Here is a 115,531-nt window from a genome sequence, read left to right as displayed (position 1 = left end):
GTGCAGTCATTTTAAATTGGATAATGTATCTTGTAATTTTGTAGAGAACTAATTTGATCATGGGACCCATCTGCTGTGTTTATAACCCGGAAGTTCCCATGGAATCGGACCAAAACTCCGACCAAAACACGGACCAAAACTCGGACCAAAACGCGGACTAAAAACTCGAGATTTCGTGACTACACTTGAAAACCTTAAATCAAGAGACCTACAGAATAAACTAAAGAAACAACTCGTTGTTATTCTTGGCGGAAGAAGACACGACATTTGGCTTTGTAGCTGTTTGCTCTATTTTGTGTTGCTACCAGTGCAGGCGAGACCCAACCATTGTCAAAAGAATGTGTCTCAAGTTGCCTCTCTGGCATCACATTGTAATCTATCTTTAACCCGTTGTCAAGTTGAATTTTCCATGAGGTTCTAGGTGATATGATCACCCCCAGAAATTTAATAAAGAATTGTGTCTCCTTTTGACTTCACAGAACATACATATACTTGTATTAACATTTACAACATAAAAAACGTTTACCTTCCATCCTAGGTCTCTTGTTATGTGGAAGCCCGCTCGTCAAGTCATCCGATTTTCGTTTCATCATTTGAAATTTACTTGAACCTAGTATTAATAGCAAACATGTACATTTGTAGCTTGAGTTTATTTCAACATGGTATTTCTAACTTGGTAACATTAAGAAAGAAAACATCAATTTTTTTTGGGAGAGGTTTATCTTTCATCTTATCCGCTTCCCTTGTCAGTAAAGAACATGAAAATTAGAAAAATTGGCAACAAACTCAAAGACGCTCCTCCACCAAGGTTATCTTAGGGCACTAAAGAGATTTTCAGGGGGCAATACAATGTAGTCCAGGTTATCGTGCTTCCTTCCTCTCCTTTGTCCTCGAGTTAAGGTGCACGGAGGTGAGCTGCGGCCAAGGAGACCCCTTGCCACTTAAGACATTAGAAGCCCCTTTTCCCCCCCCCTCCCCACCTTAGAATACCACCTGTTCCTTTACGGCCACTACCCCATCGCACCACCAGCTCAGTACCTTGAAGGAGTTGTAACAAAACGTGAGATCAAGTGGTGCACAGGTAACTCACTTTGACTTTTATAGCCGATCATAAAGAATACCTTCCTAACTTTCAAAAGTAGCAGAATTCTCAGTTATGTACATGAAACGGTTTTCAGCGTTTCAAAACCACTTCTAATGTTTTTTACAAAGGAGAGTTCCAACACATAACTTTGTTGTAAGTTCGTAGTTGTAAACAGAATGTTCATTTATGGAGATCAATTAAAGTAAGGAATGTATTATAAATGAGCCTAAATTCAATTTGGGCAAAGTTACCAGAAACTCGAAAAAAGCCATTTAACCAAGGTCATCTCCGTGGGGTTCTAACAAAGAATTCAACTTAATCTGTGTTCCTGTAAAAAGACCCAATACTTTGAATACTTTATGTCTGGAACAAAATCAAGGCCTATGCTGGGATTCAATAGCTATCCTATATTATCAGACTGCATCTACAAAACACCAGCAGCATATAAACATTTCCATAGAATTTGATTAACCGCCTCCCGGTTAGCTCAATGGATAGAGCGCTGGACTGTTGTGCGGGAGGTCGAGGGTTCGAGGCCCGGCTGGACCAACACTCAGGGTCTTAGAATAATTGAGAAGAATTTGCTACCTTTATATAACATCAAGAAATGGTTCGATATTCTAGTCTTATCGGATAGGGACGAATAAATAGAGGTCCTGTCTCTTGCAGGGTTGGGGTAGGAGACGTTAATTTCCCACAAAATAAACGGTTTGTAAACGGATAGTAAACGGGTAGTAAGGGCGTTTAAACGGTTTGCATGTCCGTTTAAACGAATAGTCCAAAGCGTTAAATGGTAGAGCAAAGTCCAAAAACGGATTCCGTGAACCGTTAAACGGCCGAGAAAAAAAATAAACGGATGGCTTAAAACGTTAAACGGTTGAACAGCATCTATTAATAGATTGCTCAAAACGTTAAACGGATGGACAAAAACGTTGAACGGATAAGGAGGGCTAAAGAACAGCGGGAAGCCATGCACATATCGATCAGAAACCGTTGTGAACAATTATACGAATTGTTGATGCGGAACACTGACGTTTCATGCTAATAATATTCGACTGATAACGATAGAAAACTAAGTAAAATTAAATTACTAGCCTGCCATTAAGCTATCCACTGGCGAGTGAAGCGAGCCGAGAGCGAGTCTCGCCCTGGAGAGCTCGCAATGCGTTTGAAGCAATCTGTCAATCATACCATGTGGACTGAACATTCTCGATAGAAAGAAAATAGAATTGAGAAGCAAACTCATTTTTTCCCATGTTCCTACATTGTTTCTACGTATTGACTGAAATGAAAACGCACTCTCAAGTGAAAAACGTTAAGAAATGCCGCTGATTTTGTAGATTTCACCGTCGGTTAATCGAAACAATTTTGCATGTGCATGTAACAAAACTCAACTTTCTTTCGCTCGTGTTTCATCTAGCATTCGATTTCGTAAAGTAATGTGTAATTAGAGCTTTTATAAAGCAATTTCTGTTTCCTTTTAATCGATGGAAATAAAAGATGAGAAACTCGATAGCCACGGATTTTGTAAATTTTGCCGTACACGTCACTCGAAATAAATTAGCATAATCATGAAAACAAATCTCGCTCTCCTTGTCTTAACTAACGAACATCTGTTTTCGTAAGCTAATCACATCCCTCTTCCAACAAAGAAAACCAAAACTTTAAATAAAATTGAAGGTCTCTACAACCATTTTACATCAATAACTTGAAAACGAGAAGCCTACAGTAATCTCAATGAATCCTCAACAATCATAATAGTAGAAACAAATATTGAAACAATCGCGAAAAGCCTTAGTTAAAAACTCTCTTTAAGTCTACCTGTCGCCTGCTTGCTTTATAATATGCTTACTTAAACGACACTTAGCATTTATTTTGCCTTTGATTTATTTTGCCCTTGATTTATTTTGCCTCTCTCCGCAGAGGACTCGACTGGAAATCTAGAAAAAACTAACACTTTTAATGAGTTTAGTTTCGTAGTGTCTAGGGGAAGTTTCTGGTGTGTTCCGTCTGTGTTGCTGGTGCTCATCTCATCTTTAGTAAAGAAGTATGGCAGAAGCTTAAGCGCGCATTTGTGCCGTTCCGATCCGCTCTGCAGAATGTTCTTCACGACTGGTAGCTTTCTTGGGGTCACGCAGCTACCAATGAGCTCATCGCCAACTTGAGCTTCTGTTAATGCGTGGAAGCTTTGGGTTGCAGGGGTTGAAGAAGTTGAAGCTGTAGGCGGAGTCGGAACCGTTGGTGTTTCTGGAGATAGCGCGAAGATGTCCATATCTTCGTTTAGACTGGCCAAGGCAACAGAATCTATAGTTTGAAGATCATCCTGCTGAAGGATACTGCTGGCTGATAATGGCTGCTCAGTTTCTGGTTGTTGTATCTATTAAAAAGTTAAAAATCATATGTCATTTTGTAGCAAGGGAATTAAAAAAATAAATAAAGGCCATTTTGGTTTGATTAAGTCGAGTAAGTAGAAAATAAATTGAAACCGCTAGCTTTTGATGGCCTTATTTCATTATACCCTGTGTTTTATAATTCTTAAACCGGTTTAATTAGAGTTTAGAGGCACTCAAACAGTTTAGTCTTCTGCAACAAAGTTTGTCAAACCAGTAGTTCCATTACCGAGCACTCCGTCTTTAAAGGCGTAAACGAAAAAGACATTAAAACTTACCATAACGTTTTGCTCTAAAGAATCCAATCTTTGCTCAATTCTACCCAATCGGACTGTGATTTTTCTCTCCACTCCAGACAGGGCGTCTTCGAATTTTTTCATCATCTATTTGAGTAAAACAAACAAATGAACAGTTAATTAAAAAAAGTGAACAATCAAACATCAGGCAAAACCAAAGAAAGTGTCTGTAAAATGAGGTTTCCGTATTAAGACGATTATTTATAAATTACTCAGTCAAAAAGTAATTAGACGTCATCCAAAGGTAAGGCTTGCTTTAGAAACTCATTGTTGACACTGGGTGTCCGTAACGTAGTTAAGCGTGTTGAATTCAGAGAAAAAAAACTGAAAAGGACTTTCCAAGCGACATTTTCTCAACAAGTAACGCATTGTTGTTATGCTTACCTTACAGATACTCTCTTGTAGCAGCAGCTTTATGGAAGCAACATCTTCTGCAGTCGCACCAGCACTGAAACTCTTGGCCTCCTTTTCCTCATTTCGTGCTTTCTTTGCTTTAGTTTCCTCACACCACTGAGCCTCTCTTTTCTTCTGTTCTGCCAAAAACTCTTGGTATGGGTCAACGGGAGTTGCGGAAAGTTTTTTCTGCCCAGCCTTCACCTAAAAGATCAATACAACATTTATCAAAACGAAAGTCTGTTATGGTAGTATAACATCTGAAAACTTAAATGTGATAATACAATGTTGAAACACGCTCGTTCACTTTGTCTCGCGCAAGAAAACGTGATCTTAGACTTCCTGATGTTCGGGTTATTAACAAAAGTCACGTTCAAAAATAGTTATAACCTATATAAAACGATCGCTGTAGATGGTAAATGCCCACTGACATAAAACTATAATAGAATCATAAAGGTAGCTCGTGCATTACATAATTAATTTCAATTATTTACGCTTCACAAGAAGGTAAAAATACCACTTTGAATTTGGAAGTGGCCGGCGTTATCGACATTTTTATGAAACGCGTTACTAAAGAGCACCATGTAGTAATCAGAATTACCTGGGTTGACTTGTTGGGCCGCTGTACCTCATTCTTTTGGGACGGTTGTTGGGCAATTTCCTTAGAGTCTGAATCCGGCTGTTGGTTGCAGTCCAGACTTGGTAACGGCGGTAAGTTTATTTCGCACCACTCCAAGTCTTTCTGATTCAAGACTTCTTCGTCGTCTACAAGAACAAATCGTAAGTACGACAATTAGTTACAACTCAGACTTGTCGCTTAAGCGAGTATTCGCAATAAAACTGACTTACACAAATGTATTCCTGTGAATTCTGCCATGTAATCGAGATGTGAAAGGCATTACTTACCACTTAAGGCTAAGAGTTCAGCGGGTACCTTTCTTCCTTGCCAGTTAACGGTCACCGCCATTCCTTCTTTTAAATCTATACTATTTCCAATGATGAGGCGTGTAGGCGCGATTCCCGTCTTCTTCTCGTCTCGGAAAAAAAAACAGAGCCTTGCGGGGTCGTCTGCTGCTTTCTTTGCACAATTGTCTTACAGTTAAAGCCATTTCGGGTCAAACAATGTCGTTAGAAATGATTGAGAAACAGTGAAGAGTAAAATGCCTTTATATACCAAGAATCCTTAATGAGGAGGATCGAAAATCTCGCTTTTTTATTGGAGTAAAAAAGAACAATAGAAAAACAAGTATATGGTAATATTTATTTTAATCCAACGACTAATCGACAAATCACAAAACGATCAAGTACACTGCAGTTTTTTCCTAAGAAGTCCGCACTAAGATAATATTATTTGTGGCACGTTCCTTCAGAGGTGTTTTAGATCAACTATGGACAACTTTGAAGCTGATTTTATCATTGACTCCATACGTACAATGCGTCTAGAATTAGTCGAGTTATCGGCAGAAAATAGACAGCAGATGCTGTGTATTCTACTAGATGTTCTAGCAGATTCAACTATTCCCTACGATGCCCAAATAGTTTTGCAGCAGTACTTCAAGGAGTACCATGATCTCAAAAAGACCATCGATTCAACACTGACGAGTCTGGACGCGCTGGAACATGAACTGGACTAGAGCAAGTTGTGAAATCAGGTCCGAATAGATTCCATAAAACGGCTCTTGTTAGAGCCAACAAATGAAAAAAGTCATGACCGAGATTCTGGTCATAACCAATGATACTTGAATAAAGGCTGATAGTTTCGAAAGAAACTGTTTGGGGCTGCGTCGGTGGGAGTAACGAAATAATTTGGATATATCAACAAAGTTGAAATGGTAAATTTGCCACCGTAATGATTACAAAAGCTGACGTTTCGAGCGTTAGCCCTTCGTCGGAGCGAATGATACTTGGTTTCTCAGCCCGACGGAATTAGAAATTGTTCGCCAGTAAATTAAGCAATTCGATAAACGTGATGTTAGAAGTTGCTTCGGAAGCGGCGGGTTTTGCCCATAACGAGTTTCGCACACAAAGCGTTTCGCCCAGACCTAGACCCAGACCATAATTGAAAGATAATTTGGTTATATCAACTAAGTTGAAGTTCTAAATTGGCCACCGTAACGAGTAAAAAAGCCGACGTTTCGAGCGTTGGCCCTTTGTCAGAGCGAGTGGAGAGTTTTTTTAGAAACTTTTAAACCTTTAACTTTTCAACCTTCATCAGAGCGAATGGAGAGTTTCTTTAGAAACTTTCAGCCTTTATTCATAATTGAAAGAACTGGGTAAACAGAATAAGAATCTCTAATCCGACTACAATCATTTCTGATAAGAAAGGTCGAGAGTCGTAAGAAATACATACCGTCTTTTCTTGAATAGAAGCCGCGGCTTCTATTTTTTTTTCAAAAGGAAAATAATGCGGCTTCTATTTTTTTTTTTCAAAAGGAAAATAATGCGGCTTCTATTCAAGGGCGGCTTCGATATTTTGAAAGCCATAGTTTTCATGTGTGAAGTGGTCAATTGTGTCTTTTGTGACGTCTATCGGAAATAGGCCTACTTCTGGGCGAACCCATTTTCTATGTTCCACGCGCACTATTGTTTTCAAATTCTATTGACAGGTGAAAGGGTGAGATATTTCTGGAAGACGGTAGTTTCTTTTTAGTTAGAACTTTCACACCGCACACCTAGCCAAGTCAGAAAAATGAACGCTTTCAACAGCGTTCAATTTGCTTCAACACAAAACCAACGCGACCTTCTCGAGAGAGTAAGTGCTGCAGATAAAACCAAAATCAGTCATACTTTTTTGATAAAGATTTGTAAACGGCTCTTTTGTATTTCGTGCTTGAATTACCCTCCAGTCCCCGCCTGATTCTTAGTAAAAGAAACAACTTGTTCGTTTCAACATTTTTATGGTGTCAGGAAAAGTCACGTTTTTCAAGGCATTACTCAACGTTCGTTCTGGGCATACGCATGCTTGGGTCAACGTTTTTCGAGTTACAGTGGAGGCCTACTTCTGGGTGAAACCATTTTCTATGTTCCACGCGCAATTGTTTTCAAATTCTATTGACAAGTGAAAGGGTGAGATATTTTTGCAAGACGGTAATTTCTTTTTAGTTAGAACTTTCATACCGCACGCTTTGCCGAGTTTTTTCCTAAGAAGTCCGCACTAAGATAATATTATTTGTGGCACGTTCCTTCAGAGGTGTTTTAGATCAACTATGGACAACTTTGAAGCTGTTTTTATCATTGACTCCATACGTACAATGCGTCTAGAATTAGTCGAGTTATCGGTAGAAAATAGACAGCAGATGCTGTGTATTCTATCTACTAGATGTTCTAGCAGATTCAACTATTCACTACGATGCCCAAATAGTTTTGCAGCAGTACTTCAAGGAGTACCATGATGTCAAAAAGACCATCGATTCAACACTGACGAATCTGGACGCGCTGGAACATGAACTGGACTAGAGCAAGTTGTGAAATCAGGTCCGAATAGATTCCATAAAACGGCTCTTGTTAGAGCCAACAAATGAAAAAAGTCATGACCGAGATTCTGGTCATAACCAATGATACTTGAATAAAGGCTGATAGTTTCGAAAGAAACTGTTTTTCCGATAGACGTCACAAAAGACACAATTGACCACTTCACACATGAAAACTATGGCTTTCAAAATATCGAAGCCGCCCTTGAATAGGCTTCTACTCTCCACTCGCTCTGACAAAGGGCCAACGCTCGAAACGTCGGCTTTTTTACTCGTTACGGTGGCCAATTTAGAACTTCAACTTAGTTGATATAACCAAATTATCTTTCAATTATGGTCTGGGTCTAGGTCTGGGCGAAACGCTTTGTGTGCGAAACTCGTTAGGGGCAAAACCCGCCGCTTCCGAAGCAACTTCTAAAATCACGTTTATCGAATTGCTTAATTTACTGGCGAACAATTTCTAATTCCGTCGGGCTGAGAAACCAAGTATCATTCGCTCCGACGAAGGGCTAACGCTCGAAACGTCAGCTTTTGTAATCATTACGGTGGCCAATTTACCATTTCAACTTTGTTGATATATCCAAATTATTTCGTTACTCCCACCGACGCAGCCCCAAACAGTTTGGTGTTGCCCAAATGTTTTGGATTCTATCAACTATCACTTTGAGATAATTTTCTGATTCTCAATCACCCGATGATGAATGAGCAATGAATTCAAATGCATCATCTCAGAGTGTTAGATATTTATTCAATATTCATATTAAATAAGTTGAGAGAAAGTTATTAATTGATCCTGGTCAATTGATTATCTAAGTATATTTCATCAATGTGTGTGTGTTTCTGCTTTTGGTCGATTCATTTGGTGTCTTTCACAAGGTCGTTGAATAAATTAAACTCACTTAGTGCACATTAGAATGTGTAAATTTTAGAGTTATGAACAATCGCAATACTTTGTTGGATTTTTTCCTCAGTTCGTGAGCGGGCTGTATTCTACAATTTCTGCGATCTGATTTGTTCAGACAGAGGGCAGTAATCTCCTATCCAGCCGGCTCTCAGCGGGAGGTATCCTTTTCGTGTTGAGTCGCTTTGCAGAACATCTTAGGCTTTCTTAAAATTTTTCACAAACATATCTTGTTTTACCGGCTATAAAGCATTTTTAAGCCAAGACTTCGATCACGACCTTTTGCCAATAAATAACGCTAATTCTTTCTTTTCCTTTTCACTCAGATCACTTTGGTTTTCCGCCAAAATTGATTTCTAAATAAATTTTGGGGTACTAAAACTGTCTTTAAGAAGATTGTAACGCGGCCTAAAAAAATCCCTCCCAAAAAGTAACTGAGAAAGTTAAAATGAGAAGTACTTGCCATTAACAATTAAATTAATCAATGTGACTCTCATTCATATGATATATGAATTCTTCCGAACAATTTGTTCGTTTGTGGAACTTTAAGGAAAGTTTTGAGATCTTCTGTAAATACACTTTTGTTTATCCCTTAACAAGTCCCTTGAATTTGGGTGAGGGTTAGGGTTAGATATTTCTACAGTGAGTTTCACAACAGAAAGCGAACGAATTCGATGGGTGAAAGTCGCATTCAATCCCCTTGTGTCTGGCTAGAAAAAGCTTCTCAATTGACTTCAGTTTTTCGGTGGAAACTGACACAATTTTCACACGCCATTGCAGAAAACAAACAAGCAGACTCACACAAAATTTAACGGACGTGAATCCTCGAGGATTAATCGGAAATCAGCAGTACTTTCCGTGAGATCTTTGAGTGTTTCTTTTTTTCCAAGATCGTTGCTATGGTCAATTTACCCGTGTGTATTTACATTACCAGTACTTACTTGTGCACGATCCTCGCAGCACTATTTACGCAATAGTGAAGATCAGATCTGAAAAAACTCAGGCCTTTACAGAATTCGAACCACTGACCTCTGCGACACCAGTGCAGCGCTCTACCAATTGAGCTAACAAGCCAGTAGCGGTACTTGCCAGTACTGTTGTTTATTCAAAAGTGTATATGCGCTTTTTTGCCTCTCAAATTGACAGTGTCAGATCGTGACAGATACTTATAAGAAACATTTTTCCGAGTTTCCTTGGAAACCTTTTTAAGTTACCTTAATGGAAAGGGGGGCTTAATTTGTTTCTTCCTCTAAAGATAAGGGGGGGGGCTCATTAGAGGGGGGTGGCTTATTTTAGGGGGGGGAGGTTAATGGACGTTTTACCGTATTACTTTTCTGTAGGGGCCCATTCTCGAAGGTCCCGGTAACTTAAAGGGCCCATAAAACTGTTCTGTTGTCATTTAAGATAGGGGTTTCAAAATTTTCTTCCCGCCTAGCAAAAGGACTTCTAAAAAACATCCAAGACTAAAAAAGGTTGTTGATTGAAGTTAGGAAACTCTAAAAAGTGCCCTAACAATTTAAATTGTACCTTTCAATGCAGTCTGCATGCAAGCGATTTAGGATAAAAATGTTCACTGTCTTTAACTGGAGGATGTAAAGTTTGCAAAAATGTATGTACTTAAAAAAAGTTAACAAATTACAGCCGACCTTAAACGTTTAAGGTTCCCTCTAAACCTGAAAGTGACATTAACCTCTGCATGCCGTAATTTGTAACTTTACAGAATGGACGAATCCCTGAAAAGAACGAAAATCAAGTCAGCATCAACCTCACGAAAGCTATCTTGTCGTTAAATATCTAATTGCAGCACTAGTGTTATCACCTGAATGTTGGTCAAACTATTCTGCGTACCTGTATTTATATATATAGCGAAACAATCAGCTTTACCTATGCTCGAAAACTTTCACTATCCTTTCATTTACTTTGTAGAAATGTATGATTTTAAACTACCAAAATTCTCCTGCTTGATATGAAACAAACAACGAATTAATTGTGACCGGACACTAGCCTCATTCAGTTGTGAGTCACTGAAGTATGCTGCATATAGTTATGAAAATGAAAATTTTAAGGGAAAGAAACTTTCGTTATCTCAATTCTAGTTTATTTTTTTAGTTACATCCCGTCAGCCAATTGCATGACAAAAGCGTGACAGCTTGTGAAAGCTCCACGCTCCTCGTGTGCCTCTCGCCTTGCGGTAGTGCAATACACAAATAATGCATGTTCTACTTGGTTTTGCTTCACAAAGCTGACTAAGTAATAACTCAATGGGAAAATTGCCATTCATTCAGCATATCACAGCACAAGGATAAATACATGCATAGGGACAGCAATCGGACTGGTCCACGATCAAACATACTCTCATTTTGCGTCAAGAAAGATCTATAGATTAGGCCTGTCTATTAAAAGCGAAAGAACGTGGAATGAATGCAGTCTCAACACAGGAAGATGAAACGTAAGAGTTGAAAGGTGATGACGTTGATGCTCCTCACATCATTAAGTTACAGACAAACCTGATGCCGTCACAGTTGTTTTAGATCTCATTTAACTCACTTTTGCGAGTAATGGTCTCAGTTTATAGTTAAAACTGGAAATTTCTCTGTGAATTGATGAAAAAAAAAAAAAAAACAACGAATCTAAGGTGAACTTACGTGAAATTTGTTTTTAGGTCGAGGGATGCTGCCTCTAGTTAGGCGTGATATTGTTTCCCTTACCTGTGATCTCGTTGTAAAGTTACTTTCCGTCAGTTAACTGTACTGTATTTATTTATTAATTAATTAAGTAACTCATGGACCTGAAGAATCTTTTCCTGTTTGCGTAACTGGTTGTGCTTCCAGACAACGACGAAAAAGTGAACTAATCGAGGATGTTTGCTTTAAAGAGCGTGAGCGTAACCAGCCAATCATTGCCGGACCATCAGAGCACGAGATTGAAAGACAGAAAACTAAGGTAGAGTAATAATTCTGGTAACTTGAAGCTGCAATTGCTGGTTTGGTCGCCGGAAAAATAGCTCAATGTAAATTTGTCTGTTGGCACTTATACCTTAGCCACTAAGACAGCAATAATAGTGATGAAAAAGTAAACCGCTATAGAGACCCCGTGAGGGCCGCGAGCATCACGCCTCTCCCGTTTTATGCACAACAGCTGTCACGAACTTCACGCTGCACGCGCGTCTGTTCGCTGGTGAAATACACGATCGAGTAGTGTTCGTTCTAATTTCCTTCGCTCCGCACAGCCAAGTATAACAAAATAAGTTAAAAGGGGGGCGGGGGGGGAACGCCATTCATTCAATAGAACACATTACATGGAAATATATAAATATCTGCAATTCAGGACGGAAAAACATGAATCAGTATTTTAGGTCAAGATTTTGTTACTCTCGCAGAAGCTGTTGTGGATATTTTAGAACTTGTAGGCTGATTTTACGGCTGGCATGCAAACAAGCGGAGATTCTGGATTTATCTCCACCAGAATGATAATCACAGGGAACCGCATATGAATTTGATGAGCCAACTATTCTACTTTCATTCGACACCAATTCAACATTGAGAAAAAAGTGCAATAACGCGATTCAACTCCCCAAGACTTACGGCGTAATTTCTTTCAGTTCGTATTATGCTTATTGTACGATTTTACGCCGTTAGCAAACAGTGTTATTTCTTTTAGTAAGCAACCAGACTTAACTATCAAGCCGCTTAGAGTCTCTTCTACTTCCTTGGTGTTTAAAGTAGATCCATGTTTCAATTGTAACGTCGTGGAGGGAATGACTTTCTGAAAAGATACAAAGTAAGTTAATTTCAAATTTACACATGGAAAGCTAATTTGACGATGGCTGACGTTGTGGAAGAATAATTACTTCGTGACCAAAATCTCGATGAAAACGATATTCTTTGTACCTTGAACTGACAACCTTTCTACAAGAGTTATTTTGAGCGAGAGATGTGACTTGATCATGTCCATACAAGTAAGGGTCCGTAGTTTAACAGCGAGATCACGTGCACTGATCAGCCCCCAAAAACACGAAGATAGAACAGAAAAATTGAAAGTAGTAACTTCTCTGCTTCAGTCAGAGAAATGATAAAGTCACGCGAGGTAAAATCCTTACTGAATGTTCTTTTGTTACCTTCATAGTTACCTTTGATCTCGTTGTAACGTGACATTCCGTGAGTTAATTTTGCAGATAAAGTGACTCGTGAGCCCCTGTTTACATTAAAGGCGCTTCCAGAGGAAGACGGGCAAGCGATAATGCCAGTTCCTCCGAAATTGTCTGCGTTACACGGACGTTGAGATCGCAATGATTACAGATAGAACCGCATAACTGAGTTAAATCTCGCATTCTTATTGGTTATCGAAGCGAGATATTCATAGTAGAATTGCAAGTTGAAAACAAGGCAAAGTGATATTGTTTCGCATCTCTTGTTCTCTTGTTTCGCGCTCACGATAAAAACAATGTTCCTGTAGTTTCATAGATTTTCCTTCTTTTATTAAGTTCTGCGATTCAAGGAAAATTCTTTACCTGACTCGTGAAATTGCCGTTGTATTACACTTGAAAACCTACAACATACATAACTTTAACGCTGTTTTTCCTCTCTTCTTTATCCTCTTCCATCGTCGCACGTTTTTTCCCAATCGTTCATGTTATTTAAAGGCTCGTGAACCTGTTTTACAATCCCGAGTTTGAATTCCCCCTCTCCAGGTTTTATTGCTTTTCCTCTGCAACTCCTTTCTCAGAAATTCTCTGATAAAATTAACAGCTAACAATATCTGAGGAGAAGGGTAGGGTAGGGAAAGTTTGAACACCTGCATAATCTGTGGTTGCCGCCAGTGTCCTTTTTCTCTCTTTTTTTTCCTTTCGCCTTTTCTCAATTACCAAGACAATTCGCTCGTTCATCCAGTAATCGTGACCAAAGTAAAACCCAATTCCTAAAGCATCCATACCCTATTAAACCAATCGCGTCAGTTTCTAAAAGATCTCAAGCAAAAAAGTTGACATGAAGTAAGGAAACAGTAAACTAAGGAGCATTGTGATCAAACGGATTTTCTGGAAGAATGCAGAAAAAAAAAAAACTAAACACACATAGAGAATACTTGGAGAAAACTTGAAATTCTGCTGAAAATACCTTTATTTACATCGGTTAAAAGACTTAAGAAATACAGTTATCATTCAAATGGAGCTCTTACTAAAGTAAATAATTTTAGTGAATATATGCTACCAAAGTCTTGCATTAATATTGTTATCGATGATTAGAAGCTACTGTACATTTACCCTGCTTAGGGTAAGAGTCGTCAATCGCTGATCATTCGCTACATTATTGCTTTTTAAAATTGGTCAGAAGGCAGAGTATAAAATATCAGGGGAGGCCCATCTAACTCGGTTGGAGATGATTGACACTCTTGCCCAGCAGTCAGAGCAGCAGCACCAGAATTACCAAAGTAATTTATAACATAACCAAAGTAAAGCGCGCGCTCTGATTGGTCAATTTAGCGTCTCCCATTTGCCCATGGGTGTACGCTGCTGACGTGAGCAAATGCAAAGACTATTTTCCGCGCGCGCTTGTTTTTTCTGGTCACGTAAGATTTGTTAAATAAAAGGGAACTCTTTAGCTACAATGTATCAATGTTATGTTATAAAACAAATGGTAAACACCACAGCGTACACTATTGAGTTATGGATGCACGCGGGAGGTTGCTAAGCACGAAAGAAGCTAGAGTCACTCTCGGCTATCGCCTCGAGCGACTCTTACGCTTCTTTCGTGCTTAGCAACCTCCCGCGTGCATCCATAACTCAATAGTGTACGCTGTGGTGTTTACCATTTGTTAATTAGAGATCAATACAACACAGTTAGAGATATGTTTTCTTTCAAACACTCAGCCAGAGAAGCCGCACCAGCTTCACCAATGTTATTTCTGTTCAGATTTATACTTTTCAGGGATGAATTTTCTTTCAAAAACTCAGCCAGACTAGCAGCACCAGCTTCACCAATGTCATTTTCATCCAAGTCTAACTTTTGCAGAGATTTATTTTCTTTCAAACACTCAGCCAGAGAAGCAGCACCGTCATCACCAATTTTATTAAAACTCAATCTCAAATATGTCAGAGATGTATTCTCTTTCAAACACTCAGCCAGAGAAGCAGCACCAGCTTCACCAATGTCATTTTCATCCAAGTCTAACCTTTGCAGAGATTTATTTTCTTTCAAACACTCAGCCAGAGAAGCAGCACCGTCATCACCAATTTTATTATAACTCAAACTCAAATATGTCAGAGATGTATTCTCTTTGAAACAACCAGCTAGAGCAGCAGCACCAGCTTCACCAATGGCATTTTCCCCCAAGTCTAACGTTTCCCAAGATTTATTTTCTTTCAAAAACTCAGCCAGAGCAGCAGCACCGTCATCACCAATTTTATTGACAGACAAATTCAACTCTTTCAGAGATGTCTTCCCTTTCAAACAATTAGCGAGAGTAGCGGCACCGTCATCACGAATTTCATTACCAAACAAATGCAACGCTGTCATACTTGTATTTGTTCTAAGAATGTTGGTTAGTAAGATAGTTTTAGCCCCCTCTAATCTTAATGTGGGCCAAACAGTAATGGTTTCAATTTGAAGACAAGGTCCAAGAGCGCGGGCCAATTTTACATGGAAATTATTTTCATTTTTGCATTCATATATGCACTCTAATATAACAGTCATACTATTTTCGGCTTCCCTTTGCTCGACCTCCCGGTTTAACTGTGTCGCCATACTTTTCATAAGGTTCTCTGCTGTTTCCTCGCACCGTGCGGCAAGAATGCCAAATGTGAACAGAAGCACTTCTTTCAGCTCGTGGCGATATCGTCTGTCAACAGCTATGCTGTCTGTGCTAATTTCTTTCTTGATAAGCTGACAAACGAGATTCAAAGCGGCGAAGAACTCTTGGAAAGTCTTGTGAAGAAAGCCATAACGTCTAGTAGCTCGGAGTTTACTGCCTCCGGGCTGAACAGAGAGAAATCCAAGTTCAGGTAGATCACTTCCTTTGTGTTTTCCAAGCTCCTTCTCGTCAAAGTCCAAGTTGTCTTCTAATAAACTTTTCAAAGCTATCGAGCCAAGGTGGTTCAGTTGGCTTTCGTAAAGTACAACAAGGTCCGCCTCGTCGACTTCTGAAAGTTGTTTCCTTGCTCTGTATCTTCTTAGTATACAATCCACTATGTCCATGTACAGCTTACTTCTGCTTTCAGGAAATACACCGTTCAAATCTTCATAGACCAGGCAAATAAGTGCAGTGTTGAGAGGATTCGTCGACATTTCATGTAAGGTTTTATCGTCATCCAGTCGTTCGATAAGCTGTTCGGCCAAGTTTGTCTTCTCTCTGAAGTACTTTTTGATGAAGGTTTTCACATCTTCTTCAGTGAATCCCTCCACCTCTAGCAGCATGTCGCAGTATTTTCGAACTTTGACTCCAGCCTCTTGCCGTGCAGCTACAACCACGCGACATTTTGGCAGCGTTCGGCCTTGAATAATTTCTGATAACATTGGTAGCTTCTTCTCAGAAACTTCATCCAATCCATCGAGTACCAGGAGAACTTTAGATTGATTGTGGTGAATGAAGTCGAGGAATCTCTTTCTTTGGTCATCACCGATATCTCGAAGTAGAAGTTGATCATCAATGGCTTCCCAAAGGTCAGACTGAACTTCACGACATTTAATCAAAAGCACTATGCAGAATTTTGCGAAGGAATTTCCGGCTGCGCGTTTTTGAGTGACCCAGTCGAAAACAACCTTTTTGCAGTAAGTTGTCTTTCCCATACCAGGCTTCCCTTCTATTAATACAAGTCTTGGTTCTTCACATTCTTCGTGCGGGTTGAAGATTTCAGAAATTGTGACAACTCGGTCTGTAGCTGTTCCTCTCGTTTTCTTTTTGTAGGTGATTTTAAGTCTGGTGTAGAGGTCTCCAAAAGAAAAGTTCAAGTCTTCACACCAGGGAAGGAGGTTCATCGTACCCTCGCGGGTTTTGTAGAGTTGAGAAATGTTCTCAATCATTTCGGTGGGATCAAAGGCGTCTAAAATAAAAATAATTCTCGTCAGGTGTTAAGTCAAACTGTCGAAACCACCTTGGTTTTTCGAAATATTGCAAAACATTTTTTCCATGCAAGCGAAAGTCCCTTCAGCGCTCAAAGGTCCGTTTTTTAAAAGCGCCGATCATCGAATGGCACAAATTGAATTACTCGTCTTTTCACAAAACTCTTGTTTGAGGAATTTTTTTCTTTCGCGCATTTAGATCGATCCTTTGTGAGAAAAAATCACCTAAGTTTTTCTTTTATAACGGCTCTTTACATTGAAAATTATTTTCAATTTGACACCTACTTTGCCTTTGCCACTATGACCGTAAATATGCAACTTTTACATCGGCTCAGCGCAAAATTCCAACCTCTACCCAATGATATATTTATTCAAACTAACTAAAATGGGTTAGAGGAGTATGGAAATATAAAAATATCTTGCGGTTTCGGCGAACTTCTTGTACAGCCGATCAACGTCATATGCACATTTTCGAAAATTCCACCCAACAATGCCCAAAAGCGGAGTCAATTATTTACGAAATTTACGCCTTCGACCCATGGTTGACGCCTGAATTGAACATTTTGCAGCTTTTTCATGCTTCATGATACCATGAAACAGCATTTAGGGGAGAGAAATCTCTACACCCATCTACAAAAATGTTGCCGCCGAAAGGTGATTCATCGCTCTAAGTGTCCTATTGTTATGTTTATCACGCAGTAAAGAGAGACAAGAAAAGAAATCACGAAAAGGCAAGATAGATATGAAAATTGGTCATGTTAATCCAAAATATTTCTTATTATCCATTTAAAAAGTTTCCTTATTAATATTACTTGAAGTGCACTAATTTTGTATTGGATAATGTATTCTCTAATTTTATACTGTACTAACTTATTCAAAGGACCCATCTGCTGTGTTTATTATCCAAAAGCTCCCGTGAAATCGCCAGAAAATAGTATATTCACGAAAACACACTAAATATGCCAAGTAGATTATTATTTTCATCGATTTTTCAAGACTTTATAAAGTGAAAGGAACTGCTTACAAACTTTATTAATATTGTGTCACGCAACGTAATCATGCGAAATTCAATGACGAGATCGTCCGAAAATCAAGTTTTACCAAGTTGTATTTATTTCAAAATGAAAATTTCCTCTCTCCTACGCGCAAAACTGACGCTATAGTTTGTAGTTTGTAATCGGCCTGGTAGTTTTCCACGGCGCAGCCGGTGAGTGGCTTCTCGATCCTACTTTCAGCTTCTTGCCGCCTGGCGGTTTTTTGAACATAGATGACTATAGAAAAGACCCCAACTAGAAGGCATCGAGGATAATTCGAAGTAATTGTAAGAATATCGTGTGCCTCTCAATCCTTTTAAAATCAAGTGCTATCGAGCAAAAATCTTATCGTTTGGCGGGTGTGACTTGGTTTTGATTGACATTCTATTTGATTGTTATGATGAGTAGCAATTTTTCAAAACGTGTCTGACATACTAAAGAAGTTACCGCTATGACATAGTTTGAACTGTGATATATATCTGATATTTCGAAGTCTTTCCGATGGCCACCCTATCAACAAAATCAGAGAAGAAAACTTTTCAGTTTACACGAAATTTACGCGCAGATCCATGGAAGCTACCACTTGTCAATTATTATTGATTCGCAAAATTAGATTTGGGTCAAAGGTTAAATAGTTAACGCGACAACAGCACGATAGACGGTCAAACCCAAAGCAAAGATGCAACTAACTGAGGCTCAATCCGCGTAGATTGAGCATACATTTGGAGTAAATAAGCTTGTATGCAGAGTCACACGGGAAGAAAGAGCTCGAACGAGTGATAAGTATTTTCAGCCCTTAATAATTGCAGAAAAGGGCACATTCAGCTCTCTCAAGCGGAATACATCGCCTATAACCCTTGAATTTAAAAACCTCCGCACCACAGCGACATAGAAATATAGAATTGATAAACCTCCAAGGGAGGAATAACGAAAACAACGTGACCAAAAACTCGACTGATTTCGTGACTACACCTGGAAAATATAAACTTAAGAAACTTTTCCTACTTATTCTTGGTGGGAAAAGACACGATATCTGGCTCTTTAGCTGTTTGTCCTATTTTGTGTTGCTACCAGTATAGACGAGACCCAACGAGGTCAAAATAATATCTCAAGTTGCATCTCTGGCCTCACATTGTAATATATCTCTTAACCCGTTGTCAAGTTGAATTTTGCACGAAGTTCTTAGTGGTATAATCAGCCCCAGCAATTTCAATTATTACCCAGTCAAAAAATTAAATTTGTCTAAAAGGTTGTGAAGCACAGAAATGGGAGTCCAGGCTTTTTTTATCGCATTTTAAAATACAGAAGAACATGGGTTAGCTTAAGAAATGTTACACATTCCGTGAGCCTTTAAAATTAAGATGAGTCAATTACAGCCAATCTGAGCTATCGTCACCCATTTCGCAAAATGTTTCCCAGGCATGGCAAAGTACCATAATCATTGATTTAGCGTCTTTGTTCTCCTTCTCTAAGAAGGGCCCCTCTCGAATCTGGTTTTTGTTAATGAGCGCCCCTATTCTGATAAGCACTCCTACTGGATAAGCACTCATGTTCTGTTAAGCGCCCCGATTCTGTTTCAGTGATGGCACTGCTAGAGTATATTTGCAACGAGATCAACCGTAGTTCATTTTCCTTTCAGTTCTCATTTAAAGCCTCGTTACAGAAAACGGTAACCACGTGAGTGCACAGTTTCTTCAAACGAATAATCTCGTTTGCGACCATTGCCTTGTCGGTAGTTTTAGTCTTGCAGGATCCCTGGACAAGTCTGTTCTGTAGTCTTCTATATTAATGGAACAATTCAAGCTTTTTTTTTTTGCATATTCTTCTGTTTCTGAGAAGAAAAATAAGCGCCCTATCCCTAATGAGCTTGTTTTGCACAGGCACCCTTTCTTGAGGCACCAAAAGTAAAGGCCACCGAACGCTGCATCGAAAATTACAGTAGCTCTGATACAGTTTAGAATTTTGACAAGGAAACTAATCACGCCCGCCTATTTTTTTTCTTTTAATAAATTGTAAAGTCGTCGAAAAAAGAAAAGGTTTTCTATAGTTCCCCTTTTGCATTTTTTGGCGACGACTGACCTCCCTTTGATTTCTCCCGAAAACCATGTTATGATCCCCCCTAAATCCTTCATTTCCTTCTCCCCGCCCACTCCTAGCTAGCCAACCAATAACGACTTTTCATCACGGCTGGTTATTTAAACGAAGTTTAGCATTTTTTTTACAAAACTGCCATCTAAACCATCTTCATTTTAGTTGAATCTTTTATCTGAACATTTATTTTTGACAGTGTCAAGAAGGTGGAAAGTTAGCAATGTATGGAAATTTATTGAGTTAAATCCACCGTCACTTAGAGAATCCCTGCGGCTCACTGTTTGCGTAAAACCGGGGTTTGGGTTAGACCTCGGGTAAATAACCGACCCTAAGATTCTGGTTCACGACTCGTGACTCGAGTTTGGGCTTTGAACACGTACATACATCATCAAAACATCATTAAAACATTTAACGGGAAAACTGGACGATAGATGTCAAACCCAAAGCAAAGATGCAACTAAGTAGGGTATGATGGGTGTACATTGAGCATACATTTGGAGTAAATATACGTGTAAGCAGAGTTACGCGGGAAGAAAGAGCTCGAACGAGTGAGACGTATTTTCAGTCCTTAGGACCTAAATAGGAAAAAAGGAATAAATAGGAAAAAAGGAATTAATGCAGGAAAAAAGGCCGTTCAGCGCTCTCGAGCTGAGAACATCGCCTATGGCCCTTGAATTGAAAAGTACCCGCACCACAGCGACAGAAAAATAAAGAACATGTAAACCTCCAAGGGAGGAACGATGAAAACACGGACCAAAAGCTCGAGATCACGTCATTGCACCTAGAGAACATAACTCACGAGACTTACAAAATAAACTTAAGGAACGTTTCGTACTTATTCTTGGCGGGAAAAGACAGACATTTGGCTTTTTAGCTCTTTTTTCTATTTGTGTTGCGACCAGTGAAGGCAAAGACCTTCGCTTCAACGGTTTGCCGGATTGGTGTTCGTATTAAAGAACGATGTTCTTGGAAGAGGACAGATTTCTACCTTGAGCGCATTATCAATGAGGTCTGTAAGGAGCTCATGCAGGCAGTCCCCTCAGAGCTACCCTCATTGACACTGGATCGAATAACAAATTATTTTTATAATGCAACTTTATTTCATTGTCATGAGGGTGGAGTAACAACCCACCTCTTTTAAGTACATGCCAATGAAAAGAGTATCCGGTCTTTTCGTCCAAGAGTCTTTCCGTCTAAGTACTTTTCATCTGAAGTCTTTGGTCCACTTGTCCAATATCAAGTCTTTTCGTCAAAGTTGTAACATTGTTTTAAATGAAGTAGTAACAAGATATATTTTATCAAATAGTGACAAAAGTAAAGACTTGCCGTTTAATTATTTCGCGCAGAAGAAATGGGAATATTAGGCTTGTTGTTAAGCGTCTATTGTGCGTAATAGACAACTATGGGTAACATCAATTAGTGTCCGATACAACCAACAACATATTCCAACATGATAAAGAAGTAAAACTAACCAAAAATGATTAACAAATAAACCTAACCCAAAAATGACCCCAAATAAACATCTCTGTGTATTTATCGTAATTGACGATGTTGAAATTGTAAACGAGGATCAGTTAGTAAGAGCTATCGAAACCAAAATGGCAACGGCTCGCACTAATAAGTTCTTTATATAGCCTTATCTAGCCTTCTAAAAGTTACTTAAATGCTCCCAGATAAGACTTAACATTTAGACGAACAGACCTAGATGAAAAAACTTTGGAACGAAAAGACTTGGACGAAAAGACTATTGGACAAAAAGACCGTAATTCGGTTAAAAGTATTAGTGTATTAGCACTGCAAATGAAAGAAAGAAATGGTTTGGCCCATGAACAGCCTAGGATCCAACGATCATAACCCAAATATCTAAGGTAACCATAACCATAACGTGTCTCTAACATCATCAACTCAAAACCGGAAAGAAGTGCAAAGCCTTCTAGAAGTGCCTGAATATTATCACAGGATCAGTCTTAACTTCCCACGGCAGTGAGGAGCGTAATATAAATGAGCTACAGTGTAAGCAACATGAAAATTAGAAATAGCCGCAACAAACTCTAGGAAGCACCTCCACCAGGGTCATCTTAGGACGGTAGAGAGAATTTTAGGGGGGCAATACAATGTTATTAAGGTTAAAATGGTTCCATTCCTTCCATTTCTCCTATCTAGTGTTTAGGTGCATGGAGGTGGGCTGTAGCTAGGGAGACCCCTTATCTCTCAAGATATTAGAAGCCCCTTTCCTCCTTCTCACCCTAGGTTGCACATCCTTTACTGTCCCATTGTTTCATCTAAATAAGATCACGTGCGATTTTATCTTATTAATATCTTAAAAAACAGAATAATTTAGCATTTTCATTCATTGCGTTAAAAATTAGATCATTCGTTGGGTTCAAATTTAGAATAAGATAAAATTCAGATCATCATTGGGTTACAAAAAAGTAAGGAAAAATAGAAATTACTCAATTGTTCTGTTGTACGCCAAAATGTGCCAATTTTCGCAGCTCGGTGGCGGTGAAGATTGTGGCCGAGTTTATCGTGTGCATGCAACGTCTTCAAGAAAGGTTGTAGGACCTGGGCAGCCATTCCCTGAATGTCAAACAGTACTAAGTTCGTCGAAGAAGAGTTTGTTCCAAGAGTTTGTCGCGGTTTTTTCTAATTTTTTCTCATTTTCATGTTGCTTACACTGTAGTTCATTTATATTACGCTCCTCACTGCCGTGGGAAGTTAAGACTGATCCTGTGATAATATTCAGGCACTTCTAGAACATCTTATTTCCGTTTATAAGAAATATCTAATAAGAAACATCTTCCTCCTACTAAGAAACTTCTTCTGTCAAAGGCCATAAGATTTAACCGTCAACCGTACTACTCCCCACTGAGATTAAATTGACAATAACTGATAACGTAAGAAGAGATCCCGTTTTTCATGCTTAATACGATCAGCCTATCTTAGATTTCCCGGATGATATTTTCACTTCTAGAAAAACGATAAAGCAAAGTCTGCTTCTTTTGCCTCAAAGAGCAATTTTTATTTTTGCCACAGAGCCGCGCAATCAAATTCAGTATACGTAAGCGTGCTCAAAGTCCCGATAGTGTATGCTGATAGTGTGAGCAAACCACTTCGCTAGAAATTTCTCTTTTTCGCCCGAGTGGCCATGGTTAGCGCGGGGAAAAACTAATACATTTCGCTACAATAATGGATACAAACAGAGACTCGGCCCACCAGTCCCAAAACGAAGACAATTTTCCCACCTTTTCACTTGGGCTAGAGTTCTTAAATGAGGCAAAAAAAAAAGAGAAAAACAACGGAAAAGGAGACTCGGCATTAGCGCCATCACGATTCGCTTCACTGTCCGACAGTGAAATGAAAGTGCCATTTCATTCACATTCACTCATTTTAGTTTCATTTCATTCACCCGGAAGGTCCTGACTAATCCATTACCCAGATCCTCTCGTTTACCTCTAGGGTCTGGGTACGAGACTAGGTCCTAGCCCTGTCAAGAGCCGCACCTTATCTTAGCGGGGTGGGGTGGGGTGGGGGTACCTGGGCTACTACAGAATCCACTGATCTCCAAGGCAATTTAATAATGACCTCATCTTACAATCTTTCTTTTTCAGCGTGTTCTATTGATCAGCCCGTGCGCCATGTCCGCCATATCTCAAGCGGGTTTCGATGTCATGGGGTAACTCCCGTAAGGAGCTTGCGGAAAAAAATATTATTCTAGCGCGGGATTACCCGAACAACCCTGTTTGATCGAGTCCGTGATCTTTGATTCATTATGCATAGACGTCTTTTGACTACTTGTGACATACATAACTTTACCGCAGTTTTTCCTCTCTTGTTCATCCTCTTCCATCGTCGCACATTTTTTTCCATTCCCTTTATGTTATTTTAAGTCTGGTGAACCTGTTTTATAATCCCGGGTTTGAATTCCCCCTCCCCATGTTTTCTTCCTTTTCCTCTCCAATTCTTTTCCCAGAAATTCTCTGATAAAATTAACAGTTGACAATATCTGATGAGTAGGGTAGGGTAGGGAAAGTTCGAACACCTGCATAATCTGTGGCTGCCGCCAGTGTCCTTTTTTTTCTCTTTTTTTTCCTTTCGCCTTTTTTCAATTAGCAAGACAATTCACTCGTTCATCCAGTAATCATTACCAAAGTAAAACCGAATTCCTACAGCATACATACCACATTGAACCAATTGCGTCAATTTCCAAAAGATCTCAAGCAAAAAAGTTGACATGAAGTAAGGAAACAGAAAACGAAGGGGCATCGAGATCAAACAGATTTTCCGGAAGAATGCAGGAAAAAAATAACTAAACACACATAGAGAATACATGGAGAAACCTTGAAATTCTGCTGAAAATACTTTTATTTACATCAGTTAAAAGTCTTAAGAAGTACATTTATCGTTCAAATGAAGCTCTTACTAAATTAAATAATCTTAGTGAATAGATGCTACATAAGTCTTGCATTAATATTTATATCGATAATTAGAAGCTACTGTACCATGATCTACCCTGCTTAGGGTAAGAGCCGCGAATCCCTGATTATTCGCTACATTATCACTTCTTAAAATTGGTCAGAGCACAGAGTATAAAATTTCAGGGGAAGCCCATCTAACTCGGTTAGAGATGGATGACACTCTCGCACAGCAGTCAGAGCAGCAGCAGCACCAGAATTACCAAAATAATTCAAAGGTCAATTCGACACTTCTAGAGATGTGTTTTCTTTCAAATAATTACTTAGCCAGAGCAGCAGCACCAGCTTCACAAATGTTATTTCCGTTCAGAAATAACATTTCTAGAGATGAATTTTTCCTGGGACTGCGCTGCCAGAATGCCAAATGTAAACAGAAGCACTTCTCTCAGCTGATAGCGATATCGTCTGTCAGCATTTATGCTGTCTGTGCTTATTTATTTCTTGATAAGCTGACAACCGAGACAGAGTGCTGCGAAGAATTGTTGGAAAGTCTTGTGAAGAAAGCCATAACGTTTAGTCGGTCTTAGTTTACTACCTCAGGGCTGAACTAACAGAAATGCAAATCCAGGTAAATCGCTTTCCTTTTTTTTTTTCCAAGCTCCTTCTCGTCAAAGTCCAAGTTGTCTTCTAATAATTTTCATTTTTGCATTCATAAATGCACTCTTATATAACAGTCATACTATTTCCGGCTTCCCTATTCCGGACTTCCCGGTTTAACTGTGTCGCCATACTTTTCGTAAGGTTCTCTGCTGTTTCCTCGCACCGTGCGGCTAGAATGCCAAATGTGAATAGAAGCACTTCTTACAGCTCGTGGCGATATCGTCTGTCAACAGCTATGCTGTCCGTGCTAATTTCCTTATTGATAAGCTGACAAACGAGATTCAAGGCGGCGAAGAACTCTTGAAAAGTCTTGTGAAGAAAGCCATAACGTCTAGTAGCTCGGAGTTTACTGCGTCCGGGCTGAACAGAGAGAAATCCAAGTTCTGGTAGATCACTTCCTTTGTGTTTTCCAAGCTCATTGTCGTCAAAGTCCAAGTTGTCTTCTAATAAACCTTTCAAAGCTATCGAGCCAAGGTGGTTCAGTTGGCTTTCGTAAAGTCCAACAGGGTCCTCTTCGACTTCTGAAAGTTGTTTCTTTGCTCTGTATCTTCTTAGTATACAATCCACTATGTCCATGTACAGCTTACTTCTGCTTTCAGGAAATACACCTCTCAAATCTTCATAGACCAGACAAAGAAGCGCAATGTTGAGAGGATTCGTCGAAATTTCATGTAAGGTTTTATCGTCATGCAATCGTCCGATAAGCTGTTCGGCCAGGTTTGTCTTCCTTCTGAAGTACTTTTTGATGAAGGTTTTCATATCTTCTTCAGTGAATCCCTCCACCTCTATCAGCGTGTCGCAGTATTTTCGAACTTTGACTCCAGCCTCGTGCCGTGCAGTTACAACCACGCGACATTTTGGCAGCGCTCGGCCTTGAATAATTGCTGAAAACATTGGTAGCTTCATCTCAGAAACTTCATCCAATCCATCGAGTACCAGGAGAACTTTAGATTGATTGTGGCGAATGAAGTCGAGGAATCTCTTTCTTTGGTCGTCACCGATATCTCGAGGTAGAAGTTGATCATCAATGGCTTCCCAAAGGTCAGACTGAACTTCACGACATTTAATCAAAAGCACTATGCGGAATTTTGCGAAGTAATTTCCGGTTGCGCGTTTTTGAGTGGCCCAGTCGAAAACAATTCTTTTGCAGTAAGTTGTCTTTGCCATACCAGGCTTCCCTTCTATTAATACAACTCTTGGCTCTTCACATTCTTCGTGCGGGTTGAAGATTTCAGACATCGTGACGACTCGTTCCGTAGCTGTTCCTCTCGTTTTCTCTTTGTAGATGACTTTAAGTCTGGTGTAGAGGTCTCCAAAAGAAAAGTTCAAGTCTTCACACCAGGGAAGGAGGTTTGTCGTACCCTCGCGGGTTTTATAGAGTTGGCGAATGTTCTCAATCCTTCCAGTGGGATCATAACCATCTCTAATAAAAATAGTTCTCGTAAGGTGTCGAGTCAAACTATAGATACCACACTGGTTTTTCGAAATATTGTAAAACATGGTTTTTTCCAAGCGCAAATCGCTTCAGTACTTCAAAGGCCTGTTTTATAACAGCGCCGCTCATCAAAAATGGCACCAATTGAATTACTCGTCTTTTCACAAAACTCTCGTTTGAGGAATTTTTTTGCTTCGCGTATTTAGATCGATCCTTTGTGAGAGCAAAGCATATACGTTTTTCTTTTTCAACCGTTTTTTTTTTTACACTGAAAATTACTCTTCAGTTTGACACCTACTTTGCTTTTGCCGTCATGACCGTAAATATGCAACTTTAATCTGGGCTCAGCGCAAAATTCCAATTTCTTCCCAACGATATATTTATTCAAGCTAACCAACTAGAGTAGGTTGGAGGAGTATGGAGATATAGAAGTATGTTGCGGTTTCGGCCAACTTCTAGTACAGCCGGTCAACGTAATATGCTCAGTTCCGAAAACTCCAGCCAACAATGCACAAAAAGCGGACTCGATTATTTACGGAATTTACGCCTTCAACCCATGGTTGACGCCTGAATTGAACACTTTGAAGCTTTTCCATACTTAATGACACCATAAAACAGCATTAAGAGAGAAAAATCCCCACGCCCATCTACAAAAATGTTGTCGCCGAAAGCCGATTCATCGCTCCAAGCGACCTATTGTTTTGTTTATCACGCAGAGATGAGAAAGAAGAAAAGAAATCAATAAAAGGCAAGATAGATATGAAAAATGTTCATATTAATCCAAAATATTTCTTATTATCCATTTAGAAAGTGTCCTTATTAATATTACTCGAAGTGCAGTCATTTTAAATTGGATAATGTATCTTGTAATTTTGTAGAGAACTAATTTGATCATGGGACCCATCTGCTGTGTTTATAACCCGGAAGTTCCCATGGAATCGGACCAAAACTCCGACCAAAACACGGACCAAAACTCGGACCAAAACGCGGACTAAAAACTCGAGATTTCGTGACTACACTTGAAAACCTTAAATCAAGAGACCTACAGAATAAACTAAAGAAACAACTCGTTGTTATTCTTGGCGGAAGAAGACACGACATTTGGCTTTGTAGCTGTTTGCTCTATTTTGTGTTGCTACCAGTGCAGGCGAGACCCAACCATTGTCAAAAGAATGTGTCTCAAGTTGCCTCTCTGGCATCACATTGTAATCTATCTTTAACCCGTTGTCAAGTTGAATTTTCCATGAGGTTCTAGGTGATATGATCACCCCCAGAAATTTAATAAAGAATTGTGTCTCCTTTTGACTTCACAGAACATACATATACTTGTATTAACATTTACAACATAAAAAACGTTTACCTTCCATCCTAGGTCTCTTGTTATGTGGAAGCCCGCTCGTCAAGTCATCCGATTTTCGTTTCATCATTTGAAATTTACTTGAACCTAGTATTAATAGCAAACATGTACATTTGTAGCTTGAGTTTATTTCAACATGGTATTTCTAACTTGGTAACATTAAGAAAGAAAACATCAATTTTTTTTGGGAGAGGTTTATCTTTCATCTTATCCGCTTCCCTTGTCAGTAAAGAACATGAAAATTAGAAAAATTGGCAACAAACTCAAAGACGCTCCTCCACCAAGGTTATCTTAGGGCACTAAAGAGATTTTCAGGGGGCAATACAATGTAGTCCAGGTTATCGTGCTTCCTTCCTCTCCTTTGTCCTCGAGTTAAGGTGCACGGAGGTGAGCTGCGGCCAAGGAGACCCCTTGCCACTTAAGACATTAGAAGCCCCTTTCCCCCCCCCCCCCTCCCCACCTTAGAATACCACCTGTTCCTTTACGGCCACTACCCCATCGCACCACCAGCTCAGTACCTTGAAGGAGTTGTAACAAAACGTGAGATCAAGTGGTGCACAGGTAACTCACTTTGACTTTTATAGCCGATCATAAAGAATACCTTCCTAACTTTCAAAAGTAGCAGAATTCTCAGTTATGTACATGAAACGGTTTTCAGCGTTTCAAAACCACTTCTAATGTTTTTTACAAAGGAGAGTTCCAACACATAACTTTGTTGTAAGTTCGTAGTTGTAAACAGAATGTTCATTTATGGAGATCAATTAAAGTAAGGAATGTATTATAAATGAGCCTAAATTCAATTTGGGCAAAGTTACCAGAAACTCGAAAAAAGCCATTTAACCAAGGTCATCTCCGTGGGGTTCTAACAAAGAATTCAACTTAATCTGTGTTCCTGTAAAAAGACCCAATACTTTGAATACTTTATGTCTGGAACAAAATCAAGGCCTATGCAGGGATTCAATAGCTATCCTATATTATCAGACTGCATCTACAAAACACCAGCAGCATATAAACATTTCCATAGAATTTGATTAACCGCCTCCCGGTTAGCTCAATGGATAGAGCGCTGGACTGTTGTGCGGGAGGTCGAGGGTTCGAGGCCCGGCTGGACCAACACTCAGGGTCTTAGAATAATTGAGAGGAATTTGCTACCTTTATATAACATCAAGAAATGGTTCGATATTCTAGTCTTATCGGATAGGGACGAATAAATAGAGGTCCTGTCTCTTGCAGGGTTGGGGTAGGAGACGTTAATTTCACACACACGAGATTACTGTGTGATGGATCTCCTCCCCTAGGGTGGGATGGGTGGGATATTGGGCGCACTTAATTTGGAGCCTCGCTCCGTTGTGCGACCCTCACCACACTCCGGTGAAAGTGATTAAATAAATAAATGATAAAAACTATCCAAAACAACTGAAAATACAAAACAAGTGACATGGAAAACAAGATTTTACCCAAAACTACTGTTACCTTTGTAATGAGGCCAGTCTTTAAAAACATTAGGATCTCTCAGCAAATGAAAAACAGTAGAAGCTGCCATGATACTTGCAAAACGTTTCCAAGAACCTTTGGTGTCTTTACCATCAGCGAAATCTGCGATACCTTTTACTAGGAGCCATTCAATGCCAAGATCAAATGCAGCAGTGAACACTCCTGTAACAAAAAGGAGAAAAAAGCTAGATATGTCAGAGTAATTAGGATGATAACCACTCAATTACTTATTTCTTTTTAAGGTTAAATTGTTGCCCAATCTACTGCCCTTTAAAAGCGATTAAAATAATCCAAACCGTGAAAGGCTCTCTAGGCTGATAATCCAAATAATTGTGTGCACTCTAGCGAGCATACTTAATGGCCCACATTGCTAGAGATTATCCCACTTTCCAAAGAGTGAAACGATTCCTTCTTTTCAGAGATATGGGCTGCTAGTCCATCACATGATATCTCTCACAATAAGGTATGCTTCACCTTGTTTCCTTTAAATTTAACTGCTATCCATACATACTTCTGGGTGCAGAATGTAGTCCCCAAAAATACATCACAATGACCCTTTTATAGGTAATCAACCTGGAGCTCACAGTTACCTGCATTTGCAGCTGATCTAGTATGTTAGAAGACATTTCAGGTAAGGCCCAGGACTTTCTCAAGCTCAGTATAGCAGTTGGTGAAGCGATACAAGATTGCAAAAATGCCTGGCAAATTATAATTATATGATATGTCTGCCACCATTAATATTAAGTGTAATTAAGGGTTCAGTGTGCAGAGACAGGATGTGCTATGGTTATGGAGTATTTACCTGTCACACGGTTAATCACAATTAAAATCCCAGCACCCAGGCATCTTAAGATAATTAGAGAGCTAATGGTACATTTTAAAGTCAACATGCTACATGTATTACTCAAACATGAGAAGGGGCAGAACCATGACCCAACTCACCTTCTCCTTCCAGTTCAATTGCATCAGCCTGGGGGTATGCTTCAAGGAGTTTTGCACGCTGCCAATCTGCACTGATCCTCTCTGGACCACTTAAAAACTCGCCACCCGCATGTGCTTCCACTTCTCGTGTTTCAGGATTTTTCAGTGGTGCTTTCCACCCATCAGCAACATTCTTGATGAGGTTCAGGAAATTTCGGCTGACAACAGTTCTTGTTCCAGTTGATTGCTCTTCAGTATCCAAAACCATCTTTGGTGCATATGTTGTGAGCTTTGCACACACAACCACGTCTCCCAGTTTGGCTTTTTCACGGTTCAGGCCACTGCAATATCCCACAGAAATAACTCCTTTGGGCTTAAGGCAGGTGACAGCATCTTTTACAGCAGTTAAAGAACATCCAGGACCAACAGAGCCCTCATAGCATTTCATCAAGGCAACTTTCGCATGCTCATGCTCTTCATCACAAACTATGCCAAAGTAGACATACCCATGATCATGAACATAGCGTTTAAGTGGATTCTGCAGGTATGCATAGCAACTTAAGAACTCACAGTCTTTCACAGTCAGTAAAAGAACATCTGGCTGGCTTGGGCATTGATCTGTACCTGAAGATAGAAGGTCAGACAGGTCTGGGAGATGAACACTGCATTCCGGTGGGTCACCATTATCCTCGTCTGTTTGCCATCCACTTCTGATTTTGCCTACAAACATTATTTCAACCTCATTAGAAGACGTTTAGTCATTAAACCAGTCCTCAATCATAAACAGACCAAGTTGTCACTCTTAGTCAACCAAACGTGAATTAACAATGATTCATGCAGATGACATTAATTTTTGGGGCAAGAAGGAGATTATAAGGTAGTGGCTGCTGGAGTCAATAGAGCTAAAAAATCAGTAATTATTTCTTTTGCATTCCAAAGGTGGGTTCCAGGGAACAGGATACTGACAAATCTGAACGCTTTTTTAGTAGAGTATTAATCTATTTCCTAGTCTGTACATCCCTCTCCATGGTGTCAAAATATTTCCATAGCTTCTTGCAACTACATGTAGTAGTACTTTACCCTTTTGAACTGTATTTCCCAGTTTTCTGGGAATTCCTTGGAATTGTCAAAAATTCCCAACTATAGGCTCACCCCCAGCATTTCATCAGGCCTCTCCAATAATTCACCGCCATGCACCCACTTATACTCCTGGGTCGAGTGAGGAGCTGTGAAAGTGAAAATTCTTGCCCAAGAACTTAACACAGTTATGCATAATCTGGCCAGGTCTCCATAGAACCAGACCACTCCACTCTGAGTCCAGCCCACAAAACATTAGGCCACCATGGCTCCCACAACAAAGTACACATGATTATCCCAATAAAAGAGGCCATGTGTTTACACTATTAGCCTTGGCATACCTCCTGCAGTCTCCTTGAGCTTATCCTTTAATGTTCTCTTCATCTTCCTTCCACTGTTTCAGACAGAAGCTCCTTGTTGTGTGCTACTGTATCAGGATCCATGCACGCATTCTCATTAACGGAGTTGTATAATGTCTATATTTTTCTTGGAATAAAGAGAAAATTAAATTAAACTCACTTAGTGCACAATAGAATGTGTAAATTTTAGAGTTATGAACAATCGCAATACTTTGTTGGATTTTTTCCTCAGTTCGTGAGCGGGCTGTATTCTACAATTTCTGCGATCTGATTTGTTCAGACAGAGGGCAGTAATCTCCTATCCAGCCGGCTCTCAGCGGGAGGTATCCTTTTCGTGTTGAGTCGCTTTGCAGAACATCTTAGGCTTTCTTAAAATTTTTCACAAACATATCTTGTTTTACCGGCTAGAAAGCATTTTTAAGCAAAGACTTCGGTCACGACCTTTTGCCAATAAATAACGCTAATTCTTTCTTTTCCTTTTCACTCAGATCACTTTGGTTTTCCGCCAAAATTGATTTCTAAATAAATTTTGGGGTACTAAAACTGTCTTTAAGAAGATTGTAACGCGGCCTAAAAAATCCCTCCCAAAAAGTAACTGAGAAAGTTAAAATGAGAAGTACTTGCCATTAACAATTAAATTAATCAATGTGACTCTCATTCATATGATATATGAATTCTTCCGAACAATTTGTTCGTTTGTGGAACTTTAAGGAAAGTTTTGAGATCTTCTGTAAATACACTTTTGTTTATCCCTTAACAAGTCCCTTGAATTTGGGTGAGGGTTAGGGTTAGATATTTCTACAGTGAGTTTCACAACAGAAAGCGAACGAATTCGATGGGTGAAAGTCGCATTCAATCCCCTTGTGTCTGGCTAGAAAAAGCTTCTCAATTGACTTCAGTTTTTCGGTGGAAACTGACACAATTTTCACACGCCATTGCAGAAAACAAACAAGCAGACTCACACAAAATTTAACGGACGTGAATCCTCGAGGATTAATCGGAAATCAGCAGTACTTTCCGTGAGATCTTTGAGTTTTTCTTTTTTTCCAAGATCGTTGCTATGGTCAATTTACCCGTGTGTATTTACATTACCAGTACTTACTTGTGCACGATCCTCGCAGCACTATTTACGCAATAGTGAAGATCAGATCTGAAAAAACTCAGGCCTTTACAGAATTCGAACCACTGACCTCTGCGACACCAGTGCAGCGCTCTACCAATTGAGCTAACAAGCCAGTAGCGGTACTTGCCAGTACTGTTGTTTATTCAAAAGTGTATATGCGCTTTTTTGCCTCTCAAATTGACAGTGTCAGATCGTGACAGATACTTATAAGAAACATTTTTCCGAGTTTCCTTGGAAACCTTTTTAAGTTACCTTAATGGAAAGGGGGGCTTAATTTGTTTCTTCCTCTAAAGATAAGGGGGGGGGGCTCATTAGAGGGGGGTGGCTTATTTTAGGGGGGAAGGTTAATGGACGTTTTACGGTATTACTTTTCTGCAGGGGCCCATTCTCGAAGGTCCCGGTAACTTAAAGGGCCCATAAAACTGTTCTGTTGTCATTTAAGATAGGGGTTTCAAAATTTTCTTCCCGCCTAGCAAAAGGACTTCTAAAAAACATCCAAGACTAAAAAAGGTTGTTGATTGAAGTTAGGAAACTCTAAAAAGTGCCCTAACAATTTAAATTGTACCTTTCAATGCAGTCTGCATGCAAGCGATTTAGGATAAAAATGTTCACTGTCTTTAACTGGAGGATGTAAAGTTTGCAAAAATGTATGTACTTAAAAAAAGTTAACAAATTACAGCCGACCTTAAACGTTTAAGGTTCCCTCTAAACCTGAAAGTGACATTAACCTCTGCATGCCGTAATTTGTAACTTTACAGAATGGACGAATCCCTGAAAAGAACGAAAATCAAGTCAGCATCAACCTCACGAAAGCTATCTTGTCGTTAAATATCTAATTGCAGCACTAGTGTTATCACCTGAATGTTGGTCAAACTATTCTGCGTACCTGTATTTATATATATAGCGAAACAATCAGCTTTACCTATGCTCGAAAACTTTCACTATCCTTTCATTTACTTTGTAGAAATGTATGATTTTAAACTACCAAAATTCTCCTGCTTGATATGAAACAAACAACGAATTAATTGTGACCGGACACTAGCCTCATTCAGTTGTGAGTCACTGAAGTATGCTGCATATAGTTATGAAAATGAAAATTTTAAGGGAAAGAAACTTTCGTTATCTCAATTCTAGTTTATTTTTTTAGTTACATCCCGTCAGCCAATTGCATGACAAAAGCGTGACAGCTTGTGAAAGCTCCACGCTCCTCGTGTGCCTCTCGCCTTGCGGTAGTGCAATACACAAATAATGCATGTTCTACTTGGTTTTGCTTCACAAAGCTGACTAAGTAATAACTCAATGGGAAAATTGCCATTCATTCAGCATATCACAGCACAAGGATAAATACATGCATAGGGACAGCAATCGGACTGGTCCACGATCAAACATACTCTCATTTTGCGTCAAGAAAGATCTATAGATAAGGCCTGTCTATTAAAAGCGAAAGAACGTGGAATGAATGCAGTCTCAACACAGGAAGATGAAACGTAAGAGTTGAAAGGTGATGACGTTGATGCTCCTCACATCATTAAGTTACAGACAAACCTGATGCCGTCACAGTTGTTTTAGATCTCATTTAACTCACTTTTGCGAGTAATGGTCTCAGTTTATAGTTAAAACTGGAAATTTCTCTGTGAATTGATGAAAAAAAAAAAAAAAACAACGAATCTAAGGTGAACTTACGTGAAATTTGTTTTTAGGTCGAGGGATGCTGCCTCTAGTTAGGCGTGATATTGTTTCCCTTACCTGTGATCTCGTTGTAAAGTTACTTTCCGTCAGTTAACTGTACTGTATTTATTTATTAATTAATTAAGTAACTCATGGACCTGAAGAATCTTTTCCTGTTTGCGTAACTGGTTGTGCTTCCAGACAACGACGAAAAAGTGAACTAATCGAGGATGTTTGCTTTAAAGAGCGTGAGCGTAACCAGCCAATCATTGCCGGACCATCAGAGCACGAGATTGAAAGACAGAAAACTAAGGTAGAGTAATAATTCTGGTAACTTGAAGCTGCAATTGCTGGTTTGGTCGCCGGAAAAATAGCTCAATGTAAATTTGTCTGTTGGCACTTATACCTTAGCCACTAAGACAGCAATAATAGTGATGAAAAAGTAAACCGCTATAGAGAGCCCGTGAGGGCCGCGAGCATCACGCCTCTCCCGTTTTATGCACAACAGCTGTCACGAACTTCACGCTGCACGCGCGTCTGTTCGCTGGTGAAATACACGATCGAGTAGTGTTCGTTCTAATTTCCTTCGCTCCGCACAGCCAAGTATAACAAAATAAGTTAAAAGGGGGGCGGGGGGGGGGGAACGCCATTCATTCAATAGAACACATTACATGGAAATATATAAATATCTGCAATTCAGGACGGAAAAACATGAATCAGTATTTTAGGTCAAGATTTTGTTACTCTCGCAGAAGCTGTTGTGGATATTTTAGAACTTGTAGGCTGATTTTACGGCTGGCATGCAAACAAGCGGAGATTCTGGATTTATCTCCACCAGAATGATAATCACAGGGAACCGCATATGAATTTGATGAGCCAACTATTCTACTTTCATTCGACACCAATTCAACATTGAGAAAAAAGTGCAATAACGCGATTCAACTCCCCAAGACTTACGGCGTAATTTCTTTCAGTTCGTATTATGCTTATTGTACGATTTTACGCCGTTAGCAAACAGTGTTATTTCTTTTAGTAAGCAACCAGACTTAACTATCAAGCCGCTTAGAGTCTCTTCTACTTCCTTGGTGTTTAAAGTAGATCCATGTTTCAATTGTAACGTCGTGGAGGGAATGACTTTCTGAAAAGATACAAAGTAAGTTAATTTCAAATTTACACATGGAAAGCTAATTTGACGATGGCTGACGTTGTGGAAGAATAATTACTTCGTGACCAAAATCTCGATGAAACCGATATTCTTTGTACCTTGAACTGACAACCTTTCTACAAGAGTTATTTTGAGCGAGAGATGTGACTTGATCATGTCCATACAAGTAAGGGTCCGTAGTTTAACAGCGAGATCACGTGCACTGATCAGCCCCCAAAAACACGAAGATAGAACAGAAAAATTGAAAGTAGTAACTTCTCTGCTTCAGTCAGAGAAATGATAAAGTCACGCGAGGTAAAATCCTTACTGAATGTTCTTTTGTTACCTTCATAGTTACCTTTGATCTCGTTGTAACGTGACATTCCGTGAGTTAATTTTGCAGATAAAGTGACTCGTGAGCCCCTGTTTACATTAAAGGCGCTTCCAGAGGAAGACGGGCAAGCGATAATGCCAGTTCCTCCGAAATTGTCTGCGTTACACGGACGTTGAGATCGCAATGATTACAGATAGAACCGCATAACTGAGTTAAATCTCGCATTCTTATTGGTTATCGAAGCGAGATATTCATAGTAGAATTGCAAGTTGAAAACAAGGCAAAGTGATATTGTTTCGCATCTCTTGTTCTCTTGTTTCGCGCTCACGATAAAAACAATGTTCCTGTAGTTTCATAGATTTTCCTTCTTTTATTAAGTTCTGCGATTCAAGGAAAATTCTTTACCTGACTCGTGAAATTGCCGTTGTATTACACTTGAAAACCTACAACATACATAACTTTAACGCTGTTTTTCCTCTCTTCTTTATCCTCTTCCATCGTCGCACGTTTTTTCCCAATCGTTCATGTTATTTAAAGGCTCGTGAACCTGTTTTACAGTCCCGAGTTTGAATTCCCCCTCTCCAGGTTTTATTGCTTTTCCTCTGCAACTCCTTTCTCAGAAATTCTCTGATAAAATTAACAGCTAACAATATCTGAGGAGAAGGGTAGGGTAGGGAAAGTTTGAACACCTGCATAATCTGTGGCTGCCGCCAGTGTCCTTTTTCTCTCTTTTTTTTCCTTTCGCCTTTTCTCAATTACCAAGACAATTCGCTCGTTCATCCAGTAATCGTGACCAAAGTAAAACCCAATTCCTAAAGCATCCATACCCTATTAAACCAATCGCGTCAGTTTCTAAAAGATCTCAAGCAAAAAAGTTGACATGAAGTAAGGAAACAGTAAACTAAGGAGCATTGTGATCAAACGGATTTTCTGGAAGAATGCAGAAAAAAAAAAAACTAAACACACATAGAGAATACTTGGAGAAAACTTGAAATTCTGCTGAAAATACCTTTATTTACATCGGTTAAAAGACTTAAGAAATACAGTTATCATTCAAATGGAGCTCTTACTAAAGTAAATAATTTTAGTGAATATATGCTACCAAAGTCTTGCATTAATATTGTTATCGATGATTAGAAGCTACTGTACATTTACCCTGCTTAGGGTAAGAGTCGTCAATCGCTGATCATTCGCTACATTATTGCTTTTTAAAATTGGTCAGAAGGCAGAGTATAAAATATCAGGGGAGGCCCATCTAACTCGGTTGGAGATGATTGACACTCTTGCCCAGCAGTCAGAGCAGCAGCACCAGAATTACCAAAGTAATTTATAACATAACCAAAGTAAAGCGCGCGCTCTGATTGGTCAATTTAGCGTCTCCCATTTGCCCATGGGTGTACGCTGCTGACGTGAGCAAATGCAAAGACTATTTTCCGCGCGCGCTTGTTTTTTCTGGTCACGTAAGATTTGTTAAATAAAAGGGAACTCTTTAGCTACAATGTATCAATGTTATGTTATAAAACAAATGGTAAACACCACACCGTACACTATTGAGTTATGGATGCACTTGGGAGGTTGCTAAGCACGAAAGAAGCTAGAGTCACTCTCGGCTATCGCCTCGAGCGACTCTTACGCTTCTTTCGTGCTTAGCAACCTCCCGCGTGCATCCATAACTCAATAGTGTACGCTGTGGTGTTTACCATTTGTTAATTAGAGATCAATACAACACAGTTAGAGATATGTTTTCTTTCAAACACTCAGCCAGAGAAGCCGCACCAGCTTCACCAATGTTATTTCTGTTCAGATTTATACTTTTCAGGGATGAATTTTCTTTCAAAAACTCAGCCAGACTAGCAGCACCAGCTTCACCAATGTCATTTTCATCCAAGTCTAACTTTTGCAGAGATTTATTTTCTTTCAAACACTCAGCCAGAGAAGCAGCACCGTCATCACCAATTTTATTAAAACTCAATCTCAAATATGTCAGAGATGTATTCTCTTTCAAACACTCAGCCAGAGAAGCAGCACCAGCTTCACCAATGTCATTTTCATCCAAGTCTAACCTTTGCAGAGATTTATTTTCTTTCAAACACTCAGCCAGAGAAGCAGCACCGTCATCACCAATTTTATTATAACTCAAACTCAAATATGTCAGAGATGTATTCTCTTTGAAACAACCAGCTAGAGCAGCAGCACCAGCTTCACCAATGGCATTTTCCCCCAAGTCTAACGTTTCCCAAGATTTATTTTCTTTCAAAAACTCAGCCAGAGCAGCAGCACCGTCATCACCAATTTTATTGACAGACAAATTCAACTCTTTCAGAGATGTCTTCCCTTTCAAACAATTAGCGAGAGTAGCGGCACCGTCATCACGAATTTCATTACCAAACAAATGCAACGCTGTCATACTTGTATTTGTTCTAAGAATGTTGGTTAGTAAGATAGTTTTAGCCCCCTCTAATCTTAATGTGGGCCAAACAGTAATGGTTTCAATTTGAAGACAAGGTCCAAGAGCGCGGGCCAATTTTACATGGAAATTATTTTCATTTTTGCATTCATATATGCACTCTAATATAACAGTCATACTATTTTCGGCTTCCCTTTGCTCGACCTCCCGGTTTAACTGTGTCGCCATACTTTTCATAAGGTTCTCTGCTGTTTCCTCGCACCGTGCGGCAAGAATGCCAAATGTGAACAGAAGCACTTCTTTCAGCTCGTGGCGATATCGTCTGTCAACAGCTATGCTGTCTGTGCTAATTTCTTTCTTGATAAGCTGACAAACGAGATTCAAAGCGGCGAAGAACTCTTGGAAAGTCTTGTGAAGAAAGCCATAACGTCTAGTAGCTCGGAGTTTACTGCCTCCGGGCTGAACAGAGAGAAATCCAAGTTCAGGTAGATCACTTCCTTTGTGTTTTCCAAGCTCCTTCTCGTCAAAGTCCAAGTTGTCTTCTAATAAACTTTTCAAAGCTATCGAGCCAAGGTGGTTCAGTTGGCTTTCGTAAAGTACAACAAGGTCCGCCTCGTCGACTTCTGAAAGTTGTTTCCTTGCTCTGTATCTTCTTAGTATACAATCCACTATGTCCATGTACAGCTTACTTCTGCTTTCAGGAAATACACCGTTCAAATCTTCATAGACCAGGCAAATAAGTGCAGTGTTGAAAGGATTCGTCGACATTTCATGTAAGGTTTTATCGTCATCCAGTCGTTCGATAAGCTGTTCGGCCAAGTTTGTCTTCTCTCTGAAGTACTTTTTGATGAAGGTTTTCACATCTTCTTCAGTGAATCCCTCCACCTCTAGCAGCATGTCGCAGTATTTTCGAACTTTGACTCCAGCCTCTTGCCGTGCAGCTACAACCACGCGACATTTTGGCAGCGTTCGGCCTTGAATAATTTCTGATAACATTGGTAGCTTCTTCTCAGAAACTTCATCCAATCCATCGAGTACCAGGAGAACTTTAGATTGATTGTGGCGAATGAAGTCGAGGAATCTCTTTCTTTGGTCATCACCGATATCTCGAAGTAGAAGTTGATCATCAATGGCTTCCCAAAGGTCAGACTGAACTTCACGACATTTAATCAAAAGCACTATGCAGAATTTTGCGAAGGAATTTCCGGCTGCGCGTTTTTGAGTGACCCAGTCGAAAACAACCTTTTTGCAGTAAGTTGTCTTTCCCATACCAGGCTTCCCTTCTATTAATACAACTCTTGGTTCTTCACATTCTTCGTGCGGGTTGAAGATTTCAGAAATTGTGACAACTCGGTCTGTAGCTGTTCCTCTCGTTTTCTTTTTGTAGGTGATTTTAAGTCTGGTGTAGAGGTCTCCAAAAGAAAAGTTCAAGTCTTCACACCAGGGAAGGAGGTTCATCGTACCCTCGCGGGTTTTGTAGAGTTGAGAAATGTTCTCAATCATTTCGGTGGGATCAAAGGCATCTAAAATAAAAATAATTCTCGTCAGGTGTTAAGTCAAACTGTCGAAACCACCTTGGTTTTTCGAAATATTGCAAAACATTTTTTCCATGCAAGCGAAAGTCCCTTCAGCGCTCAAAGGTCCGTTTTTTAAAAGCGCCGATCATCGAATGGCACAAATTGAATTACTCGTCTTTTCACAAAACTCTTGTTTGAGGAATTTTTTTCTTTCGCGCATTTAGATCGATCCTTTGTGAGAAAAAATCACCTAAGTTTTTCTTTTATAACGGCTCTTTACATTGAAAATTATTTTCAATTTGACACCTACTTTGCCTTTGCCACTATGACCGTAAATATGCAACTTTTACATCGGCTCAGCGCAAAATTCCAACCTCTACCCAATGATATATTTATTCAAACTAACTAAAATGGGTTAGAGGAGTATGGAAATATAAAAATATCTTGCGGTTTCGGCGAACTTCTTGTACAGCCGATCAACGTCATATGCACATTTTCGAAAATTCCACCCAACAATGCCCAAAAGCGGAGTCAATTATTTACGAAATTTACGCCTTCGACCCATGGTTGACGCCTGAATTGAACATTTTGCAGCTTTTTCATGCTTCATGATACCATGAAACAGCATTTAGGGGAGAGAAATCTCTACACCCATCTACAAAAATGTTGCCGCCGAAAGGTGATTCATCGCTCTAAGTGTCCTATTGTTATGTTTATCACGCAGTAAAGAGAGACAAGAAAAGAAATCACGAAAAGGCAAGATAGATATGAAAATTGGTCATGTTAATCCAAAATATTTCTTATTATCCATTTAAAAAGTTTCCTTATTAATATTACTTGAAGTGCACTAATTTTGTATTGGATAATGTATTCTCTAATTTTATACTGTACTAACTTATTCAAAGGACCCATCTGCTGTGTTTATTATCCAAAAGCTCCCGTGAAATCGCCAGAAAATAGTATATTCACGAAAACACACTAAATATGCCAAGTAGATTATTATTTTCATCGATTTTTCAAGACTTTATAAAGTGAAAGGAACTGCTTACAAACTTTATTAATATTGTGTCACGCAACGTAATCATGCGAAATTCAATGACGAGATCGTCCGAAAATCAAGTTTTACCAAGTTGTATTTATTTCAAAATGAAAATTTCCTCTCTCCTACGCGCAAAACTGACGCTATAGTTTGTAGTTTGTAATCGGCCTGGTAGTTTTCCACGGCGCAGCCGGTGAGTGGCTTCTCGATCCTACTTTCAGCTTCTTGCCGCCTGGCGGTTTTTTGAACACAGATGACTATAGAAAAGACCCCAACTAGAAGGCATCGAGGATAATTCGAAGTAATTGTAAGAATATCGTGTGCCTCTCAATCCTTTTAAAATCAAGTGCTATCGAGCAAAAATCTTATCGTTTGGCGGGTGTGACTTGGTTTTGATTGACATTCTATTTGATTGTTATGATGAGTAGCAATTTTTCAAAACGTGTCTGACATACTAAAGAAGTTACCGCTATGACATAGTTTGAACTGTGATATATATCTGATATTTCGAAGTCTTTCCGATGGCCACCCTATCAACAAAATCAGAGAAGAAAACTTTTCAGTTTACACGAAATTTACGCGCAGATCCATGGAAGCTACCACTTGTCAATTATTATTGATTCGCAAAATTAGATTTGGGTCAAAGGTTAAATAGTTAACGCGACAACAGCACGATAGACGGTCAAACCCAAAGCAAAGATGCAACTAACTGAGGCTCAATCCGCGTAGATTGAGCATACATTTGGAGTAAATAAGCTTGTATGCAGAGTCACACGGGAAGAAAGAGCTCGAACGAGTGATAAGTATTTTCAGCCCTTAATAATTGCAGAAAAGGGCACATTCAGCTCTCTCAAGCGGAATACATCGCCTATAACCCTTGAATTTAAAAACCTCCGCACCACAGCGACATAGAAATATAGAATTGATAAACCTCCAAGGGAGGAATAACGAAAACAACGTGACCAAAAACTCGACTGATTTCGTGACTACACCTGGAAAATATAAACTTAAGAAACTTTTCCTACTTATTCTTGGTGGGAAAAGACACGACATCTGGCTCTTTAGCTGTTTGTCCTATTTTGTGTTGCTACCAGTATAGACGAGACCCAACGAGGTCAAAATAATATCTCAAGTTGCATCTCTGGCCTCACATTGTAATATATCTCTTAACCCGTTGTCAAGTTGAATTTTGCACGAAGTTCTTAGTGGTATAATCAGCCCCAGCAATTTCAATTATTACCCAGTCAAAAAATTAAATTTGTCTAAAAGGTTGTGAAGCACAGAAATGGGAGTCCAGGCTTTTTTTATCGCATTTTAAAATACAGAAGAACATGGGTTAGCTTAAGAAATGTTACACATTCCGTGAGCCTTTAAAATTAAGATGAGTCAATTACAGCCAATCTGAGCTATCGTCACCCATTTCGCAAAATGTTTCCCAGGCATGGCAAAGTACCATAATCATTGATTTAGCGTCTTTGTTCTCCTTCTCTAAGAAGGGCCCCTCTCGAATCTGGTTTTTGTTAATGAGCGCCCCTATTCTGATAAGCACTCCTACTGGATAAGCACTCATGTTCTGTTAAGCGCCCCGATTCTGTTTCAGTGATGGCACTGCTAGAGTATATTTGCAACGAGATCAACCGTAGTTCATTTTCCTTTCAGTTCTCATTTAAAGCCTCGTTACAGAAAACGGTAACCACGTGAGTGCACAGTTTCTTCAAACGAATAATCTCGTTTGCGACCATTGCCTTGTCGGTAGTTTTAGTCTTGCAGGATCCCTGGACAAGTCTGTTCTGTAGTCTTCTATATTAATGGAACAATTCAAGCTTTTTTTTTTTGCATATTCTTCTGTTTCTGAGAAGAAAAATAAGCGCCCTATCCCTAATGAGCTTGTTTTGCACAGGCACCCTTTCTTGAGGCACCAAAAGTAAAGGCCACCGAACGCTGCATCGAAAATTACAGTAGCTCTGATACAGTTTAGAATTTTGACAAGGAAACTAATCACGCCCGCCTATTTTTTTTCTTTTAATAAATTGTAAAGTCGTCGAAAAAAGAAAAGGTTTTCTATAGTTCCCCTTTTGCATTTTTTGGCGACGACTGACCTCCCTTTGATTTCTCCCGAAAACCATGTTATGATCCCCCCTAAATCCTTCATTTCCTTCTCCCCGCCCACTCCTAGCTAGCCAACCAATAACGACTTTTCATCACGGCTGGTTATTTAAACGAAGTTTAGCATTTTTTTTACAAAACTGCCATCTAAACCATCTTCATTTTAGTTGAATCTTTTATCTGAACATTTATTTTTGACAGTGTCAAGAAGGTGGAAAGTTAGCAATGTATGGAAATTTATTGAGTTAAATCCACCGTCACTTAGAGAATCCCTGCGGCTCACTGTTTGCGTAAAACCGGGGTTTGGGTTAGACCTCGGGTAAATAACCGACCCTAAGATTCTGGTTCACGACTCGTGACTCGAGTTTGGGCTTTGAACACGTACATACATCATCAAAACATCATTAAAACATTTAACGGGAAAACTGGACGATAGATGTCAAACCCAAAGCAAAGATGCAACTAAGTAGGGTATGATGGGTGTACATTGAGCATACATTTGGAGTAAATATACGTGTAAGCAGAGTTACGCGGGAAGAAAGAGCTCGAACGAGTGAGACGTATTTTCAGTCCTTAGGACCTAAATAGGAAAAAAGGAATAAATAGGAAAAAAGGAATTAATGCAGGAAAAAAGGCCGTTCAGCGCTCTCGAGCTGAGAACATCGCCTATGGCCCTTGAATTGAAAAGTACCCGCACCACAGCGACAGAAAAATAAAGAACATGTAAACCTCCAAGGGAGGAACGATGAAAACACGGACCAAAAGCTCGAGATCTCGTCATTGCACCTAGAGAACATAACTCACGAGACTTACAAAATAAACTTAAGGAACGTTTCGTACTTATTCTTGGCGGGAAAAGACAGACATTTGGCTTTTTAGCTCTTTTTTCTATTTGTGTTGCGACCAGTGAAGGCAAAGACCTTCGCTTCAACGGTTTGCCGGATTGGTGTTCGTATTAAAGAACGATGTTCTTGGAAGAGGACAGATTTCTACCTTGAGCGCATTATCAATGAGGTCTGTAAGGAGCTCATGCAGGCAGTCCCCTCAGAGCTACCCTCATTGACACTGGATCGAATAACAAATTATTTTTATAATGCAACTTTATTTCATTGTCATGAGGGTGGAGTAACAACCCACCTCTTTTAAGTACATGCCAACTGGTTTAGGTTACCTAGCCGTGAAAACAGTTGATCACATACTGGTAGCCACAGACTTTGGACGTGGGTGTAAAGTTAAGATGCACTTTTCACACCCTCTTTAAGGGTAGAGTGCCTGTGAGCTGGTTAGAATTTTATTGTAAACCTTGTAGAGGAGTTATTGAAAAAAAAAAGTAACATCGTCCTGATAGTGTTGTGGAACTGACCCTGATTCTGCGTCTCATCCGGATGTTCCACCCCTGAGTTCACGTTGTCACTCACTTGTCGGCCGTCTTCACTGTTCATCTGGCCACGATCAGTTCTGATTGTTTCGTTTAGTTGCCGATGATGATGACAGATATATTTTAATTACACGACTCGTGATGACATTAATTCCGTAAAATGATTTTAAAGTGTTAGCTTATCATGCTTTAAACCAGTTCTTGAGAAGAATCAGTAAAGAGAGAAGTAGGTTTTTTATAATCTGTTCGCTTACCCGAATCTGCTAGCCTGAAGAGAGAAATCTGTTTTCACGACCCGCCACAGAGGTAAGTTTCCAATCATGTTTTCTTGAATTTTGGTACGAGATTAAGACTTAATTTGCATTTTTCTGATTTCGAATTACAAATGTATTCCTCTTGGATCCAATGATTCTTAAAGCTTGGATAATATTGCACGATTTGGGATCAGTTCGTGGGCCTCACTTTCTACGCGGAACACTGATCAACTCTGAAGGTCAATTTATACAAGTAATTTAGTCTGCATAGGTTATGAGCCTTTTTTTCATTTTGAAATACAGTCCAAAAAAATCGTTTGAATCACCTGCAAGATCAGTTTTGGTTAAAGACTTTTTCGTAGGACTGACTTCCATACCTCGTGGTCCACTATTGCTTCAAAAACATTCTGCATGAGAGAGTTGTTTAGGAGGATCTCGCGATAGAATAAATTCTGTAAATTTCTTACCTGACCCTTCAACTGCTATGTCTTCGACATTCCAAGGACATTTTTCAAAAATTTCTCGCTGGTACAAAACAACTGCGCGACTTCGAAAATACCACGCAAAATAAAAGAAGCTGGACGATGATGATGGCGAGATTGGAATTTGATTTTCCCTTTGTAATGGAGATCATTACATTGCAGCTTCTGGTGGAGTGGATTCAACGTGGTGCACATTTTGATCCTAAGGATGGGGGCAGGGTGGGGTGGGAGACAACTGATAATGGATGGAATCGCTAAGTACTACCCGTAGAAAATTATGAAAAAAATGTAGAAGAGGTTTATCTTACATATTTCGCAGACTATCATATCAGTTTTAATTGAATTTCCTATCATGTAGTACTAATTGAGTTCTTACCTGCATTCCTCGTGTCCTCTCTCAGCTGAGTGTCCAACTTTTCTCTAATGTTTCGCACTTCACTACTGATCTGCTGCAACTCTTGTCTGTTTGGGTCTGATGATAGAAGGTAATGTTTATGTCAGTTTTGAAAATTGGGACATTTAGGTAAAGATGCCGCAAATCAAGGAGGAGGTGGGGGGGGGGGGGAGTTGGATCGGTAAAGTGATGAGTTGGTGAAAAGAGTATCCGGTCTTTTCGTCCAAGAGTCTTTCCGTCTAAGTACTTTTCATCTGAAGTCTTTGGTCCACTTGTCCAATATCAAGTCTTTTCGTCAAAGTTGTAACATTGTTTTAAATGAAGTAGTAACAAGATATATTTTATCAAATAGTGACAAAAGTAAAGACTTGCCGTTTAATTATTTCGCGCAGAAGAAATGGGAATATTAGGCTTGTTGTTAAGCGTCTATTGTGCGTAATAGACAACTATGGGTAACATCAATTAGTGTCCGATACAACCAACAACATATTCCAACATGATAAAGAAGTAAAACTAACCAAAAATGATTAACAAATAAACCTAACCCAAAAATGACCCCAAATAAACATCTCTGTGTATTTATCGTAATTGACGATGTTGAAATTGTAAACGAGGATCAGTTAGTAAGAGCTATCGAAACCAAAATGGCAACGGCTCGCACTAATAAGTTCTTTATATAGCCTTATCTAGCCTTCTAAAAGTTACTTAAATGCTCCCAGATAAGACTTAACATTTAGACGAACAGACCTAGATGAAAAAACTTTGGAACGAAAAGACTTGGACGAAAAGACTATTGGACAAAAAGACCGTAATTCGGTTAAAAGTATTAGTGTATTAGCACTGCAAATGAAAGAAAGAAATGGTTTGGCCCATGAACAGCCTAGGATCCAACGATCATAACCCAAATATCTAAGGTAACCATAACCATAACGTGTCTCTAACATCATCAACTCAAAACCGGAAAGAAGTGCAAAGCCTTCTAGAAGTGCCTGAATATTATCACAGGATCAGTCTTAACTTCCCACGGCAGTGAGGAGCGTAATATAAATGAGCTACAGTGTAAGCAACATGAAAATTAGAAATAGCCGCAACAAACTCTAGGAAGCACCTCCACCAGGGTCATCTTAGGACGGTAGAGAGAATTTTAGGGGGGCAATACAATGTTATTAAGGTTAAAATGGTTCCATTCCTTCCATTTCTCCTATCTAGTGTTTAGGTGCATGGAGGTGGGCTGTAGCTAGGGAGACCCCTTATCTCTCAAGATATTAGAAGCCCCTTTCCTCCTTCTCACCCTAGGTTGCACATCCTTTACTGTCCCATTGTTTCATCTAAATAAGATCACGTGCGATTTTATCTTATTAATATCTTAAAAAACAGAATAATTTAGCATTTTCATTCATTGCGTTAAAAATTAGATCATTCGTTGGGTTCAAATTTAGAATAAGATAAAATTCAGATCATCATTGGGTTACAAAAAAGTAAGGAAAAATAGAAATTACTCAATTGTTCTGTTGTACGCCAAAATGTGCCAATTTTCGCAGCTCGGTGGCGGTGAAGATTGTGGCCGAGTTTATCGTGTGCATGCAACGTCTTCAAGAAAGGTTGTAGGACCTGGGCAGCCATTCCCTGAATGTCAAACAGTACTAAGTTCGTCGAAGAAGAGTTTGTTCCAAGAGTTTGTCGCGGTTTTTTCTAATTTTTTCTCATTTTCATGTTGCTTACACTGTAGTTCATTTATATTACGCTCCTCACTGCCGTGGGAAGTTAAGACTGATCCTGTGATAATATTCAGGCACTTCTAGAACATCTTATTTCCGTTTATAAGAAATATCTAATAAGAAACATCTTCCTCCTACTAAGAAACTTCTTCTGTCAAAGGCCATAAGATTTAACCGTCAACCGTACTACTCCCCACTGAGATTAAATTGACAATAACTGATAACGTAAGAAGAGATCCCGTTTTTCATGCTTAATACGATCAGCCTATCTTAGATTTCCCGGATGATATTTTCACTTCTAGAAAAACGATAAAGCAAAGTCTGCTTCTTTTGCCTCAAAGAGCAATTTTTATTTTTGCCACAGAGCCGCGCAATCAAATTCAGTATACGTAAGCGTGCTCAAAGTCCCGATAGTGTATGCTGATAGTGTGAGCAAACCGCTTCGCTAGAAATTTCTCTTTTTCGCCCGAGTGGCCATGGTTAGCGCGGGGAAAAACTAATACATTTCGCTACAATAATGGATACAAACAGAGACTCGGCCCACCAGTCCCAAAACGAAGACAATTTTCCCACCTTTTCACTTGGGCTAGAGTTCTTAAATGAGGCAAAAAAAAAGAGAAAAACAACGGAAAAGGAGACTCGGCATTAGCGCCATCACGATTCGCTTCACTGTCCGACAGTGAAATGAAAGTGCCATTTCATTCACATTCACTCATTTTAGTTTCATTTCATTCACCCGGAAGGTCCTGACTAATCCATTACCCAGATCCTCTCGTTTACCTCTAGGGTCTGGGTACGAGACTAGGTCCTAGCCCTGTCAAGAGCCGCACCTTATCTTAGCGGGGTGGGGTGGGGTGGGGGTACCTGGGCTACTACAGAATCCACTGATCTCCAAGGCAATTTAATAATGACCTCATCTTACAATCTTTCTTTTTCAGCGTGTTCTATTGATCAGCCCGTGCGCCATGTCCGCCATATCTCAAGCGGGTTTCGATGTCATGGGGTAACTCCCGTAAGGAGCTTGCGGAAAAAAATATTATTCTAGCGCGGGATTACCCGAACAACCCTGTTTGATCGAGTCCGTGATCTTTGATTCATTATGCATAGACGTCTTTTGACTACTTGTGACATACATAACTTTACCGCAGTTTTTCCTCTCTTGTTCATCCTCTTCCATCGTCGCACATTTTTTTCCATTCCCTTTATGTTATTTTAAGTCTGGTGAACCTGTTTTATAATCCCGGGTTTGAATTCCCCCTCCCCATGTTTTCTTCCTTTTCCTCTCCAATTCTTTTCCCAGAAATTCTCTGATAAAATTAACAGTTGACAATATCTGATGAGTAGGGTAGGGTAGGGAAAGTTCGAACACCTGCATAATCTGTGGCTGCCGCCAGTGTCCTTTTTTTTCTCTTTTTTTTCCTTTCGCCTTTTTTCAATTAGCAAGACAATTCACTCGTTCATCCAGTAATCATTACCAAAGTAAAACCGAATTCCTACAGCATACATACCACATTGAACCAATTGCGTCAATTTCCAAAAGATCTCAAGCAAAAAAGTTGACATGAAGTAAGGAAACAGAAAACGAAGGGGCATCGAGATCAAACAGATTTTCCGGAAGAATGCAGGAAAAAAATAACTAAACACACATAGAGAATACATGGAGAAACCTTGAAATTCTGCTGAAAATACTTTTATTTACATCAGTTAAAAGTCTTAAGAAGTACATTTATCGTTCAAATGAAGCTCTTACTAAATTAAATAATCTTAGTGAATAGATGCTACATAAGTCTTGCATTAATATTTATATCGATAATTAGAAGCTACTGTACCATGATCTACCCTGCTTAGGGTAAGAGCCGCGAATCCCTGATTATTCGCTACATTATCACTTCTTAAAATTGGTCAGAGCACAGAGTATAAAATTTCAGGGGAAGCCCATCTAACTCGGTTAGAGATGGATGACACTCTCGCACAGCAGTCAGAGCAGCAGCAGCACCAGAATTACCAAAATAATTCAAAGGTCAATTCGACACTTCTAGAGATGTGTTTTCTTTCAAATAATTACTTAGCCAGAGCAGCAGCACCAGCTTCACAAATGTTATTTCCGTTCAGAAATAACATTTCTAGAGATGAATTTTTCCTGGGACTGCGCTGCCAGAATGCCAAATGTAAACAGAAGCACTTCTCTCAGCTGATAGCGATATCGTCTGTCAGCATTTATGCTGTCTGTGCTTATTTATTTCTTGATAAGCTGACAACCGAGACAGAGTGCTGCGAAGAATTGTTGGAAAGTCTTGTGAAGAAAGCCATAACGTTTAGTCGGTCTTAGTTTACTACCTCAGGGCTGAACTAACAGAAATGCAAATCCAGGTAAATCGCTTTCCTTTTTTTTTTTCCAAGCTCCTTCTCGTCAAAGTCCAAGTTGTCTTCTAATAATTTTCATTTTTGCATTCATAAATGCACTCTTATATAACAGTCATACTATTTCCGGCTTCCCTATTCCGGACTTCCCGGTTTAACTGTGTCGCCATACTTTTCGTAAGGTTCTCTGCTGTTTCCTCGCACCGTGCGGCTAGAATGCCAAATGTGAATAGAAGCACTTCTTACAGCTCGTGGCGATATCGTCTGTCAACAGCTATGCTGTCCGTGCTAATTTCCTTATTGATAAGCTGACAAACGAGATTCAAGGCGGCGAAGAACTCTTGAAAAGTCTTGTGAAGAAAGCCATAACGTCTAGTAGCTCGGAGTTTACTGCGTCCGGGCTGAACAGAGAGAAATCCAAGTTCTGGTAGATCACTTCCTTTGTGTTTTCCAAGCTCATTGTCGTCAAAGTCCAAGTTGTCTTCTAATAAACCTTTCAAAGCTATCGAGCCAAGGTGGTTCAGTTGGCTTTCGTAAAGTCCAACAGGGTCCTCTTCGACTTCTGAAAGTTGTTTCTTTGCTCTGTATCTTCTTAGTATACAATCCACTATGTCCATGTACAGCTTACTTCTGCTTTCAGGAAATACACCTCTCAAATCTTCATAGACCAGACAAAGAAGCGCAATGTTGAGAGGATTCGTCGAAATTTCATGTAAGGTTTTATCGTCATGCAATCGTCCGATAAGCTGTTCGGCCAGGTTTGTCTTCCTTCTGAAGTACTTTTTGATGAAGGTTTTCATATCTTCTTCAGTGAATCCCTCCACCTCTATCAGCGTGTCGCAGTATTTTCGAACTTTGACTCCAGCCTCGTGCCGTGCAGTTACAACCACGCGACATTTTGGCAGCGCTCGGCCTTGAATAATTGCTGAAAACATTGGTAGCTTCATCTCAGAAACTTCATCCAATCCATCGAGTACCAGGAGAACTTTAGATTGATTGTGGCGAATGAAGTCGAGGAATCTCTTTCTTTGGTCGTCACCGATATCTCGAGGTAGAAGTTGATCATCAATGGCTTCCCAAAGGTCAGACTGAACTTCACGACATTTAATCAAAAGCACTATGCGGAATTTTGCGAAGTAATTTCCGGTTGCGCGTTTTTGAGTGGCCCAGTCGAAAACAATTCTTTTGCAGTAAGTTGTCTTTGCCATACCAGGCTTCCCTTCTATTAATACAACTCTTGGCTCTTCACATTCTTCGTGCGGGTTGAAGATTTCAGACATCGTGACGACTCGTTCCGTAGCTGTTCCTCTCGTTTTCTCTTTGTAGATGACTTTAAGTCTGGTGTAGAGGTCTCCAAAAGAAAAGTTCAAGTCTTCACACCAGGGAAGGAGGTTTGTCGTACCCTCGCGGGTTTTATAGAGTTGGCGAATGTTCTCAATCCTTCCAGTGGGATCATAACCATCTCTAATAAAAATAGTTCTCGTAAGGTGTCGAGTCAAACTATAGATACCACACTGGTTTTTCGAAATATTGTAAAACATGGTTTTTTCCAAGCGCAAATCGCTTCAGTACTTCAAAGGCCTGTTTTATAACAGCGCCGCTCATCAAAAATGGCACCAATTGAATTACTCGTCTTTTCACAAAACTCTCGTTTGAGGAATTTTTTTGCTTCGCGTATTTAGATCGATCCTTTGTGAGAGCAAAGCATATACGTTTTTCTTTTTCAACCGTTTTTTTTTTTACACTGAAAATTACTCTTCAGTTTGACACCTACTTTGCTTTTGCCGTCATGACCGTAAATATGCAACTTTAATCTGGGCTCAGCGCAAAATTCCAATTTCTTCCCAACGATATATTTATTCAAGCTAACCAACTAGAGTAGGTTGGAGGAGTATGGAGATATAGAAGTATGTTGCGGTTTCGGCCAACTTCTAGTACAGCCGGTCAACGTAATATGCTCAGTTCCGAAAACTCCAGCCAACAATGCACAAAAAGCGGACTCGATTATTTACGGAATTTACGCCTTCAACCCATGGTTGACGCCTGAATTGAACACTTTGAAGCTTTTCCATACTTAATGACACCATAAAACAGCATTAAGAGAGAAAAATCCCCACGCCCATCTACAAAAATGTTGTCGCCGAAAGCCGATTCATCGCTCCAAGCGACCTATTGTTTTGTTTATCACGCAGAGATGAGAAAGAAGAAAAGAAATCAATAAAAGGCAAGATAGATATGAAAAATGTTCATATTAATCCAAAATATTTCTTATTATCCATTTAGAAAGTGTCCTTATTAATATTACTCGAAGTGCAGTCATTTTAAATTGGATAATGTATCTTGTAATTTTGTAGAGAACTAATTTGATCATGGGACCCATCTGCTGTGTTTATAACCCGGAAGTTCCCATGGAATCGGACCAAAACTCCGACCAAAACACGGACCAAAACTCGGACCAAAACGCGGACTAAAAACTCGAGATTTCGTGACTACACTTGAAAACCTTAAATCAAGAGACCTACAGAATAAACTAAAGAAACAACTCGTTGTTATTCTTGGCGGAAGAAGACACGACATTTGGCTTTGTAGCTGTTTGCTCTATTTTGTGTTGCTACCAGTGCAGGCGAGACCCAACCATTGTCAAAAGAATGTGTCTCAAGTTGCCTCTCTGGCATCACATTGTAATCTATCTTTAACCCGTTGTCAAGTTGAATTTTCCATGAGGTTCTAGGTGATATGATCACCCCCAGAAATTTAATAAAGAATTGTGTCTCCTTTTGACTTCACAGAACATACATATACTTGTATTAACATTTACAACATAAAAAACGTTTACCTTCCATCCTAGGTCTCTTGTTATGTGGAAGCCCGCTCGTCAAGTCATCCGATTTTCGTTTCATCATTTGAAATTTACTTGAACCTAGTATTAATAGCAAACATGTACATTTGTAGCTTGAGTTTATTTCAACATGGTATTTCTAACTTGGTAACATTAAGAAAGAAAACATCAATTTTTTTTGGGAGAGGTTTATCTTTCATCTTATCCGCTTCCCTTGTCAGTAAAGAACATGAAAATTAGAAAAATTGGCAACAAACTCAAAGACGCTCCTCCACCAAGGTTATCTTAGGGCACTAAAGAGATTTTCAGGGGGCAATACAATGTAGTCCAGGTTATCGTGCTTCCTTCCTCTCCTTTGTCCTCGAGTTAAGGTGCACGGAGGTGAGCTGCGGCCAAGGAGACCCCTTGCCACTTAAGACATTAGAAGCCCCTTTCCCCCCCCCCCCCTCCCCACCTTAGAATACCACCTGTTCCTTTACGGCCACTACCCCATCGCACCACCAGCTCAGTACCTTGAAGGAGTTGTAACAAAACGTGAGATCAAGTGGTGCACAGGTAACTCACTTTGACTTTTATAGCCGATCATAAAGAATACCTTCCTAACTTTCAAAAGTAGCAGAATTCTCAGTTATGTACATGAAACGGTTTTCAGCGTTTCAAAACCACTTCTAATGTTTTTTACAAAGGAGAGTTCCAACACATAACTTTGTTGTAAGTTCGTAGTTGTAAACAGAATGTTCATTTATGGAGATCAATTAAAGTAAGGAATGTATTATAAATGAGCCTAAATTCAATTTGGGCAAAGTTACCAGAAACTCGAAAAAAGCCATTTAACCAAGGTCATCTCCGTGGGGTTCTAACAAAGAATTCAACTTAATCTGTGTTCCTGTAAAAAGACCCAATACTTTGAATACTTTATGTCTGGAACAAAATCAAGGCCTATGCAGGGATTCAATAGCTATCCTATATTATCAGACTGCATCTACAAAACACCAGCAGCATATAAACATTTCCATAGAATTTGATTAACCGCCTCCCGGTTAGCTCAATGGATAGAGCGCTGGACTGTTGTGCGGGAGGTCGAGGGTTCGAGGCCCGGCTGGACCAACACTCAGGGTCTTAGAATAATTGAGAGGAATTTGCTACCTTTATATAACATCAAGAAATGGTTCGATATTCTAGTCTTATCGGATAGGGACGAATAAATAGAGGTCCTGTCTCTTGCAGGGTTGGGGTAGGAGACGTTAATTTCACACACACGAGATTACTGTGTGATGGATCTCCTCCCCTAGGGTGGGATGGGTGGGATATTGGGCGCACTTAATTTGGAGCCTCGCTCCGTTGTGCGACCCTCACCACACTCCGGTGAAAGTGATTAAATAAATAAATGATAAAAACTATCCAAAACAACTGAAAATACAAAACAAGTGACATGGAAAACAAGATTTTACCCAAAACTACTGTTACCTTTGTAATGAGGCCAGTCTTTAAAAACATTAGGATCTCTCAGCAAATGAAAAACAGTAGAAGCTGCCATGATACTTGCAAAACGTTTCCAAGAACCTTTGGTGTCTTTACCATCAGCGAAATCTGCGATACCTTTTACTAGGAGCCATTCAATGCCAAGATCAAATGCAGCAGTGAACACTCCTGTAACAAAAAGGAGAAAAAAGCTAGATATGTCAGAGTAATTAGGATGATAACCACTCAATTACTTATTTCTTTTTAAGGTTAAATTGTTGCCCAATCTACTGCCCTTTAAAAGCGATTAAAATAATCCAAACCGTGAAAGGCTCTCTAGGCTGATAATCCAAATAATTGTGTGCACTCTAGCGAGCATACTTAATGGCCCACATTGCTAGAGATTATCCCACTTTCCAAAGAGTGAAACGATTCCTTCTTTTCAGAGATATGGGCTGCTAGTCCATCACATGATATCTCTCACAATAAGGTATGCTTCACCTTGTTTCCTTTAAATTTAACTGCTATCCATACATACTTCTGGGTGCAGAATGTAGTCCCCAAAAATACATCACAATGACCCTTTTATAGGTAATCAACCTGGAGCTCACAGTTACCTGCATTTGCAGCTGATCTAGTATGTTAGAAGACATTTCAGGTAAGGCCCAGGACTTTCTCAAGCTCAGTATAGCAGTTGGTGAAGCGATACAAGATTGCAAAAATGCCTGGCAAATTATAATTATATGATATGTCTGCCACCATTAATATTAAGTGTAATTAAGGGTTCAGTGTGCAGAGACAGGATGTGCTATGGTTATGGAGTATTTACCTGTCACACGGTTAATCACAATTAAAATCCCAGCACCCAGGCATCTTAAGATAATTAGAGAGCTAATGGTACATTTTAAAGTCAACATGCTACATGTATTACTCAAACATGAGAAGGGGCAGAACCATGACCCAACTCACCTTCTCCTTCCAGTTCAATTGCATCAGCCTGGGGGTATGCTTCAAGGAGTTTTGCACGCTGCCAATCTGCACTGATCCTCTCTGGACCACTTAAAAACTCGCCACCCGCATGTGCTTCCACTTCTCGTGTTTCAGGATTTTTCAGTGGTGCTTTCCACCCATCAGCAACATTCTTGATGAGGTTCAGGAAATTTCGGCTGACAACAGTTCTTGTTCCAGTTGATTGCTCTTCAGTATCCAAAACCATCTTTGGTGCATATGTTGTGAGCTTTGCACACACAACCACGTCTCCCAGTTTGGCTTTTTCACGGTTCAGGCCACTGCAATATCCCACAGAAATAACTCCTTTGGGCTTAAGGCAGGTGACAGCATCTTTTACAGCAGTTAAAGAACATCCAGGACCAACAGAGCCCTCATAGCATTTCATCAAGGCAACTTTCGCATGCTCATGCTCTTCATCACAAACTATGCCAAAGTAGACATACCCATGATCATGAACATAGCGTTTAAGTGGATTCTGCAGGTATGCATAGCAACTTAAGAACTCACAGTCTTTCACAGTCAGTAAAAGAACATCTGGCTGGCTTGGGCATTGATCTGTACCTGAAGATAGAAGGTCAGACAGGTCTGGGAGATGAACACTGCATTCCGGTGGGTCACCATTATCCTCGTCTGTTTGCCATCCACTTCTGATTTTGCCTACAAACATTATTTCAACCTCATTAGAAGACGTTTAGTCATTAAACCAGTCCTCAATCATAAACAGACCAAGTTGTCACTCTTAGTCAACCAAACGTGAATTAACAATGATTCATGCAGATGACATTAATTTTTGGGGCAAGAAGGAGATTATAAGGTAGTGGCTGCTGGAGTCAATAGAGCTAAAAAATCAGTAATTATTTCTTTTGCATTCCAAAGGTGGGTTCCAGGGAACAGGATACTGACAAATCTGAACGCTTTTTTAGTAGAGTATTAATCTATTTCCTAGTCTGTACATCCCTCTCCATGGTGTCAAAATATTTCCATAGCTTCTTGCAACTACATGTAGTAGTACTTTACCCTTTTGAACTGTATTTCCCAGTTTTCTGGGAATTCCTTGGAATTGTCAAAAATTCCCAACTATAGGCTCACCCCCAGCATTTCATCAGGCCTCTCCAATAATTCACCGCCATGCACCCACTTATACTCCTGGGTCGAGTGAGGAGCTGTGAAAGTGAAAATTCTTGCCCAAGAACTTAACACAGTTATGCATAATCTGGCCAGGTCTCCATAGAACCAGACCACTCCACTCTGAGTCCAGCCCACAAAACATTAGGCCACCATGGCTCCCACAACAAAGTACACATGATTATCCCAATAAAAGAGGCCATGTGTTTACACTATTAGCCTTGGCATACCTCCTGCAGTCTCCTTGAGCTTATCCTTTAATGTTCTCTTCATCTTCCTTCCACTGTTTCAGACAGAAGCTCCTTGTTGTGTGCTACTGTATCAGGATCCATGCACGCATTCTCATTAACGGAGTTGTATAATGTCTATATTTTTCTTGGAATAAAGAGAAAATTAAATTAAACTCACTTAGTGCACAATAGAATGTGTAAATTTTAGAGTTATGAACAATCGCAATACTTTGTTGGATTTTTTCCTCAGTTCGTGAGCGGGCTGTATTCTACAATTTCTGCGATCTGATTTGTTCAGACAGAGGGCAGTAATCTCCTATCCAGCCGGCTCTCAGCGGGAGGTATCCTTTTCGTGTTGAGTCGCTTTGCAGAACATCTTAGGCTTTCTTAAAATTTTTCACAAACATATCTTGTTTTACCGGCTAGAAAGCATTTTTAAGCAAAGACTTCGGTCACGACCTTTTGCCAATAAATAACGCTAATTCTTTCTTTTCCTTTTCACTCAGATCACTTTGGTTTTCCGCCAAAATTGATTTCTAAATAAATTTTGGGGTACTAAAACTGTCTTTAAGAAGATTGTAACGCGGCCTAAAAAATCCCTCCCAAAAAGTAACTGAGAAAGTTAAAATGAGAAGTACTTGCCATTAACAATTAAATTAATCAATGTGACTCTCATTCATATGATATATGAATTCTTCCGAACAATTTGTTCGTTTGTGGAACTTTAAGGAAAGTTTTGAGATCTTCTGTAAATACACTTTTGTTTATCCCTTAACAAGTCCCTTGAATTTGGGTGAGGGTTAGGGTTAGATATTTCTACAGTGAGTTTCACAACAGAAAGCGAACGAATTCGATGGGTGAAAGTCGCATTCAATCCCCTTGTGTCTGGCTAGAAAAAGCTTCTCAATTGACTTCAGTTTTTCGGTGGAAACTGACACAATTTTCACACGCCATTGCAGAAAACAAACAAGCAGACTCACACAAAATTTAACGGACGTGAATCCTCGAGGATTAATCGGAAATCAGCAGTACTTTCCGTGAGATCTTTGAGTTTTTCTTTTTTTCCAAGATCGTTGCTATGGTCAATTTACCCGTGTGTATTTACATTACCAGTACTTACTTGTGCACGATCCTCGCAGCACTATTTACGCAATAGTGAAGATCAGATCTGAAAAAACTCAGGCCTTTACAGAATTCGAACCACTGACCTCTGCGACACCAGTGCAGCGCTCTACCAATTGAGCTAACAAGCCAGTAGCGGTACTTGCCAGTACTGTTGTTTATTCAAAAGTGTATATGCGCTTTTTTGCCTCTCAAATTGACAGTGTCAGATCGTGACAGATACTTATAAGAAACATTTTTCCGAGTTTCCTTGGAAACCTTTTTAAGTTACCTTAATGGAAAGGGGGGCTTAATTTGTTTCTTCCTCTAAAGATAAGGGGGGGGGGCTCATTAGAGGGGGGTGGCTTATTTTAGGGGGGAAGGTTAATGGACGTTTTACGGTATTACTTTTCTGCAGGGGCCCATTCTCGAAGGTCCCGGTAACTTAAAGGGCCCATAAAACTGTTCTGTTGTCATTTAAGATAGGGGTTTCAAAATTTTCTTCCCGCCTAGCAAAAGGACTTCTAAAAAACATCCAAGACTAAAAAAGGTTGTTGATTGAAGTTAGGAAACTCTAAAAAGTGCCCTAACAATTTAAATTGTACCTTTCAATGCAGTCTGCATGCAAGCGATTTAGGATAAAAATGTTCACTGTCTTTAACTGGAGGATGTAAAGTTTGCAAAAATGTATGTACTTAAAAAAAGTTAACAAATTACAGCCGACCTTAAACGTTTAAGGTTCCCTCTAAACCTGAAAGTGACATTAACCTCTGCATGCCGTAATTTGTAACTTTACAGAATGGACGAATCCCTGAAAAGAACGAAAATCAAGTCAGCATCAACCTCACGAAAGCTATCTTGTCGTTAAATATCTAATTGCAGCACTAGTGTTATCACCTGAATGTTGGTCAAACTATTCTGCGTACCTGTATTTATATATATAGCGAAACAATCAGCTTTACCTATGCTCGAAAACTTTCACTATCCTTTCATTTACTTTGTAGAAATGTATGATTTTAAACTACCAAAATTCTCCTGCTTGATATGAAACAAACAACGAATTAATTGTGACCGGACACTAGCCTCATTCAGTTGTGAGTCACTGAAGTATGCTGCATATAGTTATGAAAATGAAAATTTTAAGGGAAAGAAACTTTCGTTATCTCAATTCTAGTTTATTTTTTTAGTTACATCCCGTCAGCCAATTGCATGACAAAAGCGTGACAGCTTGTGAAAGCTCCACGCTCCTCGTGTGCCTCTCGCCTTGCGGTAGTGCAATACACAAATAATGCATGTTCTACTTGGTTTTGCTTCACAAAGCTGACTAAGTAATAACTCAATGGGAAAATTGCCATTCATTCAGCATATCACAGCACAAGGATAAATACATGCATAGGGACAGCAATCGGACTGGTCCACGATCAAACATACTCTCATTTTGCGTCAAGAAAGATCTATAGATAAGGCCTGTCTATTAAAAGCGAAAGAACGTGGAATGAATGCAGTCTCAACACAGGAAGATGAAACGTAAGAGTTGAAAGGTGATGACGTTGATGCTCCTCACATCATTAAGTTACAGACAAACCTGATGCCGTCACAGTTGTTTTAGATCTCATTTAACTCACTTTTGCGAGTAATGGTCTCAGTTTATAGTTAAAACTGGAAATTTCTCTGTGAATTGATGAAAAAAAAAAAAAAAACAACGAATCTAAGGTGAACTTACGTGAAATTTGTTTTTAGGTCGAGGGATGCTGCCTCTAGTTAGGCGTGATATTGTTTCCCTTACCTGTGATCTCGTTGTAAAGTTACTTTCCGTCAGTTAACTGTACTGTATTTATTTATTAATTAATTAAGTAACTCATGGACCTGAAGAATCTTTTCCTGTTTGCGTAACTGGTTGTGCTTCCAGACAACGACGAAAAAGTGAACTAATCGAGGATGTTTGCTTTAAAGAGCGTGAGCGTAACCAGCCAATCATTGCCGGACCATCAGAGCACGAGATTGAAAGACAGAAAACTAAGGTAGAGTAATAATTCTGGTAACTTGAAGCTGCAATTGCTGGTTTGGTCGCCGGAAAAATAGCTCAATGTAAATTTGTCTGTTGGCACTTATACCTTAGCCACTAAGACAGCAATAATAGTGATGAAAAAGTAAACCGCTATAGAGAGCCCGTGAGGGCCGCGAGCATCACGCCTCTCCCGTTTTATGCACAACAGCTGTCACGAACTTCACGCTGCACGCGCGTCTGTTCGCTGGTGAAATACACGATCGAGTAGTGTTCGTTCTAATTTCCTTCGCTCCGCACAGCCAAGTATAACAAAATAAGTTAAAAGGGGGGCGGGGGGGGGGGAACGCCATTCATTCAATAGAACACATTACATGGAAATATATAAATATCTGCAATTCAGGACGGAAAAACATGAATCAGTATTTTAGGTCAAGATTTTGTTACTCTCGCAGAAGCTGTTGTGGATATTTTAGAACTTGTAGGCTGATTTTACGGCTGGCATGCAAACAAGCGGAGATTCTGGATTTATCTCCACCAGAATGATAATCACAGGGAACCGCATATGAATTTGATGAGCCAACTATTCTACTTTCATTCGACACCAATTCAACATTGAGAAAAAAGTGCAATAACGCGATTCAACTCCCCAAGACTTACGGCGTAATTTCTTTCAGTTCGTATTATGCTTATTGTACGATTTTACGCCGTTAGCAAACAGTGTTATTTCTTTTAGTAAGCAACCAGACTTAACTATCAAGCCGCTTAGAGTCTCTTCTACTTCCTTGGTGTTTAAAGTAGATCCATGTTTCAATTGTAACGTCGTGGAGGGAATGACTTTCTGAAAAGATACAAAGTAAGTTAATTTCAAATTTACACATGGAAAGCTAATTTGACGATGGCTGACGTTGTGGAAGAATAATTACTTCGTGACCAAAATCTCGATGAAACCGATATTCTTTGTACCTTGAACTGACAACCTTTCTACAAGAGTTATTTTGAGCGAGAGATGTGACTTGATCATGTCCATACAAGTAAGGGTCCGTAGTTTAACAGCGAGATCACGTGCACTGATCAGCCCCCAAAAACACGAAGATAGAACAGAAAAATTGAAAGTAGTAACTTCTCTGCTTCAGTCAGAGAAATGATAAAGTCACGCGAGGTAAAATCCTTACTGAATGTTCTTTTGTTACCTTCATAGTTACCTTTGATCTCGTTGTAACGTGACATTCCGTGAGTTAATTTTGCAGATAAAGTGACTCGTGAGCCCCTGTTTACATTAAAGGCGCTTCCAGAGGAAGACGGGCAAGCGATAATGCCAGTTCCTCCGAAATTGTCTGCGTTACACGGACGTTGAGATCGCAATGATTACAGATAGAACCGCATAACTGAGTTAAATCTCGCATTCTTATTGGTTATCGAAGCGAGATATTCATAGTAGAATTGCAAGTTGAAAACAAGGCAAAGTGATATTGTTTCGCATCTCTTGTTCTCTTGTTTCGCGCTCACGATAAAAACAATGTTCCTGTAGTTTCATAGATTTTCCTTCTTTTATTAAGTTCTGCGATTCAAGGAAAATTCTTTACCTGACTCGTGAAATTGCCGTTGTATTACACTTGAAAACCTACAACATACATAACTTTAACGCTGTTTTTCCTCTCTTCTTTATCCTCTTCCATCGTCGCACGTTTTTTCCCAATCGTTCATGTTATTTAAAGGCTCGTGAACCTGTTTTACAGTCCCGAGTTTGAATTCCCCCTCTCCAGGTTTTATTGCTTTTCCTCTGCAACTCCTTTCTCAGAAAATTCTCTGATAAAATTAACAGCTAACAATATCTGAGGAGAAGGGTAGGGTAGGGAAAGTTTGAACACCTGCATAATCTGTGGCTGCCGCCAGTGTCCTTTTTCTCTCTTTTTTTTCCTTTCGCCTTTTCTCAATTACCAAGACAATTCGCTCGTTCATCCAGTAATCGTGACCAAAGTAAAACCCAATTCCTAAAGCATCCATACCCTATTAAACCAATCGCGTCAGTTTCTAAAAGATCTCAAGCAAAAAAGTTGACATGAAGTAAGGAAACAGTAAACTAAGGAGCATTGTGATCAAACGGATTTTCTGGAAGAATGCAGAAAAAAAAAAAACTAAACACACATAGAGAATACTTGGAGAAAACTTGAAATTCTGCTGAAAATACCTTTATTTACATCGGTTAAAAGACTTAAGAAATACAGTTATCATTCAAATGGAGCTCTTACTAAAGTAAATAATTTTAGTGAATATATGCTACCAAAGTCTTGCATTAATATTGTTATCGATGATTAGAAGCTACTGTACATTTACCCTGCTTAGGGTAAGAGTCGTCAATCGCTGATCATTCGCTACATTATTGCTTTTTAAAATTGGTCAGAAGGCAGAGTATAAAATATCAGGGGAGGCCCATCTAACTCGGTTGGAGATGATTGACACTCTTGCCCAGCAGTCAGAGCAGCAGCACCAGAATTACCAAAGTAATTTATAACATAACCAAAGTAAAGCGCGCGCTCTGATTGGTCAATTTAGCGTCTCCCATTTGCCCATGGGTGTACGCTGCTGACGTGAGCAAATGCAAAGACTATTTTCCGCGCGCGCTTGTTTTTTCTGGTCACGTAAGATTTGTTAAATAAAAGGGAACTCTTTAGCTACAATGTATCAATGTTATGTTATAAAACAAATGGTAAACACCACAGCGTACACTATTGAGTTATGGATGCACGCGGGAGGTTGCTAAGCACGAAAGAAGCTAGAGTCACTCTCGGCTATCGCCTCGAGCGACTCTTACGCTTCTTTCGTGCTTAGCAACCTCCCGCGTGCATCCATAACTCAATAGTGTACGCTGTGGTGTTTACCATTTGTTAATTAGAGATCAATACAACACAGTTAGAGATATGTTTTCTTTCAAACACTCAGCCAGAGAAGCCGCACCAGCTTCACCAATGTTATTTCTGTTCAGATTTATACTTTTCAGGGATGAATTTTCTTTCAAAAACTCAGCCAGACTAGCAGCACCAGCTTCACCAATGTCATTTTCATCCAAGTCTAACTTTTGCAGAGATTTATTTTCTTTCAAACACTCAGCCAGAGAAGCAGCACCGTCATCACCAATTTTATTAAAACTCAATCTCAAATATGTCAGAGATGTATTCTCTTTCAAACACTCAGCCAGAGAAGCAGCACCAGCTTCACCAATGTCATTTTCATCCAAGTCTAACCTTTGCAGAGATTTATTTTCTTTCAAACACTCAGCCAGAGAAGCAGCACCGTCATCACCAATTTTATTATAACTCAAACTCAAATATGTCAGAGATGTATTCTCTTTGAAACAACCAGCTAGAGCAGCAGCACCAGCTTCACCAATGGCATTTTCCCCCAAGTCTAACGTTTCCCAAGATTTATTTTCTTTCAAAAACTCAGCCAGAGCAGCAGCACCGTCATCACCAATTTTATTGACAGACAAATTCAACTCTTTCAGAGATGTCTTCCCTTTCAAACAATTAGCGAGAGTAGCGGCACCGTCATCACGAATTTCATTACCAAACAAATGCAACGCTGTCATACTTGTATTTGTTCTAAGAATGTTGGTTAGTAAGATAGTTTTAGCCCCCTCTAATCTTAATGTGGGCCAAACAGTAATGGTTTCAATTTGAAGACAAGGTCCAAGAGCGCGGGCCAATTTTACATGGAAATTATTTTCATTTTTGCATTCATATATGCACTCTAATATAACAGTCATACTATTTTCGGCTTCCCTTTGCTCGACCTCCCGGTTTAACTGTGTCGCCATACTTTTCATAAGGTTCTCTGCTGTTTCCTCGCACCGTGCGGCAAGAATGCCAAATGTGAACAGAAGCACTTCTTTCAGCTCGTGGCGATATCGTCTGTCAACAGCTATGCTGTCTGTGCTAATTTCTTTCTTGATAAGCTGACAAACGAGATTCAAAGCGGCGAAGAACTCTTGGAAAGTCTTGTGAAGAAAGCCATAACGTCTAGTAGCTCGGAGTTTACTGCCTCCGGGCTGAACAGAGAGAAATCCAAGTTCAGGTAGATCACTTCCTTTGTGTTTTCCAAGCTCCTTCTCGTCAAAGTCCAAGTTGTCTTCTAATAAACTTTTCAAAGCTATCGAGCCAAGGTGGTTCAGTTGGCTTTCGTAAAGTACAACAAGGTCCGCCTCGTCGACTTCTGAAAGTTGTTTCCTTGCTCTGTATCTTCTTAGTATACAATCCACTATGTCCATGTACAGCTTACTTCTGCTTTCAGGAAATACACCGTTCAAATCTTCATAGACCAGGCAAATAAGTGCAGTGTTGAAAGGATTCGTCGACATTTCATGTAAGGTTTTATCGTCATCCAGTCGTTCGATAAGCTGTTCGGCCAAGTTTGTCTTCTCTCTGAAGTACTTTTTGATGAAGGTTTTCACATCTTCTTCAGTGAATCCCTCCACCTCTAGCAGCATGTCGCAGTATTTTCGAACTTTGACTCCAGCCTCTTGCCGTGCAGCTACAACCACGCGACATTTTGGCAGCGTTCGGCCTTGAATAATTTCTGATAACATTGGTAGCTTCTTCTCAGAAACTTCATCCAATCCATCGAGTACCAGGAGAACTTTAGATTGATTGTGGCGAATGAAGTCGAGGAATCTCTTTCTTTGGTCATCACCGATATCTCGAAGTAGAAGTTGATCATCAATGGCTTCCCAAAGGTCAGACTGAACTTCACGACATTTAATCAAAAGCACTATGCAGAATTTTGCGAAGGAATTTCCGGCTGCGCGTTTTTGAGTGACCCAGTCGAAAACAACCTTTTTGCAGTAAGTTGTCTTTCCCATACCAGGCTTCCCTTCTATTAATACAACTCTTGGTTCTTCACATTCTTCGTGCGGGTTGAAGATTTCAGAAATTGTGACAACTCGGTCTGTAGCTGTTCCTCTCGTTTTCTTTTTGTAGGTGATTTTAAGTCTGGTGTAGAGGTCTCCAAAAGAAAAGTTCAAGTCTTCACACCAGGGAAGGAGGTTCATCGTACCCTCGCGGGTTTTGTAGAGTTGAGAAATGTTCTCAATCATTTCGGTGGGATCAAAGGCATCTAAAATAAAAATAATTCTCGTCAGGTGTTAAGTCAAACTGTCGAAACCACCTTGGTTTTTCGAAATATTGCAAAACATTTTTTCCATGCAAGCGAAAGTCCCTTCAGCGCTCAAAGGTCCGTTTTTTAAAAGCGCCGATCATCGAATGGCACAAATTGAATTACTCGTCTTTTCACAAAACTCTTGTTTGAGGAATTTTTTTCTTTCGCGCATTTAGATCGATCCTTTGTGAGAAAAAATCACCTAAGTTTTTCTTTTATAACGGCTCTTTACATTGAAAATTATTTTCAATTTGACACCTACTTTGCCTTTGCCACTATGACCGTAAATATGCAACTTTTACATCGGCTCAGCGCAAAATTCCAACCTCTACCCAATGATATATTTATTCAAACTAACTAAAATGGGTTAGAGGAGTATGGAAATATAAAAATATCTTGCGGTTTCGGCGAACTTCTTGTACAGCCGATCAACGTCATATGCACATTTTCGAAAATTCCACCCAACAATGCCCAAAAGCGGAGTCAATTATTTACGAAATTTACGCCTTCGACCCATGGTTGACGCCTGAATTGAACATTTTGCAGCTTTTTCATGCTTCATGATACCATGAAACAGCATTTAGGGGAGAGAAATCTCTACACCCATCTACAAAAATGTTGCCGCCGAAAGGTGATTCATCGCTCTAAGTGTCCTATTGTTATGTTTATCACGCAGTAAAGAGAGACAAGAAAAGAAATCACGAAAAGGCAAGATAGATATGAAAATTGGTCATGTTAATCCAAAATATTTCTTATTATCCATTTAAAAAGTTTCCTTATTAATATTACTTGAAGTGCACTAATTTTGTATTGGATAATGTATTCTCTAATTTTATACTGTACTAACTTATTCAAAGGACCCATCTGCTGTGTTTATTATCCAAAAGCTCCCGTGAAATCGCCAGAAAATAGTATATTCACGAAAACACACTAAATATGCCAAGTAGATTATTATTTTCATCGATTTTTCAAGACTTTATAAAGTGAAAGGAACTGCTTACAAACTTTATTAATATTGTGTCACGCAACGTAATCATGCGAAATTCAATGACGAGATCGTCCGAAAATCAAGTTTTACCAAGTTGTATTTATTTCAAAATGAAAATTTCCTCTCTCCTACGCGCAAAACTGACGCTATAGTTTGTAGTTTGTAATCGGCCTGGTAGTTTTCCACGGCGCAGCCGGTGAGTGGCTTCTCGATCCTACTTTCAGCTTCTTGCCGCCTGGCGGTTTTTTGAACACAGATGACTATAGAAAAGACCCCAACTAGAAGGCATCGAGGATAATTCGAAGTAATTGTAAGAATATCGTGTGCCTCTCAATCCTTTTAAAATCAAGTGCTATCGAGCAAAAATCTTATCGTTTGGCGGGTGTGACTTGGTTTTGATTGACATTCTATTTGATTGTTATGATGAGTAGCAATTTTTCAAAACGTGTCTGACATACTAAAGAAGTTACCGCTATGACATAGTTTGAACTGTGATATATATCTGATATTTCGAAGTCTTTCCGATGGCCACCCTATCAACAAAATCAGAGAAGAAAACTTTTCAGTTTACACGAAATTTACGCGCAGATCCATGGAAGCTACCACTTGTCAATTATTATTGATTCGCAAAATTAGATTTGGGTCAAAGGTTAAATAGTTAACGCGACAACAGCACGATAGACGGTCAAACCCAAAGCAAAGATGCAACTAACTGAGGCTCAATCCGCGTAGATTGAGCATACATTTGGAGTAAATAAGCTTGTATGCAGAGTCACACGGGAAGAAAGAGCTCGAACGAGTGATAAGTATTTTCAGCCCTTAATAATTGCAGAAAAGGGCACATTCAGCTCTCTCAAGCGGAATACATCGCCTATAACCCTTGAATTTAAAAACCTCCGCACCACAGCGACATAGAAATATAGAATTGATAAACCTCCAAGGGAGGAATAACGAAAACAACGTGACCAAAAACTCGACTGATTTCGTGACTACACCTGGAAAATATAAACTTAAGAAACTTTTCCTACTTATTCTTGGTGGGAAAAGACACGACATCTGGCTCTTTAGCTGTTTGTCCTATTTTGTGTTGCTACCAGTATAGACGAGACCCAACGAGGTCAAAATAATATCTCAAGTTGCATCTCTGGCCTCACATTGTAATATATCTCTTAACCCGTTGTCAAGTTGAATTTTGCACGAAGTTCTTAGTGGTATAATCAGCCCCAGCAATTTCAATTATTACCCAGTCAAAAAATTAAATTTGTCTAAAAGGTTGTGAAGCACAGAAATGGGAGTCCAGGCTTTTTTTATCGCATTTTAAAATACAGAAGAACATGGGTTAGCTTAAGAAATGTTACACATTCCGTGAGCCTTTAAAATTAAGATGAGTCAATTACAGCCAATCTGAGCTATCGTCACCCATTTCGCAAAATGTTTCCCAGGCATGGCAAAGTACCATAATCATTGATTTAGCGTCTTTGTTCTCCTTCTCTAAGAAGGGCCCCTCTCGAATCTGGTTTTTGTTAATGAGCGCCCCTATTCTGATAAGCACTCCTACTGGATAAGCACTCATGTTCTGTTAAGCGCCCCGATTCTGTTTCAGTGATGGCACTGCTAGAGTATATTTGCAACGAGATCAACCGTAGTTCATTTTCCTTTCAGTTCTCATTTAAAGCCTCGTTACAGAAAACGGTAACCACGTGAGTGCACAGTTTCTTCAAACGAATAATCTCGTTTGCGACCATTGCCTTGTCGGTAGTTTTAGTCTTGCAGGATCCCTGGACAAGTCTGTTCTGTAGTCTTCTATATTAATGGAACAATTCAAGCTTTTTTTTTTTGCATATTCTTCTGTTTCTGAGAAGAAAAATAAGCGCCCTATCCCTAATGAGCTTGTTTTGCACAGGCACCCTTTCTTGAGGCACCAAAAGTAAAGGCCACCGAACGCTGCATCGAAAATTACAGTAGCTCTGATACAGTTTAGAATTTTGACAAGGAAACTAATCACGCCCGCCTATTTTTTTTCTTTTAATAAATTGTAAAGTCGTCGAAAAAAGAAAAGGTTTTCTATAGTTCCCCTTTTGCATTTTTTGGCGACGACTGACCTCCCTTTGATTTCTCCCGAAAACCATGTTATGATCCCCCCTAAATCCTTCATTTCCTTCTCCCCGCCCACTCCTAGCTAGCCAACCAATAACGACTTTTCATCACGGCTGGTTATTTAAACGAAGTTTAGCATTTTTTTTACAAAACTGCCATCTAAACCATCTTCATTTTAGTTGAATCTTTTATCTGAACATTTATTTTTGACAGTGTCAAGAAGGTGGAAAGTTAGCAATGTATGGAAATTTATTGAGTTAAATCCACCGTCACTTAGAGAATCCCTGCGGCTCACTGTTTGCGTAAAACCGGGGTTTGGGTTAGACCTCGGGTAAATAACCGACCCTAAGATTCTGGTTCACGACTCGTGACTCGAGTTTGGGCTTTGAACACGTACATACATCATCAAAACATCATTAAAACATTTAACGGGAAAACTGGACGATAGATGTCAAACCCAAAGCAAAGATGCAACTAAGTAGGGTATGATGGGTGTACATTGAGCATACATTTGGAGTAAATATACGTGTAAGCAGAGTTACGCGGGAAGAAAGAGCTCGAACGAGTGAGACGTATTTTCAGTCCTTAGGACCTAAATAGGAAAAAAGGAATAAATAGGAAAAAAGGAATTAATGCAGGAAAAAAGGCCGTTCAGCGCTCTCGAGCTGAGAACATCGCCTATGGCCCTTGAATTGAAAAGTACCCGCACCACAGCGACAGAAAAATAAAGAACATGTAAACCTCCAAGGGAGGAACGATGAAAACACGGACCAAAAGCTCGAGATCTCGTCATTGCACCTAGAGAACATAACTCACGAGACTTACAAAATAAACTTAAGGAACGTTTCGTACTTATTCTTGGCGGGAAAAGACAGACATTTGGCTTTTTAGCTCTTTTTTCTATTTGTGTTGCGACCAGTGAAGGCAAAGACCTTCGCTTCAACGGTTTGCCGGATTGGTGTTCGTATTAAAGAACGATGTTCTTGGAAGAGGACAGATTTCTACCTTGAGCGCATTATCAATGAGGTCTGTAAGGAGCTCATGCAGGCAGTCCCCTCAGAGCTACCCTCATTGACACTGGATCGAATAACAAATTATTTTTATAATGCAACTTTATTTCATTGTCATGAGGGTGGAGTAACAACCCACCTCTTTTAAGTACATGCCAACTGGTTTAGGTTACCTAGCCGTGAAAACAGTTGATCACATACTGGTAGCCACAGACTTTGGACGTGGGTGTAAAGTTAAGATGCACTTTTCACACCCTCTTTAAGGGTAGAGTGCCTGTGAGCTGGTTAGAATTTTATTGTAAACCTTGTAGAGGAGTTATTGAAAAAAAAAAGTAACATCGTCCTGATAGTGTTGTGGAACTGACCCTGATTCTGCGTCTCATCCGGATGTTCCACCCCTGAGTTCACGTTGTCACTCACTTGTCGGCCGTCTTCACTGTTCATCTGGCCACGATCAGTTCTGATTGTTTCGTTTAGTTGCCGATGATGATGACAGATATATTTTAATTACACGACTCGTGATGACATTAATTCCGTAAAATGATTTTAAAGTGTTAGCTTATCATGCTTTAAACCAGTTCTTGAGAAGAATCAGTAAAGAGAGAAGTAGGTTTTTTATAATCTGTTCGCTTACCCGAATCTGCTAGCCTGAAGAGAGAAATCTGTTTTCACGACCCGCCACAGAGGTAAGTTTCCAATCATGTTTTCTTGAATTTTGGTACGAGATTAAGACTTAATTTGCATTTTTCTGATTTCGAATTACAAATGTATTCCTCTTGGATCCAATGATTCTTAAAGCTTGGATAATATTGCACGATTTGGGATCAGTTCGTGGGCCTCACTTTCTACGCGGAACACTGATCAACTCTGAAGGTCAATTTATACAAGTAATTTAGTCTGCATAGGTTATGAGCCTTTTTTTCATTTTGAAATACAGTCCAAAAAAATCGTTTGAATCACCTGCAAGATCAGTTTTGGTTAAAGACTTTTTCGTAGGACTGACTTCCATACCTCGTGGTCCACTATTGCTTCAAAAACATTCTGCATGAGAGAGTTGTTTAGGAGGATCTCGCGATAGAATAAATTCTGTAAATTTCTTACCTGACCCTTCAACTGCTATGTCTTCGACATTCCAAGGACATTTTTCAAAAATTTCTCGCTGGTACAAAACAACTGCGCGACTTCGAAAATACCACGCAAAATAAAAGAAGCTGGACGATGATGATGGCGAGATTGGAATTTGATTTTCCCTTTGTAATGGAGATCATTACATTGCAGCTTCTGGTGGAGTGGATTCAACGTGGTGCACATTTTGATCCTAAGGATGGGGGCAGGGTGGGGTGGGAGACAACTGATAATGGATGGAATCGCTAAGTACTACCCGTAGAAAATTATGAAAAAAATGTAGAAGAGGTTTATCTTACATATTTCGCAGACTATCATATCAGTTTTAATTGAATTTCCTATCATGTAGTACTAATTGAGTTCTTACCTGCATTCCTCGTGTCCTCTCTCAGCTGAGTGTCCAACTTTTCTCTAATGTTTCGCACTTCACTACTGATCTGCTGCAACTCTTGTCTGTTTGGGTCTGATGATAGAAGGTAATGTTTATGTCAGTTTTGAAAATTGGGACATTTAGGTAAAGATGCCGCAAATCAAGGAGGAGGTGGGGGGGGGGGGGAGTTGGATCGGTAAAGTGATGAGTTGGTGAAAAGAGTATCCGGTCTTTTCGTCCAAGAGTCTTTCCGTCTAAGTACTTTTCATCTGAAGTCTTTGGTCCACTTGTCCAATATCAAGTCTTTTCGTCAAAGTTGTAACATTGTTTTAAATGAAGTAGTAACAAGATATATTTTATCAAATAGTGACAAAAGTAAAGACTTGCCGTTTAATTATTTCGCGCAGAAGAAATGGGAATATTAGGCTTGTTGTTAAGCGTCTATTGTGCGTAATAGACAACTATGGGTAACATCAATTAGTGTCCGATACAACCAACAACATATTCCAACATGATAAAGAAGTAAAACTAACCAAAAATGATTAACAAATAAACCTAACCCAAAAATGACCCCAAATAAACATCTCTGTGTATTTATCGTAATTGACGATGTTGAAATTGTAAACGAGGATCAGTTAGTAAGAGCTATCGAAACCAAAATGGCAACGGCTCGCACTAATAAGTTCTTTATATAGCCTTATCTAGCCTTCTAAAAGTTACTTAAATGCTCCCAGATAAGACTTAACATTTAGACGAACAGACCTAGATGAAAAAACTTTGGAACGAAAAGACTTGGACGAAAAGACTATTGGACAAAAAGACCGTAATTCGGTTAAAAGTATTAGTGTATTAGCACTGCAAATGAAAGAAAGAAATGGTTTGGCCCATGAACAGCCTAGGATCCAACGATCATAACCCAAATATCTAAGGTAACCATAACCATAACGTGTCTCTAACATCATCAACTCAAAACCGGAAAGAAGTGCAAAGCCTTCTAGAAGTGCCTGAATATTATCACAGGATCAGTCTTAACTTCCCACGGCAGTGAGGAGCGTAATATAAATGAGCTACAGTGTAAGCAACATGAAAATTAGAAATAGCCGCAACAAACTCTAGGAAGCACCTCCACCAGGGTCATCTTAGGACGGTAGAGAGAATTTTAGGGGGGCAATACAATGTTATTAAGGTTAAAATGGTTCCATTCCTTCCATTTCTCCTATCTAGTGTTTAGGTGCATGGAGGTGGGCTGTAGCTAGGGAGACCCCTTATCTCTCAAGATATTAGAAGCCCCTTTCCTCCTTCTCACCCTAGGTTGCACATCCTTTACTGTCCCATTGTTTCATCTAAATAAGATCACGTGCGATTTTATCTTATTAATATCTTAAAAAACAGAATAATTTAGCATTTTCATTCATTGCGTTAAAAATTAGATCATTCGTTGGGTTCAAATTTAGAATAAGATAAAATTCAGATCATCATTGGGTTACAAAAAAGTAAGGAAAAATAGAAATTACTCAATTGTTCTGTTGTACGCCAAAATGTGCCAATTTTCGCAGCTCGGTGGCGGTGAAGATTGTGGCCGAGTTTATCGTGTGCATGCAACGTCTTCAAGAAAGGTTGTAGGACCTGGGCAGCCATTCCCTGAATGTCAAACAGTACTAAGTTCGTCGAAGAAGAGTTTGTTCCAAGAGTTTGTCGCGGTTTTTTCTAATTTTTTCTCATTTTCATGTTGCTTACACTGTAGTTCATTTATATTACGCTCCTCACTGCCGTGGGAAGTTAAGACTGATCCTGTGATAATATTCAGGCACTTCTAGAACATCTTATTTCCGTTTATAAGAAATATCTAATAAGAAACATCTTCCTCCTACTAAGAAACTTCTTCTGTCAAAGGCCATAAGATTTAACCGTCAACCGTACTACTCCCCACTGAGATTAAATTGACAATAACTGATAACGTAAGAAGAGATCCCGTTTTTCATGCTTAATACGATCAGCCTATCTTAGATTTCCCGGATGATATTTTCACTTCTAGAAAAACGATAAAGCAAAGTCTGCTTCTTTTGCCTCAAAGAGCAATTTTTATTTTTGCCACAGAGCCGCGCAATCAAATTCAGTATACGTAAGCGTGCTCAAAGTCCCGATAGTGTATGCTGATAGTGTGAGCAAACCGCTTCGCTAGAAATTTCTCTTTTTCGCCCGAGTGGCCATGGTTAGCGCGGGGAAAAACTAATACATTTCGCTACAATAATGGATACAAACAGAGACTCGGCCCACCAGTCCCAAAACGAAGACAATTTTCCCACCTTTTCACTTGGGCTAGAGTTCTTAAATGAGGCAAAAAAAAAAGAGAAAAACAACGGAAAAGGAGACTCGGCATTAGCGCCATCACGATTCGCTTCACTGTCCGACAGTGAAATGAAAGTGCCATTTCATTCACATTCACTCATTTTAGTTTCATTTCATTCACCCGGAAGGTCCTGACTAATCCATTACCCAGATCCTCTCGTTTACCTCTAGGGTCTGGGTACGAGACTAGGTCCTAGCCCTGTCAAGAGCCGCACCTTATCTTAGCGGGGTGGGGTGGGGTGGGGGTACCTGGGCTACTACAGAATCCACTGATCTCCAAGGCAATTTAATAATGACCTCATCTTACAATCTTTCTTTTTCAGCGTGTTCTATTGATCAGCCCGTGCGCCATGTCCGCCATATCTCAAGCGGGTTTCGATGTCATGGGGTAACTCCCGTAAGGAGCTTGCGGAAAAAAATATTATTCTAGCGCGGGATTACCCGAACAACCCTGTTTGATCGAGTCCGTGATCTTTGATTCATTATGCATAGACGTCTTTTGACTACTTGTGACATACATAACTTTACCGCAGTTTTTCCTCTCTTGTTCATCCTCTTCCATCGTCGCACATTTTTTTCCATTCCCTTTATGTTATTTTAAGTCTGGTGAACCTGTTTTATAATCCCGGGTTTGAATTCCCCCTCCCCATGTTTTCTTCCTTTTCCTCTCCAATTCTTTTCCCAGAAATTCTCTGATAAAATTAACAGTTGACAATATCTGATGAGTAGGGTAGGGTAGGGAAAGTTCGAACACCTGCATAATCTGTGGCTGCCGCCAGTGTCCTTTTTTTTCTCTTTTTTTTCCTTTCGCCTTTTTTCAATTAGCAAGACAATTCACTCGTTCATCCAGTAATCATTACCAAAGTAAAACCGAATTCCTACAGCATACATACCACATTGAACCAATTGCGTCAATTTCCAAAAGATCTCAAGCAAAAAAGTTGACATGAAGTAAGGAAACAGAAAACGAAGGGGCATCGAGATCAAACAGATTTTCCGGAAGAATGCAGGAAAAAAATAACTAAACACACATAGAGAATACATGGAGAAACCTTGAAATTCTGCTGAAAATACTTTTATTTACATCAGTTAAAAGTCTTAAGAAGTACATTTATCGTTCAAATGAAGCTCTTACTAAATTAAATAATCTTAGTGAATAGATGCTACATAAGTCTTGCATTAATATTTATATCGATAATTAGAAGCTACTGTACCATGATCTACCCTGCTTAGGGTAAGAGCCGCGAATCCCTGATTATTCGCTACATTATCACTTCTTAAAATTGGTCAGAGCACAGAGTATAAAATTTCAGGGGAAGCCCATCTAACTCGGTTAGAGATGGATGACACTCTCGCACAGCAGTCAGAGCAGCAGCAGCACCAGAATTACCAAAATAATTCAAAGGTCAATTCGACACTTCTAGAGATGTGTTTTCTTTCAAATAATTACTTAGCCAGAGCAGCAGCACCAGCTTCACAAATGTTATTTCCGTTCAGAAATAACATTTCTAGAGATGAATTTTTCCTGGGACTGCGCTGCCAGAATGCCAAATGTAAACAGAAGCACTTCTCTCAGCTGATAGCGATATCGTCTGTCAGCATTTATGCTGTCTGTGCTTATTTATTTCTTGATAAGCTGACAACCGAGACAGAGTGCTGCGAAGAATTGTTGGAAAGTCTTGTGAAGAAAGCCATAACGTTTAGTCGGTCTTAGTTTACTACCTCAGGGCTGAACTAACAGAAATGCAAATCCAGGTAAATCGCTTTCCTTTTTTTTTTTCCAAGCTCCTTCTCGTCAAAGTCCAAGTTGTCTTCTAATAATTTTCATTTTTGCATTCATAAATGCACTCTTATATAACAGTCATACTATTTCCGGCTTCCCTATTCCGGACTTCCCGGTTTAACTGTGTCGCCATACTTTTCGTAAGGTTCTCTGCTGTTTCCTCGCACCGTGCGGCTAGAATGCCAAATGTGAATAGAAGCACTTCTTACAGCTCGTGGCGATATCGTCTGTCAACAGCTATGCTGTCCGTGCTAATTTCCTTATTGATAAGCTGACAAACGAGATTCAAGGCGGCGAAGAACTCTTGAAAAGTCTTGTGAAGAAAGCCATAACGTCTAGTAGCTCGGAGTTTACTGCGTCCGGGCTGAACAGAGAGAAATCCAAGTTCTGGTAGATCACTTCCTTTGTGTTTTCCAAGCTCATTGTCGTCAAAGTCCAAGTTGTCTTCTAATAAACCTTTCAAAGCTATCGAGCCAAGGTGGTTCAGTTGGCTTTCGTAAAGTCCAACAGGGTCCTCTTCGACTTCTGAAAGTTGTTTCTTTGCTCTGTATCTTCTTAGTATACAATCCACTATGTCCATGTACAGCTTACTTCTGCTTTCAGGAAATACACCTCTCAAATCTTCATAGACCAGACAAAGAAGCGCAATGTTGAGAGGATTCGTCGAAATTTCATGTAAGGTTTTATCGTCATGCAATCGTCCGATAAGCTGTTCGGCCAGGTTTGTCTTCCTTCTGAAGTACTTTTTGATGAAGGTTTTCATATCTTCTTCAGTGAATCCCTCCACCTCTATCAGCGTGTCGCAGTATTTTCGAACTTTGACTCCAGCCTCGTGCCGTGCAGTTACAACCACGCGACATTTTGGCAGCGCTCGGCCTTGAATAATTGCTGAAAACATTGGTAGCTTCATCTCAGAAACTTCATCCAATCCATCGAGTACCAGGAGAACTTTAGATTGATTGTGGCGAATGAAGTCGAGGAATCTCTTTCTTTGGTCGTCACCGATATCTCGAGGTAGAAGTTGATCATCAATGGCTTCCCAAAGGTCAGACTGAACTTCACGACATTTAATCAAAAGCACTATGCGGAATTTTGCGAAGTAATTTCCGGTTGCGCGTTTTTGAGTGGCCCAGTCGAAAACAATTCTTTTGCAGTAAGTTGTCTTTGCCATACCAGGCTTCCCTTCTATTAATACAACTCTTGGCTCTTCACATTCTTCGTGCGGGTTGAAGATTTCAGACATCGTGACGACTCGTTCCGTAGCTGTTCCTCTCGTTTTCTCTTTGTAGATGACTTTAAGTCTGGTGTAGAGGTCTCCAAAAGAAAAGTTCAAGTCTTCACACCAGGGAAGGAGGTTTGTCGTACCCTCGCGGGTTTTATAGAGTTGGCGAATGTTCTCAATCCTTCCAGTGGGATCATAACCATCTCTAATAAAAATAGTTCTCGTAAGGTGTCGAGTCAAACTATAGATACCACACTGGTTTTTCGAAATATTGTAAAACATGGTTTTTTCCAAGCGCAAATCGCTTCAGTACTTCAAAGGCCTGTTTTATAACAGCGCCGCTCATCAAAAATGGCACCAATTGAATTACTCGTCTTTTCACAAAACTCTCGTTTGAGGAATTTTTTTGCTTCGCGTATTTAGATCGATCCTTTGTGAGAGCAAAGCATATACGTTTTTCTTTTTCAACCGTTTTTTTTTTTACACTGAAAATTACTCTTCAGTTTGACACCTACTTTGCTTTTGCCGTCATGACCGTAAATATGCAACTTTAATCTGGGCTCAGCGCAAAATTCCAATTTCTTCCCAACGATATATTTATTCAAGCTAACCAACTAGAGTAGGTTGGAGGAGTATGGAGATATAGAAGTATGTTGCGGTTTCGGCCAACTTCTAGTACAGCCGGTCAACGTAATATGCTCAGTTCCGAAAACTCCAGCCAACAATGCACAAAAAGCGGACTCGATTATTTACGGAATTTACGCCTTCAACCCATGGTTGACGCCTGAATTGAACACTTTGAAGCTTTTCCATACTTAATGACACCATAAAACAGCATTTAAGAGAGAAAAATCCCCACGCCCATCTACAAAAATGTTGTCGCCGAAAGCCGATTCATCGCTCCAAGCGACCTATTGTTTTGTTTATCACGCAGAGATGAGAAAGAAGAAAAGAAATCAATAAAAGGCAAGATAGATATGAAAAATGTTCATATTAATCCAAAATATTTCTTATTATCCATTTAGAAAGTGTCCTTATTAATATTACTCGAAGTGCAGTCATTTTAAATTGGATAATGTATCTTGTAATTTTGTAGAGAACTAATTTGATCATGGGACCCATCTGCTGTGTTTATAACCCGGAAGTTCCCATGGAATCGGACCAAAACTCCGACCAAAACACGGACCAAAACTCGGACCAAAACGCGGACTAAAAACTCGAGATTTCGTGACTACACTTGAAAACCTTAAATCAAGAGACCTACAGAATAAACTAAAGAAACAACTCGTTGTTATTCTTGGCGGAAGAAGACACGACATTTGGCTTTGTAGCTGTTTGCTCTATTTTGTGTTGCTACCAGTGCAGGCGAGACCCAACCATTGTCAAAAGAATGTGTCTCAAGTTGCCTCTCTGGCATCACATTGTAATCTATCTTTAACCCGTTGTCAAGTTGAATTTTCCATGAGGTTCTAGGTGATATGATCACCCCCAGAAATTTAATAAAGAATTGTGTCTCCTTTTGACTTCACAGAACATACATATACTTGTATTAACATTTACAACATAAAAAACGTTTACCTTCCATCCTAGGTCTCTTGTTATGTGGAAGCCCGCTCGTCAAGTCATCCGATTTTCGTTTCATCATTTGAAATTTACTTGAACCTAGTATTAATAGCAAACATGTACATTTGTAGCTTGAGTTTATTTCAACATGGTATTTCTAACTTGGTAACATTAAGAAAGAAAACATCAATTTTTTTTGGGAGAGGTTTATCTTTCATCTTATCCGCTTCCCTTGTCAGTAAAGAACATGAAAATTAGAAAAATTGGCAACAAACTCAAAGACGCTCCTCCACCAAGGTTATCTTAGGGCACTAAAGAGATTTTCAGGGGGCAATACAATGTAGTCCAGGTTATCGTGCTTCCTTCCTCTCCTTTGTCCTCGAGTTAAGGTGCACGGAGGTGAGCTGCGGCCAAGGAGACCCCTTGCCACTTAAGACATTAGAAGCCCCTTTTCCCCCCCCCTCCCCACCTTAGAATACCACCTGTTCCTTTACGGCCACTACCCCATCGCACCACCAGCTCAGTACCTTGAAGGAGTTGTAACAAAACGTGAGATCAAGTGGTGCACAGGTAACTCACTTTGACTTTTATAGCCGATCATAAAGAATACCTTCCTAACTTTCAAAAGTAGCAGAATTCTCAGTTATGTACATGAAACGGTTTTCAGCGTTTCAAAACCACTTCTAATGTTTTTTACAAAGGAGAGTTCCAACACATAACTTTGTTGTAAGTTCGTAGTTGTAAACAGAATGTTCATTTATGGAGATCAATTAAAGTAAGGAATGTATTATAAATGAGCCTAAATTCAATTTGGGCAAAGTTACCAGAAACTCGAAAAAAGCCATTTAACCAAGGTCATCTCCGTGGGGTTCTAACAAAGAATTCAACTTAATCTGTGTTCCTGTAAAAAGACCCAATACTTTGAATACTTTATGTCTGGAACAAAATCAAGGCCTATGCAGGGATTCAATAGCTATCCTATATTATCAGACTGCATCTACAAAACACCAGCAGCATATAAACATTTCCATAGAATTTGATTAACCGCCTCCCGGTTAGCTCAATGGATAGAGCGCTGGACTGTTGTGCGGGAGGTCGAGGGTTCGAGGCCCGGCTGGACCAACACTCAGGGTCTTAGAATAATTGAGAAGAATTTGCTACCTTTATATAACATCAAGAAATGGTTCGATATTCTAGTCTTATCGGATAGGGACGAATAAATAGAGGTCCTGTCTCTTGCAGGGTTGGGGTAGGAGACGTTAATTTCCCACAAAATAAACGGTTTGTAAACGGATAGTAAACGGGTAGTAAGGGCGTTTAAACGGTTTGCATGTCCGTTTAAACGAATAGTCCAAAGCGTTAAATGGTAGAGCAAAGTCCAAAAACGGATTCCGTGAACCGTTAAACGGCCGAGAAAAAAAAATAAACGGATGGCTTAAAACGTTAAACGGTTGAACAGCATCTATTAATAGATTGCTCAAAACGTTAAACGGATGGACAAAAACGTTGAACGGATAAGGAGGGCTAAAGAACAGCGGGAAGCCATGCACATATCGATCAGAAACCGTTGTGAACAATTATACGAATTGTTGATGCGGAACACTGACGTTTCATGCTAATAATATTCGACTGATAACGATAGAAAACTAAGTAAAATTAAATTACTAGCCTGCCATTAAGCTATCCACTGGCGAGTGAAGCGAGCCGAGAGCGAGTCTCGCCCTGGAGAGCTCGCAATGCGTTTGAAGCAATCTGTCAATCATACCATGTGGACTGAACATTCTCGATAGAAAGAAAATAGAATTGAGAAGCAAACTCATTTTTTCCCATGTTCCTACATTGTTTCTACGTATTGACTGAAATGAAAACGCACTCTCAAGTGAAAAACGTTAAGAAATGCCGCTGATTTTGTAGATTTCACCGTCGGTTAATCGAAACAATTTTGCATGTGCATGTAACAAAACTCAACTTTCTTTCGCTCGTGTTTCATCTAGCATTCGATTTCGTAAAGTAATGTGTAATTAGAGCTTTTATAAAGCAATTTCTGTTTCCTTTTAATCGATGGAAATAAAAGATGAGAAACTCGATAGCCACGGATTTTGTAAATTTTGCCGTACACGTCACTCGAAATAAATTTGCATAATCATGAAAACAAATCTCGCTCTCCTTGTCTTAACTAACGAACATCTGTTTTCGTAAGCTAATCACATCCCTCTTCCAACAAAGAAAACCAAAACTTTAAATAAAATTGAAGGTCTCTACAACCATTTTACATCAATAACTTGAAAACGAGAAGCCTACAGTAATCTCAATGAATCCTCAACAATCATAATAGTAGAAACAAATATTGAAACAATCGCGAAAAGCCTTAGTTAAAAACTCTCTTTAAGTCTACCTGTCGCCTGCTTGCTTTATAATATGCTTACTTAAACGACACTTAGCATTTATTTTGCCTTTGATTTATTTTGCCCTTGATTTATTTTGCCTCTCTCCGCAGAGGACTCGACTGGAAATCTAGAAAAAACTAACACTTTTAATGAGTTTAGTTTCGTAGTGTCTAGGGGAAGTTTCTGGTGTGTTCCGTCTGTGTTGCTGGTGCTCATCTCATCTTTAGTAAAGAAGTATGGCAGAAGCTTAAGCGCGCATTTGTGCCGTTCCGATCCGCTCTGCAGAATGTTCTTCACGACTGGTAGCTTTCTTGGGGTCACGCAGCTACCAATGAGCTCATCGCCAACTTGAGCTTCTGTTAATGCGTGGAAGCTTTGGGTTGCAGGGGTTGAAGAAGTTGAAGCTGTAGGCGGAGTCGGAACCGTTGGTGTTTCTGGAGATAGCGCGAAGATGTCCATATCTTCGTTTAGACTGGCCAAGGCAACAGAATCTATAGTTTGAAGATCATCCTGCTGAAGGATACTGCTGGCTGATAATGGCTGCTCAGTTTCTGGTTGTTGTATCTATTAAAAAGTTAAAAATCATATGTCATTTTGTAGCAAGGGAATTAAAAAAATAAATAAAGGCCATTTTGGTTTGATTAAGTCGAGTAAGTAGAAAATAAATTGAAACCGCTAGCTTTTGATGGCCTTATTTCATTATACCCTGTGTTTTATAATTCTTAAACCGGTTTAATTAGAGTTTAGAGGCACTCAAACAGTTTAGTCTTCTGCAACAAAGTTTGTCAAACCAGTAGTTCCATTACCGAGCACTCCGTCTTTAAAGGCGTAAACGAAAAAGACATTAAAACTTACCATAACGTTTTGCTCTAAAGAATCCAATCTTTGCTCAATTCTACCCAATCGGACTGTGATTTTTCTCTCCACTCCAGACAGGGCGTCTTCGAATTTTTTCATCATCTATTTGAGTAAAACAAACAAATGAACAGTTAATTAAAAAAAGTGAACAATCAAACATCAGGCAAAACCAAAGAAAGTGTCTGTAAAATGAGGTTTCCGTATTAAGACGATTATTTATAAATTACTCAGTCAAAAAGTAATTAGACGTCATCCAAAGGTAAGGCTTGCTTTAGAAACTCATTGTTGACACTGGGTGTCCGTAACGTAGTTAAGCGTGTTGAATTCAGAGAAAAAAAACTGAAAAGGACTTTCCAAGCGACATTTTCTCAACAAGTAACGCATTGTTGTTATGCTTACCTTACAGATACTCTCTTGTAGCAGCAGCTTTATGGAAGCAACATCTTCTGCAGTCGCACCAGCACTGAAACTCTTGGCCTCCTTTTCCTCATTTCGTGCTTTCTTTGCTTTAGTTTCCTCACACCACTGAGCCTCTCTTTTCTTCTGTTCTGCCAAAAACTCTTGGTATGGGTCAACGGGAGTTGCGGAAAGTTTTTTCTGCCCAGCCTTCACCTAAAAGATCAATACAACATTTATCAAAACGAAAGTCTGTTATGGTAGTATAACATCTGAAAACTTAAATGTGATAATACAATGTTGAAACACGCTCGTTCACTTTGTCTCGCGCAAGAAAACGTGATCTTAGACTTCCTGATGTTCGGGTTATTAACAAAAGTCACGTTCAAAAATAGTTATAACCTATATAAAACGATCGCTGTAGATGGTAAATGCCCACTGACATAAAACTATAATAGAATCATAAAGGTAGCTCGTGCATTACATAATTAATTTCAATTATTTACGCTTCACAAGAAGGTAAAAATACCACTTTGAATTTGGAAGTGGCCGGCGTTATCGACATTTTTATGAAACGCGTTACTAAAGAGCACCATGTAGTAATCAGAATTACCTGGGTTGACTTGTTGGGCCGCTGTACCTCATTCTTTTGGGACGGTTGTTGGGCAATTTCCTTAGAGTCTGAATCCGGCTGTTGGTTGCAGTCCAGACTTGGTAACGGCGGTAAGTTTATTTCGCACCACTCCAAGTCTTTCTGATTCAAGACTTCTTCGTCGTCTACAAGAACAAATCGTAAGTACGACAATTAGTTACAACTCAGACTTGTCGCTTAAGCGAGTATTCGCAATAAAACTGACTTACACAAATGTATTCCTGTGAATTCTGCCATGTAATCGAGATGTGAAAGGCATTACTTACCACTTAAGGCTAAGAGTTCAGCGGGTACCTTTCTTCCTTGCCAGTTAACGGTCACCGCCATTCCTTCTTTTAAATCTATACTATTTCCAATGATGAGGCGTGTAGGCGCGATTCCCGTCTTCTTCTCGTCTCGGAAAAAAAAACAGAGCCTTGCGGGGTCGTCTGCTGCTTTCTTTGCACAATTGTCTTACAGTTAAAGCCATTTCGGGTCAAACAATGTCGTTAGAAATGATTGAGAAACAGTGAAGAGTAAAATGCCTTTATATACCAAGAATCCTTAATGAGGAGGATCGAAAATCTCGCTTTTTTATTGGAGTAAAAAAGAACAATAGAAAAACAAGTATATGGTAATATTTATTTTAATCCAACGACTAATCGACAAATCACAAAACGATCAAGTACACTGCAGTTTTTTCCTAAGAAGTCCGCACTAAGATAATATTATTTGTGGCACGTTCCTTCAGAGGTGTTTTAGATCAACTATGGACAACTTTGAAGCTGATTTTATCATTGACTCCATACGTACAATGCGTCTAGAATTAGTCGAGTTATCGGCAGAAAATAGACAGCAGATGCTGTGTATTCTACTAGATGTTCTAGCAGATTCAACTATTCCCTACGATGCCCAAATAGTTTTGCAGCAGTACTTCAAGGAGTACCATGATCTCAAAAAGACCATCGATTCAACACTGACGAGTCTGGACGCGCTGGAACATGAACTGGACTAGAGCAAGTTGTGAAATCAGGTCCGAATAGATTCCATAAAACGGCTCTTGTTAGAGCCAACAAATGAAAAAAGTCATGACCGAGATTCTGGTCATAACCAATGATACTTGAATAAAGGCTGATAGTTTCGAAAGAAACTGTTTGGGGCTGCGTCGGTGGGAGTAACGAAATAATTTGGATATATCAACAAAGTTGAAATGGTAAATTGGCCACCGTAATGATTACAAAAGCTGACGTTTCGAGCGTTAGCCCTTCGTCGGAGCGAATGATACTTGGTTTCTCAGCCCGACGGAATTAGAAATTGTTCGCCAGTAAATTAAGCAATTCGATAAACGTGATGTTAGAAGTTGCTTCGGAAGCGGCGGGTTTTGCCCATAACGAGTTTCGCACACAAAGCGTTTCGCCCAGACCTAGACCCAGACCATAATTGAAAGATAATTTGGTTATATCAACTAAGTTGAAGTTCTAAATTGGCCACCGTAACGAGTAAAAAAGCCGACGTTTCGAGCGTTGGCCCTTTGTCAGAGCGAGTGGAGAGTTTTTTTAGAAACTTTTAAACCTTTAACTTTTCAACCTTCATCAGAGCGAATGGAGAGTTTCTTTAGAAACTTTCAGCCTTTATTCATAATTGAAAGAACTGGGTAAACAGAATAAGAATCTCTAATCCGACTACAATCATTTCTGATAAGAAAGGTCGAGAGTCGTAAGAAATACATACCGTCTTTTCTTGAATAGAAGCCGCGGCTTCTATTTTTTTTTCAAAAGGAAAATAATGCGGCTTCTATTTTTTTTTTCAAAAGGAAAATAATGCGGCTTCTATTCAAGGGCGGCTTCGATATTTTGAAAGCCATAGTTTTCATGTGTGAAGTGGTCAATTGTGTCTTTTGTGACGTCTATCGGAAATAGGCCTACTTCTGGGCGAACCCATTTTCTATGTTCCACGCGCACTATTGTTTTCAAATTCTATTGACAGGTGAAAGGGTGAGATATTTCTGGAAGACGGTAGTTTCTTTTTAGTTAGAACTTTCACACCGCACACCTAGCCAAGTCAGAAAAATGAACGCTTTCAACAGCGTTCAATTTGCTTCAACACAAAACCAACGCGACCTTCTCGAGAGAGTAAGTGCTGCAGATAAAACCAAAATCAGTCATACTTTTTTGATAAAGATTTGTAAACGGCTCTTTTGTATTTCGTGCTTGAATTACCCTCCAGTCCCCGCCTGATTCTTAGTAAAAGAAACAACTTGTTCGTTTCAACATTTTTATGGTGTCAGGAAAAGTCACGTTTTTCAAGGCATTACTCAACGTTCGTTCTGGGCATACGCATGCTTGGGTCAACGTTTTTCGAGTTACAGTGGAGGCCTACTTCTGGGTGAAACCATTTTCTATGTTCCACGCGCAATTGTTTTCAAATTCTATTGACAAGTGAAAGGGTGAGATATTTTTGCAAGACGGTAATTTATTTTTAGTTAGAACTTTCATACCGCACGCTTTGCCGAGTTTTTTCCTAAGAAGTCCGCACTAAGATAATATTATTTGTGGCACGTTCCTTCAGAGGTGTTTTAGATCAACTATGGACAACTTTGAAGCTGTTTTTATCATTGACTCCATACGTACAATGCGTCTAGAATTAGTCGAGTTATCGGTAGAAAATAGACAGCAGATGCTGTGTATTCTATCTACTAGATGTTCTAGCAGATTCAACTATTCACTACGATGCCCAAATAGTTTTGCAGCAGTACTTCAAGGAGTACCATGATGTCAAAAAGACCATCGATTCAACACTGACGAATCTGGACGCGCTGGAACATGAACTGGACTAGAGCAAGTTGTGAAATCAGGTCCGAATAGATTCCATAAAACGGCTCTTGTTAGAGCCAACAAATGAAAAAAGTCATGACCGAGATTCTGGTCATAACCAATGATACTTGAATAAAGGCTGATAGTTTCGAAAGAAACTGTTTTTCCGATAGACGTCACAAAAGACACAATTGACCACTTCACACATGAAAACTATGGCTTTCAAAATATCGAAGCCGCCCTTGAATAGGCTTCTACTCTCCACTCGCTCTGACAAAGGGCCAACGCTCGAAACGTCGGCTTTTTTACTCGTTACGGTGGCCAATTTAGAACTTCAACTTAGTTGATATAACCAAATTATCTTTCAATTATGGTCTAGGTCTGGGCGAAACGCTTTGTGTGCGAAACTCGTTATGGGCAAAACCCGCCGCTTCCGAAGCAACTTCTAAAATCACGTTTATCGAATTGCTTAATTTACTGGCGAACAATTTCTAATTCCGTCGGGCTGAGAAACCAAGTATCATTCGCTCCGACGAAGGGCTAACGCTCGAAACGTCAGCTTTTGTAATCATTACGGTGGCCAATTTACCATTTCAACTTTGTTGATATATCCAAATTATTTCGTTACTCCCACCGACGCAGCCCCAAACAGTTTGGTGTTGCCCAAATGTTTTGGATTCTATCAACTATCACTTTGAGATAATTTTCTGATTCTCAATCACCCGATGATGAATGAGCAATGAATTCAAATGCATCATCTCAGAGTGTTAGATATTTATTCAATATTCATATTAAATAAGTTGAGAGAAAGTTATTAATTGATCCTGGTCAATTGATTATCTAAGTATATTTCATCAATGTGTGTGTGTTTCTGCTTTTGGTCGATTCATTTGGTGTCTTTCACAAGGTCGTTGAATAAATTAAACTCACTTAGTGCACATTAGAATGTGTAAATTTTAGAGTTATGAACAATCGCAATACTTTGTTGGATTTTTTCCTCAGTTCGTGAGCGGGCTGTATTCTACAATTTCTGCGATCTGATTTGTTCAGACAGAGGGCAGTAATCTCCTATCCAGCCGGCTCTCAGCGGGAGGTATCCTTTTCGTGTTGAGTCGCTTTGCAGAACATCTTAGGCTTTCTTAAAATTTTTCACAAACATATCTTGTTTTACCGGCTAGAAAGCATTTTTAAGCCAAGACTTCGATCACGACCTTTTGCCAATAAATAACGCTAATTCTTTCTTTTCCTTTTCACTCAGATCACTTTGGTTTTCCGCCAAAATTGATTTCTAAATAAATTTTGGGGTACTAAAACTGTCTTTAAGAAGATTGTAACGCGGCCTAAAAAAATCCCTCCCAAAAAGTAACTGAGAAAGTTAAAATGAGAAGTACTTGCCATTAACAATTAAATTAATCAATGTGACTCTCATTCATATGATATATGAATTCTTCCGAACAATTTGTTCGTTTGTGGAACTTTAAGGAAAGTTTTGAGATCTTCTGTAAATACACTTTTGTTTATCCCTTAACAAGTCCCTTGAATTTGGGTGAGGGTTAGGGTTAGATATTTCTACAGTGAGTTTCACAACAGAAAGCGAACGAATTCGATGGGTGAAAGTCGCATTCAATCCCCTTGTGTCTGGCTAGAAAAAGCTTCTCAATTGACTTCAGTTTTTCGGTGGAAACTGACACAATTTTCACACGCCATTGCAGAAAACAAACAAGCAGACTCACACAAAATTTAACGGACGTGAATCCTCGAGGATTAATCGGAAATCAGCAGTACTTTCCGTGAGATCTTTGAGTGTTTCTTTTTTTCCAAGATCGTTGCTATGGTCAATTTACCCGTGTGTATTTACATTACCAGTACTTACTTGTGCACGATCCTCGCAGCACTATTTACGCAATAGTGAAGATCAGATCTGAAAAAACTCAGGCCTTTACAGAATTCGAACCACTGACCTCTGCGACACCAGTGCAGCGCTCTACCAATTGAGCTAACAAGCCAGTAGCGGTACTTGCCAGTACTGTTGTTTATTCAAAAGTGTATATGCGCTTTTTTGCCTCTCAAATTGACAGTGTCAGATCGTGACAGATACTTATAAGAAACATTTTTCCGAGTTTCCTTGGAAACCTTTTTAAGTTACCTTAATGGAAAGGGGGGCTTAATTTGTTTCTTCCTCTAAAGATAAGGGGGGGGGGGCTCATTAGAGGGGGGTGGCTTATTTTAGGGGGGGGAGGTTAATGGACGTTTTACCGTATTACTTTTCTGCAGGGGCCCATTCTCGAAGGTCCCGGTAACTTAAAGGGCCCATAAAACTGTTCTGTTGTCATTTAAGATAGGGGTTTCAAAATTTTCTTCCCGCCTAGCAAAAGGACTTCTAAAAAACATCCAAGACTAAAAAAGGTTGTTGATTGAAGTTAGGAAACTCTAAAAAGTGCCCTAACAATTTAAATTGTACCTTTCAATGCAGTCTGCATGCAAGCGATTTAGGATAAAAATGTTCACTGTCTTTAACTGGAGGATGTAAAGTTTGCAAAAATGTATGTACTTAAAAAAAGTTAACAAATTACAGCCGACCTTAAACGTTTAAGGTTCCCTCTAAACCTGAAAGTGACATTAACCTCTGCATGCCGTAATTTGTAACTTTACAGAATGGACGAATCCCTGAAAAGAACGAAAATCAAGTCAGCATCAACCTCACGAAAGCTATCTTGTCGTTAAATATCTAATTGCAGCACTAGTGTTATCACCTGAATGTTGGTCAAACTATTCTGCGTACCTGTATTTATATATATAGCGAAACAATCAGCTTTACCTATGCTCGAAAACTTTCACTATCCTTTCATTTACTTTGTAGAAATGTATGATTTTAAACTACCAAAATTCTCCTGCTTGATATGAAACAAACAACGAATTAATTGTGACCGGACACTAGCCTCATTCAGTTGTGAGTCACTGAAGTATGCTGCATATAGTTATGAAAATGAAAATTTTAAGGGAAAGAAACTTTCGTTATCTCAATTCTAGTTTATTTTTTTAGTTACATCCCGTCAGCCAATTGCATGACAAAAGCGTGACAGCTTGTGAAAGCTCCACGCTCCTCGTGTGCCTCTCGCCTTGCGGTAGTGCAATACACAAATAATGCATGTTCTACTTGGTTTTGCTTCACAAAGCTGACTAAGTAATAACTCAATGGGAAAATTGCCATTCATTCAGCATATCACAGCACAAGGATAAATACATGCATAGGGACAGCAATCGGACTGGTCCACGATCAAACATACTCTCATTTTGCGTCAAGAAAGATCTATAGATTAGGCCTGTCTATTAAAAGCGAAAGAACGTGGAATGAATGCAGTCTCAACACAGGAAGATGAAACGTAAGAGTTGAAAGGTGATGACGTTGATGCTCCTCACATCATTAAGTTACAGACAAACCTGATGCCGTCACAGTTGTTTTAGATCTCATTTAACTCACTTTTGCGAGTAATGGTCTCAGTTTATAGTTAAAACTGGAAATTTCTCTGTGAATTGATGAAAAAAAAAAAAACAACAACGAATCTAAGGTGAACTTACGTGAAATTTGTTTTTAGGTCGAGGGATGCTGCCTCTAGTTAGGCGTGATATTGTTTCCCTTACCTGTGATCTCGTTGTAAAGTTACTTTCCGTCAGTTAACTGTACTGTATTTATTTATTAATTAATTAAGTAACTCATGGACCTGAAGAATCTTTTCCTGTTTGCGTAACTGGTTGTGCTTCCAGACAACGACGAAAAAGTGAACTAATCGAGGATGTTTGCTTTAAAGAGCGTGAGCGTAACCAGCCAATCATTGCCGGACCATCAGAGCACGAGATTGAAAGACAGAAAACTAAGGTAGAGTAATAATTCTGGTAACTTGAAGCTGCAATTGCTGGTTTGGTCGCCGGAAAAATAGCTCAATGTAAATTTGTCTGTTGGCACTTATACCTTAGCCACTAAGACAGCAATAATAGTGATGAAAAAGTAAACCGCTATAGAGACCCCGTGAGGGCCGCGAGCATCACGCCTCTCCCGTTTTATGCACAACAGCTGTCACGAACTTCACGCTGCACGCGCGTCTGTTCGCTGGTGAAATACACGATCGAGTAGTGTTCGTTCTAATTTCCTTCGCTCCGCACAGCCAAGTATAACAAAATAAGTTAAAAGGGGGGCGGGGGGGGAACGCCATTCATTCAATAGAACACATTACATGGAAATATATAAATATCTGCAATTCAGGACGGAAAAACATGACTCAGTATTTTAGGTCAAGATTTTGTTACTCTCGCAGAAGCTGTTGTGGATATTTTAGAACTTGTAGGCTGATTTTACGGCTGGCATGCAAACAAGCGGAGATTCTGGATTTATCTCCACCAGAATGATAATCACAGGGAACCGCATATGAATTTGATGAGCCAACTATTCTACTTTCATGCGACACCAATTCAACATTGAGAAAAAAGTGCAATAACGCGATTCAACTCCCCAAGACTTACGGCGTAATTTCTTTCAGTTCGTATTATGCTTATTGTACGATTTTACGCCGTTAGCAAACAGTGTTATTTCTTTTAGTAAGCAACCAGACTTAACTATCAAGCCGCTTAGAGTCTCTTCTACTTCCTTGGTGTTTAAAGTAGATCCATGTTTCAATTGTAACGTCGTGGAGGGAATGACTTTCTGAAAAGATACAAAGTAAGTTAATTTCAAATTTACACATGGAAAGCTAATTTGACGATGGCTGACGTTGTGGAAGAATAATTACTTCGTGACCAAAATCTCGATGAAACCGATATTCTTTGTACCTTGAACTGACAACCTTTCTACAAGAGTTATTTTGAGCGAGAGATGTGAGAATTGATCATGTCCATACAAGTAAGGGTCCGTAGTTTAACAGCGAGATCACGTGCACTGATCAGCCCCCAAAAACACGAAGATAGAACAGAAAAATTGAAAGTAGTAACTTCTCTGCTTCAGTCAGAGAAATGATAAAGTCACGCGAGGTAAAATCCTTACTGAATGTTCTTTTGTTACCTTCATAGTTACCTTTGATCTCGTTGTAACGTGACATTCCGTGAGTTAATTTTGCAGATAAAGTGACTCGTGAGCCCCTGTTTACATTAAAGGCGCTTCCAGAGGAAGACGGGCAAGCGATAATGCCAGTTCCTCCGAAATTGTCTGCGTTACACGGACGTTGAGATCGCAATGATTACAGATAGAACCGCATAACTGAGTTAAATCTCGCATTCTTATTGGTTATCGAAGCGAGATATTCATAGTAGAATTGCAAGTTGAAAACAAGGCAAAGTGATATTGTTTCGCATCTCTTGTTCTCTTGTTTCGCGCTCACGATAAAAACAATGTTCCTGTAGTTTCATAGATTTTCCTTCTTTTATTAAGTTCTGCGATTCAAGGAAAATTCTTTACCTGACTCGTGAAATTGCCGTTGTATTACACTTGAAAACCCACAACATACATAACTTTAACGCTGTTTTTCCTCTCTTCTTTATCCTCTTCCATCGTCGCACATTTTTTCCCAATCGTTCATGTTATTTAAAGGCTCGTGAACCTGTTTTACAGTCCCGAGTTTAAATTCCCCCTCTCCAGGTTTTATTGCTTTTCCTCTGCAACTCCTTTCTCAGAAATTCTCTGATAAAATTAACAGCTAACAATATCTGAGGAGAAGGGTAGGGTAGGGAAAGTTTGAACACCTGCATAATCTGTGGCTGCCGCCAGTGTCCTTTTTCTCTCTTTTTTTTCCTTTCGCCTTTTCTCAATTACCAAGACAATTCGCTCGTTCATCCAGTAATCGTGACCAAAGTAAAACCCAATTCCTAAAGCATCCATACCCTATTAAACCAATCGCGTCAGTTTCTAAAAGATCTCAAGCAAAAAAGTTGACATGAAGTAAGGAAACAGTAAACTAAGGAGCATTGTGATCAAACGGATTTTCTGGAAGAATGCAGAAAAAAAAAAAACTAAACACACATAGAGAATACTTGGAGAAAACTTGAAATTCTGCTGAAAATACCTTTATTTACATCGGTTAAAAGACTTAAGAAATACAGTTATCATTCAAATGGAGCTCTTACTAAAGTAAATAATTTTAGTGAATATATGCTACCAAAGTCTTGCATTAATATTGTTATCGATGATTAGAAGCTACTGTACATTTACCCTGCTTAGGGTAAGAGTCGTCAATCGCTGTTCATTCGCTACATTATTGCTTTTTAAAATTGGTCAGAAGGCAGAGTATAAAATATCAGGGGAGGCCCATCTAACTCGGTTGGAGATGATTGACACTCTTGCCCAGCAGTCAGAGCAGCAGCACCAGAATTACCAAAGTAATTTATAACATAACCAAAGTAAAGCGCGCGCTCTGATTGGTCAATTTAGCGTCTCCCATTTGCCCATGGGTGTACGCTGCTGACGTGAGCAAATGCAAAGACTATTTTCCGCGCGCGCTTGTTTTTTCTGGTCACGTAAGATTTGTTAAATAAAAGGGAACTCTTTAGCTACAATGTATCAATGTTATGTTATAAAACAAATGGTAAACACCACACCGTACACTATTGAGTTATGGATGCACTTGGGAGGTTGCTAAGCACGAAAGAAGCTAGAGTCACTCTCGGCTATCGCCTCGAGCGACTCTTACGCTTCTTTCGTGCTTAGCAACCTCCCGCGTGCATCCATAACTCAATAGTGTACGCTGTGGTGTTTACCATTTGTTAATTAGAGATCAATACAGTTAGAGATATGTTTTCTTTCAAACACTCAGCCAGAGAAGCCGCACCAGCTTCACCAATGTTATTTCTGTTCAGATTTATACTTTTCAGGGATGAATTTTCTTTCAAAAACTCAGCCAGACTAGCAGCACCAGCTTCACCAATGTCATTTTCATCCAAGTCTAACTTTTGCAGAGATTTATTTTCTTTCAAACACTCAGCCAGAGAAGCAGCACCGTCATCACCAATTTTATTAAAACTCAATCTCAAATATGTCAGAGATGTATTCTCTTTCAAACACTCAGCCAGAGAAGCAGCACCAGCTTCACCAATGTCATTTTCATCCAAGTCTAACCTTTGCAGAGATTTATTTTCTTTCAAACACTCAGCCAGAGAAGCAGCACCGTCATCACCAATTTTATTATAACTCAAACTCAAATATGTCAGAGATGTATTCTCTTTGAAACAACCAGCTAGAGCAGCAGCACCAGCTTCACCAATGGCATTTTCCCCCAAGTCTAACGTTTCCCAAGATTTATTTTCTTTCAAAAACTCAGCCAGAGCAGCAGCACCGTCATCACCAATTTTATTGACAGACAAATTCAACTCTTTCAGAGATGTCTTCCCTTTCAAACAATTAGCGAGAGTAGCGGCACCGTCATCACGAATTTCATTACCAAACAAATGCAACGCTGTCATACTTGTATTTGTTCTAAGAATGTTGGTTAGTAAGATAGTTTTAGCCCCCTCTAATCTTAATGTGGGCCAAACAGTAATGGTTTCAATTTGAAGACAAGGTCCAAGAGCGCGGGCCAATTTTACATGGAAATTATTTTCATTTTTGCATTCATATATGCACTCTAATATAACAGTCATACTATTTTCGGCTTCCCTTTGCTCGACCTCCCGGTTTAACTGTGTCGCCATACTTTTCATAAGGTTCTCTGCTGTTTCCTCGCACCGTGCGGCAAGAATGCCAAATGTGAACAGAAGCACTTCTTTCAGCTCGTGGCGATATCGTCTGTCAACAGCTATGCTGTCTGTGCTAATTTCTTTCTTGATAAGCTGACAAACGAGATTCAAAGCGGCGAAGAACTCTTGGAAAGTCTTGTGAAGAAAGCCATAACGTCTAGTAGCTCGGAGTTTACTGCCTCCGGGCTGAACAGAGAGAAATCCAAGTTCAGGTAGATCACTTCCTTTGTGTTTTCCAAGCTCCTTCTCGTCAAAGTCCAAGTTGTCTTCTAATAAACTTTTCAAAGCTATCGAGCCAAGGTGGTTCAGTTGGCTTTCGTAAAGTACAACAAGGTCCGCCTCGTCGACTTCTGAAAGTTGTTTCCTTGCTCTGTATCTTCTTAGTATACAATCCACTATGTCCATGTACAGCTTACTTCTGCTTTCAGGAAATACACCGTTCAAATCTTCATAGACCAGGCAAATAAGTGCAGTGTTGAGAGGATTCGTCGACATTTCATGTAAGGTTTTATCGTCATCCAGTCGTTCGATAAGCTGTTCGGCCAAGTTTGTCTTCTCTCTGAAGTACTTTTTGATGAAGGTTTTCACATCTTCTTCAGTGAATCCCTCCACCTCTAGCAGCATGTCGCAGTATTTTCGAACTTTGACTCCAGCCTCTTGCCGTGCAGCTACAACCACGCGACATTTTGGCAGCGTTCGGCCTTGAATAATTTCTGATAACATTGGTAGCTTCTTCTCAGAAACTTCATCCAATCCATCGAGTACCAGGAGAACTTTAGATTGATTGTGGTGAATGAAGTCGAGGAATCTCTTTCTTTGGTCATCACCGATATCTCGAAGTAGAAGTTGATCATCAATGGCTTCCCAAAGGTCAGACTGAACTTCACGACATTTAATCAAAAGCACTATGCAGAATTTTGCGAAGGAATTTCCGGCTGCGCGTTTTTGAGTGACCCAGTCGAAAACAACCTTTTTGCAGTAAGTTGTCTTTCCCATACCAGGCTTCCCTTCTATTAATACAAGTCTTGGTTCTTCACATTCTTCGTGCGGGTTGAAGATTTCAGAAATTGTGACAACTCGGTCTGTAGCTGTTCCTCTCGTTTTCTTTTTGTAGGTGATTTTAAGTCTGGTGTAGAGGTCTCCAAAAGAAAAGTTCAAGTCTTCACACCAGGGAAGGAGGTTCATCGTACCCTCGCGGGTTTTGTAGAGTTGAGAAATGTTCTCAATCATTTCGGTGGGATCAAAGGCGTCTAAAATAAAAATAATTCTCGTCAGGTGTTAAGTCAAACTGTCGAAACCACCTTGGTTTTTCGAAATATTGCAAAACATTTTTTCCATGCAAGCGAAAGTCCCTTCAGCGCTCAAAGGTCCGTTTTTTAAAAGCGCCGATCATCGAATGGCACAAATTGAATTACTCGTCTTTTCACAAAACTCTTGTTTGAGGAATTTTTTTCTTTCGCGCATTTAGATCGATCCTTTGTGAGAAAAAATCACCTAAGTTTTTCTTTTATAACGGCTCTTTACATTGAAAATTATTTTCAATTTGACACCTACTTTGCCTTTGCCACTATGACCGTAAATATGCAACTTTTACATCGGCTCAGCGCAAAATTCCAACCTCTACCCAATGATATATTTATTCAAACTAACTAAAATGGGTTAGAGGAGTATGGAAATATAAAAATATCTTGCGGTTTCGGCGAACTTCTTGTACAGCCGATCAACGTCATATGCACATTTTCGAAAATTCCACCCAACAATGCCCAAAAGCGGAGTCAATTATTTACGAAATTTACGCCTTCGACCCATGGTTGACGCCTGAATTGAACATTTTGCAGCTTTTTCATGCTTCATGATACCATGAAACAGCATTTAGGGGAGAGAAATCTCTACACCCATCTACAAAAATGTTGCCGCCGAAAGGTGATTCATCGCTCTAAGTGTCCTATTGTTATGTTTATCACGCAGTAAAGAGAGACAAGAAAAGAAATCACGAAAAGGCAAGATAGATATGAAAATTGGTCATGTTAATCCAAAATATTTCTTATTATCCATTTAAAAAGTTTCCTTATTAATATTACTTGAAGTGCACTAATTTTGTATTGGATAATGTATTCTCTAATTTTATACTGTACTAACTTATTCAAAGGACCCATCTGCTGTGTTTATTATCCAAAAGCTCCCGTGAAATCGCCAGAAAATAGTATATTCACGAAAACACACTAAATATGCCAAGTAGATTATTATTTTCATCGATTTTTCAAGACTTTATAAAGTGAAAGGAACTGCTTACAAACTTTATTAATATTGTGTCACGCAACGTAATCATGCGAAATTCAATGACGAGATCGTCCGAAAATCAAGTTTTACCAAGTTGTATTTATTTCAAAATGAAAATTTCCTCTCTCCTACGCGCAAAACTGACGCTATAGTTTGTAGTTTGTAATCGGCCTGGTAGTTTTCCACGGCGCAGCCGGTGAGTGGCTTCTCGATCCTACTTTCAGCTTCTTGCCGCCTGGCGGTTTTTTGAACATAGATGACTATAGAAAAGACCCCAACTAGAAGGCATCGAGGATAATTCGAAGTAATTGTAAGAATATCGTGTGCCTCTCAATCCTTTTAAAATCAAGTGCTATCGAGCAAAAATCTTATCGTTTGGCGGGTGTGACTTGGTTTTGATTGACATTCTATTTGATTGTTATGATGAGTAGCAATTTTTCAAAACGTGTCTGACATACTAAAGAAGTTACCGCTATGACATAGTTTGAACTGTGATATATATCTGATATTTCGAAGTCTTTCCGATGGCCACCCTATCAACAAAATCAGAGAAGAAAACTTTTCAGTTTACACGAAATTTACGCGCAGATCCATGGAAGCTACCACTTGTCAATTATTATTGATTCGCAAAATTAGATTTGGGTCAAAGGTTAAATAGTTAACGCGACAACAGCACGATAGACGGTCAAACCCAAAGCAAAGATGCAACTAACTGAGGGTCAATCCGCGTAGATTGAGCATACATTTGGAGTAAATAAGCTTGTATGCAGAGTCACACGGGAAGAAAGAGCTCGAACGAGTGATAAGTATTTTCAGCCCTTAATAATTGCAGAAAAGGGCACATTCAGCTCTCTCAAGCGGAATACATCGCCTATAACCCTTGAATTTAAAAACCTCCGCACCACAGCGACATAGAAATATAGAATTGATAAACCTCCAAGGGAGGAATAACGAAAACAACGTGACCAAAAACTCGACTGATTTCGTGACTACACCTGGAAAATATAAACTTAAGAAACTTTTCCTACTTATTCTTGGTGGGAAAAGACACGATATCTGGCTCTTTAGCTGTTTGTCCTATTTTGTGTTGCTACCAGTATAGACGAGACCCAACGAGGTCAAAATAATATCTCAAGTTGCATCTCTGGCCTCACATTGTAATATATCTCTTAACCCGTTGTCAAGTTGAATTTTGCACGAAGTTCTTAGTGGTATAATCAGCCCCAGCAATTTCAATTATTACCCAGTCAAAAAATTAAATTTGTCTAAAAGGTTGTGAAGCACAGAAATGGGAGTCCAGGCTTTTTTTATCGCATTTTAAAATACAGAAGAACATGGGTTAGCTTAAGAAATGTTACACATTCCGTGAGCCTTTAAAATTAAGATGAGTCAATTACAGCCAATCTGAGCTATCGTCACCCATTTCGCAAAATGTTTCCCAGGCATGGCAAAGTACCATAATCATTGATTTAGCGTCTTTGTTCTCCTTCTCTAAGAAGGGCCCCTCTCGAATCTGGTTTTTGTTAATGAGCGCCCCTATTCTGATAAGCACTCCTACTGGATAAGCACTCATGTTCTGTTAAGCGCCCCGATTCTGTTTCAGTGATGGCACTGCTAGAGTATATTTGCAACGAGATCAACCGTAGTTCATTTTCCTTTCAGTTCTCATTTAAAGCCTCGTTACAGAAAACGGTAACCACGTGAGTGCACAGTTTCTTCAAACGAATAATCTCGTTTGCGACCATTGCCTTGTCGGTAGTTTTAGTCTTGCAGGATCCCTGGACAAGTCTGTTCTGTAGTCTTCTATATTAATGGAACAATTCAAGCTTTTTTTTTTTGCATATTCTTCTGTTTCTGAGAAGAAAAATAAGCGCCCTATCCCTAATGAGCTTGTTTTGCACAGGCACCCTTTCTTGAGGCACCAAAAGTAAAGGCCACCGAACGCTGCATCGAAAATTACAGTAGCTCTGATACAGTTTAGAATTTTGACAAGGAAACTAATCACGCCCGCCTATTTTTTTTCTTTTAATAAATTGTAAAGTCGTCGAAAAAAGAAAAGGTTTTCTATAGTTCCCCTTTTGCATTTTTTGGCGACGACTGACCTCCCTTTGATTTCTCCCGAAAACCATGTTATGATCCCCCCTAAATCCTTCATTTCCTTCTCCCCGCCCACTCCTAGCTAGCCAACCAATAACGACTTTTCATCACGGCTGGTTATTTAAACGAAGTTTAGCATTTTTTTTACAAAACTGCCATCTAAACCATCTTCATTTTAGTTGAATCTTTTATCTGAACATTTATTTTTGACAGTGTCAAGAAGGTGGAAAGTTAGCAATGTATGGAAATTTATTGAGTTAAATCCACCGTCACTTAGAGAATCCCTGCGGCTCACTGTTTGCGTAAAACCGGGGTTTGGGTTAGACCTCGGGTAAATAACCGACCCTAAGATTCTGGTTCACGACTCGTGACTCGAGTTTGGGCTTTGAACACGTACATACATCATCAAAACATCATTAAAACATTTAACGGGAAAACTGGACGATAGATGTCAAACCCAAAGCAAAGATGCAACTAAGTAGGGTATGATGGGTGTACATTGAGCATACATTTGGAGTAAATATACGTGTAAGCAGAGTTACGCGGGAAGAAAGAGCTCGAACGAGTGAGATGTATTTTCAGTCCTTAGGACCTAAATAGGAAAAAAGGAATAAATAGGAAAAAAGGAATTAATGCAGGAAAAAAGGCCGTTCAGCGCTCTCGAGCTGAGAACATCGCCTATGGCCCTTGAATTGAAAAGTACCCGCACCACAGCGACAGAAAAATAAAGAACATGTAAACCTCCAAGGGAGGAACGATGAAAACACGGACCAAAAGCTCGAGATCACGTCATTGCACCTAGAGAACATAACTCACGAGACTTACAAAATAAACTTAAGGAACGTTTCGTACTTATTCTTGGCGGGAAAAGACAGACATTTGGCTTTTTAGCTCTTTTTTCTATTTGTGTTGCGACCAGTGAAGGCAAAGACCTTCGCTTCAACGGTTTGCCGGATTGGTGTTCGTATTAAAGAACGATGTTCTTGGAAGAGGACAGATTTCTACCTTGAGCGCATTATCAATGAGGTCTGTAAGGAGCTCATGCAGGCAGTCCCCTCAGAGCTACCCTCATTGACACTGGATCGAATAACAAATTATTTTTATAATGCAACTTTATTTCATTGTCATGAGGGTGGAGTAACAACCCACCTCTTTTAAGTACATGCCAACTGGTTTAGGTTACCTAGCCGTGAAAACAGTTGATCACATACTGGTAGCCACAGACTTTGGACGTGGGTGTAAAGTTAAGATGCACTTTTCACACCCTCTTTAAGGGTAGAGTGCCTGTGAGCTGGTTAGAATTTTATTGTAAACCTTGTAGAGGAGTTATTGAAAAAAAAAGTAACATCGTCCTGATAGTGTTGTGGAACTGACCCTGATTCTGCGTCTCATCCGGATGTTCCACCCCTGAGTTCACGTTGTCACTCACTTGTCGGCCGTCTTCACTGTTCATCTGGCCACGATCAGTTCTGATTGTTTCGTTTAGTTGCCGATGATGATGACAGATATATTTTAATTACACGACTCGTGATGACATTAATTCCGTAAAATGATTTTAAAGTGTTAGCTTATCATGCTTTAAACCAGTTCTTGAGAAGAATCAGTAAAGAGAGAAGTAGGTTTTTTATAATCTGTTCGCTTACCCGAATCTGCTAGCCTGAAGAGAGAAATCTGTTTTCACGACCCGCCACAGAGGTAAGTTTCCAATCATGTTTTCTTGAATTTTGGTACGAGATTAAGACTTAATTTGCATTTTTCTGATTTCGAATTACAAATGTATTCCTCTTGGATCCAATGATTCTTAAAGCTTGGATAATATTGCACGATTTGGGATCAGTTCGTGGGCCTCACTTTCTACGCGGAACACTGATCAACTCTGAAGGTCAATTTATACAAGTAATTTAGTCTGCATAGGTTATGAGCCTTTTTTTCATTTTGAAATACAGTCCAAAAAAATCGTTTGAATCACCTGCAAGATCAGTTTTGGTTAAAGACTTTTTCGTAGGACTGACTTCCATACCTCGTGGTCCACTATTGCTTCAAAAACATTCTGCATGAGAGAGTTGTTTAGGAGGATCTCGCGATAGAATAAATTCTGTAAATTTCTTACCTGACCCTTCAACTGCTATGTCTTCGACATTCCAAGGACATTTTTCAAAAATTTCTCGCTGGTACAAAACAACTGCGCGACTTCGAAAATACCACGCAAAATAAAAGAAGCTGGACGATGATGATGGCGAGATTGGAATTTGATTTTCCCTTTGTAATGGAGATCATTACATTGCAGCTTCTGGTGGAGTGGATTCAACGTGGTGCACATTTTGATCCTAAGGATGGGGGCAGGGTGGGGTGGGAGACAACTGATAATGGATGGAATCGCTAAGTACTACCCGTAGAAAATTATGAAAAAAATGTAGAAGAGGTTTATCTTACATATTTCGCAGACTATCATATCAGTTTTAATTGAATTTCCTATCATGTAGTACTAATTGAGTTCTTACCTGCATTCCTCGTGTCCTCTCTCAGCTGAGTGTCCAACTTTTCTCTAATGTTTCGCACTTCACTACTGATCTGCTGCAACTCTTGTCTGTTTGGGTCTGATGATAGAAGGTAATGTTTATGTCAGTTTTGAAAATTGGGACATTTAGGTAAAGATGCCGCAAATCAAGGAGGAGGTGGGGGGGGGGGGAGTTGGATCGGTAAAGTGATGAGTTGGTGAAAAGAGTATCCGGTCTTTTCGTCCAAGAGTCTTTCCGTCTAAGTACTTTTCATCTGAAGTCTTTGGTCCACTTGTCCAATATCAAGTCTTTTCGTCAAAGTTGTAACATTGTTTTAAATGAAGTAGTAACAAGATATATTTTATCAAATAGTGACAAAAGTAAAGACTTGCCGTTTAATTATTTCGCGCAGAAGAAATGGGAATATTAGGCTTGTTGTTAAGCGTCTATTGTGCGTAATAGACAACTATGGGTAACATCAATTAGTGTCCGATACAACCAACAACATATTCCAACATGATAAAGAAGTAAAACTAACCAAAAATGATTAACAAATAAACCTAACCCAAAAATGACCCCAAATAAACATCTCTGTGTATTTATCGTAATTGACGATGTTGAAATTGTAAACGAGGATCAGTTAGTAAGAGCTATCGAAACCAAAATGGCAACGGCTCGCACTAATAAGTTCTTTATATAGCCTTATCTAGCCTTCTAAAAGTTACTTAAATGCTCCCAGATAAGACTTAACATTTAGACGAACAGACCTAGATGAAAAAACTTTGGAACGAAAAGACTTGGACGAAAAGACTATTGGACAAAAAGACCGTAATTCGGTTAAAAGTATTAGTGTATTAGCACTGCAAATGAAAGAAAGAAATGGTTTGGCCCATGAACAGCCTAGGATCCAACGATCATAACCCAAATATCTAAGGTAACCATAACCATAACGTGTCTCTAACATCATCAACTCAAAACCGGAAAGAAGTGCAAAGCCTTCTAGAAGTGCCTGAATATTATCACAGGATCAGTCTTAACTTCCCACGGCAGTGAGGAGCGTAATATAAATGAGCTACAGTGTAAGCAACATGAAAATTAGAAATAGCCGCAACAAACTCTAGGAAGCACCTCCACCAGGGTCATCTTAGGACGGTAGAGAGAATTTTAGGGGGGCAATACAATGTTATTAAGGTTAAAATGGTTCCATTCCTTCCATTTCTCCTATCTAGTGTTTAGGTGCATGGAGGTGGGCTGTAGCTAGGGAGACCCCTTATCTCTCAAGATATTAGAAGCCCCTTTCCTCCTTCTCACCCTAGGTTGCACATCCTTTACTGTCCCATTGTTTCATCTAAATAAGATCACGTGCGATTTTATCTTATTAATATCTTAAAACACAGAATAATTTAGCATTTTCATTCATTGCGTTAAAAATTAGATCATTCGTTGGGTTCAAATTTAGAATAAGATAAAATTCAGATCATCATTGGGTTACAAAAAAGTAAGGAAAAATAGAAATTACTCAATTGTTCTGTTGTACGCCAAAATGTGCCAATTTTCGCAGCTCGGTGGCGGTGAAGATTGTGGCCGAGTTTATCGTGTGCATGCAACGTCTTCAAGAAAGGTTGTAGGACCTGGGCAGCCATTCCCTGAATGTCAAACAGTACTAAGTTCGTCGAAGAAGAGTTTGTTCCAAGAGTTTGTCGCGGTTTTTTCTAATTTTTTCTCATTTTCATGTTGCTTACACTGTAGTTCATTTATATTACGCTCCTCACTGCCGTGGGAAGTTAAGACTGATCCTGTGATAATATTCAGGCACTTCTAGAACATCTTATTTCCGTTTATAAGAAATATCTAATAAGAAACATCTTCCTCCTACTAAGAAACTTCTTCTGTCAAAGGCCATAAGATTTAACCGTCAACCGTACTACTCCCCACTGAGATTAAATTGACAATAACTGATAACGTAAGAAGAGATCCCGTTTTTCATGCTTAATACGATCAGCCTATCTTAGATTTCCCGGATGATATTTTCACTTCTAGAAAAACGATAAAGCAAAGTCTGCTTCTTTTGCCTCAAAGAGCAATTTTTATTTTTGCCACAGAGCCGCGCAATCAAATTCAGTATACGTAAGCGTGCTCAAAGTCCCGATAGTGTATGCTGATAGTGTGAGCAAACCGCTTCGCTAGAAATTTCTCTTTTTCGCCCGAGTGGCCATGGTTAGCGCGGGGAAAAACTAATACATTTCGCTACAATAATGGATACAAACAGAGACTCGGCCCACCAGTCCCAAAACGAAGACAATTTTCCCACCTTTTCACTTGGGCTAGAGTTCTTAAATGAGGCAAAAAAAAAAGAGAAAAACAACGGAAAAGGAGACTCGGCATTAGCGCCATCACGATTCGCTTCACTGTCCGACAGTGAAATGAAAGTGCCATTTCATTCACATTCACTCATTTTAGTTTCATTTCATTCACCCGGAAGGTCCTGACTAATCCATTACCCAGATCCTCTCGTTTACCTCTAGGGTCTGGGTACGAGACTAGGTCCTAGCCCTGTCAAGAGCCGCACCTTATCTTAGCGGGGTGGGGTGGGGTGGGGGTACCTGGGCTACTACAGAATCCACTGATCTCCAAGGCAATTTAATAATGACCTCATCTTACAATCTTTCTTTTTCAGCGTGTTCTATTGATCAGCCCGTGCGCCATGTCCGCCATATCTCAAGCGGGTTTCGATGTCATGGGGTAACTCCCGTAAGGAGCTTGCGGAAAAAAATATTATTCTAGCGCGGGATTACCCGAACAACCCTGTTTGATCGAGTCCGTGATCTTTGATTCATTATGCATAGACGTCTTTTGACTACTTGTGACATACATAACTTTACCGCAGTTTTTCCTCTCTTGTTCATCCTCTTCCATCGTCGCACATTTTTTTCCATTCCCTTTATGTTATTTTAAGTCTGGTGAACCTGTTTTATAATCCCGGGTTTGAATTCCCCCTCCCCATGTTTTCTTCCTTTTCCTCTCCAATTCTTTTCCCAGAAATTCTCTGATAAAATTAACAGTTGACAATATCTGATGAGTAGGGTAGGGTAGGGAAAGTTCGAACACCTGCATAATCTGTGGCTGCCGCCAGTGTCCTTTTTTTTCTCTTTTTTTTCCTTTCGCCTTTTTTCAATTAGCAAGACAATTCACTCGTTCATCCAGTAATCATTACCAAAGTAAAACCGAATTCCTACAGCATACATACCACATTGAACCAATTGCGTCAATTTCCAAAAGATCTCAAGCAAAAAAGTTGACATGAAGTAAGGAAACAGAAAACGAAGGGGCATCGAGATCAAACAGATTTTCCGGAAGAATGCAGGAAAAAAATAACTAAACACACATAGAGAATACATGGAGAAACCTTGAAATTCTGCTGAAAATACTTTTATTTACATCAGTTAAAAGTCTTAAGAAGTACATTTATCGTTCAAATGAAGCTCTTACTAAATTAAATAATCTTAGTGAATAGATGCTACATAAGTCTTGCATTAATATTTATATCGATAATTAGAAGCTACTGTACCATGATCTACCCTGCTTAGGGTAAGAGCCGCGAATCCCTGATTATTCGCTACATTATCACTTCTTAAAATTGGTCAGAGCACAGAGTATAAAATTTCAGGGGAAGCCCATCTAACTCGGTTAGAGATGGATGACACTCTCGCACAGCAGTCAGAGCAGCAGCAGCACCAGAATTACCAAAATAATTCAAAGGTCAATTCGACACTTCTAGAGATGTGTTTTCTTTCAAATAATTACTTAGCCAGAGCAGCAGCACCAGCTTCACAAATGTTATTTCCGTTCAGAAATAACATTTCTAGAGATGAATTTTTCCTGGGACTGCGCTGCCAGAATGCCAAATGTAAACAGAAGCACTTCTCTCAGCTGATAGCGATATCGTCTGTCAGCATTTATGCTGTCTGTGCTTATTTATTTCTTGATAAGCTGACAACCGAGACAGAGTGCTGCGAAGAATTGTTGGAAAGTCTTGTGAAGAAAGCCATAACGTTTAGTCGGTCTTAGTTTACTACCTCAGGGCTGAACTAACAGAAATGCAAATCCAGGTAAATCGCTTTCCTTTTTTTTTTTCCAAGCTCCTTCTCGTCAAAGTCCAAGTTGTCTTCTAATAATTTTCATTTTTGCATTCATAAATGCACTCTTATATAACAGTCATACTATTTCCGGCTTCCCTATTCCGGACTTCCCGGTTTAACTGTGTCGCCATACTTTTCGTAAGGTTCTCTGCTGTTTCCTCGCACCGTGCGGCTAGAATGCCAAATGTGAATAGAAGCACTTCTTACAGCTCGTGGCGATATCGTCTGTCAACAGCTATGCTGTCCGTGCTAATTTCCTTATTGATAAGCTGACAAACGAGATTCAAGGCGGCGAAGAACTCTTGAAAAGTCTTGTGAAGAAAGCCATAACGTCTAGTAGCTCGGAGTTTACTGCCTCCGGGCTGAACAGAGAGAAATCCAAGTTCTGGTAGATCACTTCCTTTGTGTTTTCCAAGCTCATTGTCGTCAAAGTCCAAGTTGTCTTCTAATAAACCTTTCAAAGCTATCGAGCCAAGGTGGTTCAGTTGGCTTTCGTAAAGTCCAACAGGGTCCTCTTCGACTTCTGAAAGTTGTTTCTTTGCTCTGTATCTTCTTAGTATACAATCCACTATGTCCATGTACAGCTTACTTCTGCTTTCAGGAAATACACCTCTCAAATCTTCATAGACCAGACAAAGAAGCGCAATGTTGAGAGGATTCGTCGAAATTTCATGTAAGGTTTTATCGTCATGCAATCGTCCGATAAGCTGTTCGGCCAGGTTTGTCTTCCTTCTGAAGTACTTTTTGATGAAGGTTTTCATATCTTCTTCAGTGAATCCCTCCACCTCTATCAGCGTGTCGCAGTATTTTCGAACTTTGACTCCAGCCTCGTGCCGTGCAGTTACAACCACGCGACATTTTGGCAGCGCTCGGCCTTGAATAATTGCTGAAAACATTGGTAGCTTCATCTCAGAAACTTCATCCAATCCATCGAGTACCAGGAGAACTTTAGATTGATTGTGGCGAATGAAGTCGAGGAATCTCTTTCTTTGGTCGTCACCGATATCTCGAGGTAGAAGTTGATCATCAATGGCTTCCCAAAGGTCAGACTGAACTTCACGACATTTAATCAAAAGCACTATGCGGAATTTTGCGAAGTAATTTCCGGTTGCGCGTTTTTGAGTGGCCCAGTCGAAAACAATTCTTTTGCAGTAAGTTGTCTTTCCCATACCAGGCTTCCCTTCTATTAATACAACTCTTGGCTCTTCACATTCTTCGTGCGGGTTGAAGATTTCAGACATCGTGACGACTCGTTCCGTAGCTGTTCCTCTCGTTTTCTCTTTGTAGATGACTTTAAGTCTGGTGTAGAGGTCTCCAAAAGAAAAGTTCAAGTCTTCACACCAGGGAAGGAGGTTTGTCGTACCCTCGCGGGTTTTATAGAGTTGGCGAATGTTCTCAATCCTTCCAGTGGGATCATAACCATCTCTAATAAAAATAGTTCTCGTAAGGTGTCGAGTCAAACTATAGATACCACACTGGTTTTTCGAAATATTGTAAAACATGGTTTTTTCCAAGCGCAAATCGCTTCAGTACTTCAAAGGCCTGTTTTATAACAGCGCCGCTCATCAAAAATGGCACCAATTGAATTACTCGTCTTTTCACAAAACTCTCGTTTGAGGAATTTTTTTGCTTCGCGTATTTAGATCGATCCTTTGTGAGAGCAAAGCATATACGTTTTTCTTTTTCAACCGTTTTTTTTTTTACACTGAAAATTACTCTTCAGTTTGACACCTACTTTGCTTTTGCCGTCATGACCGTAAATATGCAACTTTAATCTGGGCTCAGCGCAAAATTCCAATTTCTTCCCAACGATATATTTATTCAAGCTAACCAACTAGAGTAGGTTGGAGGAGTATGGAGATATAGAAGTATGTTGCGGTTTCGGCCAACTTCTAGTACAGCCGGTCAACGTAATATGCTCAGTTCCGAAAACTCCAGCCAACAATGCACAAAAAGCGGACTCGATTATTTACGGAATTTACGCCTTCAACCCATGGTTGACGCCTGAATTGAACACTTTGAAGCTTTTCCATACTTAATGACACCATAAAACAGCATTTAAGAGAGAAAAATCCCCACGCCCATCTACAAAAATGTTGTCGCCGAAAGCCGATTCATCGCTCCAAGCGACCTATTGTTTTGTTTATCACGCAGAGATGAGAAAGAAGAAAAGAAATCAATAAAAGGCAAGATAGATATGAAAAATGTTCATATTAATCCAAAATATTTCTTATTATCCATTTAGAAAGTGTCCTTATTAATATTACTCGAAGTGCAGTCATTTTAAATTGGATAATGTATCTTGTAATTTTGTAGAGAACTAATTTGATCATGGGACCCATCTGCTGTGTTTATAACCCGGAAGTTCCCATGGAATCGGACCAAAACTCCGACCAAAACACGGACCAAAACTCGGACCAAAACGCGGACTAAAAACTCGAGATTTCGTGACTACACTTGAAAACCTTAAATCAAGAGACCTACAGAATAAACTAAAGAAACAACTCGTTGTTATTCTTGGCGGAAGAAGACACGACATTTGGCTTTGTAGCTGTTTGCTCTATTTTGTGTTGCTACCAGTGCAGGCGAGACCCAACCATTGTCAAAAGAATGTGTCTCAAGTTGCCTCTCTGGCATCACATTGTAATCTATCTTTAACCCGTTGTCAAGTTGAATTTTCCATGAGGTTCTAGGTGATATGATCACCCCCAGAAATTTAATAAAGAATTGTGTCTCCTTTTGACTTCACAGAACATACATATACTTGTATTAACATTTACAACATAAAAAACGTTTACCTTCCATCCTAGGTCTCTTGTTATGTGGAAGCCCGCTCGTCAAGTCATCCGATTTTCGTTTCATCATTTGAAATTTACTTGAACCTAGTATTAATAGCAAACATGTACATTTGTAGCTTGAGTTTATTTCAACATGGTATTTCTAACTTGGTAACATTAAGAAAGAAAACATCAATTTTTTTTGGGAGAGGTTTATCTTTCATCTTATCCGCTTCCCTTGTCAGTAAAGAACATGAAAATTAGAAAAATTGGCAACAAACTCAAAGACGCTCCTCCACCAAGGTTATCTTAGGGCACTAAAGAGATTTTCAGGGGGCAATACAATGTAGTCCAGGTTATCGTGCTTCCTTCCTCTCCTTTGTCCTCGAGTTAAGGTGCACGGAGGTGAGCTGCGGCCAAGGAGACCCCTTGCCACTTAAGACATTAGAAGCCCCTTTCCCCCCCCCCTCCCCACCTTAGAATACCACCTGTTCCTTTACGGCCACTACCCCATCGCACCACCAGCTCAGTACCTTGAAGGAGTTGTAACAAAACGTGAGATCAAGTGGTGCACAGGTAACTCACTTTGACTTTTATAGCCGATCATAAAGAATACCTTCCTAACTTTCAAAAGTAGCAGAATTCTCAGTTATGTACATGAAACGGTTTTCAGCGTTTCAAAACCACTTCTAATGTTTTTTACAAAGGAGAGTTCCAACACATAACTTTGTTGTAAGTTCGTAGTTGTAAACAGAATGTTCATTTATGGAGATCAATTAAAGTAAGGAATGTATTATAAATGAGCCTAAATTCAATTTGGGCAAAGTTACCAGAAACTCGAAAAAAGCCATTTAACCAAGGTCATCTCCGTGGGGTTCTAACAAAGAATTCAACTTAATCTGTGTTCCTGTAAAAAGACCCAATACTTTGAATACTTTATGTCTGGAACAAAATCAAGGCCTATGCAGGGATTCAATAGCTATCCTATATTATCAGACTGCATCTACAAAACACCAGCAGCATATAAACATTTCCATAGAATTTGATTAACCGCCTCCCGGTTAGCTCAATGGATAGAGCGCTGGACTGTTGTGCGGGAGGTCGAGGGTTCGAGGCCCGGCTGGACCAACACTCAGGGTCTTAGAATAATTGAGAAGAATTTGCTACCTTTATATAACATCAAGAAATGGTTCGATATTCTAGTCTTATCGGATAGGGACGAATAAATAGAGGTCCTGTCTCTTGCAGGGTTGGGGTAGGAGACGTTAATTTCCCACAAAATAAACGGTTTGTAAACGGATAGTAAACGGGTAGTAAGGGCGTTTAAACGGTTTGCATGTCCGTTTAAACGAATAGTCCAAAGCGTTAAATGGTAGAGCAAAGTCCAAAAACGGATTCCGTGAACCGTTAAACGGCCGAGAAAAAAAATAAACGGATGGCTTAAAACGTTAAACGGTTGAACAGCATCTATTAATAGATTGCTCAAAACGTTAAACGGATGGACAAAAACGTTGAACGGATAAGGAGGGCTAAAGAACAGCGGGAAGCCATGCACATATCGATCAGAAACCGTTGTGAACAATTATACGAATTGTTGATGCGGAACACTGACGTTTCATGCTAATAATATTCGACTGATAACGATAGAAAACTAAGTAAAATTAAATTACTAGCCTGCCATTAAGCTATCCACTGGCGAGTGAAGCGAGCCGAGAGCGAGTCTCGCCCTGGAGAGCTCGCAATGCGTTTGAAGCAATCTGTCAATCATACCATGTGGACTGAACATTCTCGATAGAAAGAAAATAGAATTGAGAAGCAAACTCATTTTTTCCCATGTTCCTACATTGTTTCTACGTATTGACTGAAATGAAAACGCACTCTCAAGTGAAAAACGTTAAGAAATGCCGCTGATTTTGTAGATTTCACCGTCGGTTAATCGAAACAATTTTGCATGTGCATGTAACAAAACTCAACTTTCTTTCGCTCGTGTTTCATCTAGCATTCGATTTCGTAAAGTAATGTGTAATTAGAGCTTTTATAAAGCAATTTCTGTTTCCTTTTAATCGATGGAAATAAAAGATGAGAAACTCGATAGCCACGGATTTTGTAAATTTTGCCGTACACGTCACTCGAAATAAATTTGCATAATCATGAAAACAAATCTCGCTCTCCTTGTCTTAACTAAGGAACATCTGTTTTCGTAAGCTAATCACATCCCTCTTCCAACAAAGAAAACCAAAACTTTAAATAAAATTGAAGGTCTCTACAACCATTTTACATCAATAACTTGAAAACGAGAAGCCTACAGTAATCTCAATGAATCCTCAACAATCATAATAGTAGAAACAAATATTGAAACAATCGCGAAAAGCCTTAGTTAAAAACTCTCTTTAAGTCTACCTGTCGCCTGCTTGCTTTATAATATGCTTACTTAAACGACACTTAGCATTTATTTTGCCTTTGATTTATTTTGCCCTTGATTTATTTTGCCTCTCTCCGCAGAGGACTCGACTGGAAATCTAGAAAAAACTAACACTTTTAATGAGTTTAGTTTCGTAGTGTCTAGGGGAAGTTTCTGGTGTGTTCCGTCTGTGTTGCTGGTGCTCATCTCATCTTTAGTAAAGAAGTATGGCAGAAGCTTAAGCGCGCATTTGTGCCGTTCCGATCCGCTCTGCAGAATGTTCTTCACGACTGGTAGCTTTCTTGGGGTCACGCAGCTACCAATGAGCTCATCGCCAACTTGAGCTTCTGTTAATGCGTGGAAGCTTTGGGTTGCAGGGGTTGAAGAAGTTGAAGCTGTAGGCGGAGTCGGAACCGTTGGTGTTTCTGGAGATAGCGCGAAGATGTCCATATCTTCGTTTAGACTGGCCAAGGCAACAGAATCTATAGTTTGAAGATCATCCTGCTGAAGGATACTGCTGGCTGATAATGGCTGCTCAGTTTCTGGTTGTTGTATCTATTAAAAAGTTAAAAATCATATGTCATTTTGTAGCAAGGGAATTAAAAAAATAAATAAAGGCCATTTTGGTTTGATTAAGTCGAGTAAGTAGAAAATAAATTGAAACCGCTAGCTTTTGATGGCCTTATTTCATTATACCCTGTGTTTTATAATTCTTAAACCGGTTTAATTAGAGTTTAGAGGCACTCAAACAGTTTAGTCTTCTGCAACAAAGTTTGTCAAACCAGTAGTTCCATTACCGAGCACTCCGTCTTTAAAGGCGTAAACGAAAAAGACATTAAAACTTACCATAACGTTTTGCTCTAAAGAATCCAATCTTTGCTCAATTCTACCCAATCGGACTGTGATTTTTCTCTCCACTCCAGACAGGGCGTCTTCGAATTTTTTCATCATCTATTTGAGTAAAACAAACAAATGAACAGTTAATTAAAAAAAGTGAACAATCAAACATCAGGCAAAACCAAAGAAAGTGTCTGTAAAATGAGGTTTCCGTATTAAGACGATTATTTATAAATTACTCAGTCAAAAAGTAATTAGACGTCATCCAAAGGTAAGGCTTGCTTTAGAAACTCATTGTTGACACTGGGTGTCCGTAACGTAGTTAAGCGTGTTGAATTCAGAGAAAAAAAACTGAAAAGGACTTTCCAAGCGACATTTTCTCAACAAGTAACGCATTGTTGTTATGCTTACCTTACAGATACTCTCTTGTAGCAGCAGCTTTATGGAAGCAACATCTTCTGCAGTCGCACCAGCACTGAAACTCTTGGCCTCCTTTTCCTCATTTCGTGCTTTCTTTGCTTTAGTTTCCTCACACCACTGAGCCTCTCTTTTCTTCTGTTCTGCCAAAAACTCTTGGTATGGGTCAACGGGAGTTGCGGAAAGTTTTTTCTGCCCAGCCTTCACCTAAAAGATCAATACAACATTTATCAAAACGAAAGTCTGTTATGGTAGTATAACATCTGAAAACTTAAATGTGATAATACAATGTTGAAACACGCTCGTTCACTTTGTCTCGCGCAAGAAAACGTGATCTTAGACTTCCTGATGTTCGGGTTATTAACAAAAGTCACGTTCAAAAATAGTTATAACCTATATAAAACGATCGCTGTAGATGGTAAATGCCCACTGACATAAAACTATAATAGAATCATAAAGGTAGCTCGTGCATTACATAATTAATTTCAATTATTTACGCTTCACAAGAAGGTAAAAATACCACTTTGAATTTGGAAGTGGCCGGCGTTATCGACATTTTTATGAAACGCGTTACTAAAGAGCACCATGTAGTAATCAGAATTACCTGGGTTGACTTGTTGGGCCGCTGTACCTCATTCTTTTGGGACGGTTGTTGGGCAATTTCCTTAGAGTCTGAATCCGGCTGTTGGTTGCAGTCCAGACTTGGTAACGGCGGTAAGTTTATTTCGCACCACTCCAAGTCTTTCTGATTCAAGACTTCTTCGTCGTCTACAAGAACAAATCGTAAGTACGACAATTAGTTACAACTCAGACTTGTCGCTTAAGCGAGTATTCGCAATAAAACTGACTTACACAAATGTATTCCTGTGAATTCTGCCATGTAATCGAGATGTGAAAGGCATTACTTACCACTTAAGGCTAAGAGTTCAGCGGGTACCTTTCTTCCTTGCCAGTTAACGGTCACCGCCATTCCTTCTTTTAAATCTATACTATTTCCAATGATGAGGCGTGTAGGCGCGATTCCCGTCTTCTTCTCGTCTCGGAAAAAAAAACAGAGCCTTGCGGGGTCGTCTGCTGCTTTCTTTGCACAATTGTCTTACAGTTAAAGCCATTTCGGGTCAAACAATGTCGTTAGAAATGATTGAGAAACAGTGAAGAGTAAAATGCCTTTATATACCAAGAATCCTTAATGAGGAGGATCGAAAATCTCGCTTTTTTATTGGAGTAAAAAAGAACAATAGAAAAACAAGTATATGGTAATATTTATTTTAATCCAACGACTAATCGACAAATCACAAAACGATCAAGTACACTGCAGTTTTTTCCTAAGAAGTCCGCACTAAGATAATATTATTTGTGGCACGTTCCTTCAGAGGTGTTTTAGATCAACTATGGACAACTTTGAAGCTGATTTTATCATTGACTCCATACGTACAATGCGTCTAGAATTAGTCGAGTTATCGGCAGAAAATAGACAGCAGATGCTGTGTATTCTACTAGATGTTCTAGCAGATTCAACTATTCCCTACGATGCCCAAATAGTTTTGCAGCAGTACTTCAAGGAGTACCATGATCTCAAAAAGACCATCGATTCAACACTGACGAGTCTGGACGCGCTGGAACATGAACTGGACTAGAGCAAGTTGTGAAATCAGGTCCGAATAGATTCCATAAAACGGCTCTTGTTAGAGCCAACAAATGAAAAAAGTCATGACCGAGATTCTGGTCATAACCAATGATACTTGAATAAAGGCTGATAGTTTCGAAAGAAACTGTTTGGGGCTGCGTCGGTGGGAGTAACGAAATAATTTGGATATATCAACAAAGTTGAAATGGTAAATTTGCCACCGTAATGATTACAAAAGCTGACGTTTCGAGCGTTAGCCCTTCGTCGGAGCGAATGATACTTGGTTTCTCAGCCCGACGGAATTAGAAATTGTTCGCCAGTAAATTAAGCAATTCGATAAACGTGATGTTAGAAGTTGCTTCGGAAGCGGCGGGTTTTGCCCATAACGAGTTTCGCACACAAAGCGTTTCGCCCAGACCTAGACCCAGACCATAATTGAAAGATAATTTGGTTATATCAACTAAGTTGAAGTTCTAAATTGGCCACCGTAACGAGTAAAAAAGCCGACGTTTCGAGCGTTGGCCCTTTGTCAGAGCGAGTGGAGAGTTTTTTTAGAAACTTTTAAACCTTTAACTTTTCAACCTTCATCAGAGCGAATGGAGAGTTTCTTTAGAAACTTTCAGCCTTTATTCATAATTGAAAGAACTGGGTAAACAGAATAAGAATCTCTAATCCGACTACAATCATTTCTGATAAGAAAGGTCGAGAGTCGTAAGAAATACATACCGTCTTTTCTTGAATAGAAGCCGCGGCTTCTATTTTTTTTTCAAAAGGAAAATAATGCGGCTTCTATTTTTTTTTTCAAAAGGAAAATAATGCGGCTTCTATTCAAGGGCGGCTTCGATATTTTGAAAGCCATAGTTTTCATGTGTGAAGTGGTCAATTGTGTCTTTTGTGACGTCTATCGGAAATAGGCCTACTTCTGGGCGAACCCATTTTCTATGTTCCACGCGCACTATTGTTTTCAAATTCTATTGACAGGTGAAAGGGTGAGATATTTCTGGAAGACGGTAGTTTCTTTTTAGTTAGAACTTTCACACCGCACACCTAGCCAAGTCAGAAAAATGAACGCTTTCAACAGCGTTCAATTTGCTTCAACACAAAACCAACGCGACCTTCTCGAGAGAGTAAGTGCTGCAGATAAAACCAAAATCAGTCATACTTTTTTGATAAAGATTTGTAAACGGCTCTTTTGTATTTCGTGCTTGAATTACCCTCCAGTCCCCGCCTGATTCTTAGTAAAAGAAACAACTTGTTCGTTTCAACATTTTTATGGTGTCAGGAAAAGTCACGTTTTTCAAGGCATTACTCAACGTTCGTTCTGGGCATACGCATGCTTGGGTCAACGTTTTTCGAGTTACAGTGGAGGCCTACTTCTGGGTGAAACCATTTTCTATGTTCCACGCGCAATTGTTTTCAAATTCTATTGACAAGTGAAAGGGTGAGATATTTTTGCAAGACGGTAATTTATTTTTAGTTAGAACTTTCATACCGCACGCTTTGCCGAGTTTTTTCCTAAGAAGTCCGCACTAAGATAATATTATTTGTGGCACGTTCCTTCAGAGGTGTTTTAGATCAACTATGGACAACTTTGAAGCTGTTTTTATCATTGACTCCATACGTACAATGCGTCTAGAATTAGTCGAGTTATCGGTAGAAAATAGACAGCAGATGCTGTGTATTCTATCTACTAGATGTTCTAGCAGATTCAACTATTCACTACGATGCCCAAATAGTTTTGCAGCAGTACTTCAAGGAGTACCATGATGTCAAAAAGACCATCGATTCAACACTGACGAATCTGGACGCGCTGGAACATGAACTGGACTAGAGCAAGTTGTGAAATCAGGTCCGAATAGATTCCATAAAACGGCTCTTGTTAGAGCCAACAAATGAAAAAAGTCATGACCGAGATTCTGGTCATAACCAATGATACTTGAATAAAGGCTGATAGTTTCGAAAGAAACTGTTTTTCCGATAGACGTCACAAAAGACACAATTGACCACTTCACACATGAAAACTATGGCTTTCAAAATATCGAAGCCGCCCTTGAATAGGCTTCTACTCTCCACTCGCTCTGACAAAGGGCCAACGCTCGAAACGTCGGCTTTTTTACTCGTTACGGTGGCCAATTTAGAACTTCAACTTAGTTGATATAACCAAATTATCTTTCAATTATGGTCTAGGTCTGGGCGAAACGCTTTGTGTGCGAAACTCGTTATGGGCAAAACCCGCCGCTTCCGAAGCAACTTCTAAAATCACGTTTATCGAATTGCTTAATTTACTGGCGAACAATTTCTAATTCCGTCGGGCTGAGAAACCAAGTATCATTCGCTCCGACGAAGGGCTAACGCTCGAAACGTCAGCTTTTGTAATCATTACGGTGGCCAATTTACCATTTCAACTTTGTTGATATATCCAAATTATTTCGTTACTCCCACCGACGCAGCCCCAAACAGTTTGGTGTTGCCCAAATGTTTTGGATTCTATCAACTATCACTTTGAGATAATTTTCTGATTCTCAATCACCCGATGATGAATGAGCAATGAATTCAAATGCATCATCTCAGAGTGTTAGATATTTATTCAATATTCATATTAAATAAGTTGAGAGAAAGTTATTAATTGATCCTGGTCAATTGATTATCTAAGTATATTTCATCAATGTGTGTGTGTTTCTGCTTTTGGTCGATTCATTTGGTGTCTTTCACAAGGTCGTTGAATAAATTAAACTCACTTAGTGCACATTAGAATGTGTAAATTTTAGAGTTATGAACAATCGCAATACTTTGTTGGATTTTTTCCTCAGTTCGTGAGCGGGCTGTATTCTACAATTTCTGCGATCTGATTTGTTCAGACAGAGGGCAGTAATCTCCTATCCAGCCGGCTCTCAGCGGGAGGTATCCTTTTCGTGTTGAGTCGCTTTGCAGAACATCTTAGGCTTTCTTAAAATTTTTCACAAACATATCTTGTTTTACCGGCTAGAAAGCATTTTTAAGCCAAGACTTCGATCACGACCTTTTGCCAATAAATAACGCTAATTCTTTCTTTTCCTTTTCACTCAGATCACTTTGGTTTTCCGCCAAAATTGATTTCTAAATAAATTTTGGGGTACTAAAACTGTCTTTAAGAAGATTGTAACGCGGCCTAAAAAAATCCCTCCCAAAAAGTAACTGAGAAAGTTAAAATGAGAAGTACTTGCCATTAACAATTAAATTAATCAATGTGACTCTCATTCATATGATATATGAATTCTTCCGAACAATTTGTTCGTTTGTGGAACTTTAAGGAAAGTTTTGAGATCTTCTGTAAATACACTTTTGTTTATCCCTTAACAAGTCCCTTGAATTTGGGTGAGGGTTAGGGTTAGATATTTCTACAGTGAGTTTCACAACAGAAAGCGAACGAATTCGATGGGTGAAAGTCGCATTCAATCCCCTTGTGTCTGGCTAGAAAAAGCTTCTCAATTGACTTCAGTTTTTCGGTGGAAACTGACACAATTTTCACACGCCATTGCAGAAAACAAACAAGCAGACTCACACAAAATTTAACGGACGTGAATCCTCGAGGATTAATCGGAAATCAGCAGTACTTTCCGTGAGATCTTTGAGTGTTTCTTTTTTTCCAAGATCGTTGCTATGGTCAATTTACCCGTGTGTATTTACATTACCAGTACTTACTTGTGCACGATCCTCGCAGCACTATTTACGCAATAGTGAAGATCAGATCTGAAAAAACTCAGGCCTTTACAGAATTCGAACCACTGACCTCTGCGACACCAGTGCAGCGCTCTACCAATTGAGCTAACAAGCCAGTAGCGGTACTTGCCAGTACTGTTGTTTATTCAAAAGTGTATATGCGCTTTTTTGCCTCTCAAATTGACAGTGTCAGATCGTGACAGATACTTATAAGAAACATTTTTCCGAGTTTCCTTGGAAACCTTTTTAAGTTACCTTAATGGAAAGGGGGGCTTAATTTGTTTCTTCCTCTAAAGATAAGGGCGGGGGGGCTCATTAGAGGGGGGTGGCTTATTTTAGGGGGGGGAGGTTAATGGACGTTTTACCGTATTACTTTTCTGCAGGGGCCCATTCTCGAAGGTCCCGGTAACTTAAAGGGCCCATAAAACTGTTCTGTTGTCATTTAAGATAGGGGTTTCAAAATTTTCTTCCCGCCTAGCAAAAGGACTTCTAAAAAACATCCAAGACTAAAAAAGGTTGTTGATTGAAGTTAGGAAACTCTAAAAAGTGCCCTAACAATTTAAATTGTACCTTTCAATGCAGTCTGCATGCAAGCGATTTAGGATAAAAATGTTCACTGTCTTTAACTGGAGGATGTAAAGTTTGCAAAAATGTATGTACTTAAAAAAAGTTAACAAATTACAGCCGACCTTAAACGTTTAAGGTTCCCTCTAAACCTGAAAGTGACATTAACCTCTGCATGCCGTAATTTGTAACTTTACAGAATGGACGAATCCCTGAAAAGAACGAAAATCAAGTCAGCATCAACCTCACGAAAGCTATCTTGTCGTTAAATATCTAATTGCAGCACTAGTGTTATCACCTGAATGTTGGTCAAACTATTCTGCGTACCTGTATTTATATATATAGCGAAACAATCAGCTTTACCTATGCTCGAAAACTTTCACTATCCTTTCATTTACTTTGTAGAAATGTATGATTTTAAACTACCAAAATTCTCCTGCTTGATATGAAACAAACAACGAATTAATTGTGACCGGACACTAGCCTCATTCAGTTGTGAGTCACTGAAGTATGCTGCATATAGTTATGAAAATGAAAATTTTAAGGGAAAGAAACTTTCGTTATCTCAATTCTAGTTTATTTTTTTAGTTACATCCCGTCAGCCA

General features: G+C 39.5%; 10 protein-coding genes and 1 pseudogene across 13 annotated transcripts; all 11 read right to left on the bottom strand.

Moving 5' to 3' along the window:
* Nucleotides 1–2,725: 2,725 nt before the first annotated feature.
* LOC148726166 (uncharacterized) lies at nt 2,726–5,562 on the bottom strand. The gene is made up of 5 exons (XM_088728681.1): nt 5,013–5,562; nt 4,765–4,928; nt 4,155–4,367; nt 3,753–3,857; nt 2,726–3,461 (listed from the first exon to the last, which is right to left on the bottom strand). The coding sequence occupies exons 1-5, from the start codon at nt 5,038–5,040 to the stop codon at nt 2,955–2,957; spliced, it is 1,017 nt and encodes a 338-aa protein (XP_088584807.1). The 5' UTR covers nt 5,041–5,562; the 3' UTR covers nt 2,726–2,954.
* Nucleotides 5,563–13,633: 8,071 nt separating this feature from the next.
* LOC148726165 (NACHT, LRR and PYD domains-containing protein 12-like) lies at nt 13,634–16,564 on the bottom strand. The gene has a single exon (XM_088726951.1). It carries the CDS (start codon nt 16,547–16,549, stop codon nt 14,357–14,359), a length of 2,193 nt encoding a protein of 730 aa, XP_088583077.1. The 5' UTR covers nt 16,550–16,564; the 3' UTR covers nt 13,634–14,356.
* Nucleotides 16,565–24,060: 7,496 nt separating this feature from the next.
* Nucleotides 24,061–26,027, bottom strand: LOC148726164 (NLR family CARD domain-containing protein 4-like). Its single transcript, XM_088728679.1, has one exon. It carries the CDS (start codon nt 26,025–26,027, stop codon nt 24,990–24,992), a length of 1,038 nt encoding a protein of 345 aa, XP_088584805.1. The 3' UTR covers nt 24,061–24,989.
* Nucleotides 25,981–31,588, bottom strand: LOC148726163 (uncharacterized). Of its 2 annotated transcripts, none has more exons than XM_088726943.1 (5): nt 31,414–31,588; nt 30,017–30,715; nt 29,054–29,236; nt 27,584–27,667; nt 25,981–26,211 (listed from the first exon to the last, which is right to left on the bottom strand). In XM_088726943.1, exons 1-5 carry the CDS (start codon nt 31,454–31,456, stop codon nt 26,114–26,116), a joined length of 1,107 nt encoding a protein of 368 aa, XP_088583069.1. In that variant the 5' UTR covers nt 31,457–31,588; the 3' UTR covers nt 25,981–26,113. The 2 variants fall into 2 exon arrangements, with proteins under 2 accessions (XP_088583069.1, XP_088583070.1); XM_088726944.1 differs by lacking the exon at nt 25,981–26,211 and adding an exon at nt 26,885–26,916 and having other exon boundaries at nt 31,414–31,587.
* A 5,106-nt stretch (nt 31,589–36,694) lies between these two features.
* LOC148726161 (uncharacterized) lies at nt 36,695–56,198 on the bottom strand. Of its 2 annotated transcripts, XM_088726931.1 has the most exons (6): nt 56,023–56,198; nt 54,626–55,324; nt 53,663–53,845; nt 52,193–52,276; nt 45,260–45,355; nt 36,695–39,630 (listed from the first exon to the last, which is right to left on the bottom strand). In XM_088726931.1, exons 1-6 carry the CDS (start codon nt 56,063–56,065, stop codon nt 37,418–37,420), a joined length of 3,318 nt encoding a protein of 1,105 aa, XP_088583057.1. In that variant the 5' UTR covers nt 56,066–56,198; the 3' UTR covers nt 36,695–37,417. The 2 variants fall into 2 exon arrangements, with proteins under 2 accessions (XP_088583057.1, XP_088583058.1); XM_088726932.1 differs by lacking the exon at nt 45,260–45,355.
* On the bottom strand, nt 48,670–50,897 carry LOC148726162 (NLR family CARD domain-containing protein 4-like; annotated as a pseudogene).
* Nucleotides 56,199–61,304: 5,106 nt separating the features above from the next.
* LOC148726160 (NACHT, LRR and PYD domains-containing protein 12-like) lies at nt 61,305–77,236 on the bottom strand. The gene is made up of 3 exons (XM_088726935.1): nt 76,805–77,236; nt 69,870–69,965; nt 61,305–64,240 (listed from the first exon to the last, which is right to left on the bottom strand). Exons 1-3 carry the CDS (start codon nt 76,869–76,871, stop codon nt 62,028–62,030), a joined length of 2,376 nt encoding a protein of 791 aa, XP_088583061.1. The 5' UTR covers nt 76,872–77,236; the 3' UTR covers nt 61,305–62,027.
* A 1,768-nt stretch (nt 77,237–79,004) lies between these two features.
* LOC148726159 (uncharacterized) lies at nt 79,005–81,841 on the bottom strand. Its single transcript, XM_088728678.1, has 5 exons — nt 81,292–81,841; nt 81,044–81,207; nt 80,434–80,646; nt 80,032–80,136; nt 79,005–79,740 (listed from the first exon to the last, which is right to left on the bottom strand). The coding sequence occupies exons 1-5, from the start codon at nt 81,317–81,319 to the stop codon at nt 79,234–79,236; spliced, it is 1,017 nt and encodes a 338-aa protein (XP_088584804.1). The 5' UTR covers nt 81,320–81,841; the 3' UTR covers nt 79,005–79,233.
* Nucleotides 81,842–90,621: 8,780 nt separating this feature from the next.
* Nucleotides 90,622–92,836, bottom strand: LOC148726158 (NACHT, LRR and PYD domains-containing protein 12-like). The gene has a single exon (XM_088728677.1). The coding sequence runs from the start codon at nt 92,818–92,820 to the stop codon at nt 90,622–90,624; it is 2,199 nt and encodes a 732-aa protein (XP_088584803.1). The 5' UTR covers nt 92,821–92,836.
* Nucleotides 92,837–94,575: 1,739 nt separating this feature from the next.
* Nucleotides 94,576–107,537, bottom strand: LOC148726157 (NLR family CARD domain-containing protein 4-like). 2 transcript variants are annotated; one of them, XR_015989354.1, is made up of 2 exons: nt 105,403–107,537; nt 94,576–98,564 (listed from the first exon to the last, which is right to left on the bottom strand). XR_015989354.1 is itself a non-coding variant. In XM_088726945.1 (2 exons), the coding sequence occupies exon 2, from the start codon at nt 103,843–103,845 to the stop codon at nt 102,808–102,810; it is 1,038 nt and encodes a 345-aa protein (XP_088583071.1). In that variant the 5' UTR covers nt 103,846–104,029; nt 105,403–107,393; the 3' UTR covers nt 101,879–102,807. The 2 variants fall into 2 exon arrangements, 1 of the variants encoding a protein (XP_088583071.1); XM_088726945.1 differs by lacking the exon at nt 94,576–98,564 and adding an exon at nt 101,879–104,029 and having other exon boundaries at nt 105,403–107,393.
* Nucleotides 107,538–107,601: 64 nt separating this feature from the next.
* On the bottom strand, nt 107,602–110,438 carry LOC148726156 (uncharacterized). The gene is made up of 5 exons (XM_088728675.1): nt 109,889–110,438; nt 109,641–109,804; nt 109,031–109,243; nt 108,629–108,733; nt 107,602–108,337 (listed from the first exon to the last, which is right to left on the bottom strand). The coding sequence occupies exons 1-5, from the start codon at nt 109,914–109,916 to the stop codon at nt 107,831–107,833; spliced, it is 1,017 nt and encodes a 338-aa protein (XP_088584801.1). The 5' UTR covers nt 109,917–110,438; the 3' UTR covers nt 107,602–107,830.
* Between the last annotated feature and the right edge of the window lie 5,093 nt (nt 110,439–115,531).

This window comes from Stylophora pistillata, chromosome 7 (genome assembly GCF_964205215.1).
Source record: "Stylophora pistillata chromosome 7, jaStyPist1.2, whole genome shotgun sequence".
NCBI lineage: Eukaryota > Metazoa > Cnidaria > Anthozoa > Scleractinia > Pocilloporidae > Stylophora > Stylophora pistillata.
The sequence above is the reverse complement of the archived record's forward strand: the minus strand, read 5'-3'. Positions and strand labels throughout refer to the sequence as shown.

Coding starts and splice junctions, on each gene's coding strand:
- LOC148726163 (XM_088726943.1), bottom strand. CDS start 31,456: ATGAAGAGAACATTAAAGGATAAGCTCAAGGAGACTGCAGGAG. Junction 27,668..29,053: donor AGACTGGCCTCATTACAAAG/GTAACAGTAGTT, acceptor TATTAATACTAG/GTTCAAGTAAATTTCAAATG. Junction 26,212..27,583: donor CAAGAGACCTAGGATGGAAG/GTAAACGTTTTT, acceptor TATTTTTATTAG/AGATGGTTATGATCCCACTG.
- LOC148726158 (XM_088728677.1), bottom strand. CDS start 92,820: ATGATTGAGAACATTTCTCAACTCTACAAAACCCGCGAGGGTACGATG.
- LOC148726160 (XM_088726935.1), bottom strand. CDS start 76,871: ATGATGAAACGAAAATCGGATGACTTGACGAGCGGGCTTCCACATAAC. Junction 69,966..76,804: donor CAAGAGACCTAGGATGGAAG/GTAAACGTTTTT, acceptor TTCTATCATCAG/ACCCAAACAGACAAGAGTTG. Junction 64,241..69,869: donor AGAGGACACGAGGAATGCAG/GTAAGAACTCAA, acceptor TTTTTATTTTAG/ATGCCTTTGATCCCACCGAA.
- LOC148726161 (XM_088726931.1), bottom strand. CDS start 56,065: ATGAAGAGAACATTAAAGGATAAGCTCAAGGAGACTGCAGGAG. Junction 53,846..54,625: donor AATTGAACTGGAAGGAGAAG/GTGAGTTGGGTC, acceptor TTTTTGTTACAG/GAGTGTTCACTGCTGCATTT. Junction 45,356..52,192: donor CAAGAGACCTAGGATGGAAG/GTAAACGTTTTT, acceptor TTCTATCATCAG/ACCCAAACAGACAAGAGTTG.
- LOC148726166 (XM_088728681.1), bottom strand. CDS start 5,040: ATGGCAGAATTCACAGGAATACATTTGT. Junction 3,858..4,154: donor TACAAGAGAGTATCTGTAAG/GTAAGCATAACA, acceptor TTACTCAAATAG/ATGATGAAAAAATTCGAAGA. Junction 3,462..3,752: donor CTTTAGAGCAAAACGTTATG/GTAAGTTTTAAT, acceptor ACTTTTTAATAG/ATACAACAACCAGAAACTGA.
- LOC148726156 (XM_088728675.1), bottom strand. CDS start 109,916: ATGGCAGAATTCACAGGAATACATTTGT. Junction 109,244..109,640: donor GGCCCAACAAGTCAACCCAG/GTAATTCTGATT, acceptor TTGATCTTTTAG/GTGAAGGCTGGGCAGAAAAA. Junction 108,338..108,628: donor CTTTAGAGCAAAACGTTATG/GTAAGTTTTAAT, acceptor ACTTTTTAATAG/ATACAACAACCAGAAACTGA.
- LOC148726164 (XM_088728679.1), bottom strand. CDS start 26,027: ATGTCTGAAATCTTCAACCCGCACGAAGAATGTGAAGAGCCAAGAGTT.
- LOC148726159 (XM_088728678.1), bottom strand. CDS start 81,319: ATGGCAGAATTCACAGGAATACATTTGT. Junction 80,647..81,043: donor GGCCCAACAAGTCAACCCAG/GTAATTCTGATT, acceptor TTGATCTTTTAG/GTGAAGGCTGGGCAGAAAAA. Junction 79,741..80,031: donor CTTTAGAGCAAAACGTTATG/GTAAGTTTTAAT, acceptor ACTTTTTAATAG/ATACAACAACCAGAAACTGA.
- LOC148726165 (XM_088726951.1), bottom strand. CDS start 16,549: ATGATTGAGAACATTTCTCAACTCTACAAAACCCGCGAGGGTACGATG.
- LOC148726157 (XM_088726945.1), bottom strand. CDS start 103,845: ATGTCTGAAATCTTCAACCCGCACGAAGAATGTGAAGAGCCAAGAGTT.